We start from the raw sequence: 144,179 nt of genomic DNA, 5'->3' as shown, positions 1-144,179 counted from the left end.
TCCATACCATAAATCTCTTTGCTGGTGAATTAAGCCCTCGAACATTTATACTTATCAATTCTAAATACACCTAATTCTAAATATACATTTTTATTTATATACATTAGGATTATTTACCAATCTTCTAATTTCTGTGACGCGCCGTACCAACATCAACAGATAAATATAAAAACACCAATCACAAAAAACAGAAAAAAAAATGTATTCTCCTTGAAAAATTTGCCTTGCAGTCAGAATGAAAAATAGCTCTGTCACTTTTGTCCAGTGATAGTCCTGGCCAACGGTGGGATGGCTAGTGACATAGACGAGATTCCGCTGAATAACTCTGCGCAGTTGCATCGAGTTCCAAGTACATCTTGGGGGGTGGAGAAAAAAAAAATATGAAGGGGAGAGAAAAGAAAAAAAAAAAAAAAAGAGAAAAAACCCCAAAAGAAAAACAACATCTCTTTCTTGTTCTCTTTTCTTCTCCCTCTTTAGTCTGTTATGGAGAGTCATTGGACGCCTTGTGAGGGCAAGGTGATACCCGAGCTCATTCCCTGTTGCCCAATATTTCAGGGTCACCTTCTTGGTATGGCCCTGTTAATTTCCTGTTTTAGGAATTAGGTTCCATGGCATACACCAATCTGCTTTTAATTTCTCGGGGATGAATACCTCCTTAGTCGGTGTACGTTGTGATTCGTGCATCCATCCCCATTTTATCAGTAGGTCTTCTGCCCTTCTAGTTGTGGAACATATATATTTTTGGTCGTCCTTGACGAACATAAGCTGTACAGGGAAGCCCCAAGAATATCGAATATTTTTTTCCTGGAGGATTGTGGTAACGGATTTAAAATCTCTTCTTTTGTTTAGCGTTGCCGGTGAAATATCGTTGAATACTATCAGCTCTTTGAACCTTTCCGGACGCTTCTCTCTCTGACGGTATTGCTTGACAAATTCCTCCTTAATATGGAAGTAATGTATCCTGATAATTACGTCTCTGTCGATCATAAGGTCCGAGTCAATGGCTTCTGTCAAAGTTGCTGACATAAGGTCCCAGATAAAATTCAGTAATTCCGCATCACTAACTGATTCAGGGATACCGCGTATTCTTATATTATTCCGTCGTGAACGGTCTTCTAATTCCATGATTTTTTCCCCTGATATTGTATAATCTCTTTCATAGCTGAGGCTGTATCAATCAGGTCATTACAGGTGTTGGTTAGTTCCTTGACAGAATCCTCCAGCTTAGCTGTGCGTTTGCCTAGCTGGGATATATCTTTTTTTATTTCTTGCGACAGGGATCTGAATTCATTTTGGATTTTTAAGTGATGCTTACTCAGGATTCTTTCCATAGCCGTTTCTGTCATCCATTCCGGTTGGTTCTCTGGAGATTGTGTCAGGGCTGTTCTACTTAATAGTGGACTTTCTTCACTAGAATTTTCTTCTGACTCTTCTGGCGGGGTTCCTGATTCTATCTGTCGGTTTTTTTGTTCTAATCCTGCTATATCACGATATTGTTGATTGATTTGAGGAGAGAAAATGGGCGCAACTTGCTTAGATTTTTCCATCTTGCGTCTGGGGCCCATACCGGGATAGCTCTATTTGTTTTTATTACGCCCACTTATTCTATTCTGTTTATTTTAATTAACAGCCTGAGAATTCGTGCCGCCCTCAAAATAATGTTATTATATTATTTTTATATTGTTTATATTCTCTTCAAATAACCCTTCCTTTGACTTAAGAAAAGGTATGAAATGATAGATTCTTATCACAGATCTCAATGGTTAATAGATTAGTTTGTTAGTTTCTTTTACCAGTTAGTTATTAACATTTGTTAGATTGTAAGGGTTATATACAGATTTCTACACAGTTTAGGGCAGTTCTTACCCGAGCCACCGTTTTCTTTTTTCAGCGTCCCCTCATAGAGATTTCAGTCTCCATACCTCACACCTCGCTCCACACTCCAGCCATGAATCCTGGTGAGAAACCATCTCAGTATTTAATATCCAGGGCGGTGCTGATTGACTCCGCAGTCCTTATACCCGAACTTGGTGATTTCTAGTCCAGCGGCCGCCTGTTCTTTTCTGCAGGACAACTCCTCTGAGTCGGGCCTTCCCGCACTGATGACCGCTCACTTACATCGGTTCTGGCCGTACCTCCTGTCTGTTTTGTCGCAGTAGCGGCGATATCGCTGTTTCCAGCCGCAGCTTATACCTCCATTCCTCAGCTCCGGGCTCCCCGCAGCTAGCGATTAACAGTTAGCGGTCAGGTGATTCCACCGCTCTGCTTCCTTACGCCCGCCTCGACTAGCGTGCTACCTTGCGTCAGCACGTCATCTCCTCTTGCGTCAGCTTAGTTAAAAGCACAGACTATACAAAGACTATACACTTCATGTATTAATGATTTCTATACTCCATGCGATAGAAGCTGCCATGTGATAGAAGCTGCCAGACTCCAATTGCCAATCACCAAATACATCCTCTATTTACGCTGTGCAGTATTCAGTAGATTTACTTGTAGGAATCTTACTGCATTTGCTGCTAAATTACTTTGAGAGAAAACACAAAATATCATGGGATCTGTGGGCAAACTAATTGAACTCAGCTTGAGGGCAGATACAGGAAAACCCTAGTCTCCGCCCACTTCACCTCTAGTTAGAAAGATTTTTGTCAAACCCTTTCAAAACAGAAAATGCCATAACTTTGGAAAGAAAAGGACCAATAACACAATATGGGTGTTGTTTTGTTTGTTTTTAAAGGGGGAATCACATATGCAAATTTGGTAAAATCATTAGAACTTTACAGTTACACTTTCAGTTTTTCTTCACTGTTCAGTGGTCAATTTAAAATCTGGTACTTATGTATTCACTGAAGACATTGGATCAGTGGAAAAAACTGAAGTGTAAAAATGCCCACTGAAAAAATAGGCCAGTAAGACATCAGTGAAAAATCACTGAAGCCAGGAAGATAAAACCAATCTGTATGTGTCCATAAGCCAAAATGGGTTTAATGAAAAATCTATATGAATAAATGCCAATGTGAAACCGCCCTAAGTTAGACAAATATCTGTGTTCAGGGTTACACAGGGCTGTGGAAGCTTACCTCTCCTCCATGAAGCCTCAGCTATGATGCACCAACCTTTAGAGCATGATGGTTGATGTAAATTGGTAAAAAGTCATTATTTTTTGTGTCATTGTTTTAAATACTTTTCATACTCTAAACACGGAATTTGTTTCCATTGTGCATAGTGTTAGGTACACTTTTAAAATATAGGCACAAATTGGAGTCACTTTTTCCAAGCACAGTCTTTGCCAAGCTTGTTTTACAGTATTCTATTCATTTTATTCATTTGTAAGCAATAAATCATTCATGCTGTGAACTTTGCCGAGCTCCATTATATTGGCCACCACATTACACTGGCTTGTCACAGATATTTGTTATCCAGAAGTGTCTACAGAGGGCACCGTTCCAAAGAGACATTATTATTTTACACATTAAAGTTATGTCCAAAATAATATTAATTTTAAAGGTTTCAGGAATATCAAGGTTGCTTTTGTGGCAGATGATTTACTTGTGCCAAAGAAATATTATGCCACTTAGCCATGTGAAGACATTATAATAAATCTCTCTCTGAAATGTATTGCATTCAGGGTTGTCTTCCTTGTCAGCCGATGATTTATTATATGGTTTATGGACTTTCTAATAGAAAATGTAGAAAATATTGTTATGATTGGAGAAGTTTACCAAGTAAATGTTCTGTGTGGTTGTTATCGTTCCAAGAGTATAGAAAGAACATACTGAGAGGGAATTTTTACTGCGGCTTATGTCCTATTTTTGGACAACAAGTAGATTGAAAACCATAGTGTATGATGATAATACCGACCTGTCTGCATTCTCCTGATATATCGGGAGGGTCCTGATATCTCTGGCAGGTAGCTCTGCTGCTGGGCCCTGCCGGGTGCTGGGTGCTGCCGTGCCCACTGCCGTGCAAAAGGAGTTACAACTATTTTTTGGGCTTGTAGCATACATGCTCTGACAAGTCCTCCCATAGTTTACATGTAGACAACAGAGCAAAATGAGCTTTATATTTCCGAAAAGATTGGAAGAAAAAGAAATAAGAGCTGGAGGAGTTAGTGTCCAAAGAACTGCTCGACATTCAAGGAGCACCTAATGTTGACAGAGTTATGGAAGAAGACCTACATGAGTCAAGAGATGCCGAAGATGAGGTCTAGACAAGGTAAAGCTGCACAAGCAACCTCAATATCTGATCAACAAATACTCATTAGGCTAAGAACTGGTGCATCTGACCTTGTCTGCCATTCACATGAACATCCAATGCAGTCAACATCAAATGTTCTTCTTTGCTCATACACCTGCAGGGCAGGTGCTATGGGTAGGCAAAGTGGGCAATTGCCAGGGTCCCCTGAAAGGGGAGGATCTCTTCTTTCAAATGAATCTTGAATTGTGTTTCTAGGTGCCATGGATCCAGAGATATTCAGGTTTAAAGTGAGAATATCAGGTGCGATTTTTATATATAACAATCACTCCCGACCGCAGCTTAACAGTTAATATCTATGTTTCCTAACATAATTAAATACATATAAAATAGGAGATTCTCTTCTTTCATAGGAAAAAAGAAGTGAGGTTCTATGTGTCACAGAGCCAGAGATACAGCCCCCTGAAGTGTGCCCCCCCCCCCTCCAGATTCTTAGCCATCAGGCTACAGGGAGAATTTGCTGCACACAGGAGCTGCTGCACCTCACAGATAATGGAAATATTCACTTTATATGTTACTACATTTTGATAAGGTATATTATCAACTAATATTCATGTTTTTAACCCTTCTCTATGCAGAACTATCTAAGAACACACACTCTCTCTTATTGCCTTTTATTTTGTGATTTTATTTTGGGAAAATTGACTGATACGATGAACATTCGATCCTCTTCGCCCAATGTCGCTATTATATATTAACATTGCCAATCAGAACATGTCCATAAAGCTATATGTAACACCAAAAACACACATGTTCTGGAATAAAGTTTTTATTTCCCACCATCCTCCATTATTTACACCGATGTTATGACGTTCTCACTCAAATTCTTATGAAGCGCGGAGGGTTCTGTTATGGTGCGCATAATACAATGGTGCACATCTAAACGTGACTTTTATTATCTCATTAGCTTGGTTTATGGATATATAGTTATTTATTTGGGTGACCATTGTGTAAGGAAGCATGCAATGATACATCTGTGTGACGCTCAGTGCAATTTTCTGCAGTTCCCTTTGCTGCATATTTTGGTGAATATACACATGTGGGGTCTGTATGACCTGCTCACATCTTACTGTTTTTAGGAAAGTATATTTTAGAGGAAATTTTGAATGCTAATTGCCAAATGCATTGGCTGGTTGTCTGCTTTCAAAATTCTATAGGTTTTATGCCGCCTTTACTTTTTATTCTTTTTATTGATATATTTTGCAGGTTGTGACTGTCTTAAAATTTCTAGCTGAAAAGCAGATATCTAGTTATTACAGCTTTTGTGATATTATGTGGATTTATTTATGTGAACATATCAATAGGGCACATTTGTGAACTCTACACATGTTCATCTATTACATTTAGGACATGTGAAGGTAAATATTTTCTGTTTGGAACAAATTTTCTGCCATTAAAGTAAAATTTGAAGTATTTTTTATAAAATGTTTCAGTTTGAATCAAAATAGCATGAAGGCCCCTCTGTCTATAAACTGTTTGATTAAATTTTGAAAGTGGGGCAAGTGTCTGCTTTCAGAAAATATCGGTCCCTGTCCCCAATGGGCCTCACAGTCTAATCAACCTACCAGTAATTATTTGGAGTGTGGGAGGAAATCGGAGGACCCGGAGGAAACCCACGCAGACACAGAGAGAACATACAAACTCTTTGCAGATGTTGACCAGCGCTGCCAGGCTGTAGTGCTAACCACTGAGCCACCGTGCTGCCCATCAATCTCCCTATGATCTATCTAGTATAAAATTCACCAAAATTACAGTTTGTTTTACCATACTAAAGGGAGCCTCTTGCTGACTGTGACTGGTCATAAAATAGTTTTATTTTGGGGTCCCACTTTTAGTTTTGCCCAGGGCCCCACTTTGTCTAGAACCGGCCCTGTACACCTGCATGTTTATTTTGGCTTATGCATTACATGTTGGGGGTTGACATATCTTCTAGCAGAACAAACTATATTCTGGCAGTTAAAGGGGAGCGATGGTTATGGTTATGATGTGGTTATGATGCTCTTATTCCTGACTGGCTCTTTAACTGCATCTCAAACAGTGGGTGGCAGTGTGTAAATATACTCTTTACAAAGTTAGCTTACCCCACTGAAAGGGAATATAGGAGCTTTAGTTCATGGTTTTAATTATTTACCCCACAGATAACAGAGAAAACTTGCTTTATGTTTCTATAGAAATTAAAAAACCACATGAAAATAATACACATTATTAGAACAAGTTAGGATTTACTGTAGCTAGGCTTACAAAACTGTACACATTTCTATAGATAGTAACATTGAGCTAGAATGGTCAAATAAAATAACATGGCAAATACAGGCAGTCCCCAGGTTACATACAAGATAGGGTCTGTAGGTTTGTTATTAAGTTGAATTTGTATGTAAGTCGGAACTGTATACTTTATAATTGTAGCCCCAGCTAGAATTTTTTGGGTCTCTGTCACAATTGTATTTTAAAAATGTTGGATTGTTATAAGAACCAGGATTAACACTAAAGCTTCATTGCAGACATCATTTATAACTGTTATACAGGCAGTCCCCGGGTTACATACAAGATAGTGTCTGTAGGTTTGTTCTTAAGTTGAATTTGTATGTAAGTCGGAACTGTATATTTTATCATTGTAATCCCAGCCACCACTTTTTTGGTCTCTGTGACAATTGGATTTTAAAAATGTTGGGTTGTCATAAGAACCAGGATTAACAATAAAGCTACATTACAGACACCTGTGATAACTGTTACAGCTGATCATTGTAGCCTAGGACTAAAGCACAATAAATTACCAATATCCAGAGGTCCGTTTGTAACTAGGGGTTGTATGTAAGTCGAGTGTTCTTAAGTAGGGGACCGCCTGTAATGCAAGTTTCCAAGCAGCTCCCTACACTACAGCTCCATGAATCTCCGTCAATCTGTTGTAGCTTTCCCAGCAGCAGTGGACAGATTTTTGTCCTTGCCATGCAAAAATTGACATGTTGGGGATTTTAAATGTGCAGCTTAACTTATTTTAGGTTGCATGTTTACATCACTTGAGTTCAGATAGAAAACAAAATATTAGTTGATACCACATTTCTATAAATATCATGGTAATCTGATATCTGTCAGGCTTAGAGGTTGTGGATCCTCTGAACCACTGCGGACGATGGCACAAGCCACTACCTGGGACCGGAGTCTAAGTGGCACCCGGTTTTCACCAGAGCCCGCCGCAAAGCGGGTTGGACTTGCTGCGGCGTGGTACCACCAGGTCGTTCCACAGGCGTGACTTGTCCGCAGTGGCAGCCAAGGTCGAGGTACAGAATCGGCAGGCAATCTCGTAGTCGGGGTCAGGCAGGAGGTCAGGACGGGCAGCACAGGTTCGTAGTCAGAGTCGTAGCAACAGGTCAGGACAGGCGGCAAAGGAGCGATGTCAGAAACGGAACTGGGGTCACAACAGGAAATCTCAAGAACAGCACAAGGCATCAAAATACAGCTTTCTCTAGGGCGCAAGGCACAAAGATCCGGCAAGGGTAACAGGAAGAGGCAGGGTTAAATAATTAAAGGGAAAAGGCCAGCGCCAATTAGTGGCGCGCTGGCCCTTTAAATTTACAGAACTTGCCGCGCGCGCGCCCTAGCTGTCGGGGACGCGCGCGCACAGCCGAAGGGGACGAGGAAGCTGCGGACGGAGCCGACGCCGGAGGGGCAGGAGCCGGGACCCGTGAGTAGCGCTTGCGGTGCGCTGGCGGGGGACCGACGGCACGGGTGAGCCCGCGATCCGTGACGGGGATCGCGGGACCACCCGTGACAATATCTCTCTGAGCTGACAGGTGATGCTAGAAAATCAAGATATACTGGCAGAGAATTCAGAGTAAGTGACAAAGTGGAAAGTGAAGAAAAAAGCATTTTTTATAATAAGACAAATTTAAAAGTTTTCTTTGTGGTACCGTTTATGCTCAAGAATAAACCGTATATAAGTCAAGGCTCTCACTTTACCACATAAAACTAGGAAAACCTATTGACTCGAGTATTAGCCTAGGGTGGGAAATGCATTGATTACAGCCTACCCCCAGTATATGGATATTCAGTCCCTTCCCCCCAGTATATAGCCAGCCAGCATGTCCCCTGTATACAGCCAGCCCCCAGTTTCCCCCTAGTATACAGCCAGCCCCAGTTTTCCCCCAGTATACAGCCAGCCCCATTTTGTCCCCAGTATACAGCGAGACCCAATTTGCCCGCAGTAAAGAGCCAGCCCCCTGTTTGCACCAAGTATACAGTCAGCCCCAGTTTGACCCCAGTATACAACCAGCCCTAGTTTTCCCCCAGTATACAGCCAGCCCCAGTTTGCCCCCAGTATACAGCCAGCCCCAGTTTTCCCCCAGTATACAGCTGGCCCCAGTTTGCCCAATTCATAAAAAAAGAAAGTCAATACTCACCTTTCCATCGCCCCCTGCAAGTCTTCTCTTCCATCTGTCCGCCACACACAATATTATGGCTGCTGGACAGATCGAAAACCTGCGAGGGGCATCAGAAAGGTGAGTATTGACTTAATTTTTTTACTCAAGTATAAGCAAAGTTTGAAAAACTCAGCTTATACTCAAATATATACGCCTATATTGATTTATGCAAAATGAGATGAAAAGTTAGCGACCACTTGTGTATTGAACAATTGTTTGCAGACATTAATATATGCAAAGAGTCTTGTCTGATGGAACAAATAGCACAACTTCCTTTTTAAGATGAATTATTTTTGACATCTTGTACAAAAAATATCTGAAAAAAGCTAAAACAAAAATAAAATAAAAATAAAAAAGCGGCCACAGATTTCAGGCACGTATGTATTAGTCACTAGAGAGCACACTACATTCCAGGAACTGACACTCGAGACATAAATCCAAAGTAATTATATTTAGTAGGTGCTAAGACAGAAGACAAATAAGTACCCTAAAAATATCTTGGATTCACTCTAAGATTCGGCATTTAACTGTTATGTCTGAGATTGGTTTCCTGCCCATGTCTAATTTTATTTTACAGTAGAAGCTTTAAAACTGCTCGAGTAGCACATGAGCTCATTTACAGTCATATGAATTTGCAAAGTAGCCTGACAAATGCTTTCAAGAACAAATGTCCATCATCAATTTACAAGTGAAACATTCTGAGACGAGCCAGAAGAAGAGCTATAGATAGACTGGGGATCATTTTCCATTGTTATTGGAAGTAGTCATTTTATTGCTGGCATATCAACCATATCTGTGGATGCTAAGTAAAGACTACATTGATGGCTCTATATAGATTACTAAGCATTTCACTCAAAGAACATCTACCAACAGGAACAGGGATTGTAAACCAAGCACACTGACATACTGGTGTGTGTCCTCCCTATGGCAGGATCCACTCTTTTAAGCTTCCTATTCCCTTGTTTTTAAGAAACAAAGGTTTTAAAATTTTGCAAATGAGCCTGCAGGGCTCTAGGCTGTATAACTGTTAATTTAGCATGGAGGCCCTCGGGTTTATTTGCATAAATTTTAAAGCCTTCTTTTTGCAAAAAAAGCTAGAAGAAGGACAGCTCCTGCCTGTTCGGTTTATAATCCCTCATCCTGGTGATAGATTTCCTTTAATCAATAAATATGTCCCATTTTGTGCTCCTGAACAGTTTTAGTGTTTTTTAAGTATATTTCTGCTTTAAAATTTTATCTGTCATTCTAGTTACCCATTATTTTCTCATAAAAGGAGGGACCTACAAAAGTCTGCGTATCATGGAAAGGCAGAGTATTTTTGCACAGATAGAATTTAATGTGATCCTGATTTTTGACAAATATGGCAGTCATAGTACAATACCCTATCCAGTCACCTTCCAGTGTGCTGCCATTCCTAACCTTTCAATGTGTTTCTTTTAAGGCAGAGAAGGAGGTGTAGATCCTAGCCAGGCCCTCTTTCTATAGGTATGGAAAGGGTTTATCACTAGCTTTCTTCTCTGTCTGAAGTGGAAAGACCTCAAAAAATGTTTAGACAGCTGTGCGATCTGTGTGGCTCGGTGAACCAGGAAGACGCCAGGCTTTACACCTGAACTTGCCTTCTAAAACACACTGATAGGTTGATTAGATTGTGAGCCCCATGGGAACAGGGACTGATCTGGCAAACTCTGTGCAGCGCTGCGTAATCTGTGTGCACTATTAAAGTTTTTTTTTCCTTGTAACTATGGGGCAGTGTAACATTTGAGGAAGAGGGTTATAATAAATAATGGATGCACTAAGACTATTGCCTATTTTGGGGCACTGCTACACTACACTGGCTACTGTGGGGCATAATTGAGGTCCATTAGAAGAAGCTGACTTTAGAGGTCAGGCAGAAGAATAGAGTTGAAGAGAACTCTTCCAATGAAATATATGATCTTCTAGTCACCAGATTTATAGTAAGTGCTGGTATTTGCAATGAGCTAAGTATATTGCAGTGACTCTGTTATCTTCTACTTGAAGTAATCTCACTGAAGCAGGGGACGTTCCAGGATGTGGGAGGAGTAAGTGTTCCTTGCACACTGTAACAGCCTGTGAATCTGCAGCACCAAGGGGCTCATATAACACCCCCTGGGGCCCTTCTGTTTCATTAGCATAATTTTAAAAGTTGATTTTGCAAGGAAGGAGGCCATGGATAAGAAATATAAGAAGATTGCTACAGTGATGGTGCCTGGATCTATGAGTAAGTGTCCCTGGTCTATCATGGTGGATTTTGATGGTACATTTCCTTTAAGTCAGTTCCATGCAAAGTAGCCTAAACTCAATGTTTGGTTAGTGAACACACAAATTTGACTAAGATTCCCATCCAGTTTTCTGTTCTTTTGCTACAGTTAGGTCAAGTTATTAATTTTTGGGCAAAGACAACATTTTTCTAATTTTGGTTCTATTACCACAATGAATTTTAAACAAAAGAATTCAGCTGTAGTTAAAGTTCAGAATTTCAGGTTTAATTCCGTGGGTTGAACAAAATGATTGCATAAAATGTGAGCAACTAAAGTATTTTTTAAATATAAACTTAACATGATGTCAGGGGTTTAAAAGTAATTGGACAAATGAAATAATTGCATATAATTAATTTCTAATACTTGATTGAAAACCCTTTGTAATGAATGTTATTTAGTATTTAACAAGTGAAATGCAATTAGGTTGAGATCAGGTGAATGACTTGGATTTTCAAGAATATTTCACTTTTCTTAAATAAACTCCTGGGTTGATTTGGCTTTATGTTTTGGGTCAATGTCCTTCTGTATCATGTAACTTCAATGGGGCACATTTACTAACGGTATTTTTCTGCAGGTTTCCCGAATTTTTCCGGTTTGCGTCGATTTGCCCCAGGATTTTGGCACATGCGATTGGATTGTGCGCCCGTTTTCAAGCGACAGAAATCGGGGGGCGTGACCGTCAGAAAACCTGACGGACTCTGAAAAAATGCTGAATTTAAAAAAAAAATTGTGTCGCAAGTATATCACTCACATACACCGGAACAAAGAAGGTGAACTTCGGCGAACCTTGACGGACCACGACGCAGCAGCAAAACCTGGTGGATGTCGGGCTCATGAATCGCCGGAAGACCCGAATCCTCGACGGAGAAGGCGCCGCTGGATCGCAAAAGGACTGGGTAAGTAAATGTGCCCCAATAAGTTTGGCTGTGTTGCGCTGGACTTGGGCACACAGTGGGGCTCATTTAGTAAGGGTCGCGCTGCTCACTTTCGTCAGACTGTGCACCTTTTGCAGAGATTACACGGTTTGCACAGGCATTTAACAAGTGTCTGCACTGAAATTTTGGCGCACATGATTGTTTTTTGACACAGCTGCGCTTCCATGTGGCACAAATTGGGGGCGTGCCATTGGACGATCCAACTGATTCGGACTGAGCGTGAGATTTAACATTCAAATTGTGTCGCAAGCACTTACAGGCACCAGGAAGAAGAAGGTGACCTGAGCAGGTAAGTGACACATGCAGGATATCGGGGGCAGGATCTTAGTGAATCGCGGCACAGTGCATCATAGATGGACAATGCACTTTCGGTGAACTCCAGCCTCCAGGTAAGTAAATGTGCCACAGGATGTCTCTAAATACCTCAGAATTCATCTGTTTGCCTCTGTCCGGTGTCACATCATCAATAAATACTAGTGACCCAGTGTCATGGGCTTGTTTCCTGCATGAAAAGTTCCTTTGACCGCATGTTTTCTTTACAGTAAAATCTTTCAATATGCAAGCACCACCCATCAAATCAAATTCAGGCTTTTAACTGCTTAATTGAGAATGACATAATGGACTAATTTCCTACACCTGCCCATGAAACAGACTTTGAGTCAACTGACTAATTACTTTTGGTAAATAAAGGGTGGTAAGGGAGGTGTTTAAAGGGGTATTCCCACGAAGACAAAATTCTTCAATATACTCAGCATAACAAAATAATACATTCACTGTTTTTAACAAAAATACAGAATTTCACAGATATAATTCCAACCTTTCTCTATCAGTCCTGGTGTATTCAAATTTGGTTCCCCTGGGATACGACCCTAAATCAGAAGTCTAGGGTCAGGCAGGACATTTTGTTTTCCTGTCTGACGCTGCACTGAGCTCTCTTCCTCCAGCTCCCACCCTTGCATTCCAAGACGAGCTCACACAGACACTTCCTGCCGGCAAGCAGCATGTGGAGAGTTAAGCTACAAGCTACATACAGATAAGATCTTTATCCATGGAAGGGAGGCACAGCAGAGCTAACAATGAATGTTTTGTCTGTGATAGCAGAGCTGAGAAACTCAGAGCTGATGTGTCATATGCATCTCATGGATCTCATCATCTCATCTCTGATCTGTCTCATCTCTTTTTCTATGTGTCAGATACTAGTGAATGTTCAGAAGCTAAATGAACATGTATATAAACCTGTACCCTGATAAAGTCACACAAATGGATCATAATGTGTCTGCTTAGAGAGTACTCGCACACACTGACCAGCCTAGGGAGTGATAGGAGCTAGACAGCAATAAAACTGAGTAATATTGTAAAGTTTTGGGGTTAAAAATTATCTTTATTATGTAAACATTACTAGGGGATTGAAATTTGAGAATTTTCTTACATGGGAAAGCTGAAACTTGGACTTTATGTGCATGTCCATTAAATAGCTATAGTAGTGATCTTTACTGTCTTAGTATTCAGTCTGAAAACTGTACAATTTAGACTAGGATTTGAAAATAATTTGTGTTCAAAGGTCCTAACCTCTGTCACAGGTGCTCCTGCGACCCATGTTCCAGGTCACAGGCACACCAATGTGCTTCCGTGTGCCCCCTCAAGCCAGCAAACGCCTCACTCACCTCACTCTCTGGCCATCTAAAATTGAAAGGGCCAGCGCACCACTAATTGGCGCTGGCCACCTGACTACCTATAAATGCTCAGCCTCTTCCTGTGACCCCTGCTGGATCTTTGTGCCTATGAGAAAGCTTTGTTCCTGATGCCCTGTGCTTGTCTTCTGAAATTCCGTTGTTTCCCCGGTTCCATTCCTGACTACGCTCCTTTGCTGCCTGCCCAGACCTATCTGCCTGTCCCCAACCATGACACAACAAGAATTTGTAAACATGCTTGATATAGTATATTTAAGCAAATGCTATGTGTGTAATAACTATAATAAATAAAGACCATCAGTATTGCCTAGATCAATCTCATTACATGCTTCTCCTCGACTCCTCCTCCATGCTTTACACTGCATATTTATCTGTTCACATAGAAAGCTGTATAACCCAAGCTATTAGGCTGTTGCTATCAGATAATTGAAACACATACCTATGAAAAAATGAGCATCAATAAGGTGCAATCTTAATCATTCTCTGTAAATGAACCTGTGTATTTTGCATGTATATTCATAAGCTGATCTTATTATAGAGATACGTATATACGTAATATTAGACTTCTGCTCAGATTGTAATTCACGTTTGTAAGGGTGATATTAAACCTCTGCATATTGTATCTAAAATTAAAGACTAGCAAAGGACGTGATGTCATTTATGTGTGAAGGCAACACATTCAGAGGCAGATGATATTTTTTCTCACTAGCCATAAATATTCTGCCACTCTCATAGTAATTACTAAGTGCTAATTGAACTCACAAACTGCAAACGCATCATTTGCTTAACGATGGGTTACAGGTCCGTATGTGGACAATCTGCATTTATTCTATGAATACAAGGATTTTTAGGATTAAATATTAATAATATATATTCATAGATTAGTCTATTCTCTGGTTGGATGTTCTTATCTTAGCTGGTGCAAAAGTTCATCTTTCCTCCCCCCACGTCCCCTGAAATACCCACTATATCCTGTCCACTCACATTACATAGCAAATCTTCTAAATGTACCCCGCCTCAATAAAAAAAAAGACTTACTAGGTCTCTGACTCTCTGGGAATAACACTACAGGAGTTAAGAGTTGTCAGCTAAGAGAGATCAGGTGACTGACCTCTCTTCCTGTTTAGTGGTCAGACCAGGTTGCTGTAGACAAGCTCACTTTTTTTTATAGTAGCTTTGACTCGGTTCAGCCACTAAAGAATGGTGCTCTAAGCTAAGGATCAGCTGATCTGTGAGGGCCCTGGCTGTTTAGCCTCACCAAACTGATATTGATGACCCAGCAGAGGCTAAAAAGTAACGTATAAGGGATTTTTAAGGGCATAGTGAACAGTAGAAAAACTTTTCTTGAAAAAAAGACAAAGTGCATGTGCATGGTGTGCTGAGACACACCATCTGTAAATGATTGTGAATTTTTCATGTAACCCGCTGTTACCCGCTTTTGGCCCTTCATATTGGGTTGGATAAATCAATTGTTAAACAAAAAAACCTGGGAAGTTGCATGTTCTGTGTTTTATAGTACTAGAGGGGTTATATTTTCATATCTAAGATAAATCAAGTTACATGGGTTCAGATCGAATACATTTGGATCCAAAATCACCAAAGCTTCTAAGCTTCTACAAATCGGATTTTGGATGATTTGTTAATCTCCAATCACAGTTTAATGAGCATATGATGAAATCAATCAGAAAATGAGTACTAGGTATTGTCAATGTACTGTATGCCTTCCCAAAGTTCTCAAATACACATAAAGGGAGATTTATCACACTTCTTACGGGAGAATTTTATGCTAATTTATGCTGTCTAAAATGCCCTGTACCACATTTGTTATGGGCTTTAGACATTATTTAGACACCTTTTCTAGAAATACAACAAAGGACTGCAGAAAGGAGACGTGGTTTCACATGAAAATTCAGTGCTTATACCAGTTTCTGGAGTAAGCTTGACCAACTAAGAAATAATAAAAATAGTTATTTATACAGAGCTATCTTATTCCTCAGAGAGATCATAGGGCACATATATTGAACAAATAAGACATCAGGAATGAGTAATGACAGTAGGAATGAGACGTGCTTCTGCACAGTGTAACAGACTGTGAAGATACAGCATTGAGGGGCTCTAGTAAGGCCCCCTAGAGCCCTCTGGAGCCCTTTAGCTTGATTTTATAAGGAAGGAGGCCATGGACAACAAATTGAAGATTACCACAGTCACAGTGCTTGCATCTCTAATTAAGTGCCCCTGGTTTATCATGCTTGATTTTGACGGTAGATTTCCATTAAACTACAGCAGATTCTGCATTCAGTATCGGACACAGTGATACATCTGGCAAACAATAAGGGCTTATTCACACAAACGTAATGGGGACACTTTGTGGCCGCATATTGGTCCCCATTGACATCTATGGTGTCTGATACACGGTCCGGTGAGACGTGTGCTCACCACACCATCACCATGTATGGCAAAATATAGGATAAGTCCTATATTCCTGACTGTTATGGCGCCAGCTGCTTGCTTCTCTGAGGAGAGGGGTGAGCAGCACTCATATTTCCTTCTCTCCAGTGTGCGGCTGTATGTTCGTCCGACTTACAGCCCTGGCAAACATACGTCGTGTGAATGTACTCTAAGACTGTCTAGACCAACTGTGCACTGTTCTACTTGTATTAGCCAAATATTTCAGTCTCTTTATAGCAAATAGCAAATTGAGGACACATCACACAAGCAGTGTAACCTTGAAGGTCAGCTCTCTACGGATGAAGGTTATATGAACTGAAGGATCCATTACTTTAGAAAATCTCAGATTGTTAGTGTACAATTAGCCGAGTATCCGTACTGCAAATTGCAAGGTGCTGACAGTGTATGATGTTATATTGCCAGGAAGATACATTTGTTCTATTTCAGACTAAACAATTGTACAAAACCATAAGAAACTATAACTACTATCTATGGGCCCATCTCAAATGATTAGAGATCATAAGCAGAAGTAGCCAGAATGACAACATCTACTGTGACATCACTGCATGTATTCAGGGAGCAGGGGAAGGTTTATCTAGTATATAAAGCTGAGCATATGTATGTGCTTGTGTATATATCTAGAGTATGTCCGCTAAATCTGCTCCCTGTGACCCAGGTGTTAGTGATATATTCCTCTACAGTGGTCATTTTGGAGATCAAGCGCCTATTTTAAGTCTTAGCCGGGAGTCATGATGATATATATTACAGATATTTGTCCTTTGGCCTGTTTCCTTCTCCTTATCTTGTTTTGGTTAGCAAGAAGCTGTTGGAGCCATTCTCTATACATTTTGTAGTTGGGATAATATAAACAAGGCCTCTGAGAAGAAATAGTTAACCCTTTTGAAGAATGTCCTGGTAAAATTAATTATGGCCAATAGCATTGCAGTATTCTATCTCTTTGTCACGCCCCCTATTCCTGATGACTCTGTATTTTATTTATGCGGCTGAGCGCACTAATAAACTGGGAGATTCTACATTCACTAAGAGACTGGTGTGTCTTGGGTTTGTGCTCTCGTCCCGGTACTGGGCAGCTATGAAAGAGTTAATTTGAAAGTCACCTTTACAATGGCAGGGTTTGAGCCCCAGACAAAAATCTCTATCGCAGGGAACGTCATACACTCAGTTTTGAGTTAAAATTTTAACCACCGTATATAGGAGTCATTGTCTGCTGCTGCTGTTGTGGCAACAAATCACAGCTCAGTTTCTATTTTACAAAAGGTCAAAAATATGAGCTCTGAGCTTTTATTGGTTACTATAGGCAATGAGAATACGACAACTTATGTTTGAGTCCAGCTGTGTTTAATTAAACTGAATGAAAGGCACACACCTGTCCAAATAAGGCCTCACAGTTCATGTCAGAGCATGAGAATCATTAGGTCTAAGGAACTGCCCAATGAGCTCAGATGCAGAATTGTGGCAAGGCACAGATCTAACCAAGGTTACAAAAGAATTTCTACAGCACTCAAGGTTCCTAAGAGCACAGTGGACACCATAATCCATAAACGGAAGAAGTTTGGGACGACCACAACTCTTCCTGACCTTTACATCCAGCCAAACTAAGCAATTGTGGGAGAAGAGCCTTGGTGAGAGATGTAAAGAAGAACCTCAAGATCACTGTGGCTGAGCTCCAGAGATGCAATAGGGAGATGGGAGAAGGTTCCACAAAGTCAACTACCACTACAGTCCTACACCAGTCAGGGCTTTATGGTAGAGTGTGCCGACGGAAGCCTCTCCTCAGCGCAAGACATATGAAAGCCATATACAGTTTGCAAAAAAACACAATAAGGACTCCAAGACTGTAAAAAATAAGATTATCTGATCTGATGAGACGAAGATTGAACCGTTTGGTGTTAATTATAAGCAGTATGTGTAGAGAAAACCAGGCACTGCTCATCAGCTGCCAAATACAAGCTTAATAGTAACGGTTGAGGCACTTCTACTCAGTTCTGAGCGAAGGGGCTGAATACTTATGACCATGTGATATTTCATTTTTGCTTGTTAAATTATCATAAATATCTATATTTCAGTTTTGTTCTTGATGCTCGTTCGAGTATTAAGGTAGTCGAAACGGCTCGTTGCTAGGACGAGTATTTCCCCTGCTCGAGATCGAGCATTTAATTAAAAAAACACAGTGAAGAACAATGAAGAATAGAATAAAAACAGTGAACACAGTGAACACAGGATCATTTAAGTGAAAAACACAGTGAAAAACACAGTAAAGAATAGATTACAGATGTTCGGCACATCTGCTTACTTGTCGGAAGATACGCGCGAAACGGTGCGAACAATATAGTATGTGAAGAACAATATATATATATGTGTGAAGAACACGTTGAAGAACACGTTGAGCAGGACAGAGACACCGGGGAGCAGGACAGAGACACCGGGGAGCAGCACAGAGACATTGGGGCAGCGGCAGCACAGAGACATCAGGGCAGTGGCAGCACGGAGCCATCGGGGCAGCGGCAGCACGGAGAAATCAGGGACGCGGCAGCTTGGAGACATTGGGGCAGTGGCAGCACGGAGCCATCGGGGCAGCACGGAGACATGGGGGCAGCGGAAGCACGGAGACATCGTGGCAGCGGCAGCACGGAGACATCGGGGCAGCACGGAAACATCGGGGCAGCGGGAGCATGGAGACATCGGGGCAGCGGCAGCACGGAGACATCGGGGCAGCACAGAGACATCGGGGCAGCCCTGGAGACATCGGGGCAGCGGCAGAGAGATCGGGGAGACTTCAGTGGAAGAAGAGTAGCGGATCCCGGGACAGCGTATCTCCCGACAAGTAAGCAGATGTGCCGAACATCTGCAATCTATTCTTCACTGTGTTTTTCACTGCGTTTTTCACTTAAAGGGGTATTCCGGGAATATGAACGTCTGACACAAAAATCCTTGATGATATAAATAAATGAATACAACAATACTCAATGTCATTAGTCACAAAACGGAGCTAAAATAATATGATTTTATGATTTACTAAATTTATGGCCTCTCTAAAGTAGGTGGAGTTATCACTAAGATGGCCGCCAATGGAAACTACAAGTTCCATGATCCTTTAGTTCTCAGTAACTCCTCCTACCACTTATGCTCTGCTAACAGTGATGATATAACAGACTTTCTTGCTCTGTTACCATAGTAATGATGTGTAACTGCCATCACCACAACACTGACCATACTGGATGCTCTGCAACCAACCGACTACAGCCAAACATAGTGATGATCACATGACCTGCCTAGACAGGTAATGGACATGTGATGTGGACATGTGACCAGCGGCCATCTTCTTTTCTGCGACGGACCGCGCGGAGGAAATTAACGGACTGATTAAAGGGCCAGTAGCATTTTAATTCTCCATCACAGTCTATGTCACCAGCATTTTCTGCTAAGGGGAGCAAAATTTTAAATAACAACTAATTACACATTAGCTTATATTTTGAGTGCCCACTTGTATATGAATTATGCTGATTCCTGGAATACCCCTTTAAATGATCCTGTGTTCACTGTGTTCACTGTTTTTATTCTATTCTTCACTGTTCTTCACATCTGCTAACTTGTCGGGAGATAATATACGTGTGGGACAGTGAAGAATAGATTGCAGATGTTTGCATACATGTGCTAACTTATGAGAAGACATTCTTTTTCAATTAAATAACACATTTTATTCCCGAACCATGGTCCCTTTGAAAAATGCTCGAGTCTCCCATTGACTTCAATGGGGCTCGTTATTTGAGACGAGCACTCGAGCATCTGGAAAAGTTTGTCTCGAATAACGAGCACTCGAGCATTTTAGTGCTCGCTCATCTCTAGTCTGAATACTTTCCGTACCCACTGTTTACAGTCGTAAACTATCATTTTCACTTTCATTTTCTTTATTCAGTGAAAACATTAATATTGTAAATAATGAACCCAGTGATGTATAAAGACTATACTATTAAATAGTAAAAAGGACTAGTTGCATCCTCTGCACACTCTACGGTCACTAACCACTTACATGACTGATTGATGACCAGCAATCCCTAACGTTGCTTACTTCTCACTCATTTCAGGTCACAGACTTTTTTTAACCCCTTACCGACGTGTGCCGTAATAGGGCTGAGCCCTCTCCATAGCCGGTAAGTCTTTGCTGCATATTGCAGATTGCACGAAGTGAAAGCGTAAAAACCAAGCCCAAAAGAAAACAACACAATTGCATACCATCACTATGAAGTGCAATTTGTTATGCAGAAATCAGGCTGTCACCTAGCTCTTGTAAAAACATTTTGGAGGTGGGAAGTGAAAAATGCAAATAAAACAACAAAAAAGGGCCAGGTCATTAAGGGGTTAAGGAATTTCAGATAGACAAAGCAATGATGAGAACTAGGAGCTTGCTCATTCCCCTACCTTCTCAATACCGTAAATGTAGACATGGCATTAAAGTTAGTGTTGATATTCATGACTCATACAAGTAGAATGCTAAAAAGGCATCGAGTGAAACATTGTTTGAAAGCTACATAGAGAATGCCGCACTGGGATGTGCTTCATAGGACATCCGTCATATTGTTGAGGAGGGTATTGAATATTTAATAAAAATAAAACCTTAAAGGGATTGTCTGGGATCAGGTTTTTTTTAAAGGTCTCGGCAACCTCTCTTTGAAAACAAAGGCTCATCAGTGGTATCAAGCTGACAGCCGCATACCCACTACAACCCAGAAAAACAATGGAGTCAGTATTGCTAACAATAGATAAAATATCAATGCTTATTATGATCCATCAAGAATATGTATTGCAGTAATGAGGTATTCCATGACAAAAAGAGAGATAAAATATGTCCCACTTTCGGGAGGCAGGGCCTTGAAGCAGATTTCTGAATGGGGCCCCACTACAGTCTCCAAAAATACACATATTATCTCACACGTTTATACACTCTTACACACATACACACACTTATACACTGATAAATATATAATGGTGTATATAATGGTGCACATCTTCCAATCTTTAGTGCGGCACGTTGGATGCTGGGGCCCCCTGACACTGCGGGCCCCATAGCAGCTGCTATGGCTGCTACTGCTATAGTTACACACCTGCCCACATTCACACATTTGTCATGTAAAGAAAACAACAAGTAAACAAACCCTGGAAGCCATGCCATGGTTAAATATATAACATGCACAATTCTGGGTCTGTATTGCAGCAAAACATTGTTTCCATTATAGAACAGTGGCTGGTTACTTGCCTCTCTATGGAACTAAAGCCTTAAAACACGTAAGGGCATAAGTCAATAAGGTCACCTATACAGGACAAGTGTGGATTATGGGCATGCTGACCCACATTTTGCACCATTGGGCCTTTGTATACCAGGGGTGACGTATAACAGGTTTGTTATTTTTATAACCCCCCCAGGACATAACAAAACATGGATCCCAGATAACCACTTTAAGGAAAGAGCTGTGACACCACCAAGGTAAAGTCCAATACTTTTATTGAAGTTTCATAATAAACTCACAAATATATGCATTATAGACAGTGCAGACAATATCAACATGTTTCTGCTCAAAGAGTCTTACTTATACAGACATTGTTTATATAGCATGAATAAGGTTCCTAGAGCAGAAACACACTGGTATTGTCTTCCCTACTTACTATGCATATAATTGACTGAGCTTTTAATGGATCTTCAATAAAAGTACAGGCAGTCCCCGGGTTACGTACAAGATAGGGTCTGTAGGTTTGTTCTTAAGTTGAAATTGTATGTATGTCGGAACTGTATATTTTATCTTTGTAATCCCAGCTACAACTTTTTTTGTCTCTGTGACAATTGGATTTTAAAAATGTTGAGTTGTCATAATAACCAGGATTAACACTAAAGCTTCATTACAGACACCTGTGATAACTGTTACAGCTGATCATTGTAGCCTAAGACTAAAGCACAATAAATTACCAATATCCAGAGGTCCGTTTGTAACTAAGGGTCGTATATAAGTCGAGTGTTCTTAAGTAGGGGACCGCCTGTATTGGATTATATCTCAGAGATGCTATAGCCTTTTTCCCTGTTTTGTTGGACTACTTCATGAGCAGACACTGGTGCGCACTTCTATACATTTGTTTTCAAAGAAACTTTATTGGCAGGACCAAATACATGTTAGCATTGCCAAAGAAATTACAAAATATGGGATTGTGGAGGATAGAGTGATGGGGAACAGGATGATGGGAGACATGGGAGTGTGGGGGTTATAGTAGTCTATGGTTTCATATGTCTCAGTCCATATGTGCTGCTATAGCCATTGTGGTTTCCTCTTCCTCAGCAGGATCTTCTCTCCCTCCTCCTTGGACCTGAAGCCCACAAGGAGATCTTAAATTCTCCTGAAATGAGTCTCCCTCACTGCTTAGTCTTTAGATTAGTGTGGCAGGAAGTAGACCTCATCCTCGGTGGCCTCCTGGTCTTGGCACTGTTGGCACAGTCTGCTCTTCCTGGCCATGTACCTCTGTCTGTGCTGCCCAGACTCCATGGACAAGTTGTGGGCGCTCAGTTTGTAGCGGCTCAGGATTTGACAGTCTAGTAGTTTCTCCAGGTATAGGGGCAGTCTTTAATCTCTCTGTAGACTCTGGTAGACTGTCAGCTTCTGTGATGACTCAATGGTGGTCCTCCAGGCACTGATATATTCCTTCTGGGCCTTGTTTATCAGCTCCATGATTTTTGTTTTTGTCAACCGTGATTAGTGCATGTTTATGTCTGGCTGGGTTTGGGTTCTCAGGTTAACAGAGTGGAAGGAATCTGGACTGCTGTTCTGTAGGTGAGCCAGGAATGGTAGCACCCTCTTCTGGACTGTAATGTCGAAAGGGAATCTTCCGAGTTCTCCTCTACAGCAGCCATTTTTAATTGCTCCAATGAACTTGGAGAAGGTATTTTCAGAAGTCCAAGTAAAATGTTTGGTTCCTACCTTGACCTGTCATACAGAAGGATAGGAGATATGATGCTGTCAAAAATTTCTGTTCAGACTGTCACCGGACGTGTAAATCTGTGCAATCATCTCCTGATTGTCTGATTCTGCAGACCTTATCTCTGAGCAAGTTGAAGCTTCCCAAATGGCGTTTTTTGGAAAGTGGCTTCATGAATTCCCAGCATTTAGTAGGTGTACCTGTCACTCACTGTTCGTGGGCAGCCATTCAGCGTGAAAGAGGGAAGCAAGGCCACTCTTGGGTCTCTCCTCTGGAACACCATAATTTTTTCTTTTTACAAAACTGTTTATGTTAAAGGGGTTGTCAATGAAGGAATTTTAAGGCATGTCAATCTCTAACATGCTGGGAATTCATAAAGCCACTTTCCAAAAAAGTCAGACAAGGCGGCATGGCCTTGAAGAGGTGTGGTCTTGGGAAAAGGTTGCAAAGTCGGAAAGGAAATGGTCCATGTGCCAAAAATCTGGTCTAAAACATCATCTTTTGAGCTCTACACTGTTGGAGCTGGCAAAAACATTAATGAATCCCCCCATTAAATGAAGCTCTTCCTTTTAATCTGTTAATTGCTTCAGTTCTTGTGACTTTGGTAGCCATGAACAGCTGATCAGAGGGGACGTTGAGCCACCATCTTAGTGAAAATCGCCGCACCCCGAAAACAAGCCGTCACACAGATCTTTACATGGGAAAAATTTTAAAAAAGTTATAGATTTTTTAAGGTGAGGAGTGATAAACGGAAATGCAAAAACAAAAAAGGACCTGGTTGTTAAGGGGTTAAGGTTAAAATTGACAAAATTATAAGGAATTTGTGAAAAAACTGGAAGCTGATATGAGAATCTTGAGGGATTAAAGAAATGTTTTGAAATGCAAAATGAGACAAGGGACATGTTGTGATCCTGGCATTCATCTCACTTGTTAACACTTGGTTCGGAAAAGAGATTTTGGCATGAGGATTCCTTTATTACTGTGTTTCTTTGGCATGTTTCAATAAGCTCTGTTTGCTGCTGTGTGCCGAGACTGTTTGTAGTGTTTATGGATGGGCAGAAGGACGGAATTGTGCAGCTCACATCAAATAGAAACCTAACAGTCTGTGGAGATTTGCACAGGGAACAATCTATCCCAGCTTATTTGTCTCTATACATTGGAAATGACAGCTGGCAATGAAATGGAAAGTCAGAACCTAAAATCTGCACAGGCCCTGATGTTATAACTATACATTATAGCAATTATGAAGAGAAATCCACTGGTTGTACATTGCCACATTTCACACTTACTGGTGGCCAAGTGAGATAAAGGGATACATTTACTTACAGGGTCACCAGAGTTCACCGAAAGTGCATTCTGTGACTATAATGCACCGTGCGGCAATTCACTGAGATCGTGCACCCGATATCTTGAATTTTGCGCTTCCCTGACAGAGTTCACCATCTTTTTAGTGGTGCATCTAAGGGTTACGGTTGTGACACAATTTGAAAGTTAAATCCCGCGCACAGCCTGAATCAGTCGAACTGTCCAACGACATGCCCCCTAATTTGTGCCTCATGGAAGCCAGCGCATCTGGGCCAAAAAGAGGGTTGCATACTCAACAATCCTAGCACACACACTTCTTAAATACCACGGCAAGCCGTTTTAGCTCCGAAAACAGTGCACTGTCTGGCAAAAGTGTGCCCACTACCCTTAGTAAATGAGCCCAAAAGTCTCTTCACTGCTAATGATGGGATGTGACATACAATCCATTCCCTTGAGATTCCTTCCAAAACTTACTGACAAAATCTAAATATTGGATCCACTGGGTTGCATCAGATTCAGATTCTCTGAAGTGGTATTTTATGGTTGGCAGCTGACATGAATGGAAAAATTACATAGTAGCAAATCAGAAGAAGTAACTCAGCCCACCAGACATTGATGACAGAATTCAAGCAATACAATGGGGCACATTAACTCACCCGTCAGGAGGAGTTCACCGAAAGTGCACTGTCCGACGATAATGCACTCTGCCGCGATTCACTAAGATCGTGTCCCCAATATCATGCATGTGTCGTTTCCCCGCTCAGGTACGAAGGAGTTCACCTTCTTTTTCCTCGTGCATGTAAGTGATTGATCTTGCGACACAACTTGAATGTTAACTCCCGCACTCAGTCCGAATCATTTGGAACGTCCGACCGCCCTCCCCCCAATTTCTGTAGCATGAAAGCTGGCAAGGTTGCGCCAAAATCTGATCGTGTACGACACAATCCCCTGTTAAATACCTGTCACAGCCGTGCAATCCCCGAAAACGTTGTAAAATCTGACGAAAGTGCGTCCGCAGACCCTTAGTAAAGAAGCCTCAATATGCTAAAAATAAAGAGGGATAGTAGCTCAAATGAATCCTAGCAAATTATACTGTTTGGACAACGGTCCACACAGATGACAATTGAAAAAGACTGACTGGAATCAACAGCTGTTTGATTTAGCCCATAGAAGTGAATCAACTGCCCCATACTTACAATGAAAGTAAAACAACAACGTATGGACCCAGTCTTAGGATGGCATTCTTGGTAAAGTGTTCACTGGTTGGTAGCCCAGTGGAAATACCTCTGGAACTCAACAGAGAGGTGCCACTAGAGTTCTCTTCTTAAAATTAGAGAAGAGAACTATACAATGACTAAAACAAGCATAGTACACAAGATAAGATTCCAACATTAATGACTGGAGGTCACCTCTCTTAGTGCTGTAAACTGAGTCAGGAATTGTTATTGTAGATCATCTAACAATTTCTTGAAATCTTTGATCAATATCATCTTTTCATATGAAACACAATCTTCATATTGTTATAAGAGTAATGTGGTGTTTTTTGGGGTGTAGATTTCAATTTCTGAAGAATGTATACAGAGGATAAAAGAAGCGTATGATACTTAGCTTTTCTCACCAGCAGTGGGTCCCAATGAACCTACTGGGTTCTGATTATAGTGCAGTGGCAACCCCACTACATTCAGTTAAATAGCAGGGGTCCCTAGTGTCACTCCTTCATGGATTAGCTATTAATGACCTATTCTATTGATGGTTTGTTAATAGTTTAACAGGGTAAGTATGAAAAAAGAAGAAATGTCCCTTCTGCTTGCAACGTTCCTTCCACCAGTGGGGAAATCAACCAGATCCAGCACAGTACCTTTCAGAAAGGGTAGATATATAGAGCAAGGATTCACGGTCTTCAAAAGTTGTGTCTGAGGACCACGACCACCAAGCTCCACCTTCCAGCTTCCAGGTCGTGTGCAGGCACCAAATTGGTACCCCCAGGAACTTAGACCTGGCAAGAAAGGGCCATAAGTAGGAAAGTCCGCACTGCAGAAGACGAAGCCACAATAGTGTAATACTGACACCATAAAATTTATATTATAAAAGTTTTCTGATTCTACTGACAAACAAGTGAATTTGAAAAAGGCCTTAATAGTCTTAAAACCAGCAAAGCTTCTTAGTTACAAGCATCCAAGACTCCAAACTATCCAAGCAAAAGGGACACTTCTTATTTTTTCTTATTCTGGATTTTTTTGTGCGGGAGTGACAAAATTGTTTACCATCTATAAGTAAATAATGGCTGTTTGATTTTGAGTTTTTCTCCTTGTGCATTACTTAAAATCTTGGTGTTGCAAGGTTCCTATTTGTTGTTTTCTCGGGTAAAAGACGTCGTTGCAGACTCCGGACCTATGCCCGCTGACGTCTAAAGTCAGCCGGTGGTCCGAGAAGACTTCAAGACTCTTGGTTTTTACTGTGTCAAACAAGGATAAAGCATAAATGTCACAGGTACTGACCATTAGTGAAGCAATTATTTGCCCCAAAGTTTAAGCAATTTTGTAGCAACAACAGAAGAAATATATGTACAGTATATTGAAAATTGTTCATCCCCTTGCTGGAAATTACAAAATTCAAAATACAAAATTCTCAACTCATGGCTCCACTGTATAGTGGTGAGGAACAATACAGCATAATGGGGTAAATTACATTTTTATCCACCTATGAGTGACTTTTTTCTATCTAGTTACTTTTGCCTTTTAATAGAAAACCAAACTGTAAATGTTAATGTCATTTTAAGACACATCTGTTTCTATAAGAAGAATATAAATACTGCTCATTCCGCCTCTTTACCTGCATTAATGGTTTTCAAAAAACCTAAATGTAACTTCTGTTAATAGACACTTGACTTGATTGTTTAGCAAGCGTTGTAATGACTATATATTAACTAAAAGTTTCTCTGGAGAATCTATGTAATGTTGGTAAGCAAATCACATTTCTAATTAGGAACATGCCGTTATTATTTTAATTGAAATTGGCATAATACTTGCTCAGGAAATTGCATGGATGAAAAATCAGAATCATTCCTGTGGAAAGATTTCATGCCATTTAGACTCATTACATGAACTGAACAAATGTTCTTATAAATTGGCAATATACTGTCTTGGCTCTCAATTAAGTGTAGCATTGCGAGTGGTGCACAAAAGGTGGGCTTAGAAGGTTACAAAGACACTTTAGAGACAAATTTTCTTTATTGTAAAATATTTTTTAATCGTTATGTCTAGAGATTATAGTATTCTTACCCAGACTGCATTTTCTATGGCCATGAGGGTGCATACATTTGGCGAAACATTCATTTACTTCTTGGTTCTTTGACTGTCACTTACAAATTTTTTTTTTTTTTTATAATATGTCAATTAAAAATAACAATGTAAATGAAAGGATAAGGTATAAAATAGCAAAATAACTTAAATTCATGTAGTGAAATAAGTAGAAAATAACTAACTAATACTCATAGGGGCACATTTATTAAGGGTCCGAGCGCCACATTTTCGTCGGGTTTCGCAATTCTTTCCATTATGCGTTGAATTGCCGCGATCAGATTGTGCGCATAGGCGCCGGCTTGCATGCAACACAAATCAGGGGCCGTGAACATTGGAAAACCAGACTGATTTGGACAAATCGCGGAATTTAAAAAGCAAATTGTGTTGCAAGATCAGTACTCACATGCACCGGGAAGAAGAAGGTGAACTCCGGCGGACCTCAGCGGGGGAAGCGACACATGCAGGAAATTGGATGCACAATCTTAGTCGGACAACGCACCGCAGGATCGCGACGGTATGGGTAAGTAAATGTGCCCCATAGTATCAAGTAAAATAACTACTTGCTATGGTACTCAGTAAATACCCCATCTATTACAGCACTGACCTCATGTACATGCACATTCAGTTAATCCCTGACACTGAAAATCCATCATGTGCTATCTCTTTTTGAATGGACAGCACTCGGTTGCACCATATGCAATACTTTGTTATGGATCAGCACCCACAGCCATTATTTTACAGTTAAAAATTCTGAATTTTAGACCCTTCCCTTCCTTGGTTGAACTTGATGGACAAGTGTCTTTTTTCAACCGTAGAAACTATGAAACTATGATAAATCTGCCCCATAGACTATATTTATGAGGTCAGGATGCTTCACTGACAGATTTCTCAAAAAATGATCTTGCTGTTATACTTATCAGGAAAGAAAAAGCATTTTTATTTTTAACCCTTTGAAGCCTGGAATCATTCCAAATACCATTTTAAATGGTAACTAATTTATGGCAAAATTTTAGGTTGTAGTTAGAATAAAATGTAACCCATTAAGCTCCTAAAACAATTATTTTCTGAGAGTGTATGAAATAAACTAATATAAAAGTCTATATACATCAATCACTACCTATGTTATGTTTGTCCCACCTGTTTTATAAATGAACTCCTTTCTTGTGATTATTATACGTTTATGTCTTCAAGTAATTTGCTATCCATCTGTTATTCACATCATGTAAAAAACAAGCAGGAGGTTATAAACTGTGACAATGTTGTATTAGACTGTTAACTCAATAATCTAGGATAAGTTTTATGGTATTTTCCTATGAACAAAGACAATTATATGATACTGTATATGGCAACTTCACTCTAAAGGGGTTGTCAGAGACTGTAAAACAAAAAACATTGGTGGCCAGGAGGGGTGTGCTTAAAAAAATCAACATATACTCACATCCGGGGATCCTCCCAACGTCCTCCGGTGCCATATCTCCGATCCCTGTCCCATGTAATGTGCTGCGTTCAACTTCTGGATGGCCGAGGTAGCCGGCCACACTTCTGGGTGTTTTGTTTTACAGTCTCAGACAACCTCTTTAAAATGAATTGACAGGAATAAGAGGTATTCCTACTTGTGGCAGATTGGTCACCTACCAGAGTAAATTTGTTTCCAGATTAACGTGCAATGCTTCCTAATATGGCTTAGGAAAAGATTTAATAATAGTAATATGTGAACGTGCCTTGCACCAAGTATATAAATTGTTTTAGACCGGGGTGTGGCTTAGTGGAAAGTGGTGTATTTCAACTGCAGGACATGACTGCTAAAACACTAAAAGCAAAAAATTAAACCAAATTTTGGTGTAAACTAAGATACCAAATATGTTCCATACCTCGTAGGTCTCTCTATTCAGCAAATTTATCCCAAAGCTGAGCCACTGAGACATAACTATTAGAGATGAGCGAGCACTAAAATGCTCGGGTACTCGTTATTCGAAACGAACTTTTCCCGATGCTCGAGTGCTCGTCTCGAATAACGAGCCCCATTGAAGTCAATGGGAGACTCGAGCATTTTTCAAGGGGACCAAGGCTCTGCACAGGGAAGCTTGGCCAAACACCTAGGAACCTCAGAAAAGGATGGAAACACCACGGAAATGGACAGGAAACAGCAGGGGCAGCATGCATGGATGCCTCTGAGGCTGCTTAATCGCACCATTATGCCAAAATTATGGGCAACAGCATGGCCATGACAGAGTGACAGAATGAAGCTAGATAGCATGTAAAACATCCAATAATTGACCCTGACACTATAGGGGACGGCATGCAGAGGCAGCGGCAGCAGCGGCAGGCTAGAGAGTGGCATGGCGACATACCCTAAATGGACTCAGGCTTAAAACCAATGGGTGGCAGAGAGGAACCAAAGGAGGTGAGCAAGAAGCGCTCAAATAATATCGGTACATGATAAAAGTTTGCCAGTATATTTTGTGGATTACACAGCAGGGTGGCAACAAAGTTAACATGGAAGCCATGAAAACAACCCAAAATTCTGCCTGACACAGCTCGTTTGATAAGGGGACCATGTATGGAGGCAGTGAACTAGTAGTAGATTAAAGGTGCTGCAGTTAAAACTATGTTAGTTGGATCTTGGCATGGAGCTGGCGCTCCGCTGCCAGGTGAGCTTTCGCCAATCCAAGCCCCTGTCTCTAGGCTACTCCCCAAACAGCACTTCTAAGAACCTTTTGTATAAGATCAAGTGTAGTAGCGTTCTTATAAGTTTAGGATATGGCGGGTGAGGGGAATGTAAACAGATGCGCAAGAAGCGCTGAAATAATATTGGTAAATGATAAAAGTTTGCCAGTATATTTTGTGGATAACACAGCAGGGTGGCGACAAAGTTAACATGGAATCCATGAAAACAACCCAAATTTCGGCCTGACACACCTCGTTTGATAAGGGGACGATGTATGGAGGCAGCTATATGGACGACTTTTGGAGGTAGCAATGGAGACAACGTGTGGAGGCTGCTATGGAGACAATTTAATTTGGATAGTGCCTGTATGTGGCAGTCCAAAAAAGTTTTCAAACCAGAGGAGCAGGTAGGTGGCCCTCCAGAAAAATGAAATAGATTGAGTGCCTGTATGTGGCAGTCCAAAAAAGTTTTCAAACCAGAGGAGCAGGTAGGTGGCCCTCCAGAAAAATGAAATAGATTGAGTGCCTGTATGTGGCAGTCCAAAAAAGTTTTCAAACCAGAGGAGCAGGTAGGTGGCCCTCCAGAAAAATGGAATAGATTGAGTGCCTGTATGTGGCAGTCCAAAAAAGTTTTCAAACCAGAGGAGCAGGTAGGTGGCCCTCCAGAAAAATGGAATAGATTGAGTGCCTGTATGTGGCAGTCCAAAAAAGTTTTCAAACCAGAGGAGCAGGTAGGTGGCCCTCCAGAAAAATGAAATAGATTGAGTGCCTGTATGTGGCAGTCCAAAAAAGTTTTCAAACCAGAGGAGCAGGTAGGTGGCCCTCCAGAAAAATGAAATAGATTGAGTGCCTGTATGTGGCAGTCCAAAAAAGTTTTCAAACCAGAGGAGCAGGTAGGTGGCCCTCCAGAAAAATGAAATAGATTGAGTGCCTGTATGTGGCAGTCCAAAAAAGTTTTCAAACCAGAGGAGCAGGTAGGTGGCCCTCCAGAAAAATGGAATAGATTGAGTGCCTGTATGTGGCAGTCCAAAAAAGTTTTCAAACCAGAGGAGCAGGTAGGTGGCCCTCCAGAAAAATGGAATAGATTGAGTGCCTGTATGTGGCAGTCCAAAAAAGTTTTCAAACCAGAGGAGCAGGTAGGTGGCCCTCCAGAAAAATGAAATAGATTGAGTGCCTGTATGTGGCAGTCCAAAAAAGTTTTCAAACCAGAGGAGCAGGTAGGTGGCCCTCCAGAAAAATGAAATAGATTGAGTGCCTGTATGTGGCAGTCCAAAAAAGTTTTCAAACCAGAGGAGCAGGTAGGTGGCCCTCCAGAAAAATGGAATAGATTGAGTGCCTGTATGTGGCACTCCCAAAAATTGTTTAAAACAGAGGACCGGGTCGGTGGCCCTCGAGAAAAATTAAATGCATAAAGTACTATAGCTAGAGCCAGTGGGCCCTGTCAAAAAATAGCCAGTTTCCTCTGCTTTACTGTACAAAGAGGAGGAGAAGGGGGAAAATGAGGAGGAGGAGGAGTGGATAAATTATTCAGGTTGAGCTTCCTTCACCTGGTGGAGATTGGAAATTATGAGAAATCCAGGCTTTATTCATCTTAATAAGCGTCAGCCTGTCAGCGCTGTCAGTCGACAGGCGTGTACGCTTATCGGTGATGATGCCACCAGCTGCACTGAAAACCCGCTCGGACAAGACGCTAGCGGCAGGGCAGGCAAGAACCTCCAAGGCGTACAGCGCCAGTTCGTGCCACATGTCCAGCTTTGAAACCCAGTAGTTGTAGGGAGCTGTGTGATCATTTAGGACGATGGTATGGTCAGCTACGTACTCCCTCACCATCTTTCTGTAAAGATCAGCCCTACTCTGCCGAGACTGGGGACAGGTGACAGTGTCTTGCTGGGGTGACATAAAGCTGGCAAAAGCCTTGTAAAGCGTACCCTTGCCAGTGCTGGACAAGCTGCCTGCTCGCCTACTCTCCCTCGCTACTTGTCCCGCAGAACTACGCACTCTGCCGCTAGCGCTGTCAGAAGGGAAATACTGTTTCAGCTTGTGCACCAGGGCCTGCTGGTATTCATGCATTCTCACACTCCTTTCCTCTCCAGGGATGAGAGTGGAAAGATTTTGCTTGTACCGTGGGTCCAGGAGAGTGAACACCCAGTAATCGGTGCTGGAATAAATTCTTTGAACGCGAGGGTCACGGGATAGGCAGCCTAGCATGAAATCTGCCATATGCGCCAGAGTACCAACGCGTAAGAATTCGCTCCCCTCACTGGCCTGACTGTCCATTTCCTCCTCCTCCAACTCCTCCAATTCCTCTTCTTCTGCCCATACACGCTCAACAGTGAAGGACTCAACAATGGTCCCCTCTTGTGTCTCGCCAACATTATCCTCCTCTTCCTCCTCATCCTCCTCCACCTCCGCTGATATGCGCTGAGAAACAGACCTAAGGGTGCTTTGGCTATCAACAAGGGAATCTTCTTCCCCCGTCTCTTGTGACGAGCGCAAAGCTTCCGACTTCATGCTGATCAGAGATTTTTTTCAACAGGCCAAGCAGCGGGATGGTGAGGCTGATGATGGCGGCATCGCCACTGACCATCTGTGTTGACTCCTCAAAGTTACTCAGCACCTGACAGATATCAGACATCCACGTCCACTCCTCATTGTAGACTTGAGGAAGCTGACTGACCTGACTACCAGTTCTGGTGGAAGTTGACATCTGGCAGTCTACAATCGCTCGGCGCTGCTGGTAAACTCTGGATAAAATGGTCAGTGTTGAATTCCACCTTGTGGGCACGTCGCACAACAGTCGGTGAGCGGGCAGTTGGAGGCGGCGCTGCGCTGCCCTGAGAGTGGCAGCATCTGTGCTGGACTTCCTGAAATGCGCACAGATGCGGCGCACCTTCGTGAGCAAATCAGACAGATTGGGGTATGTCTTGAGGAAACGCTGAACTATCAGATTTAACACATGGGCCAGGCATGGCACATGTGTCAGTCTGCCGAGTTGCAGAGCCGCCACCAGGTTACGGCCGTTGTCACACACAACCATGCCTGGCTTCAGGTTCAGCGGTGCCAGCCACAGATCAGTCTGCGCCGTGATGCCCTGTAATAGTTCTTGGGCGGTGTGCCTTTTATCGCCTAGGCTCAGCAGTTTGAGCACCGCCTGCTGTTGCTTAGCGACGGCACTGCTGCTGTGCCTAGAGCTACCAACTGATGGCGCCATGCCCACGGATGGTAGTTTGGAGGAGGAGGTGGAGGAGGGGTGGGAGGAGGAGGAGGCATAGTAGGCCTGAAACACCTGGATCGAGGTAGGCCCCGCAATCCTCGGCGTCGGCAGTGACCAGCCGCAGGGTCAGACTCGGTCCCAGCCTCCACCAAGTTAACCCAATGTGCCGTCAGCGATATATAGTGGCCCTGGCCGGCAGCACTCGTCCACGTGTCCGTGGTCAGGTGGACCTTGTCAGAAACGGCGTTGGTCAGGGCACGGATGATGTTGTCTGACACGTGCTGGTGCAGGGCTGGGACGGCACATCGGGAAAAGTAGTGGCGGCTGGGGACCGAATACCGAGGGGCGGCCGCCGCCATGAGGTTGCGAAAGGCCTCGGTCTCTACTAGCCTATAGGGCAGCATCTCCAGGCTGAGCAATCTGGAGATGTGGACATTAAGGGCTTGGGCGTGCGGGTGGGTTGCACTATATTTGCGTTTCCGCTCCAGCGTCTGGGGTATGGAGAGCTGAACGCTGGTGGATGCTGTGGAGGATCGTGGAGGCGACGATGGGGTTTTTGTGGCAGGGTCCTGGGCAGGGGGCTGACTATCAGCTGACACAGGGGAAGGAGCAGTGGTGTGCACGGCCGGAGGTGAACGGGCTTGTTGCCACTGAGTGGGGTGTTTAGCATTCATATGCCTGCGCATACTGGTGGTAGTTAAGCTATTAGTGGTGGAACCCCTGCTGATCCTGGTTTGGCAAATGTTGCACACCACAGTCCGTCGGTCATCCGGTGTTTCCTTAAAGAACCTCCAGACTTCTGAAAATCTAGCCCTCGCCGCAGGAGCCCTCGCCACGGGAGCTTCACTAGTTGACACATTTGGCGCTGATGCACCAGCTCTGGCCCTGCCTCTCCGTCTGGCCCCACCACTGCCTCTTCCAACCTGTTCTGGTCGAGGACTCTCCTCCGTCTCAGAAGCACTGTGTTCACCCGGCCTATCAACCCAGCTTGGGTCTGTCACCTCATCATCCTCCGATCCCTCAGTCTGCTCCCCCCTCGGACTTCCTGCCCTGACAACAACTTCCCCACTGTCTGACAACCGTGTCTCCTCATCGTCGGACACCTCTTTACACACTTCTTCCACTACGTCAAGAAGGTCATCATCACCCACAGACTGCGAATGGTGGAAAACCTGGGCATCGGAAAATTGCTCAGCAGCAACCGGACAAGTGGTTTGTGACTGTGGGAAGGGTCCAGAAAACAGTTCCTCAGAGTATGCCGGTTCAAATGCCAAATTTTCCTGGGAGGGGGCAGACTGGGGGGGAGGAGGCTGAGGTGCAGGAGCTGGAGGAGTGCCGATTTCGGTGACATGGGTGGACTGCGTGGAAGACTGACTGGTGGACAAATTGCTCGAAGCATTGTCGGCAATCCACGACATCACCTGTTCGCACTGTTCTGGCCTCAACAGTGCTCTACCACGAGTCCCAGTAACTTCAGACATGAACCTACGGAGTGTAGCTCTGCGGCGTTCCCCTGCTCCCTCATAAGCAGGTGGTGTCTCACCCCGCCCAGGACCACGGCCTCTGACCCCTGCAGTAGTTGGACGCCCACGTCCCCGCCCTCGTCCTCTACCCCTAACCCTCGGGTTAAACATTTTGAAAATGAGAGTTATAACTTGAATTTTTTTTTTAACTTTTTTTTTTTTTTTTTGTGTTTTTTAGTTTTTAAAACCAAACGATGCTATCCTATTGCTATGGCTATTTTCTAGCCAAGTATGAAAGCACACTACTATGCCAGATGAGATGACGCTGAGTTATGAAAAAAATAAACGTAAAATAAAAAAGGAAATGGCAGACTGTGCCTAATTGAAATACAACCCCGGGCCCTAATAAATTTTCCCACTTCGGTCTTTGCGATGGATATGTGCGTCACTAAGCGCAAAACACAGCGTTCGCAAGTCTCACTCCAAATTGCTCACAATTTGCTAGTAGATGCACTGCAGCAAGTACAGCCACCAGCAGATCAACCAGAAATCAAATATATATAACACTACTGTAGGCGTAAGTAAGCCGTTTGGATTCTCCTATGGCTATTTTCTAGCCAAGTATGAAAGCACACTACTATGCCAGATGAGATGACGCTGAGTTATGAAAAAAATAAACGTAAAATAAAAAAGGAAATGGCAGACTGTGCCTAATTGAAATACAACCCCGGGCCCTAATAAATTTTCCCACTTCGGTCTTTGCGATGGATATGTGCGTCACTAAGCGCAAAACACAGCGGTCGCAAGTCTCACTCCAAATTGCTCACAATTTGCTAGTAGATGCACTGCAGCAAGTACAGCCACCAGCAGATCAACCAGAAATCAAATATATATAACGCTACTGTAGGCGTAAGTAAGCCGTTTGGATTCTCCTATGGCTATTTTCTAGCCAAGTATGAAAGCACACTACTATGCCAGATGAGATGACGCTGAGTTATTAAAAAAATAAACGTAAAATAAAAAAGGAAATGGCAGACTGTGCCTAATTGAAATACAACCCCGGGCCCTAATAAATTTTCCCACTTCGGTCTTTGCGATGGATATGTGCGTCACTAAGCGCAAAACACAGCGGTCGCAAGTCTCACTCCAAATTGCTCACAATTTGCTAGTAGATGCACTGCAGCAAGTACAGCCACCAGCAGATCAACCAGAAATCAAATATATATAACGCTACTGTAGGCGTAAGTAAGCCGTTTGGATTCTCCTATGGCTATTTTCTAGCCAAGTATGAAAGCACACTACTATGCCAGATGAGATGACGCTGAGTTATTAAAAAAATAAACGTAAAATAAAAAAGGAAATGGCAGACTGTGCCTAATTGAAATACAACCCCGGGCCCTAATAAATTTTCCCACTTCGGTCTTTGCGATGGATATGTGCGTCACTAAGCGCAAAACACAGCGGTCGCAAGTCTCACTCCAAATTGCTCACAATTTGCTAGTAGATGCACTGCAACAACTACAGGCACCAGCAGATCAACCAGAAATCAAATATATATAACGCTACTGTAGGCGTAAGTAAGCCGTTTGGATTCTCCTATGGCTATTTTCTAGCCAAGTATGAAAGCACACTACTATGCAAGATGAGATGACACTGAGTTATTAAAAAAATAAACGTAAAATAAAAATAAACTGGCAGACTGTGCCTAATTGAAATCAAACCCCTAATAAATTTTCCCACTTTGGTGTTTGAGGTGGATATGTGTGTCACTAAGAGCTAAACACAACGGTAGCAAGTCCCCCTGCAAATTCCTCACAATATGGTACTAGCTGCCACCAAGCCCAGCCACAAGCAAATAAAAAAAAAAAGTATAACGTTATTGTAGCCCTAAGAAGGGCTGTTGGGTTGTTGTACAATCACTCCTGCCTAACAGTAAGCTAATAGAACACCCTAACGCTTTCCCTGACCAGCAGCAGCTCTCTCCCTAGCGGCATCCAGACAGAGAATGATCCGAGCAGCGTGGGCAGCGGCTAGTCTATCCCAGGGTCACCTGATCTGGCCAGCCAACCACTGCTATCTACGTGTAAGGGTACCACGTCATGCTGGGTGGAGTGCAGAGTCTCCTGGCTTGTGATTGGCTCTGTTTCTGGCCGCCAAAAAGCAAAACGGCGGGAGCTGCCATTTTCTCGAGCGGGCGAAGTATTCGTCCGAGCAACGAGCAGTTACGAGTACGCTAATGCTCGATCGAGCATCAAGCTCGGACGAGTATGTTCGCTCATCTCTAATAACTATCTATTCTGAGTTAACTATTACCAGTATATCACATTAGTAAATCAACCATATAGTTTTTATGTTAGTAATATACCCACATTAAGAAAAATGTTGTTTCCTGCTGAAAACGCCTACATATAGCATAATCTGCAAATGATGCTATCATAAAGCAAAGTAGTAAAGGTATAGTCAAGGATTCTGACCTTGAGGGATTCTTACATCATTTGCTCTGCATGTATAATTCCTTATTCTATAAATGAATGCTTATATCCATATACATGTAATTATATACTGCTATTATGCATACACCTGCTAGCAGTATGTTACATTTAAAAAGCATCGGTATAGTTCATGATAACTAATCATAAAAACAGAATTGTATGTTTTTAGAAACTGTGCATAATGTAGTTAAAAATGTAAATGTGCAGAGTAACACATACAGTAGCTGTAGAAATACCCATCTTTGCTGTTAGATCCACAGTTATTTAAAATATAAACTTTGGTTTGTTTGCTATACAAAATGCATTTGCCGACCATACATCATGGGTGATTGATGTAAAGAAGCATAAGATGGCAACTACCCCCTATTTCATATGCAACTGCAGCTTTCTGTTCTCCATGCGATTACACTGTAATACACTCTGGAGTCAACATTGTCTGCATCGTGGACCCTATCTAAGGGTGCTCAATCCTCACAGTAAACAGCTAGCAACATATAGAGATAAAGGAAATGGGAGAGCACTCACCAAGATGCAGTTTCAGATGTTTCTACAGGCACATTTTCCTTTATTATATGACAAAATGTTACATATCAGGGGAGAGGGAGTGATGCACACAGTGCACAGCAAAAACAGCAACGACCGTTTAGCGCGGTATGCGATTCTTCCAGGGAAGCCGGAAGAAGCACATGACGGGGGTCATTTACTAAGGGCCCGATTAGCGTTTTCCCGACGTGTTACCCGAATATTTCCGATTTGCGCCGATTTCCCCTGAATTGGCCCGGGATTTTGGCGCATGCGATCGGATTGTGGCGCATCAGCGTTGGCATGCACGCGACGGAAATCAGGGGGCGTGGCCAAACGAAAACTCGACGGATTCGGAAAACCCGCCGCATTTAAAACAAAAAATCTGTTGCGGAGCTTGCACTTACCTTCACTCAGCCCGAGCCGGTGAACTCCAGTGCGTTCCAATGCTTTTCAGCGCAGCGGCGGAGGAACTACCTGAATAAATCCCGGCCGGACCCGAATCCAGTGCAGAGAACATGCCGCTGGATCGCGAATGGACCGGGTAAGTAAATCTGGCTCACTGCACGAAAAGGCCGTTGCTGTTTTTGCTGTGCACTGTGTGCATCACTCCCTCTCCCCTGGTATGTAACGTTTTGGTTATCTAATAAAGGAAATCAGATTGTCAGCATTTTAAAATATTTACAATTTACACATATTTTGCCAGGATGATAAATTGTGTTTGATTTTGAAATAAGGATCTTTGTTTCTAAAAGGATTGGGAACAGTGCTTTCACCCAGTTTCTTTAATAGAGAAGCTGATAAAAGTATCACATGGTTAGACATTTGAGGCTTTTTTTCAATGCAGCACCTCTCAGTTTCATGTTGGTTCTTTTGTGAAACAATTGAATTGTTTTGCTGCATTGTATGATTTTAAATCATATCAAATTAAAACATTTATTAACTGAGATTCTACGTTTAAGGTTTATATTATTGATTGCAGAAATGTAATGTAAAATATGTGGATTCTACAACTAAAAAATATAAAACGAGAATTGCAGAATATTTGAGGGAATGCTTCAAGTTTTACGGGATAGAAAAAGTCCAGTGACCAGAGAAAGGAGGTGGTTCTCCTCATGATGTGTTACGTCATATAAGCATTCCTCTTTCACAGGATTGGTCAGTTATTCTTTTAAATATTTTACTTTGTAACTTACCTGTTATGCCATGACTAAGAGCGTTGTATTGCTCAAAACGCATAGGCTTGTTACCTACTGATCTGTGATATTTTAAAGAAGAAGGAAATAAAGATTTTGAACTTTTAAGAATATGCGGCAACCATCTTTTGCTTTCAAATGCTCATCTGCATCACCTGTAAATCCAAACAGGCATTGGGGCAGATTTACTTACCCGGTCCATTCGCGATCCAGCGGCGCGTTCTCTGCGGAGGATTCGAGTTCTGCTGGGATTCACTAAGGCAGTTCCTCCGACGTCCACCAGGTGTCGCTGCTGCGCTGAATTCACTGGAGTTCACCAAGCCGGTCCAAGTGAAGGTAAGCGCGTGTCCAGCGTCACTTTTTCTTTTTTAAATGTGGCGGGTTTTCCGAATCCGTCAGGTTTTTTTACGGCCACGCCCCCCGATTTCCGTCGCGTGCATGCTGGCGCCGATGCGACACAATCCAATCACGTGCGCCAAAATTCCGGGGCAATTCAGCGAAAATCTGAGCAAAATGGAAACATTTGCGTAACACGCCGGAAAAACGCGAATCGAGCCCTTAGTAAATGACCACCAGTGTGTCTGCACTCCTGGGCTAGATAGGCAATTCATTTCAGCTACTCTAGATGAGCTGACCAGAAGTTCCCGTTCAGGTTTTGAGTTCGGTTTTAGCCTCGACCCAGACATATTGCTGGATTGGTGACCAAACAGTACATCCGGTAAATTGATGTAACTAGCCATTTCTATGATCAACATGTCTGGGTCAGTCTGCTCAGAACAGGAGCTTTGGGTTCACTCATTTATCAATTTCTTAATTTTGAGAAAATATCTTGAAATCTTTTCATCTAGATTTTTTAAATGAGCTGGTTGAGCTGGATACCAGGTGATAGGAATGACTACATCAATTTCTTCCACTTTCTCAATAGTGTAACAAAGTTTCTTAAAAAAGAAATATTGGGGCTCATTTACTAAGGGTCCGAATTGCGCATTTTCATTGGGTTTCCCGAATTTTCCAATTTGCGCCCAATTCCCCCGGGATTTTGGTGCACACGATCGGATTGTGGCGCATCGGCGCCGGCTTTCATACATCGTGTGGGCATCGGTGGGCATATATCGTGTGCAAGTAGCCTTAGAGCCATCCTGCTGGATCCATGTTTCAGTTATGACCAGCAGGTCAAAGGACAAAGGAAAGAAATAGGTCATGAATGGATTCTAGTTTATTGCCTACAGAGCGGGCACATTTAAAAGAGATTATAAGTGGAGAAGCAGGAGAAGAGGAGATACACTGAATCTTATTAAGGTTAGCAGGGTATCTATGTGAAGTGTTAAAATCAGTATGTCAATACATCCAAATGTCAGAAAACACTACAAGGACACTACATTTTTGGAGAAACAATTGCTCTTTATTTTTACCGTGACTACTTCAAAAAATCACCACAATCTACCACAAAGTCTAAGAAACAGAGATAATCTTGATCAAATAATCCTTGATCAAAACATCATTGAAAAGGATACAAAGTAAAGATACTTAATTAAGCTAACCTTTATTAAGGGCCTAGCCACAATATTCATATGTACCTTATATACTCGTGTATAATGTGCTGAAAAACCTCACCTTGCCTTATACACGATGTACCCCAGTCGGACCCTTTGTCGCTCCCTGAGATGAGCGGAGCAGCCAGCCACACATGGACGGGCTGCCCCATTCATCGCTATGTAGCTGATGGAGATTGCCAAGTGCTGTACAAGTGCAATCTCCATCAGCTCAATAGATATGAACTAGGCAGCCCGGAGAGGCGCGTCTTGCTGCGCTGCTGATCTCGGGGAGTGACAAGGGATCCAATTGTGGTACATCGGACCCCCTCGGACACCTCATTCTAGTGATCTGTGGGGTCCCAACACTGAGACCCCCACCAATCAGCAAGTTAGGCCCTATCCTGTGGATAAATTCTTTCGTGGGAAAACCCGTTTAATGACATTCCTATACACACATTGGTGAAAAAGTCCCCAGCAAACACGCTTTTTCTAATAAGTGACATGTCAATGCAAAGCATTGGATTCTGATTGCGTCTTGTTCCTGGTGCTTGCAGAATGGCTGTTGGAGTATTTCCTGCAGACATTCCTCACTTTTCCCTCATGTCTAGATGATTTGCATAACATCCTCTGGGATCATACATAGCTTAAGGTACAAGTGTATATTGTTGCAGCAGCGTAGTGTTACAATGTCAGCATTGATAATAGCACCCAATGCTTAAGTATACAGAGCCAGTCCCATATACAAACCAGTCAATCTAATTGTTAATTGTAGTAATAATGCTCTGTCTTCCAGTTTTTCATGAACCATGTCAGATTTAAATAATGGTATTGATTATTATATAAAATGCAGTATGACGCCATCAATATGAGCATTCTCTCTACACTGTTTTTCTGAATACGTATGTCATTACAACACAAATGATAGAAAATCAATCAACAGACCAATAAATTAATTATGAGGACCACTCTGCTGTAGTCAACATTGTTTCTGTAACAAATGGATTTTATATGATCGTGCACTTTGGTTTTTAGAATCAGTTCATAGACTTTAAAGATTGTACTCTGAACTTTGCATTAAAAGAACTTGCAAAAAATGTAACAGAATAGCAAATCAATTATTCACGTCTGTCTTTACCTGTGGCACAAATCCAAAGCCAGAGCTTCTGCCATGTATCTGTGGCAGATGTAATGCCAGTTGTGCACCAAATCCATAAGTCATTTTATTCAATGCTAAAATGTGTGCTAATACTCCCCATTTCCCTGGTTTGTGGGGTTTGTATTCTACAGTATACTAAGAAAATTAAATTACTGCATGTGAAACAATACATAAGAAGTAATAACTATTATTTCACAGGCATTTAATTTTCTAGATTTTCTACATATACCATAGCTGTCTGAACATTAGAAAGTGCTAAATTATACTGCTCTGGGTACATCACGGTGGATAATGATGATGCTATATCTGTCGCATCGTTGGACTTTGTTGTGGATTTGCATGTCCTTTTGGTTAGCTTAGTATCAACTTGTAAATTGCACCCTTTATCAGTACAGGCAGTCCCCGGGTTACGTACAAGATAGGGACTGGAGGGTTGTACTTAAGTTGAATTTGTATGTAAGTCGGAACTGGTATATTTTGTAGATGTACACTAACTCCTGACAATTTAGTACAGCCCACGGATGGCTGTTAACCAAGGAAGCATTAGCTGGTGCGATCTCACGCTTCCTTAGTTACCTGCAATCTCCGGCTTTCAGTTCTTTTAGTGCACTGGCTGGTAACTAAGGAAGCATGAGATCGCACCAGCTAATGCTTCCTTAGTTACCTGTATCCCGCGATACTGCCGGCAATTACTTACTGTATATATCGGCAGCGGATACCCGTCACCTCCATTGTGCTCCCCATCACCTCCATGGCGGCGCCAGTCTTTAGCTCCGCCCAAGGAACCCCGTCATCACCCGCCCGCCCAATGAGGACGCGCAGCACGTCAAGCAGCGCTACGAAACCAGGAGGTGTACCTGCCCGCCCAATGAGGACGCGCAGCATGTCAAGCAGCGCTAAGAAACCAGTAAGTGAACTGCGCATGCCGTAAGTCGGGGACTGCCTGTAAACCAGTACCCTGTTGACTTTATATATATATGGTGCAAAACATTTTAGATGTTTTTTTCAGCACAAATTAGTTGATGATTCTGCATTTGTCTTAGTATGATATATTTCCTCCAGTGTCTTTAAATGCACGTTGAGTTTTAAACACAAGTGATTGGCTTTTCAGAAATACATTGGATGCAGAATATTCTTGTTTTTTGAAACAGGGAATATGTGTAAAGTCAATGTCAAACACAACAACACATGTGATTGAATAGTTACAAATGTATAAAGGACATTCTAGTGAGCAAATAACTTACAAATAATACATTTTGTAGCATATGTACAGCGTATAATATACTGGTATACTAATACAGGCAGTCCCAGACTTAAGGACACCTTACTTACAGATGAGCCCTAGTTACAGACCGACCTCTCTGCCCTCTGTGACCTCTGGTGAAGCTCTCTGGATGCTTTACTTTAGTCCCAGGTTGCAATGATCAGCTCTAAGGATTCTGTAATGAAGCTTTATTGATGATCCTTGTTCCCATGACAGCACAAAATTTTGAAAATCCACTTGTCACTGGGACCATAATAATGCTTTTTCCTGTTTTTTTTTTACAATTTTAAAAATATACCTGTTCCAACTTACATACAAATTCAACAAAAGTACAAACATAAAAAACCTATGATGTACTTAATCTGGGGACTGTGTGTACAACAAAAAAATGCAGACCACAAGTTTTGGAAAAAAACTATTATGCCACATAATTTTCTTATTTACATTTGAAACTACTAGAGCTTACAGAATAGGAATACTTTGCATTCCCATAAAGTCATTATGGTTAGCTCATAAAATACTTCAAAGAAACAGCTACAAAACTAGCACATCTGTATTGCATACATGAATTTTAGAATATCAAAGAAGCTGCAGAGAAAGAAACTCATATTGAAATATTTGAAGATAGAAGACATACATAAATGTTATTATGCTATTCCTGTATCTTTTCTTTTTTTTTTAAGTATTTTTTTATTTATTTTAACCAAACAAAGTTACATACAGTAATTTGTGTTGCAACCTAACAACATACTTGATTGCATAGTGCTCAATGGACATATATTTTGAACATTACAACTGAGTTGATCACTTAGTCGTACATTAGGTAGATCTTTATTAATGTTCAGCTAAATTTGGGTTATCTGGAATGGGTCCGTCCAGTTATCCTTCTTTGTCAGAGTCTCTAATGTGTAGTTAGAGATGGATCCATTTTTTTTCCTTTTAGTCTGCTAAGTTCCATTAACTTTAATCAAACAGAACAAAGATACAGTAATAAGAGAAACAACTTTGGGGATGGAGCCTGCACAAAGGTTGGGAGGGGGTTGGTCTGGCAACAGATAGTTATCTCATTGGATCTAATTATGTTGGGCATTATAATTGGACTCATAGTTTGATATGGCGGATTATAAAGCTATTTGTGGTAGAAAGTACTAGTCATCCAGGTGTCCCAGTTTTTGGTAAATTTTAATGAAGTTGAGAGCTGGTAGGCCAGAATTTTCTCGTAGGCACATGTGGTGTAAAAGGGGTTGTCCGAGTTTTAAAAAAAAAATATATGTGGCCGGGAGCGGGCTGCCTAAAACAATAAAGCTGTACTTACCTTCCGGTGCCCTCCCGTATCCAGCACTGCTGTCGCTCCGGTCCGGGCGCCATGTAAACAAACATGGCCGCCGAAGCAGCGCTGCATTCAGCTTCCGGCCGGACTCGACAACCTTCCGGCCCCCATACACAATGCTGTGTATAGGGACGGATAGACGTACCCGGCCACGGCCGGCCGGAAGCTGAATGCAGCGCTGCTCCGGCGGCCATGTTTGTTTACATGGCGCCCGGACCGGAGCGACAGCAGCGCTGGATACGGGAGGGCACCGGAAGGTAAGTACAGCTTTATTGTTTTAGGCAGCCCGCTCCCGGCCACATATATATATATTTTTTTTTAAACTCGGACAACCCCTTTAATCTGCGCTATAACCTCATTAATATGAGGGGCTTCTATTGATTTCCAGTGTCTCGTGATCACCAGTTTTGTTGCCATAAAAATGTGTGCAATTATAGTCCTGTGCGCTGGAGCAAAGGAGTTCATGTTGATCATAAGTAGGGCTTGGGCCGGAGATTTAGAGACTTCTATTTTGGTTAGTCTTCTGATGATGTTGTATGAGGCCGCCCATAGAGGTTGTATCTGGTCACAGCTCCAGAGCGTGTGGAGAAGGTCTCCCTCTTTTTTGCAGTTGCGCCAGCATGTGGAAGGGGTGTTAGGATATATTTTGTGTAGTAATGTCCTGTATCTTTACTTACTGACCTAAAGGATACCTTTCACCAGAGGTTTTATTTACTGGTATCAGGTTCCCATAGACACTGTAATGTAGACTGTAGACATGCTTTTATAACAACTGTGTGTTTGGTTGTTCAAGAAAAAAAGCCTAAGTAATATCTTAAACTTTACCTGGCTCCATGCCTGTATCTTCCTTGCAACCTCCTTACAACATCGTGTAACCTCCTCGCTTCCTAGTAACAAGGCATGGAGAGGCAACGCATGCGAGCCACCTCACTGCGCAAGCCCACATCAGGAGGGGGAGAGATTAGAGGGAGGATGTGGGAGTTGGTGGGTGGAATATTGATGAGCGGGGCACCATGGAAAAGACACATGCTAATGAGAAGGTACAACCCTAGAATATTAATGTATCATGTCATAGCAACATGTTGACAACTGTATTGTTACATGAGTGATGTTAAATGTTTTGGACCATGAAGACTGTGTGCCTCCCAGCCTGAACCCCAAATCCCCAATGAAAAATGTTCAGAACATAAAGTGCCAACCAACTGGTTGGTTCAGAGGCCATTCTAACAACTGAAAGATTTCAAGATTTTATTTCAAATCTGAAGGTATGCCACCACAAAACCAATATATGCTGCAGAATTTCCATCAAATGTACAGGCTTGTCTACCAGGGGTCTAGCCACTGACTAATAGGCTCTGATGTAAAAGTACAGCTTGTGCTCCTCTAGCCCTAACATTTTTGTTTTGCCATTTCAGCATTTATTAGAAATTTAGTTTTACATTGTTCAGTGTTTTAAGAATGACATGTTACCTTTAATTTGAAAATTAGTAAGATGCAAGTTATAGGGGATATATGTCTGATCATTGGGAGTTTGACCTCTGGGAATGATCGGCTAGTTAGAAGTTTCACCTCTGGGAAAGATCGGCAGAATGGGATTGCTAGATAGAGTTCTAAACAAGTCAAGTTCTAAACCCTCATGCACATAACGGTTGTTGCTGTACATGTTCTATTTGCCGATTTAACATATAGCACACACGTAAACTAATTTCAATGGGCTCATACACACGGTTGTGGTCTCCATGGCTTCACGTATGAGCCACCTGCTTGAGCTTCAAAACTCGGAGCAGTTCCTATTCATTATTAATTACATTCACACATTTTTTTTAATGTTATAATTTACTGATTATTTGCTTTGAAACCTCAGTCTGTTATCCCCTATATTCAACGAGCATGAAATATTACTGCTAAAGATATGGTTCACTATAATGTGACGACATGTGCAGCCATTAAATGTATTCTACTGAATTAAATGGCAGGGTTAAGCACACTTGATTTGCGTTGTCTGTATTGTGGAGCTTGGAAAAGAGAGTTATTAAGCTACTGCAGTTTTTTTTACATAATAGATCCAAAGAAATTAGATGATAATACATGGACAGTTGACTGTTGTAACGTTCCTACCATTTCATTTACAATAATAATCATGCTAAGTATAGATTTCTGTGTACTCAATATTCATTTTTATTGTCCTCCATAGCTCATTGTGTTTTATTTTCCTGTATTTAATGGGTAGCGGTAGTGCTATTCTAGCAGAAACTTTTCTTGAGCATTTTATAATGGCTGCCTGTAATCTTTATGGAAAGAAGCTAGACAAGGACTTTCACTACAAAAGCTCAGCTTGTATATTGCATTAGATGGCTATTACACTTCCTTATTACTCACTCTATTTCTAGAAGATCTCCTTAGAAATGCTTTGTGTTGGACAGTAATGTAAAAAGGACTGAAGATAAAATTTTACAATTTTGAATTTCAATGAAAGACTGCAAGATTTAATTTTGAATTAGTCAAGAGAGGAAGTTCTTAGAGAATACCTACCCTACATACACTTTGTCACAAATCTGACTGTAATAGGGACACTGGACTTAGGGACAACAGACAAGACTCCAAGAATCCTAAAACTCCAGTCCCGAAACAGCCCTGCCTGACAGGCCTCAACGTATTCCAGGGGACATGGAAAGCCAAGAAGATGGTCCCTTCTAGGTGTGGACACAAAACATGACGAACAAACAAACAACAGAAAATAAAGGTCAGCAATCTGCATCACTACAGAGATAGAAAATGTGGCACAAAGTAACAGATACAAGGAATAGTCAAAAACAAGAGCCAAAAATCATAAAGCAGACGTATAGAAGTAAGGTAACAGTAGCAAACAGCAGCTCTCAGCACTTGGTGGGGCACTTAAAGTGTAACTGTAAAGTTATAATGATTTTAACAAATTATTATATGCGATTAAAAACAAATAAACAATGCCTACTCATCCTTTTCTTTCCATAGTTATGGAATTTTCTGCTCTGAAAGTGTTTGACAAAAATCCTTCTCATCAGAGGAGAAGTGTCTGCCTATGCCCTCAAGCTGAGGCCAGTTAGCTTGCCCACAGACCCCATGATGCCTTGTGTTTTCTATCAAAGTAATTTAGCATTAAATACCTTTAGTTTCCCACAAGTAAATCCACTGAACACTGCACAGTGCACATACGGAATATATATGGTGACTAGCCTGGCAGCGTCCATCACACGAGGAGCGGAGAACAAGTAAACCACTTACATGAAGTCTATAGCCTGTGCTTTGTGAGCACTAAGAGTTAATAGCTTATTTGCACAGAGTGCCGATGACAAGGTGGGGAGGGGAGCAGCATGAGGTGTAGAGAGAGACAGAGACATTTTTGTAGAATCACATATACTGGAAAGGAGAGACTGATAGGGAACAGGGGAGATCTTGTTCTTCACTATACTGTGCAAAAGACATCTGTATCCACAGCTCTGATCTCCTCTGTGAGCAGGGAGCTGCAGCCACTCCCCTCCCAGGAGTCTGTAGAGTTTGTAGAGTTTGTTTATAATACAAACTCTAGGGCTTGTCAGTAGTGATAGGAATTAACCCCTTAACGCTCTGCGCCGTAGCTCTACGGCGCAGAGTTATAAGGGATGTATGAAGAGGGCTCACGGGCTGAGTTCTCTTCATACAAAGGTGGGTGTTTTTGCATTTTGCAGTAAACCCCCACCGCTAATAACTGCGGTCGGTGCTTGCATTAACCATGTGATTGCCGCCAAACGTCATCTGGGGGCGGCGATTGGTTGCCATGGTAGCCTCGGGTCTTTTTTTGACCCGAGGCTTAATGGCTTCTGCAGATTCGTTACAATGAGCCAGTGGCTCATTGTAATGAATGTGCTGCAAAAATGCCATATATTGCAATACAGAAGTATTGCAGTATATGGTAGGAGCGATCTGACCATCTAGGGTTAATGTAGTGAAAAAAAAATGTAGTAGGGTTAATGTAGTGAAAAAAAAATTAATAAAATATTAAAAATTCAAATTACCCCCCTTTCCCTAGAACGGATATAAAACATAATAAACAGTAAAAATCACAAACATATTAGGTATCGCCGCGTCCCAAAATGCCCGATCTATCAAAATATAAAAACGGTTATGGGCGGCGGTGACCTCCGAGGCGGGAAATGGCACCCAAATGTCCGAAATGCGACTTTTACACCTTTTTACATCACATAAAAAATGAAATAAAAAATTATCAAAATGTCACACAGACCTAAAAATGGTAGCAATCTCCGTGCGCCAAAGTATGAAAAAGTTATTAGCGTCATAAGATGGCAAAAAATTTTTTTTCTTTTTTGTACACATTCGTTTAATTTTTGAAAATGTATTAAAACACAATAAAACCTAAATAAATTTGGTATCACCGCGATCGCACCGAACCAAAGAATAAAGTAGGCATGTTATTTGGAGCGAAGAGTGAAAGTCATAAAAACTGAACCCACAAGAACGTGACACACGTGCGGTTTTTTTAAAATTTTTCCAAATTTGGAATTTTTTTCAGCTTCGCAGTACATGGCATGTTAAAATAAATAACATCACGGGAAAGTAAAATTTGTTACGCACAAAATAAGCCCTCACACAGGTCTGTACACATAAAAATGAAAAAGTTATGGATTTTTGAAGTTGGAGAGCGAGAAATGAGCCGAAAAACCCTGCGTCTCTTCTGGCTCCTGAATGGCCCATGTGCAGATTCACTCAACTCACTACGGCAGTAATATGGAATTCAGTGGGCCCTATTTTTTTAAATAAAGTAGGTATGGAGAGAATTCAGACCCCTTTAAATTGTATTGAGTAGAAGCACCTTTTAAGCTAGTGCAGCCATGAGTCTTCTTGTGACTGATGCAAAAAGTTTATCCCACCTGGATTTGGAGATCCTCTGCCATTCTTTCTTGCAGATCCTCTCCAGTTCCCTCAGGTTGGATGGTTTTCATCCAGGATATCTCTGTACTTGGCCGCATTCATCTTTCCTTCAATTGCAACTAGTCCTCCATGTTTCACTGTTGGGATTGCCGTGTGATACTGACGTGTCCATCATTTGACCATGGACAGATTTCTATACATTGAAACAAACCTAGAAGCTTTCTATAGCAGGACAGCAAGCAGAGATCTAGAACACCATGAGGTATCAATACAGAAAGTATGTTAGAAAATTGTATAACTTTTCTTTACATAAACCATATCAATAATGTTCTGGAAGTGGATGTAACGCTGGTGACGGGTTCTGCCTCTGGTCGCATCCCCGTTGCAGGCTTACCTTCAGCTGCCATGTCGTGAATCAGCTCCCTTAGAAACGCTTCAATAAGAATTCTGTTCCTGCTCCTTCTCCTGGTAGTGCCACTGATGTGTATGAGGTCAAAGGAATTCTGCATAACAAGAGAATAGGAAGAAGAACCTTTTATCTTGTGGACTGGAAGGGACTCGGTCCTGAAGAGAGGTCCTGGGAACCTGAGGAGAACATTGCTGCCCTTGGCCTTATCAAGAGTCCGGTTCTGGTCGCGTTCTCTGTCGCAGGTCGTGTCCGGCCTTGCTTCAGCTCCCTTAGGGCGAGGGCGGCGCCTCTCTCTCATTCTTAAATAAACAGGGCCATCCCAGCAATGCTGACCCAGCCTGTCAGTGTGCCTGCTGTTCCAGCTGCTATCTATACTGAGACCACCACAAGAGGTAGCAGCCTTGCGATCTCTCCACAGCGAAGTCCAGATCCCTGTGTAGGGGTAAAAGGGTGAATACCAGAGAGGTCCAGAGATAAAGCCATTAGTGCGTGGCCCAAAGTCAAACCAGTTAGATAGCACAGTGGGTTCACAACCTGCTGCTTGTTACAGTGGACAATCCCTTTAAAGCTTCTTTGAATCATGATGTCATCATGGGTCCTGTTCATTGATTCAGCATAGGAGATATGCACAGCCCCCTTTTTCTTGTCCCCTATGGGATTCAAACAGTACACAGCTGAAGCTCCCTTTGGTGACTAGCAGTGGAAAATATTAAGCATGATCATATCCAGGGGCCATAGCAGCCGCTATGGGGCCTGCAGTGTCAGGGGGCCCCGTCATCCGACCTGACACAATAAAGAATGGAGGATGTGCATCATTATATCTATATTGTACTGCACAAGTCTAGCATAATATGTAGATAACATATACTGTGATGTATGTATGCTGTATCTGTGATGTGTGTATGGTGTATGTATACACTGTATGTGAGTATGTTGCATATGGCACTATATGTGTGTGGACTTACCTCTCCACGCTCCCCGCGACACTCAAAGATTTAAAGGGCCAGCGCACAGGTGATTGCCGCTGGAAACTTGCAGGTCTGCTATATAATACGGCGGCTCAGATCATCCCCCGACGGATCTTCAAAGCCATTCCCTGTGAAGTGAAAGCCCTCCTGCGTTCCAGTGTTTCTGTGCTCCTGAGTGTTCCCGTGTTCCGTTCCTGTGTTCCTGCATTCCAGATCCTGCTTCTGTGTTCCTGTTCCCGCGTCCCAGTCTGTTCCTGCGTTCCTGTTCCGTGTGCCTGTTCCTGTGTTCCTGTTCCCATGTTCCAGTCTGTGCCTGCTCCTGTGTTCCTGCTGTGAGTTCCAGTGTTCCTTCCAGCGCTGTTCTTCTGCTGTCACCCCAGGCTCGGACTGTGTCCTGCATTACTACCTTGTCTGCCACCGCGAGCTAGTCGCACCTGTGGAACTACCTGGCGGCAGCCCGCCGCAGCTAGACCATCCGGCTTTGCTGCGGGCTCTGGTGAAGACCAGGTGCCACATAGACTCCGGTCCCAGGTGTCGTCTAGTCACATCTCCCGCATTGGGAGGAATCCTGACAGCCTGTAAAGAATAATTTTGAACCTTTCAGACACAGGAGCAAATTTACTTAGCCGTCCGCTGGAGTTCACCACAAGTGCATTGTCTGACAATCATGCACTCTGTCACTAAAAACGTAAGCCCGATATCCTGCATGTGCCGCTTCCCCACTCAGGTCTGACAGAGTTACCATCTTTTTTGTGGTGCATGTAAGTGTTTGGGCTTGTGACACAATTTGAATGTTAAATCCCGTGCTCAGCCTGAATCAGTCGGATTGTCTGATTGTCGGATCGTGTGCACCAAAATCCCATCTCTAAGCTTGGCACACCGGGATCAACCAGAAAAGAGAGTTATAAAAAGCCGTATGGAGCGCAGGGACAAGATATCCGCATGCTAATTATGCACGCCCCCTTTGTGACGTCACCTCCTTCGCCAACATGGGAGAGGGAGGAATCCGTCATGCAGGAGACATGAATTCATGCGGGGGTGCACAATTACCATCCTGGAGCCCCGGAGATCTTGTCCCTGTGCTGCGTGCTGCTTTTTATAAGTCTATATTCTAAGTGATCCCGGTGTTTCAAGCTTACAGAAGCCAAGCGCCGGAATCAAGATGAAGAGGAGCGTAGGTGAACATTTGTAGATGGTATTTCCTTTTTATAATGGAAAATTTCCTTTAAACTATCTTACAAAGATTTATATCACTTGTGTTATTTATTTATTAAATAGAAATAAATTGCTTTAAAACTTTAGTATCACTTTAAAGGCAGAGACCTAGATGTAAGTGGCTAGGCTGGTTCTGTTGATGGTAATTAATAGGTATTAAAGATCAAAAGTAGTTTCAAAGATATAATTTTTCTCTAACAGTTTAGCTCTGGAGTGGATATGGTTGCATGTAGGTTTATTTATTACTGTTTTGATATAATGTTGTCATTTTGATCACCACCTCCAGATTACATGCTGTTCATGTATAGCTGGAACCACATCACATTTTCATAATGGTGAATATAGAACAAAAAGGCAAAAATAGGAAGTTGTAGATTGATTCTTGGTTCCTGGACCCATCGCTAAATACAAATACTGCGCCACTTTCTTATGGCTGCGCCATAAATAATTCCCAGACTCTGGAGATCAACACAGACACCTACCAGACTGCAGTGGATAGAGGCGCTAGACTCAATCAAGCGTATGGAGGAATTAAAGGCAAGTGACGAAGACAAATATGAACAATTTAATAAGATATGGTCTGCTTGGATTGAAATACACCCGCCCTACGTGATTGGCTGACCAAAGGCGGCGGCCTACATGAATCACGAGTGTAAGTGTGAAATAACAAACACTCACGCTGTCCACTTCCCATCTCCCGCACCTCCCTACCCTCCCCCACTCCTTCCTAAACCCCATTACCCTTTTATGTTCTGTCTTGTCTCATGTCTGTGACCCACTTTCAAGTTTCTTTGGATGCTGTTGATAGGTCATACTGTTGTTTTGTTACTTGTTACTGTTATAAAACCTACGCTGTACCATACGCTGTCATGTTATGCAACAATCAATAAAGTTTGATGTTGAACCATAAAATGTGCAACATTTCATTATTTTATTCCAAGATGCCAAATTATCTTCTTCAATCAGGGTCAGGGCTCCCATCTACAGACCCTGTGTACACTGGCATCATACAGCCTGTTTTGAAACCCTTTCCATATATTTACATACATGTATAGGAAAGTATTACAGTATATCACTGCATCCCAATGGAGATGCATATGATTGTAAGATGGTGGGAGCAGAAGGTAGGTCAATGAGCCCAGGCACAGGAGAACCACAGTCAGGATGGAAGATGACACTAATCCTAAGTAACTGTTACTTTACTATAAAAAATATTGTTTATTTGCAGATCCTACTATCATATAATGGCAATAGTGGTTAATATAGGGAATATACGTCTTCTAGCAATGTACCTGTTAAAACTTACCTAATTATAATGTGTAACAAAATTAAACACAGCCATAACACATACACTGAATATTAAATAGGTTGTGTTTCTCAATTGTAATTAAATTAAAATATGGTTATTTATCTTAATAAGTGGCATCTTTCTCACAGCTTCTCTATATAAACATTCGTTACCCACCTCCATTTTAAACATTACGGTGTCGAACTGCAACTCTCACGTCATGCCACAAGATGCACTTACATCAATTTAGCACATAAAGCCCTGCCCACCTACACAAGATGGTTCCTTTACACCAAATTCTACTCTATTAGCCTTGGCACCCACACTCTTTCATTGCCACCACCTAAACATTTCTTATTCATGTATAATAAAAAGGAATATAATCACCTGTCTACATAAATCCTGCAACAATTTAGAAACCCAAATTACAGATAATTCAATTAGCTATACAATTTCCTTCAAATTAATATCAGTAACGCTATCTCTTCAGAAACTTAAAGCGTAACGGTAAAGTTACTTGACAAAAAATAGTTTTAGCACAGCTGGAGAGTCTTTGACAACAATTCCAACGATACCTATATCATGCTGTTGGCTTCTTTCTATCCTATTCTATCTGTCGGACTTTGCACATTGGGGCACATTTACTTACCGGGTCCCTGCGCGATCCCCGATCCGGACTGTCCGACGAGGATGAACTCTACCGCAGTTCATGAAGATTGTGCGCCCGATATCCTGCATGTGTCGCTTCCCCGATCAGGTCCACCGGAGTTCACCTTCTTGTTCCCAGTATATGTAAGTGCCTGGCTTGCGACACAATTTTTAAGTTAAATCCCGCGGTTTGTCCGAATTTGTCGGATCGGCTGATGGCCCTCCCCCAAATTGTGCGCCAAAAACCCCATTTAAATCCCTGTCCCAGTGGTGCAAAACAAAATCGTCAGGATGTCCAACGAAAGTGCGGTCCGCGGGGCCCTTAGTAAATGAGCCCCATTCTTTCTATTGCAAATGCCTGCACATGTATTTAAGAAGTTCTCTCACCACATATGTGTAATACACCACTTTTGTGTCGCGGCTGCACTATTCTTCATGCAACAAATTTCGTCGGACTGTGCATCACCTGGTGCACTGTCGGACTGTGCATCACCCTTAACATGCAAAGTCCGACAGAAGTGTTTTAAAGGTGCATTGGTGCAGTCTGTCGGGGCAGTGCAGGGGCACCAGATTCATGAAGAGTGTCCGCCAGAAATCCTGAATCTGGTGCCCTCTTCACACTACACACTGTTTGCGCTGTTTTGAGTAAATGTGGGCCAGTATATGAGACTATTATATGATAATATTCTATTACAAAATATCCACCCTATATGTTTCTCTGTGGTCACCCAGTGATATCTGTGATATTGTATTGAATAGGTTTCATCGGTCCCTAACTAGATTTAAGCTGGGTGGACATACATACACACCAGGGCAAATGCCATGCTCCATAATTACAACACATCAAGGTGAATCAGGAAATGTGTACTTACAGGAACCATTTGGAAGACTCACATATGAAGGTCATATAGTTACAATACCATATGGTTACACTTTAGTATACAGCCAGCCAGCCCCCTTTAGTAGCTAGCCCCCTTTAGTAGCAAGCCACCCAGCGCCCAGTTTGCCCAGCACATAAAAAAATAAACTGACATACACACCTTCCAGCAGTCCCTGATGCTCGGCGTGGCTCCTCAATGCTCCCGTCTTCACGGCTCCTCTTCTTTCTTCTCCCTGCTGTGTTAACTGGCAGAGGTGCGGCCATGCGCTCTGCTGGTCGGCGCACACTATGATGCGGCAGTATCGTTGCTGATTTGTCATAGTGCCGCATGAAACCACCTCTGCCATCTGTTACAGCAGAGATAAAAAAGCGGAGGAGCTGTGGGGACGGGAACATTGTGGAGCTGAGCATCAGGGAACGCAGAAAGGTGAGTATGTCAGTTTATATTTTTTATAAGCTGGGAAAACTGGGCGCTGGCTGCTTTGCTACTAAAGGGGACTGGCTGGCTACTAAAGGGGTCTGGCTGGCTATATACTAAAGGGGGCTGGCTGTATACTAAAGGGGGCTGGCTGGCTGTATACTAAAGGGGGTGGCTGGCTGTATACTAGAGAGGGCTGGCTGTATACTACAGAGGACTGGATGGCTATATACTACAGGAGGGTGGCTATCTATATACTGGGAGGCTGTGACCAATGCATTTTCCTCCCTTGGCTTATACTCGAGTCAATAGGTTTTCCCAGTTTTTGGTGGTAAAATTAGGGGCCTCGGCTTATACATGGGTCTGCTTATACTCGAGTATAAACAGTACATCAAAAATAAGAGCAAGCAGTCCATCGCCATTTCATTTGTTTTATATTTTTTTGAAAAATTTGTTCTTTATCATAACTTCTTTTTAATCCAAAAGAAACTTTAATTCTGAAAATGTTTGCTCTTTGGTTTCTCAAATAAAGCAGTTTCTTTGCTGTTTCAGTGATTAAACCTTTTCAGCATACCCACACAAGATGTGGGTGTACTGTAAGTCAAAGGTTTATTGATGCCGAGCTGGTTGGAATATGAAGTACAAATTTACAAAAATAGCATGGATTATATTAAATCTAAAAAACTATTTATCACTTACAAACTTCCAAACTTTTGTTTTTTTATTAAAACTACAACCCAAGTCATTTTATTTCATCCATTTTTGCTTGTATTGCAAAGGTACTCCATTGTACATTAGACCTGTTCATACATGGCAAGCAATTAAGACCTGTTCACATGGTGCGGTATTGCATGGCGTCTGCTGCTTCTTTGTTGCAGTGCTAGTAGGAATCAGGGGCAAGAAGCCATGGAGGCTATGCCTGCCAGCATAAGTGCTGGGTAGCAACTGGGTCTTGATCCCTGCAGCAGCGGTGCATGCCATGTGATGCCGCACACAACAGCGTAGGGTTCCGCTAGAGTGCACAGTGAAGTGGTTAGTGGGCTTATGCATATTGATCAAAATGTAACTAAGAACCTCAAGTTAATTTTTTTAATGCAGCCTAGCAGCAATAGATCATTGTATGATGTATGCATGTACGGTCCCAATGTTGGCTTCATTATACATGGCTGGTCTTCAGGGGTGTAACTAGGAGAGGCTGGGCCCCATAGCAGATTTCTGCATGGGGCCCCCCTTCCCATAAAAAAATTTACATATTTGTAAAATCACACATTTTGCCGTTTTCCTATTAATAAATGTGGCTCACTATGTACACATCCATACATTTATACACATGTACAGCATAATGTATAGTACATATACATTATAAACACATATAGCATATATACATAATATACTTAGTCATACAGTATACAATCATACACATATACATACAGAACATACACATACAATATATAGACATCATACACACATACATATAGCATATACACACCATACATCATACACACATACAGAATATACATAAACACACACATACAGCATATACACAGCATATACACATAACTTACTAGAAGATGTATCCGCTCTGGCTCAGTGTAGGGCTCTTTGTCTCCACCACACTCCACACGTCATGTTGCGCTATCGGGTCATGTGACCAGGCGGCAAGCGGACGAAGTGGGCTAGGACAGGGGCGACCGAGGTTGATGAGAAGGTGGGACTGCTAATCGCTGGGCAGTGACATAACGAGGCAGGGGCCTGGGCAGCACAATATTAATAATACAATGCTCCCTCCTCTGGGTATGCTAATAACTGGGGCAGGGTCTGAGCAACTCATCCTCTCTGCTGGGCAGCGGGCCCCTGTAATGAAGTTGCACCACAGCACATAATAATGATTTGCCTGTGGCATGTGCGCCACAGGCTCCTGGGCCTTGTCTTGTTATTTATATAAAACCTATTATAATCAGAATATGAATAATAATAATAATTATGATAATTGATGTGTTTGACTTTGTTCTTGTAACTGTAAAATGTAATAAAAGTATTGAAACAAAAGATTCCTACGTCTTATTTTAAAAACTTTTATCACAGCATAACCAACCTAATTGTTTTTCAAACTCTTAACTGTCTACGAACAGACGCTATCCTGATTATTGGTGTGCTGTGGTGGTGGTCTGGTGATTCGAACACCATTGGTAGGCACTTGCGGGCTACATTGTGCCCTGTTTTGGGCACTGGTATTACTTTTATAACTTACTACTTGACTGTCCTTTATGTGCCTGATTGTGATATCCCAATGCGGAATGTATTGTTATTACTACTCTGACCACCACCCTTCTGTTTTGTTGTTTCTGTGGTTTTAATCTTGTTGTTAATATATTTTTGGAGTGTCAATTAAAGTTTGAATTAATCTAATACCGGCATGGTACTTGTGTATTGATAGTGGTATGAAACTTTGATCCTATATACTGCTTTTTGGTATTGGTCTCTTGATTGGTATAGGGATTACATTTGATTGTAGAGGGTATCTTTGTTGGTATTCATTATCTTGATTATTGGACTGTTTTCCACTCCCTTGTATTATCAATCCCAGATTGCCTGATCCTTTTCATGCCATAACCATGAGAATCCATCACAATCTAAAAGACGGAAAAGCAAGGTCAGATGAAATCGGTTCCAATGGCAGTGAAAATCACAGAATCAAGAATCAGAACTGAGAACAGAGACAAGACAGAGATTACAGGGAGATAAGGAGGCACGGTTATGTAAAGATGCGGCTGTGAGGGTCGGCACCTGCTTGACTGCTGTACCCGGAACCCCATCCCCCTGGCTGGTAGCGGAATGTGGATATAAGTTCATATAAGGCAGTGATGGCAAACCTTTTAGAGGCCGAGTGCCTAAACTACAACAAAGACCCGCTTATTTATCGCAAAGTGCCAACACAGAAATTTCATTTGTGATTTATACTCCCTTCTCTGTCACAGTTTTCATTGATACCAGCCCCCTGAGGACACCAATAAAGCAGAAAATAGTCCCAGGTACAGCTGTCACTTTAAAATAGCTCTGCACAGCAAGTCCTGGGCTGTCTGGGACTGCAGGAAGATACCTGGAGTCATCTCTGGTGATGGCCTGAGTGCCCACAGAAAGGGCTCTGAGTGCCACCTCTGGCACCAGTGCCATAGGTTAGCCATCACTGATATAAGGTGATTTATTAGCGATTTGCCTGGTGACAGGTTCCCTTTAAGTGTAAAAAGTAAGAGACCACTTAATCTGTCACTACTTGTACAATGGAGTGCTATGGCTTCTATAAGTCCAAGTAAAAAGGGAAAGTACACAACTAATGAGTGATGGAGTCCTAAAATGCACTTGCATTTAATAAGGTTATTCATATTCCTCATCTTGCCCTAGCAGTGAATTATTTTCATATTTGCAGGTTAGTTTATCCAATTTTTATCAACAAAGAAATAAAAGTTATGTTTTAGCCTGCCACTGTGTCCCTTTTTTCCCCCTTTCCCTGAACAGTATTGTGTTTATAATATAATAGTATTGGCAGGGATGATTACTGGGTTACAGGAATATAAAAACATTTTTTTTTCAAGTTGGCAACTGGCTCTTACCTTGATTTTTGGATTTCTTCCTGTTTTCCACTCGCAGGATGCCTGATCCAAGCATTAAAAAACATGAAACTATTACAATTTATGCCTGCTAGGGAGGACAGTGTTAGTATACTTTCACCAATATTCTCTGAGCAGGATAAGACTTTAGAAACATGTAACCTGGGTGAGTAACTTCTGATCCCATTATAATCTGTCTAATTATTAGCAGTAAATGTGAAAAGAGTTTTAAGCTATAGCTGCATTGTGATTTTATAGCCATGCAACATTGTTTAAATGAATGTCTTGAGTTGGATTTATTTTCACTATTAAGATGCAGCAGCCTGCAACACCAATGATTCCCTATCATTAGGCATGTAACCAATTGCTGCTATGTTACTGTAGCCAAATAGTGTTCCAATGTCTTACTAGCTGGGGCAAACCAAAAACTTTCATGCCCTAGGGATATTAGTCATACAAAATCTTGGGTCAAAATCATGCAACACAGTAATATATTTAATAGGTTATGTCTATATTGTTACCCTTTGCAACTCAACAGCTCTTATGTTTTCACATTCAATTACCGGTAGCTACAGTACATGTTCTTTATAAACTAGAACATCTCTCGATGGCACAAATTAATGAGGGTCAATAAGTAACACAGAATCCTTTACGTGGTTGAATTGGGAAATTTATCTTAACTACTTCATTGAATCCTTTCATAATATACTAAAATGATTATCAACTTCAGAAAAAATCACAGATAGTAACAGAGAGGACACTGATGTGGGTAAAACTGAATAGTCTATTACTAAGGAACAATACTGAAAGGGCAGTGAATGTTAAAATTCACAGGCTGTGAGTCCCCTGAGTGCCAGAATCATCAGGGTAAGGGACAATGTCAGTAGCTACAAAGCTTTATTCTTACGAAAGGGATATATTCCTTTGTTTGACTTACCATATACTCTACAAATTTAAATTTATACTAACTGTATAAAATCCTTTACAGCAGACCTCTATAACAGGGCCGTGGATCATCTGGTACTGGGACATTTTCCAGGGCGAGAGGGGAGTTAGCTCCGACTCTCTTTACAGACACCGCACTCGTGCAGCTACTGATCACCAGAGCACTTGTACTAACCTCAAAAAATAGCCACAGGGGGACTGAACTTCTCTGATATTGACTTACTTCCATGTGTAATCTGGGATTACTCCTTTGTCTGTGTACCACCACCTGTGGTTTACATGCATTTTTTACTTAAATTTATTTTACCAATAAAGAGTTATTATTTAATATTATTTTAATTTATAAGGAAAAAGAAAGAGAAGACACAAGGTATAGAGAAGCTGCTTGGCTTAATGATATATTATGAAGTTTACTATTATCCCCTTCTCAAATCATCTCTGCAATAAAAAAAAAAACAGTTTAGTCACTATTTAAGTATAGACTAAAAACTGTAGATACATAACAGGGTTAATCACTACTGTTACTATTACATGAAGTTAATAATTTTGTAAGTCCATGTTGCCTGACCCCATCAATAATAATAATAATCCCTTATTTTTATAGAGCACACAGATTATGTGCTGCACAGAGTTTGCCAAATCAGTCCCTGTCCCCAATGGGGCTGACAATCTAATCAACCTAGCAGTATGTTTTGGAGTGTGGGAGAAAATCGGAGGACCCTGAGAAAACACACACAAACAAGGAGAGAAGATACAAACTCTTTGGAGATGTTGACCTGTAAGGGTCTTGATTGGACTGCCCCTATTATGTACTTCCCATTAACCTCAGTCTGCCTTGGGGCTTGCTAAATGTGGTCAGCATGGCACTCATACCCATCTAACATACTACCCCTTGGTAACTAGAAATTCTCTTGCATAAGACTAATCCCTGCTGCGATAAAAAGGTTGGAGGCCTTTGCTTTACAGTATCAACATTCATCATTTCTGTTGTAGACTTTTCTGGATACAATTATGAGTTCAATCTGTGCTCTGATGAAAGTGTACTCAAGGCTTTGGAAATGTCATATATTGATTCATCCTTGTAAGCGATTTTTATATTATAACTAGGAGTTCATAATCAGGAATAATGATACAGAGAGATGGAAACAAACAAAATGCATACATATTTCAACGGAAACATCAATAAATATTCTACTTAATTTGTAAACATTTCATGGAGACATAAAGTTAATTATGTATTATCCTTTAAGGGTTAAGACAACAGCATTTCACAGATACTACATCATGCTATGTGGGAGGGAAATGAATGGAAAGAATTTTCACAGCTAAATGACTAATATTTAATTTAAAAAAAAATACAAAACAAGTAAAAGCACTTTTTGTTTAGTTCCGACGTCAACCACTCATGTCTATTATATGTAAAGGAAGTGGCGATGCTGCAGAACAAAGGCAATATAGCACAGAGAAGGGCATTTAAAATCTGTTATACATACATTTTCATCTAAAGACTATAAACCTTCTAAGGTAAGATTATTTACTGTGTAGCCCTTGTTTGCACACACAAAATGGAGAGGGGAGTTACCGTAAGTGGAATATAAAATTACTGTTTATTGGTTATAATCATATATTATAAGCTCTTGTGAGCAGGGCCGTCATTGCTTTTGTTTCATCTGACCAAGTGGACTATGCACAGTCTTATTTTGGGTTTGTATACCATGATCTACCCCATGATCTGTAAGGTACTGCAGAATATGATGGTGCTATATAAAATAGATGTTTATAAATAATCTATGTAGAAAGTGAAATATATGTATTGGTATGCTAATTGTATATATGACAATTAAAGATGGCAAAATAAAGAACTAATGTTTCACCAATACTTCACCACTGACTGGCAATAAATAGAAATCCTCTTGTTAGGAGAATCCGCCTTATGTACTATAGTCTTGGATAGAAAACAGACACTAAACAGGTTCCGATCTACTCATCCAGGGTGCTTGGTACCCACAGGGGGTAGGATTAAGACTAGTATGAAAATTGGTAATACCTTATCTCTATTGTATCCAGTGTAGGCTACACTTTGCTACATTCATCACTGGTAACAGTACCGTAGCCCAGCGGGCACACATCGGAGCCCGGGAAAGGAGGAGCGCTGCTCACCCCCCACCGCTCTCCACAGCTATGTATGGTTCACGGCGCCGTATTATGGGGAAAGATAGTGTAAATGTAGCTTTACAGTAGATCCATTAAAGTCAAAGAATACTTTGGGGCAGATCACACTATCACACAAAAAAAATAATACCAGCATTCTGTAAGACCCTTCCTAGATATACATTTCTTCTTTTGCAGTTGTCCCCAGATATTAACCATTTAACTCCCAAAAGGCAAGCTCGACTTTGCCACTGGAGACCCCCAGTTTGCTATCCGTTGGCTGATGCAAATGGATCTAAAGATGACAGTTATGACCAGAAAACTAGCTCAGGTCAGGGCACCGCTTAATCTGCGCATGTGCGAGAATGTGGTTGGCCAGAGTTCCGGACAGCGGGCGGGACATGGATGGGTGACGTCTGCTGGGGGAGCGAGCCAGGGGACGTGAAAATGACAAGAGAAGAGCAAGTGAGGGGCAGCATTAGTATTTTGAAAATCACAGACAGTATAACAAACGCATTATATAAAGAAAGGGGAAGAGGGTGGGGGGAAACTACCCCTCTTCAGCCCGCCCAGGGGGACTTGATTAGTCACAGAGCACATGGTATTGTAAGTTAATATATAAATTATTTTTTGTTCTGTAAAACCGATTTTTTTTCTACAAAAAATGTTTAGCAGTGTGTGTACAATGCTTCATGGGGATGGGGGGGGGGAGGCGGGAGGTGCTAAAAAGGGGGTCTCCTGGTGACAGGTTCCCTTTAATGTCTATTGGATGTTTATAATGAAGGAACCTTTTTATCAGCTTGACCTTTCTATTAAAATTATACTGAAGGAGATTTATCTTTTCTCTTTCTAGTTGTCTAGTTTCTTTTGTGTCTAGTTTCTTATTTGTCTTAGGTGGATTCTCCCTTGTGTTAAATTGCACCTGTACCTGATATTCTAACTCTATGGTATGGTAACCTATGGTATGGGTGCCAGAGGTGGCACTCAGAGCCCTCTCAGTGGGCACTCAGGCTGTTGCCCCATGGCAGAGTTCGCCAGACAGGGATCCTCCTGCAGACTCAGGACTTGCCATGTTTAGCATTATTTTAATGTGGAGCATCCTGGTATACCTGAGGTTGCAGGAAGAGAGAGGAGGTGTGGTCAGGTTATCATTGGAGCCCCTCCTGTGCGACCCCTGAATCTTCCTGTTTAGGAGGCTGTCAAGGGAAGCTCAAGTGACAACCCAAATTTCCTCTCCTTCTGACAAAGATATTGGTGCCCTCAGACCCATTGAAAGCTGATGGTACAGCACAGAGCAAGAAAATTGCAATAAGCTACTGCTTTAATTGCTGTTTTGGCACTTTGCAAAAAATATGCAGGTTTCGGGTTGCAGTTTGGGCACTCGACCTCTAAAAGGTTCGCCATCACTGGTCTAACTGGTGTGGAGGATGCAACTTTTTTTTCTAAAAAGTCGCAATTTTTTGCTCAAAAATAGTCTCACAGACAGCTTTCCGATAACTCTCCACCTTTCTTTATATAATGCGTTTGTTATATTGTCTGCATAATGCAGGCGAAAAATCACTGGCAGGTTTTTTGTTTAAAAATAAAAATGTCTTTCCAGAAAAAGAAAGAATTGCAATCAGCAGTTTTCTCAAACGTTGCACAGCTTTTGATGTTTCTAAATTAAGCATTTTAGATTCCCAAAAAAAAAATTTTACTGCATTTTTACATTGCTGTCTATAATGTACTTTTTAATTTTTTTTTGTTTCAACAAGGTTTTATTTAAAAAAAAAACATAGGTAAATGCCTTAAAATCGGTCAAGGTGCAACCTGTACCCCACACAGGGCGATTAGTAATGAAAATCAAATTTTCTTGATACATAGCCAGCTTCTGTATCATTCAAAACAACAAAACATAGGGGAACCAGGGAAAGGGGAGGGAGAAAAGCATACACGTATGAGATCACTAGATCTGTATAGCTAGGAATGTGCATAGACCAAGACTACATGTGGAGAAGTGCTGGAGCCATGTTGATACATATTGGACTGTAAGGGGGACAGGGATAGAGCTCTCTCGAAGGTGGGGGAGCCTTGTGAAGTGATCCATGGGTTCCAAATCCCTTCAAGCAGTGGTAAGCTGTCTGTTCTAGTCGCCTCAAATCTCTCAAACAGCATCATTAGTTGATTCTGTTCTGAACTGCAGTAAAAGATAGGTCTGGAAATTTCCATTTTGCTATGTGAATTGAAATAGCTAAAGCTATAAATTGAACTAAACGATGGGCTTTATTCTTAACCTTTGCTGGTTTATCTCTTAGTAGGAGTACTGCTTACAAGTGTTGTGTTACCTAACAGAGAACAGAGGGTTTTCACACGGTTCCAGAGGGAGGCATCTATAGGGCAGTGCCACAATATATGGGCCATATTACCCAGGCCATTGCAGCCTCCGAAGCAAATGTTGGGCAGGTATGGTACATTCTATGGAGTATCCTAAGAGAGGTCTCGGTTAACACAGCAGTGCCTCCACCTTGGCAAGTAGAACTGGCAGCCAAAGTGAGACTCCAACTGTTTTATAAAGCGTGACTTGATGTTCGGTGGGAACGCATTGAAAATAGAATATATAGCAGAGAGATTGTTCCTCAACCGAATGGGTCATTTATACAGATATTTTCAAATGCCTTGGGGGAGTTTGAGGATGTACCTTGTGGGATTGATCGAACAAAATGTAATAATTGGTTAAGAGGGGGACCTCATATTTGGATACAACCTTGTTATGGGACAGCAGTTTACCTCTGGACATTAGGTGCCACCAATGGGTGATCCCCTTCGTCACCCACCATCAGATCTGAAATGAACACTGATCTGACACTGACCCCAATTCTAGTCCTAGAGGAAAAAAGCGGTGAAGAAATAGGGGTAACAATGGAGAAGTGTTAGTTTGCAATTAATGTTGAAATCTAAGGAGTGAAGTGAGAAGGGAGAAAGGGTCTGCAATTATGTTGGCAATAGGCCTGTCATCCAGAACAGGTTTGGAAGTGCGAACAGATGGGTAGCTGGGATTTAAGCAACATCCATCTGGGTACGTTTTGGGAGCAGCTATCAAGGCAAATTGGGCTACTGGAGCTGCTTTATAGTAAAAGGCGAAGTTAGACAGGTCAGTGCTGTCTAGCATTTGAGACTTTTTTGCGACTTTTAAAAAGTCCCAGTTGGTGAATACATCTAACTTTAGTCTAAACAGATGGATTTGTTAGATAAATACAACAACTCCATTGAAAAACAGTGCACCACGAGTTGTGGTGCAAATATGGAAAAGTCGCAAAAAAGTGTGCAAAAAAATCTGCACAAAAATCTGCAACTTTTTTGTTCTAACATTTAGAAGAAAGGTAGTGATAAATTTCCCCCATTATCTTTACCTATGAATATCATCTTGCTCATTGTCAACAAATTGCCATTACGTAATTACCTTATACCCTATATTTTCTTGCCTGTGAGTTTAACAAAAGACATCTGGAAAGTCCTGCCTATTTGTCTTCTCTCAACTAATCAGTAATAGTGTGAGGACACATTGTATTATGCTTTGAAGACTGCAGGAAATGCACATTTCAAAGGGTTTTGGATCAAGGATTGGTATTTCTGACCTATTATTAGAATAGGCTATTCATATCAGACGAGCTTGGTTATGTCACTCACTTTAAGCTCTTACTTTTTTACAGCAGTCCATCTACCTACATGCCTTCTTGGTAGTATTGGTACTGCAGCATCCTCACCTTTAACTTGCAACAATAACCTTCATTTCTGCTACTAGACATAGTTATGAGACATAAAGGGATTGTCCGGAAATAAAAAGAAATTGTATATGGCTGAGGCTGTAAAAACATCAAACCTCTTATACTCACCTCCTCCGGTGCTACCATTCAACCCCGGTGCGGCCCGTCACATCCGGTCTGTAATCAGAGGTTGGCAATAATGCTGTGTCTGCAGCTGCTAGCATGCTTCTGCAGTAGTGGCTGTGGTTGAGACATCATCGCCATCGCCGACTTCTCTATAGAAGCATACAGACCTGCAGTGATGGGCAGAGACAACCCCTTTAATGTAAATGACAGAAATAGGGAGAAATAGCAGAAAATGGACACTGATTCTATTCATAAGTTTTCGAATAAAGGAAAAACCCCCTCTAAATGCTATACGTCTTCTTTGTTCTATATTTAGAAGACTCTCACTTCGACTGCTTCACTAAAATCTATAAATAATCAGGAAACTCACTTATTCATTGACGTTGAATGTACAAGTTGACCTATTAATACGCTGAGATTGATCATTGACCTCATACTCGTAGACAACATCTGCTTGACTCTAATAATAGTATTATGTATTTACCAAGTGACAGCCCAGAAACAGAGCATAAAAGAGCAAACTGCAAGTCTTGAATTTGCTCTGAGCTATGTCCTATGTAACTGAAAAATATGTTTTACACTGCTGGAAACTTTATCATTCACACTCAGTTGAGTGCAGCTGATCCCTATCATGTCATGCAGTTTCCTACATATTTTAGCAGAACATTATGAGCTGTTAGGCAAACATCTAATTGACTTTGCTGTAGTTGTAGCATCAGCTGTTTCAGGCTTCACAAAGCCTTTTCCCTGCTCTCTTTGTTATTAGCTTACATGTATTATGAGGAATAAGCTTTGTTTCAAAGTCTTGTGAACTTGTGTTTATGACATAGAAACTGCTTACAAAAGAACAAAAATAGAAACTTCAGCCGTACGAGTCACCTTCTTCTCCTGACAAAGCTGTATGCTAACTTCACACTGCTTTTGCTAAACAGGAGATCTATAAAAAAAAGGGTAAAAAAATGTTGAGTTTCTCATTTTCTGTGAGCCGCCAGCAGCCAGCAGCTGCATGAAGCCATCATCTGATATGATCTAACTACGGTATATTTATAATCCTAGAAAATGGTCAATGTCACAGCGCAGAACAAATCTGAGCAGATAAAAGATACGGCATTACAGTAGAGGACAAATGAATATGACTGTATCCATATCCCTGACACGAGCTTCATAACCCCATAATATTACTGATAAGTTAAATCCTTTTATATTGTGAATAACAGTAGCCTTCACAAAAACATAACATAACAAACTTTGTAAAGATTCCAATGATGCTGAAATTAAATTTGTAAACCTGTAGCCAGAAACTGGGCTAAGTCAACTTTGCTTTGTGAACCATACAGTGGGGGAAATAATCCCAGGCTAAATTTGTAAGTTTTCCCACCTACAAAGAATAGAGAAGTCTGTAATTTTTATTGTAGGTCACTTTAACTGTGAGAGACAGAATCTAAATGAATTTTAGATCAGCAATAAAATGCTAATTAGCATTTTATTGCATTAAATAAGTATTTGATCCTCTACTAACCAGCAAGAATTCTGGCTTGCTTTGTGTTGTTAGTTTTTTTAAAGAAGCTCCTCCTACTCTGCACTCATTACCTGTATTAACCCCTTAACGCTCTGCGCCGTAGCTCTACGGCGCAGAGGTATAAGGGATGTATGAAGAGGGCTCACGGGCTGAGTCCTCTTCATACAGAGGTGGGGGTTTTTGCATTTTGCACAAAACCCCCACCGCTAATAACCGCGGTCGGTGCTAGCACCGATCGCGGCTATTAACCCTCTAAACGCTGCCCGCAAAGTCGCGGGCGGCGTTTAAAAGACGGCGGCGCGCGGGCGCCGCCATCTTTTTTTCGATCGTCACGCCCCCGAACGTCATCGGGGGGCGGCGATCGGTTACCATGGTAGCCTCGGGTCTTCTTTTGACACGAGGCTACATGGTTTATGCAGGTTCGTTACAATGAGCCAGTGGCTCATTGTAATGTATGACCTGCAAAAACGCCATATATTGCAATACTGTAGTATTGCAGTATATGGTAGGAGCGATCTGACCATCTAGAGTTAATGTACCCTAGATGGTCTAAAAAATAGTGAAAAAAAAAAGAAAAAAAAAAGTTTAAAAAATAAAAAAAATTAATAAAATATTAAAAGTTCAAATCACCCCCCTTTCCCTAGAACGGATATAAAACATAACAAACAGTAAAAATCACAGACATATTAGGTATCGCCGCGTCCCAAAATGCCCGATCTATCAAAATATAAAAACGGTTACGGCCGGCGGTGACCTCCGAGGCGGGAAATGGCGCCCAAATGTCCGAAATGCGACTTTTACACCTTTTTACATAACATAAAAAATGAAATAAAAAATGATCAAAATGTCGCACAGACCTCAAAATGGTAGCAATGAAAACGTCGCCTCATTTTGCAAAAAATTACCCCTCACACATTTCCGTGCGCCAAAGTATGAAAAAGTTATTAGCGTCAGAAGATGGCAAAAATTTTTTTTTCTTTTTTGTACACATTCGTTTAATTTTTGAAAATGTATTAAAACACAATAAAACCTATATAAATTTGGTATCACCGCAATCGCACCGAACCAAAGAATAAAGTAGGCGTGTTATTTGGAGCGAAGAGTGAAAGTCGTAAAAACTGAGCCCACAAGAACGTGACGCACGTGCGTTTTTTTTTCAATTTTTCCACATTTGGAATTTTTTTTCAGCTTCGCAGTACACGGCATGTTAAAATAAATAACATTACGGGAAAGTTAAATTTGTTACGCACAAAATAAGCCCTCACACAGGTCTGTACACGTAAAAATGAAAAAGTTATGGATTTTTGAAGTTGGAGAGCGAGAAATTAGCCGAAAAACCCTCCGTCCTTAAGGGGTTAATTGTACCTGTCTCCTATATAAGACACCTGTCCACACCCTCAATCACACTCCAACCTCTCCACCATGAGCAAGACTAAAGAGCTGTCTAAGCAGGGGCATAAATTTAGGGGGTGCAGAGGTTGTGATCGCACCTGGGCCCAAGAAGTTTAGGGGGCCCTTATGGTGTCGCTTTCCGATATGAGAAGACTATTACTATAAACCATACATTATTGTCGGGGGCCTGCCACAGACTTTGCACTGGGGACCATCAGCTTCTAGTTACGCCACTGTGTCTAAGGATACCAGCGACAAAATTGTAGATCTGCACAAGGCATGGATGGACTACAAGACAGCGACTTTTGGATGTGACCAAAATAGAACTTTTTAGTATCAACTCCACTTGATGGGTTTGGAAGAAGAAGGATGAGTACAACCCTCAACACAGACTGAAACATGAAGCATGGCGGTGTAAACATCATACTTTCCCCCACTGCATATAGTAGGATACTCTCAACCGGTATGAAGGAGCCACAGAAACTCCATGTGCCATATGCACCCTGCCCTTCCCTAGGAGCATTATTGTTGGGTTGCTGTGCATATACTACTTCTCTTGGGCTCAACTTCAAATCACACATTCTTAATCAAGCTACTGAAGAAGAAGCTTCACGCTTCAAAACGTGTTTAGCACAAAATTGAGCAGCTACAAATTAGCACAAAATTGAGCAGCTACAAATTTCACAATACCTATATTATATACCAGTGGACTATCCTTTTGAACGCGAAGTCTCGCTAGAGAAACCTTTAGTGCCACGTGCACTGCAAACGCTGAGATCACTCGATACCAGGATCGGCTGCAGGAGATGTAAATCTACTATCCACAATCCAGGCACCAGCATTACCAACGGCGTTCCTAACGCCATTGCTGAGCAAGGAATGAACCCAGCCAGCATAGTCTGGAGACATCCCACACGGCGTCCCCCAAAACGGGAAACAACAAGCGCAACTGGGGATCCAAAAAGTAGGAACCACGGGGAAACAGTACAGCCCCGTAAAGGAATAACAACACCAATCCAGCCGAATACCAACTAACCGTGAGTGGCGGACGGCATAGCAGACAGTTGCATATTATAAAAATTGAAATTGCACAATATAAAAGTTGAAGTTATTCAAAAGATTGAAGCTGCTCAAAGAATAACCTTTTTATTAATATTTTTTATTATTTTTCTATTTTTCAAATTTTTATGAAAACATGTGCTGCAGGCATAGGGCCCTATGACCTGAAAGCACAAACCTCTTGTAGCATTTTACCCCTTGGTCACAAACCACAATGCATATGTACTAGACAACATATGTACTACACATTAAACATATGTGACGACCTATCTGTTTTACGAAGGTACCTTGTAAAATGTTTTCCTTTTGTTTATGTATATTTTTATCTCCTTTTGTGTATGAACACAATGATAAATTACTCACTGGAGAACAAGCAATATCTTTTTGGACTATGAAAACATATAGAAATATACTTTATAATAAGATTTTTCCTGTGTTATACATTGGTCTTTTTAATTACTGTTTTTTAATCACTATTGTTTATTACTGTATCGGTACTGGACTTTCTTTCACTACAGGTGGAGTGAGAAGGTGAGGACAGCTAGATTTTTATTGGAGCTCCTTATTTAGGCCCCACAATTCTTCCTGTTCAGGGGTCCCTGGAGGGAAGCTACAATGATAAACTGAATTTTGCCACTTGCTTTCAACTGTAGTGTGCCCTCAGGATGCTGATACGATTAAAAGTTGTGACAGAACAAGGAACAATAACTTACTGCTTACATTTTCAGTTTGGCACTTTGTGATAAATAAGTGGTTATTGGTTGAAGTCTGGGCACTCATCCAATATGATGAAAAGGTGATAAACCTTTATTCACACAGGCATGAAAAAACTGCAACGTTTCGATTCGCCATGAGTCTTTGTCACCATCACTGTCCTAGAAGAAGTAAATCTGGGAGAGTCCTTTGTTGAGTAGGACCTGGGTGTACTACCGGTAGTAGATATTACCACTGTACAAGCCATTGGTTTGGCTTCGCCTGAAATATTCTGTTCAGTTCTGGGCACCAGTCCATAAAAAGGATGCCCTGGAAATGAAGAGAGTACAACGAAGAGCCACAAAAATGATAAGGGCTATGGAGGGTCTCAGTTATGAGGAAAGAGTAAAAAAAAGTAGATTTAGTCTCAAGAAAGGGACATAATTATTTTTCTTTTGTCAAATAAAAAGACATGGTGGCACTGTCTGCATCTGGAGAAGACAAGGTTTAATCACCAAAGGAGACCATACCACCCAACTTTCATAGCAGAGAGAGTGGAGCAAAAGATGCATATTACTGGTGTGGGGGTGGGCTGTATATATGTGCTACTAGCAGAATTTACTTTTTTTGAAAGAAATTTGTGGGAAAGGTTTCTATCAGTTTGTGCCCAGGGGCCTCCATCACCATTAAAGCAGCCCTGCCATACACTATACTGTTCCCGTATTACACTGCAGATCAAAGGCGGATTAAGACTCCCATGGGTCCTGGGCTGTATGAATATTATAGCCTCTACAAGTCAAGGAGTCATTTCCTACATATGATACTAGAAACAAGCTTCTTAGGGAATGGAAGATGTGTCTATCTGCCAACTGTCGACCTTTGTCGTGTACATGTGTATTGAAATGGCTGTTGTGTACATGTGTATTGAAAGCGAGAACAGACAAAGGAGGATTTCATGGGCAAAAGCCCTTTTCACTATAAAATTTAGTGGGTTTGGGTGGCCATGGCCCCCCTTGAAGGCTTGGTCACACAGACCACCTGTTATACTCCACTATTACTGCAGATGTTCAGCATGTGATATGCTACATGTGGTATATCACCGATTTTCCAAAAAAAAAAAAAATTAAATGACTGCTGTGTATTCATTGCTATAGTATAACATGAAAAAGTTACAGCACATATGTGAACACAACTCTAATGTGCGTGTTATGTTCTTTAACAGAGAACAAGGCCATTTTAAGGAAGTTTCCACAAGTTCAACCTATTTATATTTCCCCCTTTGTAGGTGCTTTTACAGGTCTTATATATATATATAAATATATATATATATATATATATATATATATATATATATATATAGTTCTATACAAAATAATCACTAACATGTTGGAGAGCAATGTAATTTGTACACAAGCAGCGCTCCCAAGAACTAACACTTCCGAACGTCTCAATTGCCGCAATCGCGCACTGCCACAACCAAGATGGCCGACGTGACGCACCCGAGAGCCGTCCCTCACCCAGCCCCGCCCATTCTTCTGCTCTCTGTCACTTGTCCTAGACTGAAGGCGGGAAATGCAACGCCTACTCAATGACGTCAGCGTGACGTCGGGAACCCTATCTGCGAGTGGCAGGTACTTCTGGGGACGCCATGTTGTGAGAGGAAGTGGAAATCAGTGTGTGTGAGTGAGTGTGACGGGAGAGGAGCTGCGCTGGAGCGGTACGCCTCCGCCCGCTACCGGACAAGTGAGCACGGAGCCAGCAGTGCGGCGGGCGGCCAGCTGAGGGACGCCGCTCCTTTTGTTGCCTCTTTGAGAGCTGTCCGGGGAGCCTCGGGGCACTCTGCTGCTCGTACGGCGCCGGGGAAGATGCCGCTGGCGCAGCTGGCAGACCCGTGGCAGAAGCTGCCGGTGCAGAAAGTGGAGAGCGAGGTGAGCCCGGGGCAGGGAGCGGACACAAGTTACTACATAGTGCTGTATATGGGGACGGGACCATAGGTGCGCAGCCACAGGGAGGGCAAAGGTGACAGCACAGGAGCCTGACAATCACTAGGGCTGAGTTCACACTGTCGGGGCGTTAGTAGATCATAGAGTTCCTGGCGGAAGTGGTGGTGGGTATCACTACTTGTCTGCTGCCCCCTGCTCTTATTTCATTCATAGAATTGAGTGAAAATCTGCTGAGTAGGCAAAATATGAGTAAGGACCGTGGGCTGCCTAATGACAAGGTGCTGCAGCCTATAGGAAAGGGGAAGAAATAATTATAGGACCTACAGTACTAGAGGTGGGTGGCATGGACCCCTCCTGATGGGCTGGACAGTTCTCTCTAAACTGTGCCCTTCACCCCCAAAACTGGGATGAAAGTGGTACCTATATATATATGATGAACCCCATAGTCTAAGACCACATATCCGGGCTGGATAAGGGGATGTGGTCCACATGAGGAGGTGGGTGACAGGATAAAGGGGTGGTGGTCCACACGAGGAGGTGGGTGACAGGATAAAGGGGTGGTGGTCCAGATAAGGTGTTGGGTGACAGGATAAAGGGGTGGTGGTCCACATGAGGAGGTGGGTGACAGGATAAAGGGGTGGTGGTCCACATGAGGAGGTGGGTGACAGGATAAAGGGGTGGTGGTCCACATGAGGAGGTGGGTGACAGGATAAAGGGGTTGTGGTCCAGATAAGCTGTTGGGTGACAGGATAAAGGGGTTGTGGTCCAGATAAGGTGTTGGGTGACAGGATAAAGGGGTGGTGGTCCACACGAGGAGGTGGGTGACAGGGTAAAGGGGTGGTGGTCCAGATAAGGTGTTGGGTGACAGGATAAAGGGGTGGTGGTCCAGATAAGGTGTTGGGTGACAGGATAAAGGGGTGGTGGTCCAGATAAGGTGTTGGGTGACAGGATAAAGGGGTGGTGGTCCAGATAAGGTGTTGGGTGACAGGATAAAGGGGTGGTGGTCCACACGAGGAGGTGGGTGACAGGATAAAGGGGTGGTGGTCCAGATAAGGTGTTGGGTGACAGGATAAAGGGGTGGTGGTCCACATGAGGAGGTGGGTGACAGGATAAAGGGGTGGTGGTCCACATGAGGAGGTGGGTGACAGGATAAAGGGGTGGTGGTCCAGATAAGGTGTTGGGTGACAGGATAAAGGGGTGGTGGTCCAGATAAGGTGTTGGGTGACATGATAAAGGGGTGGTGGTCCACATGAGGAGGTGGGTGACAGGATAAAGGGGTGGTGGTCCACATGAGGAGGTGGGTGACAGGATAAAGGGGCGGTGGTCCACATGAGGAGGTGGGTGACAGGATAATGGGGTGGTGGTCCGGATAGCTTCGCCTCTGTGCTGTCAGTCTCTTATATTAGGAATATCCTATAATTTAAGATAATAGTATAAAATACATCAATATTAATCTTTTATGAATCATTATTGTCCTCTGGGTTTTGTAGCCAGTTCTGGGTCAGTGAGAGTTAACTAAGGTTCCCTTTTCACTCCATTGAAATTTTTCTACTTCTTCTTTCTTTTTTACTATGGGAAATCCCTTTTGTGTAAGGTCCGTGTAACCCTATCACGACTGTATTGTCCTTGTGTGTGGTCCTATTCTTCATCGTTCATTTCAGACCCGTTTACCTGCTGTTATCATTGACTGCTGCCTGTTACCAGATTTCTGCTAGATCAAGTATTGGGAAGTAGAGACCTTGTGAAGAGTTAGCTGCAGATTTTTGTAGGTGTATTTGCCCGGTGTAGATCTGATGGATGTAGCCAGGAACCTTTGTTAGGTGAGGAGGATGTTCTCTGCCCCCAGTTTGGATGTCCTCTTCACCCTTTAAACCTGGCTGAGTAATTGGGCATTAGATGGATATGGAGTGGAGCCAGAAAGCAAATTCTCTGCTGTCATTTCAGTCCTGGCTCATCTGTAACCTGAGGACCATTATAGCTCTCATCTCCCTTAAAACAAGTCAGTCTGGCAGGGAGAGGCAGTGTATTATTTATGAGGTTGGAGACCTCTGGGCTCATCCATTTCTCAGCTCATGTTCCGGCAGGATGAGGCAGAGTGTTGTGGATGTGTCCCTGCAGTCTGGAGCTTGGCCTCCTTTGTTCTCTCTACTTAGACAAGAGGTTCAGCGCAGGTCCGTCCATGTGAAAATCCTTGCACTGTACAGGAACCACTAGTAGATAATATTGTCATCTCGTTCTATGTCGGCGGGGTGTGGTTGCAGGGTACTTTCAGTAGTGACATTGGAACGTTACTCAGATTCTCCTGTAATCTTGCTGCATCATGTGTGGGTGGCAGTGAGTGTCCAGGATGTGTGCAGACTTTTTGGTGTAATGCAGTGTGACAGTGATGGGTTCTCCTGGGAGATCTTCGTGAACATCTGCTAATTACAACACGACTTCATAGTGACACGTGTGATGGGCGCCATTAGCAGCTGTCACACAGATTTCCATAAATGTAAAACATCAAGGGGCTCTAATTATAAAACCTTTTCTTTGTCTTATTCACCTGTTTTCTGATTTTGCTTTTAGTTTTTTTTTTCTGGTTCTAATCAACAATTTTGATGAAAGGATTATTGTAAAAATGTCTAGAGCTTCCAAAATAATTTTTTGTAGCCATTAAAAAAGAAAATATGTAACTATAATGACTAGATTATAAGATGCCTTATCCAGTTCTTATAACCTGAGAACCTTTAGAGCTTTGCCTTTCAAAAAGGTGTATGCTGGAGGTTCTATTAAAGGACATCTAGGACCAGGATGAAAGACTGTATGCAAATAAGCCTGAAGGGCTCGTAGGTGTTAATGGAGCCTGGAGTCCCTCATTTGCATACATCCTTTTTGGTATTAAATGTCCTTTAAAGGCAACCTGCTATTGATATTAACGTTCAGAAAGATCTCTGTTCATTGAGCACTTCATGTGATCAGAGTGATGTCATCTAAGGTCCTTTACTCAGTAACATTTGCAAAATCTATCCCAGTAGAAATCCATAGAGGAACGCTGTGATTTCATGTAACTCTGCAAATGTTACCTTAGGTGACTTCATGTCATGTGACCAGGGTGAAGTGCTGAATGGTGTGAGGGCATGGGGAGGAGTACATGGGGGGGGGGGGGTTGACCAAGAAAGACATGCCCCCTCTTATGCCAGATTAGATAACATAAAGTTGATTTTATGGGGATGTGAGGGGAAACAATATTTAGGTAAAAGATCTCTATGGGATCCCGTCACTAGCTGTATTTTAAATAGCAATGTAAAGTATCATTACGAGGTTGTGCAGACAGAGTATTTTATTACTAATTTGCAAGGCTTAGATCTTTTTTATATTCCATGTAAACCTACGGATTACAATAGGAAAGAATGTATAAAGAAACTTTCCCACCGAGGAATTTGTTCTGACAAACTTTGCACTGAACTAAACTCAGTAGATGGAATTTATGACCTGCGCTTGGTGCCATGTCCATAGAGTGATTCTAGAGTCGGTCCAGTACATCTTGGACCAAGCTCTCTTGTGGGCAATGGGCTTTAAAGACGTCACAACAAGATCTGGCCTGAAAAACATATTCTAGAACCGGAACCTGGCAACTCTACCTGTGGTTTTCTGTACATGTTAGTCAGTAATTCAGATCATCGATTGTGAGCCAAAAGCTGGAGCTCTGGAAAACCCTTGCACTGGTGCAGATCTTTCCATTATACAAGAGACTGTCCATTGTGCTGCTTATTGATTCCTTCCTATCTGTGAGGTGACAACTAGATGGAGTACATCTCCGTGTATTCCAGCTGACTATTGCTACTTATAAATCAATAGTCTCTACAGAAAGTCTCTATTACACTCAACTCCCCCAGTCCCTCCGGGAAGGGATGTGGATTATTGTAGGTCTATGTGACCGTGTAGCATTTTAAGAAAATGCTGACTTGCATGTCAATTCTCTGGTGAATTCCAACAACATTGATATCTATAGATTTTCTTTTTCCGTGATTATAGTGGTTCAAGAAGATATAAATATATAATTGTATTTTTTCATTCAGTACAATCTTTCTACAACTCTCCAATTGTCTTGCGTTTTTCTTGTATAGTTCCCTTTTTTGTTGTAGATCAGCACTTGGTCCTTATTACATTAATAGCTTATTAAAACGCAATCCATATCCTGAAGTATTTTTCCACTTAGTAATTTTATTACAAAGTGGGACTATATGGCCAAAGGGTGATTTTGTGATGCCCCTTACTGTACAGAAATGAAGATTGTTTTTGATATTCAGGTATTATGATGATTATGGGCAATAGAACTGCAGAAAGGTTTTCGATAACAAAAGCAATAAAACACTGCTGTGTCTGTTGTAGCACTAGTTGTGTTGTAGTTACTTTAGTAAGCAGCTCCTAGTGTAGTTTTTACAGGTGACGGGTCCTCTAAATAAGACAGGGAAAGCGTGAGACAGTCTGTGAAGCTACATCATGCAGGGGCTGTGGTAACAACCCTCAGAGCCTTTTAAAAGGAAGGAGGCCATGGATAACACGTATAAGAGGAGTCCCAGTGCCTGGAAGTACGTCCCTGGTTCATCATGCTTTATTTTCATGGTAGATTTAATTTAAGCCTGACTTATACTTAACTTGACTAAAGGATCCCTAGTGTCTTATCCCCACCGATTAGTGATTGATAACCTATCTTAGCCCCTTATCTAACTATACATAGTAGATGTCTGCTTACGAGAGTGAGTGACTGGTGTCTGTCAGCAGAGTGAACACATACAGGGTTGGAAAGCTGAGCGGGAGAGCAAACAAGTGTTTGGCCGACAGTAATGCGTATTGGCGCCTTCAGATTCAGTGGAAGGGACCTTAGGCAACGTACAAAGACATGTAGAGTCCCTGAGCTCGTGCTGAACACCTCAGTATTATAACCGCTACATGAAAGGAGCATGTCTTACTGATGTCCCATAGACCTAATACATTGAATTCACAATTGGAGGCTCATGGCTGGAGTTTAGGCCCTCATAGCAGTGTGGGTGTGATATTCTTCTGTAGGATGTTGTGGCTCTCCCCTCTCTCGGTTGCTACTTGTTTGACAGGGCCTTCCTGTTTATATTTAAAGCAAATGCGTTATAAAAAGTCCTGCTACGTAAGTGTTTATACTAGACTGTGTATGTACGGTAAACGTGACCTCTGCGTGGGAGCATCATCTCTTATCGTAGGTTTCTAGTTTCTTAGAATTGTTTTACATGTGACTTTTCTAATTGGGAATGACCCTTTTCTTTTGCTAAAATACAAGGTTAATACATATTGTAAACTTTTTCAAACTTGAATATTTAAAAATGAAAGTCATATTACCATATCACATATTATACTAAGACTACATTCCCACCACATTTTAGCCATCTCCTGTAAGGGAGGAGGAATCCTCTGGATGTATCCCTATAACAGAGAGCTAGAACGTATCCCACTGTATGTATGTACATACCTGTCCCACCCAACCTCCCTTAAAGCATAAGGTGTAGTAAACCTGAGTGAGGCACGTCCTATAGCATGCGTTCAACAGAGGCCAGTGGTGGAGGCAATACTTTTAATCTGTCCTTAAAGGCTATTATGGCCTCTGCTGAGTGTATATGTCTCTCAGTAGAAGGGAGAAGAATGGAAAGACACAGCTTGCTACATCTGGATAGGGGATAAAAAGCTGACTAAAGAGGGCTGACTGCTGGGACCCGTATTGATTACAAGAAAGGGACCCTACTTATCATGAAAACTCTTGTACCGACTCTGTGTCTATAGGTTTCTTTTTATTTAATGTAATATGTCAATTCTACAATACTGTACCTTTTTTCTGCACAATGCACAATCCTAACAAAATTATACCTATTGTTGTATTGCACTGCTTACCATGTACACATCTTCAACTTCAAAGGATTGTCCAGGAAAAGCATAACAGAGACTGCATAACAGAAGAATATCTACACATTAAAGGAAACCTACCACTTGTAGTGGCAGGTTTCCGATGGAAATACCGGGCACCAGCTCATGCGCGCGGCTCTCATTCACTTCCTATGTAGCCGTGTGCACGGTAAGCGCCGAGCGCGTACCTGCCTGCGCCGGCTATAAAGTTTAAAAAGTGTTTTAAACCGCGATACCGCGGTTTAAAACACTAACTAAAATAAGCTCCGGCACCAGCTCAGCATGAGCTGGTGCCCGGTATTTCCATCGGAAACCTGCCACTACAAGTGGTAGGTTTCCTTTAAGAACAAATTGGCTTCTATCTCGCTGTATGGCTTACCCTGACACCAAGGGCCCTGAGCTCAAACCCTTCTGAGACACACAGGGAGACACACTAAAACTGCCTGTAATACTTATAGGCAACTTGGTAGCAGTAGGGGCGACAGGGGACCACACTGGGTACCGAAGGAAGATCATATACTTCTGTTCCAGTAATGTATGGCCTAAGTTAGGTGCAGAAGAGTATTTAGTAGGGATGGCCTCACACTGGGTACAGTTACTTCCTGCAGCTACTGCACCCTTCCTGTATGAGGTGATGGTGGGGGATAGCACCTAGAATTGGTATTGTGGGTGTTGGGATTCCCAGAGAAAGTGATGGGTCTCTATACAGTCTGCAACTGGCAGCACTTATATTAACACCCCACTCACTAGTAATAACTAGCTGTCACTTCATCCATATATGTCTAGGAGGAATAACAGAGGAGTAATACAGCACAGAATTAATAGATACGCTGATCCAGTATTCTTCCAAGCAAGACCCATCTTCTGCAATGGACAGGGCCCTCTGTAAAATAGTGCTACAGCAGTTGTGACAATAACAATATATATGACGGCCATTATTTGAGGTGCAGGATTACTCTTGGCTTGTATTATACAATCACCGCTATGTGTAAACACGCGGCTGTAACTGCCAGAATACTGACACCTTGGGGAACATAAAATGTGGAGACTCTGTGTGGATTTTCTTGGAGCATTATGTGTCATGAGCAGGGATTTACAATGTTTACAATTTATGGCATTTGTTGTCTACTCCCAGCCTCCTACGCTCTTATGACGGAGCCCTAAGAGACCAGTTTCTGCTTATTGGATGATAAGAGCAGAGTTTTCTCCGGATTCCTGCAATAAACTAGACATTGCATGAGTTATGGCAAGTTGTTTTACAATTTGGTGCAGAAGAAATAGTTCTAATTAACTTCAGTGAGCTATGAAGAGACGAGAAATGCTTGTCTGAGCATTGATCCTGACAGGCAGGACATCCATCGCTCTGTCAGAAATAAACCACCAGATCGGCAAAGAAGTTACGGACAATGATCCCGATACGGTTCCTTGTGCTAATTGAATTGCAGGGTAAATAGGTTTTTCAGCCTGACTTGGTTCATATTCTCATTACATTGTCTTGTAGCGGTCCTCCGTACATGGAAACCATCAGTGATGATGACTTGGGTTCTAACATATTCTTTAGGACAGAAGATATGTGTTTGTGTTGGGGCAGCTTGAGCAATGTGCAGACAAAAGCAAACACCAGGCTGATCTGTAGAGGATACTGCGCTGGAAGCGACGTGTGAACAATGTCTAACTGCAGGATGTGAAATTGTTTTCGGCAGTTTTAGTCAATATGTGTTTGTGCGGATGAGCCAGTAGCAGGTTGTAATACTCCAGATGACTCCTGGGGAAAGTCGCTCCACGGACTCCACAGGTTTGTTAGGAATGTACAGATTTGTGCTTGGCTTGGGAGAAAAGAGCTTTCCTTATTTTTTGATAAAGGGGCCTCTTGTTAGCACAGATACATTACATTTTAAATGGAGATACAAGAATTTAGAATTTATAGAACATTTGTCCTGGGGAATCACATGTCAAAGAATATGGTGCTTGGATTAGCGTTGGAAACTGGACAATGGTGGGTCATAGGGATACATTGAGATATATGCGAGGCCTTATTGAGCAACAATAAGGCCTCATGCAAAAAACGTTCTGTGTTCTGTGGGCCAGCTAACACTGGAGGGGAGAGAGATTTATTAAGACCTGTACTGTAATTTTTTCCTGAACTAATTCAAACTACTAGCGAGTCACCATTGTGATTATTTCCCCCTTTACCCCCTTGCCAAGTCGACATGAAAGGGATGTAGCTGATGGCGCAGTGGGCCTCTGGGCAATAAACTACAAACATTGAGGCCAGAGCACCGGCAATTGTTTAATGTCCCCTGTAGAATTTAAAGAAAACCTATCCTGATTATTTGGGCCTACAAACTGCCACTGCCCTAAAACAGTTCTCCATAAACATCACAGATGACTATTATATTTTATTGGAGATTCTGCATTAAACAGAACAGTGACTTTAAATGTTGTACTTAAATGGCCTGTGGGGAGTCACGGGGGTGTAGAAGAGTCACGCTGGTCTGTCTTGGCTTTAATGTTTTATAGGACAAGCAAATCAACATAAGATACTTTCATAAGTTCACTTCTATGGATGGGCCTTGTCATAATGAATCTAACCTAGGGGACATCATGATGTGACTCTTGTTAGTATAGGTAATTGGGATATGGTGTTCATAGGCCTTGGTGTGATGCTAAATCTCAAAGAATATCCAAGGACATTGTTGTGATGCTGGTGTGGTCCAAAATTCCAGGGGTCAACCACTTGTAGCACACTTGGACAGGGTCAGGGTTCACAGCTGCAGGTCACATGACCCTTGGTTAGCTGGACTTGGGACTTCCTGTGGAGTTCTGTCCCGTGTCCTGCTGCACTGGATTTGGCTGTAGCCCCCTCCCCCCCCGAACGTTAACTTTAAGAGTAAGTATAATATGGGTGACCCTATTAGGGTCCTATACTTGCTTTGTACCGTTAGTTTAAAACTTGTAGTGCTGCTATCTGTGCCTCAGGCTTGACTACAATTACCATAGTGTAATAATTATTCTTTGATAATTGCATTTCTCACTATGGTAGAAGATAGAATTATGCTAATCATTCAGCGTAGACTAGACCCTCATAGTTATGATGAATTACCAGATGTTCTTGCTGAATTCACAAAATGCAATGAAAAAAGGTTTTCCCTCCACGAGGAATAATTGAACCAAGAGATAAATGCAAACAAAAAAAAAGAAAGGAATGTGAGACGTCATTATGTTCTTCATTGACTACAGGAAACCCTCAGACTGCAGCGGCCTTGTAAAGTTATGGAATGTGGCGGGGGGAGTCACACATGTCTGTTATGTTTTATTCTACATCCGCCATACTTGTGTATATACACTGAGGGACAATATCATATACACTGCAGCAGTAGATGACAAAGAAGTATGTGATCATCTGAGCCTTTAAGTGTGAGACCAGACCACCAATGTAGACTAAAAGATGTCTAATGAAACATGGTATAATGTCTCCTCATAGATATTTGTGCCATGCCACCTGTTTCACATTGGCAGGGCTGCTCTACCACTGCATACACAAAGATATATACGGTATATATATGACATACTGAGGTCTCTTTTAATACATATTTTCCCTATACCATCCATGCTATTGGTAAAGCCCCCACCACCACCACCACCACTGTCACTCTTACAAGGGAGTGACATCAATGCCAAGAAAGTTTTATCTTTTATTTAACACTGAATGCTGTTTCTTGGGTGGCAATGGGGCCTGCACTGACTATAAAGCTACACCGATAGTTGCCCAGTTCATGCAATCAGGTCATACACAGGTCTGTGGACCCCATGAACTTGAGTATGAGCACAAAATTTGGGGACAATGGATCGCACACCTACCAAACTATGCTCATGTGCATGGGGCTTTATGGTTAACTTCAAAGGGCCAATTGCAATGCTACCATGGTGCCAGCAGGAGGATAGGTGAGCCTAGCTGGCGGATGGCTTGGCATTATGTCCTAGGGTCCTGTGTCTGGGCCTGGATTAGGTGCTGGTTGTTCCAGAATTTTCATGTAAAAACCTAAATCTGGTTTTTAATAGTTGTGGACCTCAAGGGCTACATAAAGTGAGGTGGTGGGTCGGGCCCCCAGGCCTTGTGTAGTATCAGATGGTCAACCAGTTCCATCCAATTCGATGGGTTATTCTCTCAAAATAAAAATGGCTAGAGAAATATGACGGCCAACAACCAAAATGGTGAAAAAATATAAAGGCCTGACAACCCAAATAAATAGACCACAAAAAATGCAGCATGTCTTAATGGTCATAAAGTTTGGATCTGATCATTGTGTGAACTACCCAGAAGAGTTTGTTCGATCCTGGCCATGTAGAGGCAGTCCCTTACTTAAGGACACCCGACTTACAGACGATCCCTAGTTAAAGACAGACCCCTCTGCCCACTGTGACCTCTGGGGAAGCTCTCTGGATGCTTTACTTTACTCCCAGGCTGCAATGATCAGCTGTAAGGTGTCTAATGAAGTCTTATTGATAATCCTTGGTCCCATTGCAGAAAAAAAAATTGAAAATGCAGTTGTCTTTGTGGCAAAAAAATGTATTTATTTTTTTTGTCTGGAGCTACAATTATAAAATATACAAATTCAACTTAAGAACAAACTGATGGACCCTATCTTGTACGTAACCCGGGGACTGCCTGTACACTAGACATGTGGGCCACAGCCACTGACTTATTTGGGACTGGCCAACAATCGGGACCTTTTGCCTCTTCCCCATCAGCGGCTGTGCCTTGAGGGACTGGGATTCTACAAAACGATTAGCCCTTTTAGGACTGCCTAGGCAGATCAACGCCTTAATTATAAATCTGTCCTTTTATTAGCCCAATCCCCTGATGACGCTGGTTTTCCGGGGCGAAACATGTCAGAGGGGCTAGAGTGTGCTTGTGGCTGTTAACAAGTAGGATCACTGCGGGGATCCAACAATGAGAATTACACATTGAGTTTACACTCATTCTTCAATTTATATATAGTTACAGCAGCAGCCCAAACATGCAGTTTTAAAGAAATTAGTGTGATTTCAGTTAGGTTATGTCTTACTTTGGAATTAATAAAAGTTAAGATTTATGTCTGACCGAGAAGGCATCATTCTGTCTCGGGACAGATTTGTAATTAAGGGGTAGAGGGACTGGGAGAGACGAGTTCATCTGGGATCTGATATGTGTGACCAAAATTGTCCTATCTAAGAGAAGAATCTGTGCCGTGGCTATTACCTGGACCCACATCTGTGACCCCAACGAGTGCTCTCTTTGTTCTCTATATTATATACATTCATATTATATTCATATAGCAAAGAAAATCAAAATTGTGATTAGTACAACAGTGACATAAAGCATCTCCCACTGCCATAAGGCATGCATTATATCCTTAGGCTCTCATTACAACCCATTTGATGGTGTCTTTATGAGTACCAGACCTTGTAACCACATGCCATCATATTGCTATGGTAAATCTCATACCTCCTGCTGCCATGGGGAAACGTCCAGGAAACAGATCTATTTTCAACTATTCTTTCTTCCCGATGGCTACCATGGAAACAGATGATCCTTTACCCTCTACTATATCAATATGCATCTTCCTTATTGTACGAGCTCTACTTGCATCATTTTGGTTAGCGTACTAGGTTGCCTGTATATAATCTTAGCTTGTGATGCCCACGTATGGAGAGGAGACGCAGTGAAGCACATGCTTTCACACAATAGGGAACTTCTTACAATGTTGTTCTGTGAATATTTAAAGGAAGAACTGGTGAGTAATTTCTTTTCCACTAAATTCCTGACCTGTCCAGATTATGTTCATGATGCTTTGTGTTTACTTCTTGGTGTATGTCTCAATTTCATAACATAGTCATGGCCCGGAACCAGTCTTTGAAAATATGAGATCAGCAAGTTATGTCTTTTAAAATGCTGTTCGTTTCAGTTGTAACAGTGGATTCTCACGTGTTAGACATTTTGTTAGTAGATGGAAGGTGCCACTGTGTATTACTTGGGAGCGGTTATCCTCAGAGTTATAGGGATTTTCCTGTGTATGTAGGGTAGAAAAAAAAAACACTTACCCCACTATAGCTCCCTGTTCCCGTATAATTACGGCAATTCTGTTTTCGGTCCAGACCAGAAGTTATGGTCAACTTCATCCAATGAAAGGAAGGGAAATTGCCTATAAAATGTTAGTGGCGTCAACTGTCTGGGGTGGCCAGTTGAAGCAGGTCCCAAAACCTGAAGTACCAGAGCCGCGTGTGTTCAGATGTTTGTCCATCTACATTTTATGCCCGGCAGTCACCACCCCCTTGCCTACTGGTCAGAGATTGGCCACAAGATGATAAACGTTGTCCAATTCCTTTAAAGTAATACTACCACAAAAATGGTACACCACGGCCAGAACCTGGAGCAAGGGTAGAGAAGGGAGCACTGATAAGTGCTCCCGACTCCATAGTAAGACCAGCTCAGTCACTGTGTGATTAGACACTTTGTGCTCGAGTGTAATAGACCTCAATGGAGGCTGTGAGCAAGTTCATGGCCTCTGCACACTTACTTTCACGGCCATACTTGGAGAGTGTGGTTACATGACACAGCTAGTAAACCAGAAGCGGTTATAGCATAGTGTTTGGTAAGAACCTTCACTACAAATTCTCATGGACCAGAAAATAAAGGATTTCACACATTATTATAACTTGTTGCTCTGGGAATGCTTGGGACATGGGTCAATATTTGAAGGGTTTAATAAGTTCTTGCCACTGAGAAGTATTAGCTGCACAAAGCAGATGTTTTCAGCTGGTTTTCTGTGGTTTGCTGTGGACATTCCTTCCAGTTTTTCTGGTCATTAAATGATTTCCCTTTTTCAACCTTTCTCCTAAAATAAGGGATGAAAAACCAAAGGTCTGTTATTTGCCCTCAAGTTTGACATTTGGTTATAACAATTTCTACACTATTTTTTTTTTTCTTTTTAAATTTGGTTTAAAATGCACTGCTCAATACAATAAAAGGAACACCTAAATAACACTTCCTTATTCTGAATGAATGAAATGTTCTCATTGAATAATTTGTTCTGTACAAAGTTGAGTGTCACATGTGCTCAGTGTGAACCTGCTTTCATCTGTGAAGATCACACGGCGCCAGTGGCGAATTAGTGTTCTGTCATATGCCATGTGTCCTGCACGGTGTTGGGCTGTAAGCACAACTCTCATCTGTGTACGTCGGCCCCTCATTCCATCTTCATGGAGTTGGATTCTAACAGTTCGTACAGGCACATGCATATTTTTGGCTGCTGGAGGTCATTTTGCAGGGTTCTGGCAGTGCGCCTCCTGTTCCTCCTTGCACAAAGGCAGAGGTAGTGTTCCTGCTACTGGGTTGTTGTCTCCTGCGCTTCTGGACACTACCAAACAGACACAGCAAACCTTCTGGCCACAGCTGGCATTGAGGTGCCATTCTGGACGAGCTGTACTAACTGAGCCACTTGTGTGGGTTGCCGGGGCGTTGTAAGGAGGTCATAACGGCAGGTGGAGTCCAGCACAATACTGAGCCTCATTTTGTATTGTTTTAACGGATATTACATAAAAGTTGGATCAGTCTGTAGTGTTTTTTTTTTTCCCCACTTAAATTTTGAAGGTGACTCCATATCCAGGCTTTTATCGGTTAACTCTATTGGGACTGTCCGCCGACATCTAAAGTCCCAAGTCTTTAGACCTTGCTTCAGTTTTCTGCGCGGCACTGGGACCCAAGCTCTGGGTGTCAGCGGCGCCCAGAGACACTAGGAAAGAGGGAGAAGCGGTTTGTTACCGCTCCTCCGCTCTTCACAGCATTGTGCTGGATGAGCGCGATGCATAGAGGAGGAGAGCTGCCGGCGGCTCTATAGACTCGGCGGTCACGTGACCGCTGGGTCTGAAGGGGTTAAACAGAGCTGGTGGGTCTAATTTGCCCCAGTAAAGCTCTGATCAGAATCCCCAGTCACAGGTGGTAATTTCCCCTGTAATTAAGACTCTTACAGATGCCTCAGTTACAGGGGGAAACTTGTAAAAGAGAAAAAAATAAATTGAAAAAAAATTGAAAATGTCACCCAGGGGTAAAAACACACACACAAAAAAATTAATAAGTATTCATAAAATTACAATGACATTCCAAAAGCGCCAAACTACAAAAAGCATTGCCATAGTTGCCCCTTTTGCCCGAGACATTGATAGATATATATCTATCTCAAAACAACCGAAACAAAAAAGGGAATTAATTGGAAATTTTAAAAAAGTACTGTACATTACAAAAAAAGCCTTTTTCCACTTTTAACCTGAAATATAAAAATGGAAAAAAAAATGTTTCAACTTTTATTACCTTTTAAACTAGCTCTATGTGTCACGAAAGAAACACCACAAATAAAGTTAAGGTAGCAGTTCTGGCCCTAAAACGGCGCATATGAAAATTTGCTAAAAATGCCTCGCTCACTCCAGCCTTTTCAGGTTGGGTCACTAAGGAGTTAATACATTTAATTTCCCTTGATGATTGTTTAGGTGGTGGTGTTGTTAGCACATGCAATTTTGTACAGAACAAAGTATTTAGTGAGAGTACTTCATTCATTTAGATTGAGGATGTGTTATTCTAGGATGTGCTTTAGTTTTTTTTTTTTTTTGAGCAGTGTGGTTTCTGATATCTGTAAAAAAAAAAAAAAAAAAAAAAAATTCTGTAGGATGTAATAGGGATTTGACCTCCAATTAAATATTAATAGTTGTTACTGGTAATAATCAAAACATAATGTTCTTATCTGAATCTTATGGTTATGTGTTTGTTTGTTTGTTATGACGACCTCTTGCAGTTGATTTCCCTCTGAACTTTCTGACAAATAAATGAAAAATGACCCATAAGTTTAGCAAGAGGCAAATTCTGAGTTATCACAGATTTGTCCATACTTGCATTGTTCTTGTTGTGGTTGTTTTATTTTCCAGTACTAACATGTAACACTTTTTGTCTAATTACAGAATGGACAGCAGTTTGCAGAGGAGTCGATGTGTGAAGAAGACAGTGAGAACAATGTAAGTTTTCTTTGACTATTGCTATTAATAAATAAAAAATTCTGAAATTTTGCACTTGAAAATGTGACTGTTTTGTGTATCTCACACTCTAGACCTTGAGACTATAAGGATGCTGCCACATGTAGCACGGAGTTCCCATAAATGAAGGGCTTTCCTAATACAATTTGTAATTAATTTGAGGACACTCCATGAAATATTTTTAATTCCCTTGGTATTGTGGAATACATCTCTCTTCTGTGTATTATTTCTCCAATGATTCCTTAGTGCTGCATCACATGGGAAGCCTTGTACTGTTATAAACTCTACCTCCAAAATGTAACCCTTCTCACTATATGTTCTACAAAATGTGAGAGCAAAAGTGTACAATCTTCTAACCATCCTCTTACTGTAGCTATGCGTTTTGTGCACAGACTCTTGGAGGGTCTGTCCCTCCATAGTTGCCTGGGCAAAAATAGTTTTTAGTACAGTTGCAGAGAGCCCTTAACCCCTTAAGGACGCAGGGTTTTTTTCACTCATTTCTCGCTCTCCACCTTCAAAAATCCATAACTTTTTCATTTTTACGTGTACAGACCTGTGTTAGGGCTTGTTTTCTGCATAACAAATTTTACTTTCCCGTAATATTATTTATTTTAACATGCCATGTACTGCGAAGCTGAAAAAAATTTCCAAATGTGGAAAAATTGAAAAAATAAAACGCATGTGCGTCACGTTCTTGTGAGCTAAGTTTTTACGACTTTGACAGTGCACTCAAAATAACACCTCAGCTTTATTCTTTGGATCGGTGCGATCGCGGTGATACCAAATTCATATAGGTTTTATTGTGTTTTAATACACTTTCAAAAATTAAACGAATGTGTACAAAAAAGAAAAAACATTTTTTGCCATCTTCTGAAGCTAATAACTTTTTCATACTTTGGCGCACGGAGATGTGTGAGGTTTCATTTTTTGCGAAATGAGCCGACTTTTGCATTGTTACCATTTTGAGGTCTGTGTGATATTTTGATAATTTTTATTCCATTTTTATGTGATGTAAAAAGATGTAAAAGTCGCATTTCAGACATTTGGGCGCCATTTCCTGTCTCAGAGGTCACCGCCAGCCGTAACCGTTTTTATATTTTGATCGGGCATTTTGGGATGCGGCGATACCTAATGTGTCTGTGATTTTTACTGTTTATTATGTTTTATATCAGTTCTAGCGAAAGGGGGTGATTTGAATTTTTAATATTTTATTAATTTTTTTTTTTTTTTCTTCACTATTTCTTAGACCATCTAGGGTACATTAACCCTAGATGGTCAGATCGCTCCTACCATATACTGCAATACTTCTGTATTGCAATATATGGCATTCTTGCAGCTCATTCATTACAATGAGCCACTGGCTCATTGTAACAAATCTGCAGTAGCCAGATAGCCTTGGGTCAAACGAAGACCCGAGGCTACCATAGCAAACGATCGCCGATCGTCTTTTAAATGCCGCCGGTGACTTTGCCTGCGGCAATGAAAGGGTTAATAGCCGCGATCGGTGCAAGCACCGACAGCGGTTATTAGCGGTGGGGGTTTGCTGCAATATGCAACAACCCCCACCTTTGTATGAAGAGCCCGTGAGCCCCCTTCATATATTCCCTGTACCTCTGCGCCGTAGAGCTACGGTGCAGAGCGTTAAGAGGTTAAAGGACAACTATCACTAGATCAAGGATTGTAAACCACACACACACTGACATACTAGTGTGTGCCCCCTCTGGCAGGATCTGCTATTCTCTTAGTTTCTTATGCCCTTGATTTTAAGAAAAAAAGCTTTACAAATTATGCAAATGAGTCTGAGGGGCTCCAGGCTCCATTAACTCCTATGGAACCCCTCAGGCTTTTTCTTGGGCATAAGAAGCTAAAAGTAGTACATAACCTGACAGAAGGGGCACACACCACTATGTCAGTGTGCTTGGTTTACAATCCTTGATCTGGTGATGGATGTCCTTTAACAACAATTTCAACAATGCTTATTTCATGCTGCTGGCTCCTTCCTATCCTGAGAACCATCCTGATATATTTATCAGCCTTTATATAAAATCAGCTTCTCCTGAAGTGGGCAGGTAGTTTCCTCTTGAGTCTTTGGCTGAGGAATCTGAGGCTAGAGCAGCGTTCCCTCACTTCCCATATTGCTGTACTCGCCTTTCTACCACTAGCAACACCGACAATCAGGGCACCGGATCTGTTTTATTGCTGTATAACACATAACCCTAACTTGGCAGATAAATTCAATGTCAGATTTATGTTCTCACATCAATACTAACATGTATTAGAGTTAGTGATCTATACACATAGAGTAATATTGCATAGGTTTATATGTGTGTCTAACCTGACTGATAATCTAATATATGACTACTATACACAGTACCTGCTATGATGGATTCATGAATCGGGCTTTTCAGCAGATGCCATCATTCTCCTCTCATCCTCTCACTGGACAGAGCAGACAAGAAAGAGCTGCTTGCTGCTATTGCTCAGTAGCTGCAAACTAGCAGAGTGTGGGGGTCCACACTCTATTCCATATCCTGTTTTACTCTATGGACTGTTCTAGGTAACCAGAATGCAGGTTTCTATAGCTTATTGCAGCTATATATATATAAACTTTACAGTTAAGCTTTAAACCGCTACAAGGAAAAATGTTGTAACTGCTACACAGCATCAAGTTTTCAGCGTCTATTTTCACTGTTTTTGGAATCTTGCTGGATTTTCTATGTTGAGGACTTTACACCTCTCATTATGAAATCAATTATTCTGATTTAATCCAGAGCAAGCACTTTGTTGTTAACCTTGGCACAGAATCCCTTCCTCTCTAAGGACTGCTAGCGTTTTGTAAAATGAGAAGTTCCCATTATTTTGCTACACGTCTTGTTAATCCTTCACCTTGATTCAAATATATTTACAATTCATCAATTATTATACTGCCTATAACAATTCTCTAGAACACACATTAGTCTTACTATTGAGCAGAAGTAGTCTTCTAATAACTGTGCAGTAATCGTCTAGTAGTAGTAGAAGAATAACTGTGCAGGACTTCAGAATTCCTCCTACAATCCGCTGCATCCGCTGCCTATAGGCTACTATTGCCTCTGCTGAAAGTTTACGTCACTCAGCCACAGAGAGCAGGGTGGAAAGATGGAGCTTGTTACGTCTTTCCATCCTGTCTTTTTTGTTTTACACTATATGTGGTATACTGGTCAGACGGAGGCAAAAACAATTCCTTCATTTGTCAGTATGTTTTCACTGAGCGTATATATCAAAAACGAGATGTGAACCCAGCCAAATATATTAGTTTTTTTTTTTGTTTCGTAACCAGATAAGTGGGAGCAGAAAAAAAAGTTCCTTTCATCTCTGCTGTTGTGCATTAAACCATATTCAAGTGCAATCAACTGGGATTTTATTTTTAATCACCATAACGCGTTGATAAATTGCCCCCTTATCTTTTTTTTTTTTGTTATACTTTTTGCATCTTATTTGCGCCTTTTGGTAGGACCTTTTAGTCACACTGGCCTGGTTGCGCACCTGGCTTATAAATGAGGCTTTTTCTCCATAAAGTTACAAATTTGCATGAATAAACAAAAAGCGCCATAAGAATATCCTGCTCTTCTTTTATTGTGCATTTTCTGGCACAGATGTGACTTTTTTGGGAACGTGCTATGCTAGGCGTGCATATGAATATTTCTTAAACTACTTTTTATATTGGGGGTGGCTTTTTATTGAAAGGGGCTCTCTAAGATGGCCATCTGTATCCTTTTTGGAGGGAGAGTGACTCTGCACCAACACTGATCAACCATTTGATATGGCAGTAGCGCTCCCGTGGACACTGTGACCTCGTGATTGTATGCTTGGTAGTGACTGTTTTTAGTATTGCATTTTGGGGATACTCATGTTACCATTAAAACAGGTAAATAGCTGGGCTGCTGAGAGTGAACCATCCACGTATATCTTTCTGCAACATCAGTGAAAATGTGTCCACACTGACTGAACCACAATTATGCTGCCGCTCAGCAGTGTAGACAGTGGGATAAGATGGCCCATCTATAACAGAATAGTCTGATTATGTGACACAGGAGTCTTGTGAAACCCCCTTACCAGGATCTGCCTGTACCTGCTATCCCCTGTATGTTTCCGACATATCTCATATCCCTTCACTTATCCCTGTGTTTGGCTGTATTTGTGATTGGATGCAGTTCTCACATCCTTTGTCTTATTTTATGGGCGATCGTAATTTCATTAATTGTGTGATTAGTGTCAAACAATAATTTTTATGTGCAATGTGGTTCATCTACTAGCTGTCAGCTTTTGGCTGGCTGTAAGGAAGCGTCTGATATTCCCTTCTATTGTGTTGTACGAGCACCTGTGGCTGGCGACGCTGAGTTTTGTATTGGGTAACACACGTCCTGGGGAAGTTTCTAGTGCCTGGCGCTGGGCCAGAGCCTTCTGTAATGTGTGAGAGGTGGAATTTCTAAACGGAAAAGGCCGGGGGAAGGCTTCTCCTAGACATGTCTAACATCTCCTTCTGTCTGGAGACTGCAGGGCTCCTGCAAGTGGCAGCCGCTGTCTGATTCATGATTATTGGACAGAAAGAAGCAGTATCTTAGCCTCATCACTTCACTTTGTAGTGTCACTTCCACATTGATTTTATTAGCGCTGTCACTTTCACAAAAGTGTGATGTAATGCTTTCTATCAATGGAACGCTTCATCCTTCACATCATGAGATAAGGCCCTGTTCACACTAATGTCATGGCTTCTGTTTACTATGACCGGTATGACATATTCTTTTTGTGTGATTGGCTCTTTTTTTTTTTTTTTTTTTGGATATTTGCACCTGTGGCCCCCCAGGAAAGTGTTCACATATAACACATATATAAAATAAATCCCGGGCACACCCAGCACTCCCACAGATGAGCTGTCACACAATGAATGGAATAGGAAGAAGACGGCTCGTTTCTCTGTGTAGTGACAGAACTGAACCGCTGCTGATCAACTCCCATTCAGTTGATCTGCAGTTACCAGTTCTGACCATTACACAGAGAATGGCAGTGTTTTATATTTTTTATTTAAATACATGATCTGTAGGGGTTCTGGAGTGTTGTTCAATCACTAATCTAATATTCCGGACCTATTCCCTGGATATGTCAGCAGTCATTTTTATCATGGAAACCCCCTTTAAAGTAATAATTCTTAAACCACAATAAACCAATTGTGCAATTTTTTTTTATTTTGTAATTCAGAGAATATTTTCCGATGATTTGGGGAGTGTTCTTGCTGTGATTGATTTCCAGGAAGAACTAAAATAGGGAAATTAAGAAATAATCCAGAATCTAATGTGGTTGACAATGCTGGTTGCAAAAAAGTTTGTTCCCATTAACGAAACTGCAGGCAAATGAAAGTGTCATTTAAAGGTCATAAATGATTGTCTGTTTCAGAACGTGGCCCCCAAACTCTCCCAGACAATATATAGCATTGCTGAGCTGTCCCCCATGTCTAGGGATGGAATATATATTAGCAGAGAAGGAGAACATGCACATTGTGTGGGGAGTTTAGCATATGCTGGTTTATGACTAAGGCGTCGCCCTGTCATGGCGTATACATTGGGAGGCCTAGACCTGGCATAGTTTTGGGTAAAAACCTGCAAACGAATGTTCAGACATCGGGCAGAAACACCCTGTGCCTGCCCACTGTCGCTGGCGGCACCCCTTCACGTCCCTATCTACGGCCACATGATGTGGAGGTGGTGTAGTCCCAAGACGAGCTATTATTTTGGTGCTTACTAAACCAGAAAACTGCCATGGAAGCGCTGATAAATGCCCCCTTTGTTCATAGGATTTGAACTCTGAGCCACTGTTATACAGGGCAACACTTTTACCACTAAAACTCGATAGCGCCCTCGTCTATCTGTGTAGTGGCTCAGCAGTGCCTGCAGGGAGCGCTTATCTCCAACTGTGCTGTATCTGTTCTGTGACACATCAGGTGCCTCTCGTTCAGTTTCTCCATCACTTGTTTCCAGTAGTGTGGGATATGTTTGCTCTGTGGTCTAAATATTGTTTTATGAGAACATATTTACTGCAGACAGAATGTATATACAAGTTTGGTCAAATTGTTGAGAAAACATTAACAAACATGTCAGTCATAAGGAACCTAAAATTAGCATCTCTTTGTACATCTCCGAGATTTATCTTCCTTTTATCTGTTCTGGGAATATGAAGGAAACCGCAATGGCTCAGGTTGGTGGCTGAAGCTAAACTGAACATTTGTAGTAGTACTAGAGTGATGTAAACCCCATCTACATGTGAAGGAAATCCCTCATGGATAGAATCCTGTAGATCTGTGGTCACATCACTGCTTTGTGTAAAAACATAAATCAATGCATATTCTTCAGATTATTGAAAAAAATCTTTGTTAAAATGGAAATTTAGGATGAGCAAAACTTGTTGGAGCGGAAATTCTTATATCCTGTGTTTATGGGCTGACCCTGGCTACACACCAGATTTAATGGTTCTATTTACAGCAACCTTTGGATATTTTTTCAGGATAAGCTTCTATTTCTGTGTACAGGAAGAATATTTCAATTTGTGCCCATTATAGTGTTTTCCCCCTTTTTATCCCTTTCTTAACTATGGGTTAAAGACTAGCTGCTATAACGTCTCCCATACACTACACATGGAATAAAATGGAAACTCTGCTCCTCTGTGTGATACAGGCAGAAGCAGCAGCGCTATGAGCTGTAAATGGACACTACTGTGAGTCCATGTGATTCAACAGTGGTTTCAGAGTATACAGTAATTGGTCTCTCAATGTTATAGCTTATTATGACATGAGGTTGTGTACAAGTTCAGTCCTGCATTTTAACAGAATTATCATAATTTGTATTGTGCAAAAGGGGCAAGAAGTTTATAGGGGATGGACAAATCACCTCATGTTTTTTTGTAGTGTGTGTGTGTGTGTGTGTTAGGGCGTTTACTGATATACATCTATTAATAGTTCTGCTCCACTTTCTCGATATGTAAAGTGAAGCCTCCTGTCTTTTACCTCATCAGCCAGACATTGCTGTCCATACAATGGCTGCAGGTGGAGGGTCATGTGATCTCTGTCTATTTTCAATTGCCCAGGCAGGACCTAGAGATCAAGGTCCTGGCAGGGTGATTGCAGATGGAGGGTGCGATGACACATTCAGTTTTTCAGATGCAGATTTTGAAGCCAATAAAAGGTGTGGATGATAATGGGTTGAGACAAATAATTAAAAAGGTGCTGCTCCTTCTACTACTTTTACTCCATTCCAGGTTTGGGCATCTGAAAAACTAAGCCTGTGTGACTGCACCTGGAGGGTCATGTGATATCTAACTGTCCATGAACGGCCATTTTATGGACAGGAATATCTGGCTGATGAGGTAAAAGACAGGAAGACTTGCTTTATATGTCAAGAAAGGGAAGCAGAACTATTAATAGATGTAGTTGTAGCCCCAGACATTGACCCGGATAGTTAATCACTGCTCATGGCTATAACAAAAATTGAATGGGTTAACAAAAAATAAATTGCACTTGAAGATCACAAATCAAAGACAGGTGTTTTATTATGAAATATCAAATCTTTTATTTAACACCACATATATGCAACACAGATTAACTAAATAATTGTCCAGGTAATGTGAAGTACTTTATCTGCAACTCCTTATAATGACATGGATAAGACTGCAATTCTGGATGTGGCTGGAGTATCACATACAATGTAAGCTGTGCAAATGAAAACATTACCTCACACTTAAGCTGCCTTATACTAAGAATGATAATGGCAGATTGATACTCCAGCCACAGCCTGAGCTGGCGGCTGTAGAATGATCTAATGGTAGATAGATAATTGCAGCTCTGGTTGTGACTGGAGTATCAAAGAGTATTTTGGAAAGTACAGGATAATAACTTCAACTGAAAATCTAGTATGACTTTTCCTGAGGCACAGAGGTGGTGATTGTAAACGCAACAGTTTTTAGCGGACATACACGCGCACACTTGGCTTTATGTATTAGTTATAATGTATTAATGATCTTGGTTCACAATCTCCACCAACTCTCCAATGCTGTGCATCCTTTAAATGGAATCTGTCTTCAGTTTCTGCCACTTGAAACTGCAGAATGTGTTGGATTGCAGCACTGGAGATCTGTGTAACCTTTGTGTGTAATAAAATCTATTTAAAAGGTACCGTATTTTCATAATCGTGGTGACCCATAGAATACAAATAATATACTATTTTTATGGTTTGGTAAACGGCCAAAAATAACCCACAAAAAAAATCTTACTAAAATTTAATGATTTTCATTTCCCCACCAACAAAGAGTTAATAAAATCTCACCAATTATCTATAGATAAAAAATATGCCCCCATAGATCCACATTAAAAAAAAAGAAAAAAAAAGTATAGCCTATACCAATGTGATGATGCAAATCTGCTCTGGATGGCGCATCTATGCCCAGCCGTGCGCCTGTACAGCAGTTACCACCACATATGGGGGTATCAAACTTTGTGGAGCCTTTTTTCATTTAATCCATTGCAAATGTAGAATTTTCCACCCAAAATGAATCTATGGTCAAAAAATATTATAATGTGTAGACCGCACCTCCATTTTGTTTTAACCCCTACAAAACTCCTGTAGGGTTAACAAACTTCTTAAAAGTGCTTTTTCATACGTTGAGGGGTGTAGTTTCCATAATGAGGTAATTTACGAGTCTACCTATTATTTAGGCCTCGCACAGTCAATTACAAGTTGAGCAGGTCCCTCTGAATACGGGTATTTGTGATTTTCCTAAAAATTTCAAAAAAGGCACCGAAATTCTGAGCCTCTTAACATTCTAGTAACATATGTGGAATCTTAAAAAAAAAAACAAAAAAAAAAAAACGTGCCAACATAAAGCAGGCATTTAGTAAATGTAAGTCATGAATTTATTTGGGTGCCATGACTATCTGCATCAAAAGTAGAGAATTTAGAACTTTGAAAATTTAAGAATTTTTCCAAATTTTGGCCAAATTTCACTTTTTTTCATAACTATAATCCAAATTTTTAAACTAATTTGAAGTACAATGTGTCATGAGAAAATAATCTCAAAATCTCCTGGATATCTTGTAGCGCTCCAAAGCTATAACCACTTATAGTGACACAGGGCAGATTTGAAAAATGGGGTCGCTTCCTAAAGGCCAATATAGGCGCCGAAGGGGTTAATGATTATTATTGCATTGGGTTATAGTTGTTGTTATTGCATTATATGTTATAGCATATAGTTATAGTTGTTATAGCATTGGGTTATAGTTGTTGTTTGGGTTAGCTGTTGAATATTTTGGATTTGGTGAATATTGACATAAAACTCCATTGTGTTTGCAGAGGTTTGAATGCTGATATAAGACAAGCTCAGACTTCAGTGATACAGGAAGGCCAAGCGCAGGCTGAGTGACAAAACCACAAGCCGTTTTCTTGGAACAGGCTTTTCTATGCATCTCAAATTTTCCACCAGTCCTGATAAACATCTGGTCATTGGCTTCAATGTTGATTGTGATTTACAGCATCAGGCCCCTTCCACACTTGCGTTGCAGATCACGTGAGTTTGATCAGGGTGCGATCAGGGTTTAGTCAGTGAGAAACGCACATTTTGCATCAGAGTGCAATCAGTTTTCAGTCAGAGTTTGTTCAGTGTCTCAGTTTTTCACGCGCGTTTGCAATGCAATTTTAATGCGTTTTTGACGTGCAGAAAATGTGCGTGAAATGGACTCAGGACTGAGCTCTATCTTTTCTATGGCAATTGATGCATGAGAAACACATTCACTTGCAAGTGTCTCAGAGTGCGATGCGTTTTTGATGCGTCTCCATAGACTTGTATGGTGCGTTTTTCACGTGCGTGACTTGCAAAAGTAGAGCATGTCGAGATTTAAACGTGCGTTAAAAAAAAAAAATGTGCGTGCGTGAAAAAGAATGCAGGTCTGAAAAGACCCATTGGTTACCATGGGTCAGAGTGCAATGCAAGTTCTGCGCGTCAAAAGCACGCGCAGAAAACACGTATGAAAACCGCAAGTGTGAAAGGGACCGAAGATGGTTCAGACTGTTTGGTATCAGGACTGTGTGAAAAAAGTTGCCGTTCACTTTAGACTTGCTTGGTTTGCTAACGTTAAGGGATTTTTCCAGATTGCAAAAATCTCCCATGAAAAATGGCTGTGAATGTAGTTTTTTCACTTACTATTTCCATGATTTTCAAAATAGATAGCTGAATGGATGGATAGATAACCCAAAGAATAAGTAGGAAGTGTCATTTGGGGCACATAATGAAAGCTGCAAATGTGTGGGGGTTTTTTTTTTTTTTTTGCAATTTTTTTCCAGCGTTCCAGTACATTGCATGGAATATTAAATATCACCCCTAAAAGCACAATTTGTCCCACAGATAACAAGCCCAGATATTGGAGAGAAAAAAAATTAAAAACTAAAAAGGCTGAGTCCCGTAAGGGTTAAAAATCTGTGAAGGTTTTTCTGGTTTAGACATGGTTGTGCAATGTAGGGAATGTTTTGAAGCTTCATGGTCATTAAACACCGCTTATTTTCATCAAATCTTTACGTTTTGGGTTGCCAAAGGAGTCTTGTTTTATTAGCTGTACTTGAAATACTTGTCGTGTGATCTCATGGATGTTCACTTTGGCACAATAAGAGTTAAATGAAACTTGTGTGTTTTGGGGGAAATATTGGAATATTAGTAATTATGACTTGCGTGTTACAGATTTCAGAGAAATAATAAAAAAGTTCCACAACTGTCCCCCAGTTACACCAGAATATGACAGGATAATGGCCCCTTCCTCACAGGACTCTGTGCAGGGAAGTAACCGGAAAAATGTTGTCTGTTTTTATCTTTGGATGAAGACTTCTCTTCCTGTTCCCTGTGCACTGCCTTAACAATGAATGTAACTTTATGCTGCTTGGAGATTGTTCCTGTACAAAATGGTTAAATATGTGAGTGAGTAAATGGTTACATTGCCTCCAAGTCTGCATTCTGTGAACCCTCCCGGGCTGCGTCCACACGTTCAGTTTTTCAGATGCAGTTTTTGATGCCCAAACCTGGAATGGAGGAGCACCTATCAATTATTTGTCTCAACCCATTATGATCCACACCTGCTTTTGTCTTCAAAAACTGCATCTGAAAAGCTGACTGTGTGGACGCACCCTCAGGGTGCGTTCACACGTTGCGCTTTGGTTGCGTTTTCATTCTGTTTTATAAGGCATTACAACAGCTGAGAAGAGGTGATTTGCATAATTACATTACTGTTAACATTTGTGTTTACAAAATGCATTGTAAACTAAATGGTACCACACATGTGTTGTTAACGCATGTTTTGTTAACATTGCGTTAACAAATGTAAATAGTTATGTAATAGGGCAAATCACCTTTCCGCAGCTGTTGTAATGCGGTTTAAACTGAATGAAAATGCAACCAAAGCGTGTGAACGCGCCCTCGGTGTGGGTTCGCACGAGGTGTTTTGGATGTGTTGAAATTTTGCAATGTGTTTGGCTACTCTGGAAGCGTTTTTCTTCATTGCTGGGTGTGTGAGCAGCTGTGTATACATTGTCACAGCTGTTTACACTTAAAGCAATGAAGAAAAACACAATGAGCACACACACGCGTTTCGACGCATTCAAAACGGCAAACCCACCCTCAGGCAATCTCTGGCAATCCCCTAGTCTCCACTGTAACAGCTTATAAATCTGCAGCGCCTAGGGGCTTTGATAACCCCCACCCCCACCCAGAGCCCTTCTGTCTCATTAGCATAATTTTTTAAAGTTGATTTTATAAGGAAGGAGGCCATGGATAACAAATATAAGAAGATTACAACAGGGCCTGGATCTATCATGATGGATTTTGATTGTAGATTTCTTTTTAAATTGCTTGTTTTAGTTCCTGTGTGAAAGTTGCAGAAAACTATTTATGAATGTTGTCTCAGAAAGGATAACATGGTGTCGCCCATGGCAAATAATCCTGCTGTGGCTGTAGTTTTCCTTGTGATTTTAGCGAATACTGTCCTTGCTACGGTGTAGTTATTAGCGGTTTAACGCTTTGGCTTTTTTTGTTTTCAGAAATCTGACTTTTATCTGTTTTGCTATGAGTTTGGTGAGATGAGGCTATGGAAGTTTTGTAGCTGCATAATGTAGGAATCTGATGGGGAGATTGGGCCTTCAGGAAGCTGCTCATTGGTGCCTAATGCAGCTGCACAGATCAATACAGAGCCATTAAGTGTTCAGCAAACGACAGCTTATTCCATTAAGACTGCACTAGAAATAGGCCTCTTTCCAGACTGCTGATTCGGCATTCAGCGTACTTACTTCCCTTTAAGTGAGGACATCAAGCAGTGTTTTATTTTTAAGGAGGAAATCTACGTATCCTGCCTCTCGTAATGTGTCTAAATAAATCGCCTGACATCCTGTTGCAAATATTGAGTTGTCAAGTCTCTGTCCATAGTGAAGTGTTCACATTGGGGATGGTTTCTCAGGAGGAATCCAGAGCAAGAGAATTACAAAAGTTTCTTGCGTACAGAGGGACAGATTTGGCTCCTGGTTACTTATGGTTTTTATGTAGTTCAGAAGATGCAATGATTAGTTCTAACGAAGTATAACAGCAGTTGTGTGTAATCCAGTGATAGAGAATCTGTAATGTAATAATAATAATTCCTTTATTTATATGGCGCACACAGATTATGTGCTGCACAGAGCTTGTCAAATCCGCCCCTGTCCCCAATGGGGCTCACAATCTATTCAACCTTACCAGTATGTTTTGGAGTGTAGGAGGAAACTGGAGGATCCGGAGGAAGCCCATGGAGAGAACATGCATACTCTTTGCAGATGTTGACCTGGGACTTGAACACAGGTCCCCAGCGCTGCAAGGCTGTAGTGCCTGACATGTGCAAGTCATATTATTCCTTATATATAACAATTCCTCATCATCTTTTCTTTGTACTGCTCATTTTGAACTTCCACAAATTACAAATTTATGGATAAATTGACAACTGGGTGTTGCCAGGTGGGTGTGTCTTACACTACCCAATAGGTGCTGATAGGCTGAAATTGCATGTGACACTGTGATTGCTTTTTGAAACACAACTCAAAGTTTCCCCCAGTGATAACACATTGAGATTTACATTGCATTTCCTGTGCACTTAGTAAACTCAATGGAAACGCAGTGTTACTTTGGTTTGCATTTCAAAATGTAACTAAAGCGCCACGTGTGTCAGACTAGGACACACCCCTGTGACATAAGGAACAATAATGTCAAGTTGTTAATGTTTTATAAATTTCTAGTTTTGGTCCAGGACAGAGTTATAACCAAAATGCTCCTGACATAGTATTTAAAGGGGTTTTCTGCTTCTTCAGAACACCTATGTGCGGAGAGTATACTTTCCTTTCCAGAGGGTTTCTGTGGTCAGTAAAGTCTGATGCCAGGGATTTGTCCAGATGGCACATGTGCATTGAGCGCAATATCATTGCAGATGCCTCTTTAGGAGCAGGCCAGCAGTCCATGGGTGTCCCAGGCCCCCCTGGTAAGTATACTGACCACCCTGTGTTTTTCAGGAAAAACTATAGGCTTTGAAGTACAGGCTGTCCCCGTGTTACATACAAGACAGGTTCTTTGGGTTTGTACTTAAAGGGGTTGTCCACTTTCAGCAAATAATTTGTATGGTTTGTGTAAGGAAAAGAGCTGTGCACCTGTGTGACCATGGACAGATTTATAGCCACTAGAAGAAAACAGAAACTTTCTATAGCAGGACAGCAAGCAGAGATCTAGAAAACAGTGTGATATTGATACAGAATGTATATCTGAAAATTGTATAACTTTTCCTTACACAAACCATATCGATTAGTTCCTGAAAGTGGACAGACCCTTTAAGTTAAATTTATATGTTGGAAAATTTTATTATTAATTGTAGCCTGGATTTTGTTTTGTCCCAGTGACAATTGGATTTTGTGTTGTCATGGGAACAAGGATTATCGATGAAACTTAATTACAGAAACTTTGCAGCCTGGGACTAAAGTAAAGCATCCAGAAAGCTTGAGCAGAGATCACAATGGGACAGAGAGGTCTGTCTGTAACTAGGGGTTGTCGGTAAGTTGTGGATTGCCTCCAATTATGAACCTATCCATAGAATAGGTGGGGCTCCAACACCCAGCAACTCCACTGATAAGCTGATCCCATCAACTAAGCGTGATGTCACACATGGCGTTTTTTGGGCTGTTTTTAGATCCTAAAAACCACATCCGTTTTTAAAAATGCCTGCGGTTTCAAAAAATGCATGTGGTTTTTAAAAAACTGATGTTTTTTTTTAATGATCTGAAACCTCCCAAACGGCCTTAAAACGCCTTATACTAAGAATGTCACAAAGCAGACAGCTCCATTCTGAGTAGTGGTCAGACAAGGTTACTTCAGTTCATTTTCCATTCATAGGCATGATGGCTATGCTGCAGTAACCTGCTTTCACCACCACTGAATGGGGGCTCTCTGCTTTTTATTCCCATTTCTGTTCTGATACATTATCTGGGCTTTGGACCCTCACCAATATGATATTCAGAGCCTTTTCTATGCATCACTCATTCAAATATTTTGCTGGGAAACGCACAGGGATTGGTTCCCTTTCAGTAGAGTTTTTCTTGTTATGTTTAGTTTTTGCCTGAACTGACAAACTATGTAAGTCAATGAGATTTCTGGAATCCTGCAATCTTGTCATTGTGTCCGTCCTGCTTCAATGTCGGGGTGTGTCGGCCTAAATTTGTAAGTGCAGTTTCTGTCTCTCTAATTTACTTTTACACTCTTTAAAAGATCCTCTTGTCCCTCCAGGGTTTTCCATGCGGCTTCTCTACCCCCTATTTAGAAGATGTAATTGCTCCCAGCAGACCCTCCAGAGCCAGCAGCGGTCTGACTTGCAGATTTCGCCTCGTCTCCAGGACTGCATTTTATGCACTTTGTGGTAGCAGTGGAGCGAGAAATAAAACCATTCACTTAGATTATGCGCTTAATATGTCCAGGAGACAAAAATATTACTCGGTGTACTTTTAAGATGGATCCTTGTATAGGATAATACACTCATAGCAGCAGACGGGCTCAGGCTTGACCTCTGTTTGCTCTGAGCAAGGGGCATGGGATGAACCCTCTGTGTTACTGCATTTAGGGACACGTGTGTTTACCTCCTGGCATTGGCTTTGCCGGTGATTAAGAGTAAGACGTCTTGTTTGTTTGCGTTACAGTGAGCTGTCTTGCGTGTCTCAGCATCTGTGGGATCAGATCGCTGTCAGCCATTGTAAGATTCAAGCTTCCTGCCTGGATCTCGGGTCCTGCAATCTCTCTCGGTTTTGTCTGCTGAGTTTTTTTTTTTTCCCCTTTGTCAGAGGAAAAGGATCAAGAGTCCTTTGCTTGCAATCTCTGACTCTCCCCTCACAGGAAATTTTCTAATTGCCGGAACAGCTGGTAGCAGCAAGAACTTCAGGGGTTTGGCCTTCCTCTTTAACTTGTCAGATGTCTGTGCGGGACAGTCTTAACATTATGGTTTTATGGCCATGTTAAAGTTCTGGGGTTTACGGATACGTTCTTTACGGGTAAGACTTTTGGTTGTGTATATGAGGACAGTGCTGTGTCTAGTAGATGTGGAGTGTTGTAAGGTGACATGTTCATGCTTGTCCTGCACGTCAGGAACTTTGTATAGATTGTGCCTAAGGGAGGTTTCTGCAGCTGCTTTTACTGTTGTTTTAGATTTCTTTTATTTGCATACAGTCTTTTGTATTGTCAGGTTATAACCAATCTCGCTGTAAGGCCATTCTATGGGACATGTATGAGTTGTGTATAGTTATGATTATGTAGTTCACAGTTCTGGCTATTCATACAATATCTTGCATACGTGTTGTATGTTTACCTCAGAATTTAGCGCAGTAAACTTGTTTTTTGGCATTTTTGTAAAGTGAATGTTTCTGCTGGTTATTAAGCATTGATAAATCTTGTATAAACCTTTTTATATGAAATGATATGTGTCCTTTTGGGTAGTAGTAATATGATGTGTAAATAGGTGAGTACTATAAGCACCTGAAGTTGGCAGCGTACAGAGGGAAGACTATAGGTTTATGTCATTTCCAGTCAGTAGTCATACATTTTACATTGCTGTCGTACGTCCGTGTCAGTAGCGGCTGTCACATTATATTGTGTGTGTGCGCCTGTCACCAGGAGGCTGATGTATCGTGTGACTAGAGATGCCGCCTGTAACTGAACCTGAAGTAACAACAGACTCTTGGACCAATTGTAAGAGCATTCATTAACTATGTACGTGCTGCTATTGCTGGCCAGAGGCGGGGGGTGTAGTTTCAGTTCGGGTTCATCGGTGCGACACCGACACTGATATATTGCTGGATTGGCTGTTCGGCCACCAATCTGGCAATACATCGACCAAACCCAATCTGAAACTATGGGTCCACTCATCTGTACTGGCAACCTAATTATTTGCGTATTAGTAGTAGTATTTTCCATATCAAATAAAATATATCTTTTTCATTTATATTTGGGGTAATTTGCACCCTTTTCGCAGTGATGTTTTACGCCACCTTTCATAGCCTGTGCAATAGGATCACATTGCATATATATATATATATATATATATATATATATTATATAGCAGGTGCCTACACGTATTATGTGGCGCTGATGTAAGATACAGGTAAGAAAAGACTTTTCACGGCGTCAACACTTTGCTAGTACAATCTGCAGAAGTCTAGTGGATAAAGGGAATAGCAAAGAAAGAATAATTTGATTAAATAATTGAAAAAAATCCCTGAAATCAATAATTATGCCACCACATTGGTCTTTGGTGATTCCGCAGTGATAACGTCATGTTCAGCATTCGTTGGCTCGTATGTTCTGACTGCAGAAGGAATATGGGGTAAATTATGGTTATTTTATTGGTTTTCTTCTTCCTCCAAATGACCCTTTTTTGCACAGTTGTCTGCTGTCCTTATGGTGCAAGTAGCAATGGTGCGAAGCCTGGACTGTCTAACCCAAGGTGACCAATCGAGCAATGTTTGTAAAAGGAATAGTTACTCTGAGGGTGAAGACACACATGGCGTTTTTGGGCCGTTTTTAGTAGAGCGTTTTCAGATCGGAAAAAATGCATGCGTGTGAAAGCAACCTTATAAGGTTGGTTTTTTTTTAGGCTTTTTTTTTCCCTCCATGGACTGTAAGGCCAATTAAACCTCTGGGACATGCTCCGTTTTAGTCTGTTTTATGTACCGACTAATGCAATGAGACCCTGAAATTCACATGTATATTCATACACAATTGAATGTATTGGGATTTAAAATATAAAGTTGATTAGTTTTTCATAGATGACACACATCCATAATATCTTAAAAGGACACACAGAGCTCATGTCTTTTATAAATGGAAGTGTGAATTGGCTAAATGGCCCTAGGTTTACTCCAGTTTGCTCTAATCTTGTAGTTGCAGCCTGGGTAGGGACTTGTGGAGTGGCTGTCGCCACTTAATATCAGTCTGTGGGAAATGCTGTTTTATGGGATATGTTGTAATGCTCAGATTTTTTGCTGTGGGGCTGCAAAATGTTTATAGAAGAAAAGTAGATGGAGTCAGATGACTAGCGGTACGTATTTTTCCAAAGCCTCTAAATTCTTGTTGGTCAATGATAATATATCTGATGTCCTAGAGCAGCACAAAGAACTATTCTTTTATAATGACCCTGACAAGCTTGGACTTCTCTCTTCTGCCAGAAAATCTCATTGTTGATATCCCCAATGTGACCAGTCCATGAGTATGGTAAAGGTCCAGGCTACTTAGGCTAAAAAAAAGGCTTTTTGAACATTTGTTTACCTACCTATAGGACCACATTTATGATTCCTTAAAAGGACACCTGTCATCAGGTCTGTGTCACTAGTCCTGTCACCTCTACCTGTTGGAGCAGCTCACAAGGATCCCATCCCAACCTTTATTTCATACATTATTCATTGTAAAATCATCTATTCTTAATCATGTAAATGAGGCTGGTCACATGGTCAGAGGCAATGATGTCACCCCTGTTACCCCTCCCCTCTCCTCCCCCTGCTCATGTCTGTGTGTAATGTATAGTAAAGCATGGCTAGTGTGTGTGCTGCATCTGCTGACATGCTGCATCCTCCTAATATACAGGTGAGAGACACAGACATCAGCTACACATGAATCTTACATGTTCTGCTGTAACATGTCTGCCTGGAGATGCTGTATCTCTCCAATACACACACACACACACACACACACACGTGCACACACACGTGCACACACATGCACACACACGTGCACACACATGCACACACAGGCTGCAGGGGGTGTGGCCACCAGCACCAGGAAGCACATCATTATACAGGCTGTCAGTCATGTGTATAGGAGTATCTCATACACACAGGCTGCAGGGGGCGCCAGCACCAGGAAGCACATCATTATACAGCCTCAAATCATTATACAGGCTGTCAGTCAAGCACTGGGGGTGTGGCTGTGCCTCCCACTCATGAATAGAGTGGACAGCTTGCTAATGCTTCATTGGACATGTCACAGGTCATTTGCATACAGCTTTAGGACCTCATTGCTTAGGTTTACAGGCATGTAGAGGGACAATGAAGGGATAGAGGCAATGCTCTCTAATGGCAGTTTATGAAAATATATTTAGTTTAGGGGGTTATTTTGCATGACGGGTTCTCTTTAATGAACACCATTTAAAGGCCTGTGTATCCGTTCTCTTCTGTATGGTATGGTTCCACTGTATTCCTCATTCTTACTTTTTCTTCCACCGTTCCCTATGCTGGGTGGTTGCACACAGGAAAGTTAGAAAACTATTGTGCTCCAGAGAAAAGGTTATCTGTAGGGTTCGGACTTTGGAGAGGTACTTCTAGGAGAATGTCTAACACAGGAAGGGCAGGCCTTAGTTGTCACTGTACTGTTCTTGGTCACTATGACACCCGGCAGGATGGAGTTTATCTAGCCCTTGAAATTTTAAGAATTTTTTTTCTTTTTATTTAATTTTCTGGAGTCCTGTCCCTTGCTGAAATGTAGGGAATGCCATTAAAGATATGAGAAATATCCACGTAATACCATAACCCCATATTTATATACAGATATATTTTCTTTTTAACTTACTTTTGCATTTTAAGCTTCTCCCTTAACCATATTCTGCAGTTTAGACTTTACATTTGCTGAATACATGTATATTACCAATGGTAACTTAAGCTGGATCTTGTCCAATAGTTTGGAATCTCTATACCACCAGGATGCCTGTATAGAGCTGGAGTTTAGTGTATTCATCTCACCCCTGCCCAATGCTGCTACAAAGCCAAAGCTGTGTGGAAAGTAGCCATTGGTATGAAGAAACCTTGCTTTATTGTGCACTTACCCAGTCCATAAGTGAATTCTTTGTACCGGGCCGACATCTCCTGGTGCATTGCGCATGTGGCGGAGGACCTATCTCATGTGACCCATGGCTACTTTCTACCAGGACTTCTCTTTCTATCTGCAATAAACAGACACAAGCTCAATATGAACAAAGTGGAGGAAAGAACATTTGATCATACAGTCCCCAGGTTTGTTCTTAAGAGGAATTTGTATGTAAGTCAGAACTGTATATTTTATAATTGTAACTCCAGACAAAATTTTTTTGGTCTCTGTGACAATTGTATTTTAAATATGTTGTTGTCGTAAGAACCAGGATTACCAATACATCTTAATAACAGTTAGAGCTAATCATTGTAGCCTAGGGTTAGAGTAAATTGCCAACATCCAGAGGTTCGTTTGTAACTAGGGGCCGTCTGTAAGTCGGTTGTTCTTAAATAGGGGACCGCTTGTATTGTGTAAAATTAATATGCATATTTTTATATGCTTAAAAAAATGCATTGTAATTCCAATTAAAGGAACCCCTGCCTTAAGTATAGTGCGGCTAAGACATGGCTCTGCAGAATCCTCTGCTTCTCCAGGTAACCATTATAGCAGCATGACCCCTCTGACATGGAGGAAAGTTATTGACGTTTTAGCTAGACTAGAAAACAAGGCACATTATGTTTAATATACAGCAGAGCCGCACGACAAAGCAGTCTGGGAATATGTACATAAGTATCTCACCCGTTTAAGGGGGATGTGTGAGATGATGAATGTGTTGACACATGTGTCTGTATTCTGTAGGATCCTTTGTAATCTGTGAAAACACTTGATGCTCTCATGTGGAGCACTCACAAGGTGTGATCCCAGGGTTCACAGCATTATGTGTGTATGGATATCTGCAGGATTGTAACTGTAAGAACAGCTATATCTCTCATAGATAGCAGCATTTGTAGTACATGGAAACTATTGGTGGCATTTTTTAGATATGTAAATCCATATACAGGCGGTCCCCTACTTAAGAACACCTGACTTAGACAACCCCTTGTTACAGACGGACCTCTGGATATTGGTAATTTACTTTTTCCTAGGCTACAATAAACAGCTGTAACAGTTATTAAAGGTGTCTGTAACGAAGCTTTATTGTTAATCCTGGTTCTTACGACAATCCAATATTTCCAATATCCAAAATCAATTGTCACAGAGACAGAAAAAATTTGTCTGGAGTTACAATTGTTTTTAAATATGTTACATTTAGTTATATCACAAAACATAAGCAAATCTGCACCATTAGTTAATGAGCTTTTTTACAGAGCAGGCCTTCTGGTTTTCTACAGCACAGACAGCAGCCTCTTCTATATCTAGAGCAGGGGTCTCAAACTCAATTTACCTGGGGGCCGCTGGAGGTAGATTCTGGGTAAGGCTGGGCCGCATCAAGTTTTCCACACAAAATGCGCTTACAAAATATCATTATTCAGATTCAAATGTCATGGCGTCTCCCAGCGCAAGGAAAGCCCCGAGCTGGGAGACGTGTTCTCTCTATGAACGCGTCCTGTGCACCGAGGGGTCCCAAGCTCCTACCGCACTGAGCCCAGGACACTCCATCCCCCCCGGTACTTGCCTCCCATCGAAGAAGATGAAGTCGCCGCTCTGACCTGCACCAAGTGCGTTCAGAGTGGCGACTTCATCTTCTTCAAGTACCGGAGGGAAGGGGATTAACCGGTTACGGGCCCTTTCCTGTTTTTTCATGTCCATTTTTCACTCCCCACCTTCAAAAATCTATAACTTTTTTATTTTTACACGTAAAGAGCTGTGTGACGGCTTGTTTTATGCGTAACAAATTGCACTTCATAGTGATGGTATTTAATATTCCATGCCATGTACTTGGAAGCGGGAAAAAAATTCCAAATGCAATGAAAATGATGAAAAAAACGCATTTGCGCCATTTTCTTGTGGGCTTGGATATTACGTCTTTCACTGAGCGCCCCAAATGACATGTCTACTTTATTCTTTGGGTCGGTACGATTAAGGGGATACCAAATTTGTTATAGGTTTATAATGTTTTTTACAAAAATTAAAACCTCCTGTACAAAAATTATTTTTTTGATTTTGCCAACTTCTGGCGCTAATAACTTTTTCATACTTTGGTGTACGGAGCTGTGGGTGGTGTCATTTTTTGCGAAATTTGATAATATTTTCAATGATATCATTTTTAGGACTGTACGACCTTTTGATCACTTTTTATAGATTTTTTTATATTTTTCAAAATGGCAAAAAAGTGCCATTTTCGACTTTGGGCGCTATTTTCCGTTACGGGGTTAAACGCATTGTAAAAACGTTATCATATTTTGATAGATCGGGCATTTTCGGACGCGTCGATACCTGATGTGTTTATGATTTTTACTGTTTATTTATATTTATGTCAGTTCTAGGGAAAGGGGGGTGATTTGAAATTTTAGGTTTTTTTATTATCATTTTTTTTTTTTTTTACTTTTTTGTATTTTTATTTATACTATTTTTCAGACTCCCTAGGGTACTTTAACCCTAGGTTACAGTTACAGTATGGCAATATATGGGGATTTTCCTCCTCATTCATTACAATGTGCTATCAGCACATTGTAATGAAGGGGTTAAAACGAAATAGCCTCGGGTCTTCGGAAGACCCGAGGCTACCATGGAGACGGATCGCCGCCCCCCGATGACGTCACGGGGAGCGGCGATCCCAGGTAAGATGGCGGCGCCCATGCGCCGCTATCTTTTTGAGGCTGCCGGCAGCTTTGCCGGCAGCCATCGCTGTGAAAACACCCGCGATCGGTACTAGCACCGATCGCGGGTGTTACCGGTAAGCCTTTGCTGCAATATGCAGCAAAGTCTTACCGGCTATGGAGAGGGCTCGGCCCGTGAGCCCTCTCCATGCAGCGCGACCTGCCCTCTCCATGCAGGTGGGGGCCGCAAAATATTGTCCCGCGGGCCGCAGTTTGAGACCCCTGATCTAGAGGAAAGGTGATCTGTAGAATGCCGCCAAGCAGGAATGTCATACACACTTGTTCTATGATTATACTTGTGTTGGTTACCCTTTGCCCACACTTGCAGCATTTGGTTAAGGTAAATTATATAGGGCACTAAACTTTTGGAGCAGTACAATGAGTCAGTGGATATTGTCCAAAGTTGGGTGCAAGTTTCAATAACTAGACTTGGTGGTTATATGGAATCCAAATGAAAGCAAACACGAGGAAGCCACACTCCAAAGAAGTATGTTTATTTACACATGGTACAAGGCTGCAAGCTTGAAAATGGCTCCATAGAGGAGCAGAAGCCACGGGTGAATAAACGTCCTTATCCTTTGGAGTGCTGCTTCCTCAGGTTTGCTTGTATGGGGTTCATGTACAGACACCACACGTCAATAACTGCAGCAGATTTTCTGCGCTAATTTGTGTCCAAAAATCTGTTGCAGTTTACAGTACACACATGAAAGTGACACGAGAGGGGTACTTTACAATTCCTTTCAGCCCCGCTTTCTGCTGTAGATCGGCAACATTTTTCTCTTGATGTAAGAAGAGAATTTGATGTGAATACATAATACACGCACAAACTTTGGTAGTCTATTCAGCAAAGGTGATCAATAGAAATTAACATTTAAGTAGTCTATACAGGCAGTCCCTGGGTTACGTACAAGATGTTCTGTAGGTTTGTTCTTAAGTTGAGTTTGTATGTAGTTTGGAACTTTATAATTGTAACCCCAGACAAATTTTTTTTTGGTCTCTGTGACAATTACATTTTAAAAATGTTGGGTTGTCATCAGAACCAGAATTAACAATAACTCTTAATTGCAGACACCTGTGATAGCTGCTTATTGTGGCCTAAGGCTACAGTACCATAAAAATTACTAACATCCAGAGGGCCGTTTGTAACTATGGGTTGTCTGTAAGTCGGGTGTTAAGTAGGGGACCGCCTGTAATATGAAGTCCATCTAAGTTTTGGGCTCCGGTTGTCTGGTTATTTTACACACTGATGGTAAAACAGTGAGAATCTCCTAGGAATGCCATTGTTAGATTACCAGAATGTAAATGGAGGATGTAGCTGTGGGCAACACGTGTTTAGATGTAAAGTCATACAAAGGTTCAGTGTTGAGAGAAGGAAGTGCTGTCACAAGACCCGTATGGTTAGACCGTCCACAATGACTGAGACATTGTGACTCTTGAGGTCACAGTTGAGTTTGAGCAGCTTTGGTCTTGATTTTTTGCGCATAGCTGTCATTTATTGTGGTTATGTAAAATTTTGAGTCATAAGCATTGAATCCTTGTGACTTTTAGATCATTCAGTTGAGTCCATGCATAAAAAATGTATGTGATATATGTTAAAAGTTCCAATATTTCAGATTGGGTTTTGTAATTGATTTGTTCCCTTCTTGATAAAAGACATTTTTGAATATTGTTTGTCCAAAATTTTACACTAAAGGAAACCTGTCATCAGGAAGTTAATTTTTAAATGATTACTTGTTTCAATAGTTTCTGCCATGTTGAGTTTACAAATTCATTTGTCGACATTCTGAAAACTATCCTTGCTTTATAAAAGTTTATTTCACATTACTTGTCTCCCTGCCATTAGTGTCCAGTGAGTCACAGCATCAACAGCCTGAGTCCCCATCTCCTTGATGCATGAACATTTTCTACATTTATTATCCATGAACTGACTGACATCCCCTGCTAATATCAGTGTTTCCTAATACACTTTTGGTTGTCTCTGTGCTGGATTGAGATGAATTTAAAGGAAATTTACCATAAAAATCCAGCATGATAGACCAGGGACACTTACTCATAGATCAAGTCACCGTGACTAGGGATCCTGGGGTTGTAACCAGAGCCTGTCAATCTGCAGCATAGAGGACCTCTGGTAACACCCCCAGGAGCCCCTCAGGCTCATTATCATAATTCAGGTGTCTGTATCTATGAGTAAGTTGATCATGCTTGATTTTGATGGTAGAATACTTTCAATATATTGCCAGTGATTAGAAAATACTGGTGTAATGCTCAATCTGCACCACATCCACAGGGAGATCCTTGTCCTAGAACAGAAAATTGTGCGTTGTGAGGCGCTGGGTATAATACAAGACAAGGCTTCAATAGAACATCCATCTCCCTTGCTTTTCCGGAGTTCCTTTGCATGTGTAATTTACTATTTTTAAACAGATAGGTTTATCAGCATTTAGGAGATCTTTCTGTGAGGTCACTGATCAATGAAGATTTACCTTAAAATCCTGCAGCCATTAACCATTGTAGAACTAGACAGGTCACACGTCACAATGATTTTTAGCTGCAGTATCAAAGGCATTGGGTGAAGTCATTTGAAGTGTAAAATGCTGACGGCATTGACCAGCATCGGGGTGTGAGAAAATCTGAACATAATCCTTCCATACAAAGAATAGCAGAAAATGATGGTAGGCACATAGTCATTAGTGGGCTGTATAATGAGGCATATACAATGAGTGGGCATCTAGTCTCTCTGCTTGTAGTTGCACTGAGCTGGCGACTGTAAAAGGCTTTACTTTAGAAGATGAATAAAACATTATGGAAAAACATTTGTGAATGTGTCATATATTAAACTTAAAAATAAAGAAAAAAAGGCCAGTTCTTTCCCTCACGGATCTCCTGTGTACAATTAGGCGCTATCACGTTGCTATTTGATCTATTCTGTACTCTGCGTTCTTGTGCCAGCATTGCCCTTAAAATGCGAATGTGATGCTCTGCAGGGTTCCCATGTTTCATTAATTCAAAAAGCTATCTCATTGTGCGAAACGCGGCTCTCCAAACAGAATATGGAGCTAGACACTGTGACCATGGACAAGAAATTCCTGAAATTGCTCTATGGTTCATTGAAATCACCGGGAGAGAGAAATAATCAAAAGCTGCCGGAAAACAAAGCGGCGTCTTCTGTGTAAGCGTCACCTCGCTGGCAGTGACTCCAGAGATATTTACTAACGTACGGCCTACACGTAATCTGGCCTGGTTAGCGGAGTATAACCCCCAGCAGACACTTTTTGTTATGATTTGTGTCTTTCCTTCCTGTTGGTATATGTGGGGTTGGAATGCTGTACGTGGTGAAGGACATCTACAATGGTACCAGAGTTACATGGTCTTTGTCTATCCTGTGTCCTGTTATTAACAGGTTTTTCATACCTATAGCATTTTCTAAAATTACATTTGTCCTGTTTGTGTATAGTTGGCAACGTAATATTGGCATTATTATCATTTTAGAGGGAAATCCACCCAAAGTGAGAAGTTTGAAAGTTGTGGAAGGCATTTTGGAATGCCTTTGTATTTGTTACTACAGTGGCTTTCACAATACTTTACTGCTGAATTAGTATGGCAGATGCTATTGAATTGTTTTGTTCATTTAAAAAGCGCGCATCAGCTCGGGTACACAGTGCAGCATCTAACATAACACCCCCCCCCATCTTTATTGCTTGTTTCTTGGTTTCTGGTAGAGATAGTACCAGGATAGCCTTCTGAAAGAAGCTAAGCTAGATGAGACTGTAGGATGCTGTGGACTATGCTGCTTTTACAATCCTTGGGTCTTGTCATTCATCTAAATGTCACCAGCCATCCTTATATCACTGACCTTAGCATTCTTGTGCACCACGTAAGCATAAACATTGTTCACGTGGCTTGAGGAAAACCAGTATAAAATTACCCTATAACTAAGTTCTCCAGAAGCCCGAATCAAGAAGTACCTCCCCTTACAGATGACTTTACCCAACAACTAAAAATCTATGCATCTGTTGTCGCTCCGTTGATTCTCTTTTAGTTGGGATTTTCTCTCTAGCCCTTACTATTACATCATATTGGTGGTGCCAAAATGTCTGCTGCGGGCTGAGGGCACCCATCGGGCAGCAGAGAGCCTAAGTTGTATAATGAGTGCTGCCAGAGAAACACGACTGTGGTCAGTTTTATGAATCGCCGACCTGCAGTGGTCAGATTTCGCACACTGAAGACTGTGTAGAGGACGATACGTCAAGCATAACAGTGATCTTTGATGCATGGAGACCCTTCTTCCCGTTCTTTATTATTACTTTTGAGCACTGCTGTTCTGCCGGGAAGCAGGGGCTGCATCTACAAATATTGACATGGCAATGGTGTTGGTCACAGAAATTATTTCGGCAAAAAAATCCATGGAGTTGTCTGAGGTTTTTCTGCCCCCACATATGGGCTCTATGCAGTATCACAACGTTATGGGTGCTTGGTGTATAAGCCATTTCAATACCTTTTTCCTTAATATAATTGTATAGTATTAATGGTTACAAGCCTCTTCTGGATTCTATGTATATTTATGGTGTCCTATACTACGCCCTGTAATAAGTCTCCTTATATATACATCAGTACCACTATTACAGCCAGATAATGGGAGCATTTATTATGGTTGCCTCTATGGGTGACAGACCCCTGAGAGCCTGGTTTGTGCAATCATTTTGACGCTTTGATAGAAGTAAATGGAAGTGTAATAATTGTAATGACGACCATTACCCCACCAAAACTCCATCACGGAAGTATCACGTTCACTTTACCTGCGCCTGCAAGAAAATGTATGACAATGGATATATTCATAGTAAGGATACATTTACTCTGTTTGCAAAGTCCACTAAATTGCTGGCAGGGGCATTTAAAAATGTATATCCTATCATAACTGTGTATAACTCTTTCTTACAATTCTAAAAAAAATATACTGACCATAAAGTGACCAGGCAGACGATGCTTTCATTAGATGAATCGGAAATATATATTCAGAACTCTGCTCCTATTCAAGTAAAGCTTCATCTGTAACGGATGGCCCAGTGACCCATTCATTTCAATGGCCCCATGTGCATCCACCTGTAGTAAGTCCTAGCAGGTCTTATTCCTTTTACATAGAACTGTTTGGGAACATGAAAAATACAGATGCCGTCCATAATTTACAAATCTAATTGACTTGTAGAGGTGGGTTCACCAGCCTTTGTATCATTTTAAAAGTTTATTTTCAAACAAAAGAGGCCATAGGTAACAAATTAGAAGATTACTACAGTCCCTGGTTTACCATTTTGATTTTGATGTTAGGTTTCCTTTAATACCTGCTCCTCTTCGACATTTAGACAACGCATAGTTTAGCTTTGACTGGGTCTAAACCTTATATGGATTTTCCGACATATCCATTTGTGATAGAAATGTCTTGTAGAGGGCAGTACTGTGGCTCAGTGGTTAGCACTACAGCCTTTTAGCGCTGGGGTCCTGGGTTCAAGGTCCCATCCAGGTCAACATCGGCAAAGAGTTTAGGTGGGTTTATGTTCTCTACCAGTTTCCTCCCACACTCCAAAACATACTGGTAGGTTGATGAGATTGTGAGCCCCTGTGTAGGGCTATAGTAGTGCTATAGAAATAAAGTGATTATTATTATAGACAAATGTAACTCTCTACTAACCGGTCTTCCACTCACCAAACTCTCTCCTCTCCAATCGATTCTTAATGCAGCAGCCAGGCTCGTCTTTCAGACTAAACGCTACACGGATGCCTCCAGTTCATGCCAGTCACTGCACTGGCTGCCAGTCTCCTTTCGAATACAGTTTAAAATAATAACCTTCATCCACAAAGCTCTGAATAATGCTGCACCTTCCTACCTCTCCTCTCTTATTTCAGTCTATCGCCCAACCCGTGCTCTTAGATCCGCCAGTGATCTTAGATTAACCTCTACCCTAGTGCGGACCTCCCACTCGCGTCTCCAAGACTTCTCTAGAGCTGCACCAATTCTATGGAATGCTCTGCCCCGGACTATCAGACTAATACCTAACCTCCAAAGTTTCAAACGTGCTCTTAAAACCCATTTCTTTAGGCAAGCCTATAACACTCATTAACTGCATGAAGTTTTAACTCTTCTACTAACCCGTCCTGTGTCGTCCTCCCATCTGTTATCCAGCAACCAACAGGCACCAGACTTCTCTGCAGTCCCATTCACCCTGGACCTGGTATATAAGATGACGGCTGAGTGGTTCAAGCGACAGCAATTCCATTTATTATATTTTGTTCTATTCCCTAAGAAGAATGGCTTGACCATTAAATATTCTTTTACCTCGTGTTACCCCATCATCCTCACAAACCGTAAGCTCTGGCGAGCAGGGACCTCACTCCTGTTGTTCCATACAAATGTTGTGCTCTGTCATGTTATATTATATTTGTATTTGTTTCCTATGATTTGTAAAGCGCTACGTAATATGATGGCGCTATATAAATAAAGATTATTATTATTATTATTATTATTATAATGTGACCTGTGTGAACAATACTCTTCCTTTAAAATGCCCTTGTAGACAATTTTGTTGACGTCAAGTAAACAAGTGTGTGGTCTGATGTGGTTATTCATAAATGACTGTGTGCGCATTGTTTGCAGATTAATGAAAGGAAAATCTGTGAAATATCCTTAATATTTATGAGTGCAGTATACGAAGTAATGTCATCTTTTCTATAGGATGAAGGAAGTATAAATGAAATCGCGATTACGCATCATGTCAAGGAAGGATGTGAGAAAGCTGACCCCTCACAGTTTGAGCTTCTCAAGGTACTTGGACAAGGCTCTTTTGGAAAGGTAAGAGTGAGGATTTGTCCTGTTTTTCAAAATGGAAAATTAAAAGGGTTGTCCCAAGAAGCAATTTAGCCACTATCCATGGGAAAATGCCTAACTTGTAAGTGGGTGGGGGTCTTGGTATGGCGCTTGGCAATCTGTTTGTTCCATAAAGATGAACAGGACACCCTGTGCAGCTGGCAGCTGTGATTATTGCGGGGTGTTATGGGGATACATTGGACCACCGTTCTTGTGATTTTTGGGGGTCCCATCACTGACACACCAACCCATCAGCAAGTTGGGCCCTATCCTGTGGTAACTTGCTTTGTGGATAACCCCTTTAAAGTAGCTCATGGCATTGCCATTAATATGTCACAATTAATGCATTGGGACAGCTCAAGTGTTGTAAAGGCAAAACTGTGCAAAGTTGGACTTGGCAGTCTTATGGTGCACCAGGTTTATCACTGCCTGATGCTGGACTGTCTGATATAGTGTAACACAGTCGACCAGAAAGCTGCTGCAAAATTCACATTAAGATTGAAGGGGAGGCAGGTGCTTGGTATGCAGGGTTATACAGCTCACATCCACATTTGGCCCAACCTCTTTCACCCTGAATTGAATAAAGTACCTAAATGTGTTGAGTGGCTGTCTAGGGGTTTTATTGCTTTGGCACATATTCTAGGAAGTGGTCTCCTATGAAGTTGTGCGATCAATTGCAAGAGGAGTTAATGTTAATGTATTTTCAGTTCCTTCAGATAAATCTTGCAATTTCTTCTCAGAACCAGATTAGCCCCATTAGAAAAGCTCACAGTAATATGATGCTTGAAATTGTAGCATACGGGGGAAACACCAAGGCGATTATTTCTGCACATTATAGTCATCTGTACGACACTTGTTTGAAAAAGTCCCCATTTATAGGAACACCTAAATGTAGTTGGATTTTGCGAGTATCTTGGTTGTTCATTGGCGGAACATTATGGAATTCATACTTAAGGTTAGCAAGGCACATTGTGTATCTAACTTGTATCTCCTTCATAGAGTATACTTCACCCCCTCCATGTTATTTAAGATGGGCTATAGAGCAGATGACAATTGTTCTAGATGTCCAGCATCTAGGGCGGGTTTAGTACATTTGATTTGGAACTGTCCTTCACTCAGGAGTATGAGTTCTCCTTATGGAGACTGCCAGTTAAGGCCACCTTAAGATTTCTGGCGCTCTGGACTGCTAATTATGCAAACCCCCGCTCCTCCATTACATTTGGCTTAATTTGGTAATCAATAACACATTCATTGCAGATCCAGATCCTGGCATTTCTTCATTAATGTATGCCTCAACCATGGGACTTTCCTCTTTCCACCTAATTTATCCTGTATTTCTAATACACTAACTTTCAGTCATGCACAAAAAAATCTCTGATTTTGCTGAAGTAAGAAATAAAATGCTCATTGGTAATGTAATGCGAGGAAATATATTAAAGTAAATTTGTGACCTATTGGGTATAGCCGTATTTACTTGTCTCCTGAAGAAGGATGACTGTAATGGACCTTTTACCTGAAAAAAGTGTAGGATTCAGCAAATAGAAAAAGCCTAATACTGTGCTGCTTTTCCCCCAGGAGCCGGGCTGTCGGCCTTGTGATATTAGAGAATGAATCCTTGAACTTTCCTATTTGCTTTTAATAACCACAGTTTCATCTGGTTTTTTTTTTTTTGGTTTTTTTTTTAATACAGGTATTTCTTGTGCGAAAAATCTCAGGATCTGATGTTGGGCAACTATATGCAATGAAAGTATTAAAAAAAGCCACTCTTAAAGGTAAATAACATGTTACTACATTTTCTTATTCCCATCCACAAATATGCAAAACACATCTGTTTGTATAGATTCCTCCGTTTTTATTAGTTCTCCCTTCAGTGTATCCATAATAGTATATAAAGGGAAGCAAATATACTCAACCATTGATGCAAATGGATTCTTTCCAACATTTTGATGTGCTTACCCTGCCTAAGAGTCCCAAGAGAATGGTTAAAATGTCAAAATTGAGTGTTATATACTTCTGTAACATCCTTTATAGTCATTGATAAATAAACTTACTCCTTGGTGGAAAAGCCACTATGATCCCATCGCCTTCCTGCTGTCTTCAGTTTCTTAAAGCTGCATGTGTCCATGATGTAGCCTTCAACTGTGCAAATTTGCAGATAAGCTGAGATATTGCATCCCCCCATCATTTGGCCTTTTAGCAGCTGTGAAGTCCTAGCTGTAGAGGAAACTCTTTAATATATCAATTATCCCAAGCAATACGGTGTTACATACTGGTAAATATTATATATGTTAAATCGGGTTATGTATAGATATTATTAGTATATTCCTGCATGGAACCTCATATCTGTCATCATCTCCAGGATCTTATACAAAATATTTAACACTATAATATGATTCATGGGTAAAATATTCTAAACAATATTGGGTCATCAAAATTAAGCAAAATAGCGTCTGCTGCTTCTATTCCACTGAAATCCATCATCAAAATCAAGCATGATAAACCAGGGACACATACTCGTAGATCCAGGCACCGTGACTCTGGTAATCATATTATATTTACTATCCATGGCATCCTTCCTTCTAAAAGCAACTTTTTGCTTATTATGCTAATGAGCAAGAAGGACACTGGGTCTGTTACACCCTCTGTGCTCTGGCTTCGCAAGCCATTACACCATGCAGGAGCACACCTACCGCCTCCTGCAGTGAAGTTACAGCATGTAGGGGCTCTGGTAACTCCATAGTATCCCTTGAGGCTCATTAGCATAATTTGAATAAGTTGATTTTAGAAGGAAAGAATCCATGGATAACAAATGTAAGAAGGCACCATAGTCACGGTGCCTGGATCTATCAGTAAGTGCCCCTGGTTTATTGTACTTGATTTTGATGGTAAATTTACTTTAAATTGGATAAAACAGATATAAAGGGGAGTTTGAAGCTGCAGCCACTGGTTCTAATAGCTAAACAGTGGTCAGGGTATCTTCAAGGCCTTGCAATGACTCCCGTCATATAGCGTCATATAGCTATCGGCTAGAGCCATGCTGCTGTCATAAAGACCTGTGCTGAAGGCATCCAGCCACCTATGTCCATAGCTGTGTGTAGCGACATGCCGAGTAACATATGTATAGCTCTGTTTTCACATGCTCCATCTAGTGGAAGTGGTAACTGCAAGGGCTATGTGGTCCCTCAGACTAGGTAATTTATCTCAAAAGGAAACACACGGGAAAGATGAAAAAAAAAAAATTGTTGTTTCCTTGAAGAAGTTGGTGGTGCTAAAGTTTTATTAGCGAAATACAATTTACAGGACATAAGAAGAGAATCGGAATGAGTAAGACAGTAGGAGTACCAGACAGTCACTACGTGGAGAGGATTTCTGAGTGCAATGGTGGAGGACAACTTTAAAGTGATGTTTCTTTCTTTTTTTTTTTTTTTTTCCTTCCTGTAGTTCGAGATCGTGTCAGAACAAAAATGGAACGTGATATTTTAGTGGAAGTTAATCATCCGTTTATTGTCAAATTGCACTATGGTGAGTAATAGATTTCTGAGTGCTGATCGCATGGCACCAGCTGCTAGACTGTCACATCTCTCACATTGCCCCTCTGCTGCCTGTTACAGTGGCACTCTGTAAATGTTAGTGATCAGTGTCTATTAGCCCACAGGAACCTGCTCTGACTGATATTTTCTATAACAAGACTTTTTGTTTAAAAAATTAATTAAAAAGTGAAATTTTCTTAAAGGAAATCTGCCGTCAAAATCCAACATGACTAAAACACTATTAGACCCAGACGCTGTTACTGTGGTAATCTTCTAAAATTTGTTATCCAGAGCCCGCCAGGCTGCTACACTCTTACCCTACACCTCTACTCCTGCTTGTAACTACCCTCTGCCTGATGGGGAAGTGCTACTGCACACTGCTATAGCCTTTAAATCTGCAGCATGGAGGGGCTCTGTTAACACACCCAGTAACACTACAGGCTAATTAGCATAATTTTAAAAATTTATTTTAGAAGAAAGGATATCAAATATAAAAAAAATTACACAAGTCACTGTTCCCGATTTATGATTTAGTCTCCCTGGTTTATCCATGCTTGACTTTGACGGTATATTTACTTTAACTGAACTCTTCCACCCAGGATCAAATATTGTAAACCAAGCACACTTTCATGCAGGTGTGTGCCCCCTCTGGCAGATCTGCTCTTCCTTAAAATTTCGGCACTAGGAGCTGCTTACTAAATTAAGCAGCTCCTAATGCTTGAACAAATGCACAAATGCAGCTGACACACGGACAGTGTCTGCAGGAAAAAGCTCACCTGTTTCGTTGGCCCAACTAACACGCATGTCCTTGGACTGTGAAACAGACTTTGTGGAGGCTGCATTTTACAAACTGCTCAACTATCCAGGGACAGGAGTCCAGGCATCACAGTAATACATGCATGGAAACAGGGACTCCTTGCATCCTTTATGGCTTTGATTTTTGTACTTGTGAAATGTTGCTCAGAGCAGATTTGTGTGAGTAAGGCTACATTCACACTGCCGTTGCCCGCCGTACCGTAGCACGGCGGTCAACGGCAGCGCATGGAAGCGCTGCTCACCCCCGCCCCTCTCCATAGGGATATATGGTGCACGGCGCCGTAATGCGGGAAAAGATAAGACATTTACGATCTTTTTCCCGGGTACGGTGTTGCACCGTACAGCTCCCACAGGGCGCCGTGCGCCCATTGCCGTCTATGGGGGGCGTCCCCCTTGCGGCAGTGTGAATGCAGCCTAAGCCCTTAGTAGGACACCACACTGGACTCCTAAGCACAGAAAGGTAATCATTAGGGATAATACATTGCAAGTTGTGCTGAATAGTTTTCTCAGAAAATAATAAATGGACATTCCCAGATCTTCCCGCTCATAACATCCCACCTGTGGATCATGTGACAATAAGCTCTCTTGAAATTAATCCTGTTAAAAGTTTTAATCATTTAGATTTCTTTTTTTCCAGCTTTCCAAACAGAAGGCAAACTATACCTAATTTTGGATTTTCTCAGGGGTGGGGATTTGTTTACACGCTTATCCAAAGAGGTAATATTTCCCCCTTTATAATATTTTGTGGGGCAAAAGTTGAATATTGGATTGTTTTCTCAGTGTGTGTATATATAATAGTTTTTATTTTTTTTTTTTAATAAAGGGACTGAAAAGTTTTGACATTTCCAATGAATATCTGTACTGCCCCATGGAACCCACCCTTACAAATTACCGTATATACTTGAGTATAAACAGAGACCCCTAATTTTACCACAAACACTGGGAAAACCTATTGACTTGAGTATAAGCCTAGGGTAAGAAACGCATTGGTCACAGCCTGCCCCCACTATATAGGCAACTTCAGTATTCCCAACACATACAAAAAAAAAAGTCTATACTTGCCTGCACAGTTCTTCTATACTTTCATCCGGCAGCAGCAGGTCTGTGCAATGTAGCGGTACACAGGCTCTGATGTCTTGCCCGACGGAAGAATAGAAGACCTGCAGGGGGCGTTGTAAAGGGGAGTATTGACTTTTTTTTTTTTTTTTTTTATGCCAAGTTTAGGTTTTTCAGCACTTTTTTTTTTGTGCTGAAAAACTTTGCTTATACTCAAGTGTATACGGCATGCTCTCAATTTTGCAGTGGTTAATGATAGAAGATAAAGGTTGAAAAGCCGTGACTTGCTTATATATCATAGTACAATATTTTCAGCTGCTGGACTGCACGTTTAATAATGGGGATACATTTACATATATTTTTTCATCTGAAGGTAATGTTCACTGAAGAAGATGTGAAATACTACCTGGCAGAATTGGCACTTGCTTTAGACCATCTTCACACACTCGGTATCATCTATCGGGACCTTAAGCCAGAAAAGTAAGTAGTTGGTTACTGACCCATGTTCAGATTATTTCCTACATGCAGAGGTTATCTCCTAAAATAATACCTTTAACCAGGAAGTTTTTGTACTCTCATTTTTCAGGATATGGAAAAATTGATGCCTTTTGTTTATGTCAAACTGTTACATTTTGTTAATCTAATTTTTCTTTTCACTTTTGTACAAGTTTTGCTGTTTTTCTTCAGATAAATGTTGCACAATACATCAGCCCTGTACAGTAACTTAAATGCTATTGGCTTTTTTCAATTCCTGGTAAAGGCTGCCTGAAATTCAGAAGATATTATGTACTTGAATGGTTTGCACATGTCCCTGACTTAAGGACACCCAACTTAGACACGACTCCTAGTTGCAGGATCTAATGATCAACTAGAACAGTTATTAAGGCTGGATTCACACGACCGCAAGGGGGACGTATATACGGCCGATATACGTCCCCCATAGACGGCAATGGGCGCGCGGTGTCCTACGGGACCAGACATGTCCTATTTTTTCAGGGCATATGGCGCCGTGTGCCATGTATCCCTATGGAGAGGGGCGGGGGTGAGCAGCGCTCTCCCCCCTCCCCACGCGCTGCCGTGTGCCCGCCGTGCTAATCCAGCCTAAAGGTGTCTGCAATAAAGATTTATTGTTTATCCAATTTTGACAATGAATTTAAAAAATAAATAAATGGAATTGGCACAGGGACAAAAAAAATATACTGACTTGTATACAAATTCAATTAAAAAACAACCCCCCTGGTTCTGTACAAGATAAATTCTATAGATTTGTTTAAACATTGAAATGGATTACAAGGGAACAAGGATAAACAATGAATCGGCTTTGAAGCCTCCTTTACAATATTGTAGCTGGGGATAAAGTACAGGCAGTCTCAGGGTTACGTATAAGATATGGTCTGTAGGTTTGTTCTTAAGTTGAATTTGTATGTAAGTCGTAACCATATTTTATCATTGTAACTCCAGACAAATTTTTTTGGTCTCTGTGACAATTGGATTTTAAAAATGTTGGGTTGTCATAAGAACCAGGATTAACAATAAAGCTTCATTACAGACACCTGTGATATCTGTTACAGCTGTTTATTCTAGCCTAGGGCTAAAGTACAGAAAATTACCAATTACCAGAGGTCCGTTTGTAACTAGGGGTCGTCTGTAAGTCGGGTGTTCTTAAGTAGGGGACCGCCTGTACAGTAAATTACCAGCATGAAGAGAGCTTCACTTAAGGTCACAGTGGATAGAGAAATCAGATTGTAACTAAGGGTTGTCTGTAAGTTGGGTGTCCTTCAGTCAGGGACTGCTTGTATATGTATTTTGGATTTAAAAAAAAAAAAAAAAAATCATTTCAGTTTTCCAATTAAAGCTTTGTTTTTTGTTTTTTGCCTGTAGTATATTACTGGATGAGGAGGGTCACATCAAGTTAACTGGTAAGTACACCTGACTTTTATTTTTTAGCAAGGAATATCCTTGTGGAGAGCAAACCACATGGGTAGCATTTCTATTATCCATGCTGCCATATATGGTGCCTGAACTCAACTGGTTTCCCATTCACATCTCTACCCCTCACGCAAAATGTGAATGGTGTGTATAGAGGGCTCTTCTCCATACAGGACAGGTGTCTGCTGTATTATACATCACTCTCCGGTAGTTTCAAGGAGTGTTCATGCACATTCATGCCCACTACGTGATGCAACAATCCTTATTTCTATTAGTGGGAGCTCCAGTGTAATTTGTTACAAATAATTTAAAGAAGACCAGTCACCAGAATTTTAACCCCCAAACCAACAATGCCTGGTGGTAAAGAGATACAAGTCATCATATCACCTAAAATTAGCTGGCAGTGAGGCACTTTACCTTAATTACAAACAATTTTCTGATGCTCAAATTGGCATACTTGATTCTTTTGTTCAAGATTTTTGTTTTATTCTGTTTACTCCCAGACTGCCAGTTTATAAGTGTATCTTTTCAAATCGCTGACTTGCCTCCTTGCACTTAAAGGCTTTCTGCCAATATTTAACTACACACCTATAAAGCTTTATTTATAGGAAATATTGTGACATTTTTTTGTTACATTCATGTCATGTGACCATGTATGTATCTGATCACATGAAATCACAGCATCCCCCATGAACTTGTACTCCTCCCAATCCTCCATTGAGGCATGCTGTGACTTCATGTGATCAGATATATATGTGGGGTACATTTTGAAAGGTAAAGGCTATAGGACTTTAAATGACATCAACCTGTTCACATGACATACGAGGGAGGTTCAATAACTACCCGTCAAAAAATGGTATTTTTCAAAATGGTCCCCTTTTACAAAGATACACTTCTCTCAACGTTCTTGACATTTATTTAACCCCTCCAAAAGATAGGCGTATTTTGGTGAGTTCAATAAATCCTATGTCTCGGCGATGACTTCCTCATTTCAGCCAAAAATTTTTCCTGCGAGCCATTTCTACATGTTAGGGAACAAGTAAAAGTCGCAGGGAGCCAGATCGGATAAATATGGGGTTGCGGCAGCAATCCGTAACGTAATTCATGCAGTTTGGCGGTGACAACTCCGGATGAATGTATTGGTGCGTTATCATGTTGAAACAACCCCTTCTTTTTCTCCAAATTCTGCCATGGCTCCTTCAATTTTTTTTGTCGAAGCGGTCCAATAACTCACTGTAGCATTGTCCAGTAATCGTTCTTCCTTTTTCTAAAAATAAGGGTGGCTGTTAATAGGACTCTATGGAAACACGTCATTAGCTGTATTTGTGAAAATGTGCTGAAAGGTTACCTTCTAAACCTTTTTTATTTTATTTTTTATTTTTTTTCGGCTAGATTTCGGCCTTAGTAAAGAGTCTGTTGATCATGAGAAGAAGGCGTACTCCTTCTGCGGGACTGTGGAATACATGGCTCCAGAAGTGGTTAATAGGCGAGGCCATACCCAGAGTGCTGACTGGTGGTCTTTTGGTGTTCTCATGGTAGGTTTTCTCATTCATTATGCTTCTATGTCATTTCTCTCTATTGTGAAAATTATTTCCTAAGGTTTATATTCTCAGCAGGTTTGTTATTTAATCTGTTTCTCAGGTCAATGGTTCAATTGATGAGCAAACTTATGTCAGACTTATGTTTTCTCCTATACTAAAGGATTTACAGATGGCTTAACAGTATGGAGCGAAATGCACCTAATTCCACTTAGATGCAGGCAGGTGTCAGCCATCTGCCTATGTTATATGGATTGAGAAAGAGTTTGCACTGTAAAACTTGCCAAACCTTCAGTTTCCAACATTGATGTGTCATTATTGACTGCATGTTCACTAGAATAGAAAAACTAATTTAAAAAAAACCTAAGGCTGTCAAGTAGATACAGTATTCCAGTATTTTCCTAACAATTTCATTGTTTTATAAAATTATGACGATCGATATGGAACAGAACCCGATTTTCCAAATGTACTAATATTTTTTTACTAGCTAGGTCATTGCAAAGCTCCCTCAACCCCACTTAATGGGACCAACATAACATTCCTGGAATTTTAGGGGAAGGACTCTCTTAGCGCATTGAGGGTTGTAAAATAGTGGGAGGTTGCTCTGCCACCTATTCATTGCTTTTCACTCCCCTTATACTTAAGTATTCTTCACATGCATAATGTACAGTGTATACTAGTTAAACATAGATTTTTCAGGTAAATAAAATATCCACACTCTTCCCCCCCCCCCCTTCCCGCTTTTTAAAAATGTTAATTATTTTTCCACTGCTAAACTCTAGCTATTAAAAAGGGTGTTCCAAGTTTGGACCAGTTTAGATCAGTAATGGTCCAATGGCTGGAACCCCCAATGAAATCGGACTCCCAGCCATCGGGAGAAATGATGATCGTATTGAAAATGGCAAAGCACGTTGCTCTTCTATCTCTGGCACCCCCATTCACTGTCTAGGCGGGTCCTGTTCAACACTGATACTCTGATACTTTAGAATGGAGCAATAGGACAAGCATTACCCCGTTCTCTGGATTGTTGGACCCTCTCTGATCAGCTTGAAATCCCCTACCTCATGTTGATGGGAGATGACTTGCACACTTGCTACCAATCCATTAAACTATGGCTAAACTTGAGGATGTTTGTCCTGTGTATCCTAATCTTCTGCCCAGGACCTAAGTAATTTTTCATAGAAGCAAAGCAAGTTTGTCTCCTTGCTGTGCATGTTTTTGTTGACACTCCTTATCCCTGATGTTAACGGCTTAAAGGAAACCTACCACTTGTAGTGGCAGGTTTCTGATGGAAAATAAGCTCCGGCACCAGCTCACCCTGAGCTGGTGCCCGGTATTTCCATCAGAAACCTGCCACTACAAGTGGTAGGTTTCCTTTAAAAAAAAAAAATCTGTAATGTGATCTCTACAGCCAACCTTTCAGAAAGTAAGGACGGCCTGCCAATCTCATAAGTATAAGGGCAGCTTAATAGACCAGGAAAATCCCAAACTTGTAGGTATATTGTATGTACAGCAAGCGTTACTGATTAGTTCATTCACTATTGCATATTATATGAGCTGAATCTTGGTCACAGAATAAATGGCTCTGTGTAATGGTTCACCTCATCCATCATGTGATTGTAAAGAGCAGTAACCATTCCCTGAAAAGCTAATGGACTATAATGTGGATTTTAATTAAAACGTGAAGGTATTACAAATATGCCGGTCAGTCCATTTGTGTCATATGCCTGCGAAGGCTCACCCTCCTTCATGAAATTACTACTTTATTGTCCTGAACCTCAAGGTTATAAGATCTGATATAAATTATAGTGACACGCAATTTATTTCATTCATGTGACCCTTTGTGGACAAATGTTCTTTGTATCCAGCTCTGCTGCCTTGTGTTCTAGCTCCCTGCACCTCCTTATCTCGCTCTCCCAGAAGATATAAAAATAACTCTAGTAAATGTACAGGGAGCAGCTACTGATTAAAACCCAGTGCATGGACTAGATTTAGTGTGCTGTCAGATGGGGCTCGGGAAGGAACACTCAAATTGTCCAATCCTAATGTATTCAGGAGGGAAAGTGCTTTTCCACTGCGGTGGGAAAATTTTTCTTAATCTGAGCAATAAAAACGTTGCAATTATCTAATGCATTTTCTGCTTTTCACACAGTTTGAGATGCTGACGGGTACTTTGCCGTTTCAAGGAAAGGACAGAAAGGAAACTATGACTATGATTCTGAAGTAAGTCCTGTCTTATAAGGGGATTTGATGTTTTTCATTATTAAGTTATGATTGGCTGCTGCCGATATTCAGGGTGTTACCCACCAGTGATGTCACTGTTCTTGTATGGATAATTTGCATCTTTCCCAATGGCATCCGCTTAGCTTATGCGTTGCTCAGCAGGCAAGAGCAGGATAGAAAAAAACACAGCTTGCTTCATATTTCTATACTGTGTCCACAGTATACGATGTATACTGTGCAGACAAGGGCAAAAAGTTACTCCTTAGCCTAATCGGTCTGAAGTGGCTGGTCCATAAAAGGCTTTCAGATATGTTGCTCACTGCAGGAGAAAGAAGCAGAAACAAGACACAGAGAAGCTGCTTTACTTGATGAAGTGTACTATTGTTACCTGGTCGTTTGTTTTTGTTTTGTTTTTTTTGTTTTTTACTTCAAAGGTTGAGTTACTTTGTTACTCTTTAAATGCCGTATTTTAGGATTTTAATATTGATTTACTTATCTTTAGGATAGATAATAATAAATACTGATACCTGGTCCCCCAATGATCAAGCACTACAGTGAATGAGGCTATTCTGCAAAGCCAAGTACAATGACTGCATAATGCATTATTCCATGCTTGGTAATCAGTGAAGAAAGCTTTACACTTGTTGTGCATGGGATCTTGGCATTCAGCTTTAAATACAACCTTTATAATTTATTTTATAAACAGGAGCAATAGTAATACAGGAAAGGTGCATCATGATTATAACACTTGATTTACAAACATTATGTTATTGTCATAAGTCGTCCTAACTGTGTTTTGTTTTGACCCTCAAGGGCCAAGCTTGGGATGCCTCAATTCCTTACTCCAGAAGCTCAGTCTCTCCTACGTATGCTTTTTAAGAGAAACCCCACCAACAGATTAGGTGAGCTACATTCTTAAACAAAGATCCATGTGAATCCCTTCTGCAAGTGAATCTGGTTTCTGAGAGTTGTATATGATAGAACTTTTATAAAGGTGGTCACACTTGCTGCTGATCAATTAATAAAGATGAACAGCATCTGGCTGCCATTTATACTCATTCTTATGGAAGCTGTAAGGGTGAATTTGACTTCTTGCACATGGCTTTTTAATTTTAACATAATTTCTGTCACTGACACTATGAAGTGTACAGCACCATATAACCACTGCATAGCATTTGATGTTGGAGCAGAGTCTGGTTGTCAGACCACTATCAATCTGCAGTATAAAGCCACTCGCCCAGGAGTGAGTGTGCTGAAGGGATATCCTGACCCAAACCTCTTATCGCTGGACTGACATGCAGAGTTTATTCCTGTGATCAGAGGTTCAGGTCGGGAGTTCCCTTCAACTCGGAGCGTTTTTACCTGCCTAAATCAAGGTAGCAAACAGTCGCTGATGAGACAAGAACTGCATTTGGATTTGCTTTAACCTTTTTGTGATTCTGGCCAAGGGGTGTTTGTTACTTGCAACAACTTTATGCATCAACCATATCATGACCATGGAGAAAAAATGTATCCCACAACTAACCCGCACTGTGCAGCGATCATGCCCTATCCCAGAACTGTATCTGTCTGTCCGTACTGACTAATAACCTCATGATCGCCTCACTGACGTCCAAACAACTACTTACAACTGTGTAATGTCCCCTTCTATTATTGTACAGGAGCTGGACCTGACGGCGTTGAAGAAATTAAAAGACATCCTTTCTTTTCAACAATTGATTGGAATGTAAGTACTTTGATGTCTTCTGCTTTATATAGAGCACTCAGCCATTGCCTGCCTTTATTCTGTTCTCCCCATATTCTTAAATGGTGTTTCTTCTCTTTTGGTAGAAATTGTATAGAAGAGAAATCCAGCCTCCATTCAAGCCAGCCACAGGTGGTCCCGAAGACACCTTTTATTTTGATCCGGAGTTCACTGCAAAAACACCCAAAGGTAAGAAGCTTTTCTTCACTTTTCATTCCGCATTGTCACGAAAGAGGGTAAATTATTTTCACTGTACGTTAGGATTGGATTGACGGCAAGATGTGGATCTTGCATTGAATAAGTCTTATCTGTCAGCACATCCTTTTATATAAAATTGTAGTATTTTTGACTTTATTTCATGTTAGACCAGCAAGCTTCACACAAACTGTGATACAAAACAGAGGCTAGTTGAAAGTTTATAACTGGGTAATATAGCTAAAGCATTTATTTTAAAAAGCCCCAAAGATTAAAAAAAAAAAAAGGTTAGATAATTTGTAATGTGATTCATGAAACGCCATGTGCCATAGTTGTGATTTTAGAAAGCCACCAATGTTTGTGCAGGGGCTACCTTCTCAAACATTCTTGACCCTTTTCAGGTCAGACTACCTGCAGCCGGACATCTCTACAATGCCAGAAATTTGCTTTTAACAAAAATCCACACCAGCTTATTGCTGTTGTAACTGAACCAAAGTTTTTAAGATGCCTGTACCCAGGGCCGCCATCATCACCTGGCAAACCTGGTCGAGTGCCGGTGCCCACAGCTGCTGGGAGGCCCCACTCGTGGCTATGGTTGCACGATGCATCGAAATATCGGTACTTGTGCGAGATTTTCAAAGTCTGAAGGTTTCTGTTATTTGCGGTACTGAATGACTTCTACTTCTATCTTCTTTTCATTAGGCTATGGGCTTAGTGGGTGTCTATGGGAGTATTTTATGTTACTAGGTGATTCACTGTTACTGTGACACATGCTCCATGCACTGGTATATAGAGATGGATCTCCGACATCTCTCTTTATATATAATCACATTATTATTTAATATAATATATATTATAATACAGTTACATTAAATTAATAAAAATCTAGAAGACACAAAATAAGGTCTCGTTTAGATTGGCGCGTGTCTACTGCCATATTGTATTATGTGTTCAGTCCATATTGTATTATGTGGGGAGGGGACCACATATAATAAATAGTGTCTGCATATAAAGCATGGTCTGTGAGGAGGGGGCTGCATATAATCCATGGAGGGGATTGCATATAATGGGCAGTGAGGGGGATGCATATAATTAATCCATGGGGTTGAAGACGCTATATATAATGAATCCATGTTGCTAGCCAAGTTTACTGCGAAAGGGCCCACTGAGGCTCTGTCGTCAAAGGGCCCACTGAAACCTGGAGCCGGCCTTGTCTGCATCCCTTAAAAGTGTATTCCCATGAAGACAAAATTCTTATATTTATATTACACTCAGGACAACAAAATAACACATTCTATAAGTCACTCTGGTCTTTCCTTTTCTATATATTTTGATGTAAGGGGGGGGCCTTTCAAGGTAGCATTAAGGAAAAGTTTTTTTCCTTATCCCAACTTATAAATATATTTTACGCATTTCCTATACAAAGCTACAGACTGTCAGGTTTTGTCCCTGAAGAGAAGTGCAATCATACTTTTATGTGTTAGTAACAGCAGGACTGTGAAAATGCATTTATAGTTCATGATTGTAACAGCAGTTGGAGCACCCAAGGAGTCTCCTGACACCGCTGTGTTTTTTCAACTCTGTTTTTAAAACTGCTCCTCCTCTCTCATGGAAAATCCAACCAGCTCTTCACCTGCTCATCCTACATCCTAGATCTGAATGAATGAAATATCCTCATTGAATACTTTGTTCTGTACAAAGTTGAATTTGATGGCAAAAAATGATCGATGGAAATCAAGTTTATTAACAAAATTCTGAGCCTCATTTTGGCTTGTTTTATTGACATTACATCAAAGTTGGCTCAGCCTTTAGTGTGTGTTTTCCAGTTTAAATTTGGGGGTGACTCCAAATCCAGTCCTCCAGTGGTTAATAAATTTGATTTTGTTGACAGCACATTCAACGTTGTACAGTATTCAATGACTATTTAATTCAGATCTAGGATGTGTCATTTGAGTGTCCTCTTTATTTTTTTGAGAAGTTTTTATGTATATGTGATATATGTAATCGAGAAGTCAGATTGGGATTTGAACTGAAATGTTCTCAAGAGTTTTCGTTATGTGGTCATTAAGCTGTAGTAGCACAAAAAAAAAGTCAGTCTGTAGAAGAAAACTTAAAAGATTATTTTCCTGCATTATTAGTCTTTTCTCGCCATGAATATATTTCAAGTATGCATAGTATGTATCTGCTGACTTGTAACTAACATTGGCTTAATTCCGTCTGCTTTTGTTTGTAGACTCCCCTGGTATTCCAGCAAGTGCCAATGCACACCAGCTCTTCCGTGGATTTAGCTTTGTGGCTATATCTTCTGAGGAAGAAAATCAGGCCATACAAACAGTAGGAGTTCATGGCATTGTTCCGGTAAGCATATGCTTTGAAGAGCTTTCAATATATAGTAGATGGGGCTTAGCTTGTCCTCTCCTCGGTTTTAGTTTTACTTACTGTAAATATCCCAAATCACCCCTGACCAAGTCCCACCGTGGCCATGATAAAAACAAAAAATAATATAGATGGCTCGTGTGCTTTACACACTGTTGCAGTTCTTCAATAAAGCCAGTGCACTACATCCCGGCTTAATTGTGTAAGTGCCGTAACTACAGCACTATTTTCATTTTAGTAGCGGCCATGGGAGGATTTGGAAAAGGGTGATTTGGGACACTTTTGTGTGGTTTATATCCCAAATCATCATGACAGGTCCTTTTTAATCTCCTCAGCACCTACAGGTTTTCCATTCCTTATCTATCCCAGGGGATTAGCAATACATGTAGATGGGATAACACTGTCTTATGAATGTCACTGTTAGTAATATTCTATTATTTGCGGAAACTTTCACATTGCTAAAAATGTTTCCTCTTTTTTTTTTTTTTTTCCCCATAAATTTTCTTTTTGTCTTGTCTGGATTTTAATTTCCACCATGACGCTTCTTGAGTTTTTTCATATGTAAAAGGATTTCTTCTATAAACATTCAGAACATTCTCAAAATTCTAAATTCTTGTTGTGCCACATAGATGTCTGGTAGGAGTAACCAAGGAATGAAACAATGGAAAGATGACTGAATTGTGATTATGTGGCAAATATTTAGTAAAACAGACATAAGCAGTGGTTTCCTTTACCTTTCTGGATATTGTTCACCAGGTGAAGTGAGAATAGCTGTACAAAGTTCAAGGACTTACATTACTGAAGCAGTCACTGTCATTTTCTTCCGGTTTTGCGCACATGAAAACAAAGACATTCACAGCCACCGCCAAGTTGTCTGTGTCTGAGGCAATGTGTAATGATTAACTCACAGTAAAACTCCTGAGATCCTGGAAAATAAGGGGTCTAGATTCTGCCATTGGCCAAAAGTAAGCGTACATGTGAGCTATGCAAATGCTCCAAACACTGGAAGATTTTCAATATTAAAGCATTGGAGCCCGCCGAATGTGTCGGGTGCATGATAAACGTGTATAAGAAGTAATATACCTGCGTCCAGGCGTGTAAGTGACCTCATACTGCCTCATGTATGCCCTGTGTGTGCCTTCAAGAATTGCCTGCATACCTTAGTATCTACCATCCAGTGCAGGACACTACTTCTGTGATCTGAAGATGCAGATTCATGAATATTTGGGATATGTCGGCAGAAATTGCTGCATATGCGAGTCAATGTAAAGCAGAAGCAAATGTTTCTAGAACAAATAATCGTTAAAAAAAAGATACATAGACAATGTCTGGCAGATCCCACCAAGAACTAGGTGCCAGTTATGAAGCACCAAGCTACTCCATGATTACTCATGATTACTTATTGTGGGCATGAGGAGTATGGATCCTTTTTGAAGCATGGCGTAATACAGGTTTCTATAGAGTGGGGTAAACCTACAACTATCTGCAGCTGTCGCAGGGAGCAGCTTCCTTTTTACATGCTCATAGATCTCCCTCTAGTGGCAGTTGCAGGAAAAATCATTTACATGTGGGGGGTTTTTTTGTTTTGTTTTTTTTAATTGTTATCTATTCTTATAATTGAAATTAGCACTGGTCTGAAATCTGGCACCCCTAGCTTGTAACCATTTTATGCAGTGACAGATCTAGTGGTCCCCGTGTCAGCATCACAGTAGCTCTGTCCTGCTCATGTTCTAAAATACCAAGGAAGTGATGATTCTGCTGCATCCAATAATAGTCTTTTATTACAGAATAATATTACTGGTTTGTTTTTTTAGCTACACAGAAATAGCATCCAGTTTACCGATGGTTATGACTTGAAGGAAGATATTGGGGTCGGCTCCTATTCCATTTGTAAAAGGTGCATTCACAAGACCACCAATATGGAGTATGCAGTAAAGGTAATTATTGTCACAATGCAGCACAGGTAGTAGATATGTTTGTTGTTTTCTCTCTTCCATGGGATCAGTTCCTGTCTCACAGGTTATCTCAGCACTTTGGATTTATATTTAATTCCGCTTTCTAATCTACTCAGTAAAATTAGTTTTTATCGCTACCGAGTAAATTGACTTTTCCTTTATATGAAGACCAATTTGCTGTTTTAATTACATAAATTTTTTTTTTATCATTTATTTTTTATTTTAAAGATTATCGACAAGAGCAAGCGAGATCCAACTGAGGAAATTGAGATTTTGCTACGTTACGGGCAACATCCAAACATCATCACGTTGAAAGATGTAAGTGATTTGTATGATTTTTGCTGCACATTGAAGTATAACCATTAGAAGGATTGCTCTGGAAATGGTCGTGACACTGAACTTCATAACTATAACATTGGTAACTCTGTAAATCCAGTAATATGAGTAGAGTCGACCCTTGTTATCATTGTACAAGGCTTTGCAACATACGATTGTCCAACATACCTGTGTAATTATACTGAGGTCTTCCCTCCTGTGCAGTGTATCACTGGATTTTTACCAAGCCTTGCCAATTGTTGATGGGAAGTGTAATTTTTTCGACACCACAAACTCTTCCTTTGCATTTCAGAACTTGAATATTGTCCTAATCTATTTTCTTATCTTTTTATGTTGCAGGTTTATGATGATGGAAAGTATGTATATTTAGTAACAGAATTAATGAAAGGAGGGGAACTTTTAGACAAAATCCTACGACAGAAGTTCTTCTCGGAAAGGGAAGCAAGTGCCGTGCTGCACACTATAACCAAAACCGTAGAATACCTCCATTCACAGTGGGTAAGAGATGGAAATATAATGGGAAGAATTTGGTACTGCGTTTAATTGTCGGCTTCACTTTTTAAGCTTCTCAGCTTGTAGTATGGTGTGGAGGCATTGTAGAGCTAGAGGTGCTTGATATGATGGTTTACTATGAAGATTACTTGGGTATGAATCTGTTTACACACATGGCCCCATATGTCGAAATATTTATCAGTGCATTGCACTATTTTCCCAGCTACATATACCCATTGAGGGTCTGTAGTTGGGACTGACAGATAAGACAAAGTGGATCTAAGAGACACAATAATGGTGGTAACAAATACCCAACATGAGATGTTTTACGATGCATGGTAAGGGATAGCCACGACCCATATTATTATGCAATTTAGGGAGGAAACCGATGAACCCAGGTCTCCTGTAAGGCTGTAATGCTAACCACTAAGCCACTGTGAACCCCACTGCTACTGTTCCTGCCTGAATCTTGAGAGATCCCTCATGAGGAAGCCCCTGTAGTGGCAGTGTAGGGGAAGCCCTGTTCAGGAGACGGGTTAGGTAGGTAAACATGACATTCCCACTCACAATACACAATAACCTACACTGTTATAAGGATCAGCCAATCCAATGAGGGGTCTATGGCATCTGCTCGCCCCTCCTCTCTCCTGCACCCGGCTGTACGTTCGCCCAGCATACGTTCATGTGCATGAGGCCTGACAAACATGACCTAAACATCAACAATAGCTGATTCATGGCCGTACCAATGCGGAGTACTTGTTTTACAAAATACTTTTGTTTTGCTTAATTGATGAATTCGTTAATAGAGTATTGATTAGAATTCAATAAAGGTTGGGTGTCAAGAGTTCATAGAGAGCAAAACTTTCTTCATGTACCCCTGGATGTGGACTGTGCATAGACGAGTGATGAGTATTTTTCTCGTTCTGTGTAATCTAAATGTAGAGCATATAGACATATTAAGCTGCGATCTATGTTTGTGAGGAAGTCTTAACAGGTTTACGTTTTGGGAGTGTAAGTTGTTACAGTGTCCCTTTTGTCTTTTGCAGGTTGTGCACAGAGATTTAAAACCCAGCAATATTCTCTATGTGGACGAGTCTGGAAATCCAGAGTCTATCAGAATTTGTGACTTTGGGTTTGCAAAGCAACTCAGGGCAGAAAATGGTTTGCTGATGACTCCTTGTTACACGGCCAACTTTGTTGCTCCTGAGGTAATTGTGTAGCCTCATCTTGTTTCTATTATCACTTTTTTCCAGTGTGTCTTTTACAATTCCTAGTTTAATATTAGATTTTACTTTATATGGTGAACGTAGTGGTTTCCAGTTGGTAACCAGGTGATCAGTGTGTGGGTGCAACTGCTAGCACCCCCTCCTAATTATCACAAGAATGGGACCCGCAGATCCAGAGAAAGGGACAATCTTTAATGATGGACCAATGGCAATATATATATATATATATATATATTTATTTTGTTCTGGTGTCTAATACAAGTGGTCTTGTCTCGTATACCAAAGAGTTATTATATCACTGATGGAACCATTGGACGCCTTCTCAATAACAGCAGGACATCTGTTCTCATGGTTTTTGGGGTTCCTAGCAGACTTTAATCCCTTAATCTGTAAAAACCCACTAACAATCAAAGTTGGAACAACCCCTTTTAATAAAAGTTGGTCTTTGATTAATATTAATATCTAAAGATGCATTTACCTTAAATTATGCCATTAAGCACTTAATCTCTTCCTGTAAAAATAAAAACAGGCCCACAGTAAAGATACATTCATAATAAATATAAGTTATGGCTCTTGGCATGCAACAAGGGGAAAACACAAAAAATATCTTGTTCATGAAGGCCCTGAACTTGTAGGTCATGAGTGTGTAGTGTCTGCTGCACTAACAGCCCTGAGAGCAACAGAAGTGAGCGGACATACTGTTCAGCATGTAATCCAGCAGATGTAACCTACTGCCCATTCCTTATCTCCCTGCCATCCGCAGTCTGACGAGTCCGGAGGGCTCCTCATGCACACTAGGTGGTCCGCTGAGCTTACTGAAATCTGACAATACCATGGAAGCTCTGTGAAATGTACAAGGCAAACAGAGCTAAATATTTTTAGAATCTAAGAGCATGTTTTTAAGTGAAGCGCGGTGTAATAAAAATACTGTTTATATCACCTTTCCATGATGACTAAACATAAGAAATTAGTTAGGGTAACAAAATCTGTCATGAGTTTGCTGACCTCTTAAATGACATTCTGGACTTCAGTCTTTAAAGAAAATCTACCATTTGATTTCATGCATTATGAACCAAATATACCTGGAGAATGTCCCAGCTACACTGATGCAGAAACACATCTTGTTTAATCCCTGAGTTGTTTTGCTGAAAAAGGGAATGTTTAATTCTGTGGGGTGCGGTAGTTAGCTTCTGATGAGCATCACACAGGTATATTATTGAATACTCATTTACACAGCTGTAACCCAGATAAAAAAAGATATTTCCATAGACCGAACCAATAAGATAACAAAGGTCTTTTTTAGATGGGTGTAATACATGCACTTTCGTATTAGCAATGCAATAACCGTACCTCCATATCTCCTGTTCTCCTAAAAACCTAATCCTGGTATCATATCTGAAAGCCTAGATTCTCCTTTTTCAGATGACACCAGTCCAAAGTTAAGGTTCTTAAAAGCCATGAAGTATCAGATACGTCTTTGGCCACAGAGGTGTCAGCATAAGCTGAGTCTTTGACAGGGAAAGGGTTAAAGGACACTTCAATATAACCAGCACAACACAATCTTCATAGATGCTGAATCGGAGCATGTCTGCTAAGGTGACATTAGATAGACGCCAGCCATACCTGCTAGTGGGGACTGACCAAGCTATCCTCTCAATTTCTAGATTTATCCATGCTGCCCAATTATATGAAATGGCAGCTCATTGTTGCAGGTATTTGTTCATACATCTTTACTTCTGTTATGTTCCAGGTTCTGAAGCGTCAGGGTTACGATGCTGCATGTGATATTTGGAGCCTGGGTGTTCTACTATATACTATGCTTACTGGGTAAGAGTGTACTAGTGTATATATGTGTTTGTCTTTCCTAGTCATTTACAAATAAATACAACAAGGGGAAAAAAATTCTGCTGATTTTCTCTTGTTTTATAATTTGATGCCTATCCTAACCTCCGCAGCCATCTGCTCCATTAGTCTGAGGAGCGTTGAGGGGTCCTCATTCTCTACAGGGGTCTCAGCACGGAGACCCCTCCCCACTGATCAGCAAGTTAGGCCCTATCCCGTGGATAGGGCCTAATTTTGCCTTCGGGAGAAATTCCCTTTTAATGTACTCAATCTTCTCCTTAACAGATACACACCATTCGCAAATGGACCAGATGATACCCCTGAAGAAATATTGGCAAGAATAGGTAGCGGAAAGTTCACTCTAAGTGGCGGCTACTGGAATTCAGTATCTGATATTGCTAAGGTTTGTTCTCCTTTTTTAATCTCATTATATATTGACCGTGTTACACATCCTCTAAAGCAGCCTTTATGTTAGAGAAGATGTTTTTTGAAAGTGCCTGTGTCTTATAGTCAAAAGGTCATCAGAAATCAGTCTCTGCATTGCCCTCTAACTGCTGGCTTGACATGAGAATTACTAAAGATCCTAGGCTGATGTCAGAAGCTTGTGACTGATCACATGCTTCCTGCATCACTGCAAGATCTTGTAATACTTTCATGCTGCCAGGGGAAGGGGCGAGTGAAGTGTATGTTCATGTGACTGAATGTATGTAGCAGTGCAGTGTGTGTTCATGTGATTGAATACTACGTGAACTTTAATATAGTTTCACTGACATGGCCAGTTATCTCCATATGTGCTCACAATTGTTTATATTTGACACAAGACACGGTGACAAAATAATGTAGTAATTTTCTGCTTCTGTGTATGTAGTTATCCAAAATATGAGCAATTTACTATAAGGATGGTTTATGCTTTTATAGGATTTGGTGTCAAAAATGCTCCATGTGGACCCACATCAAAGATTAACAGCAGCCCAGGTACTAAAGCATCCGTGGATAGTGCACTGTGACCAGCTGCCTCAGTTCCAGCTCAACCGCCAGGACGCTCCTCACTTAGTAAAGGTAAGGTGCTCTTGTGTTGCTTTCTAATGTAGCTTGTATGGATGACTTCTACTTATAAGACCGGTTGCTGATGAGCGAGTTCAGTCTGAGAAAATGCTGCGTTTACTGGAGGGATTTCTCAAAACGAACTTCGTATCACTGGGCTGAACTGACCTGCTGATTTATTGCTAGAGCAAAGTCAATTTAGGCATTCAAGATCTCTAGTGCAGTGATTTATATACTATACAGACAATCTTATACTATTCTCTAAAAATTCACTACCAGTGCAGCAGTAGTGAAGTTGTAGAGTAGGTCTACAAAATGGAAACTCTCATCTTTCTTAGCGAAGTAAAAAACAAAATTGTATAATTATCTCTAACCACACCAAGTGATCTGCAGCTGGACGCCTAGTATCCGAAAAGTCCTGTCTCTTGTATTTTCTGATATATATTCTTTATTTTATTTTAGGGAGCTATGGCCGCAACATACTCTGCTTTGAACCTCAATCCACTGTCTCCAGTGCTGGAACCTGTTGGCCGTTCCACTCTTGCTCAAAGGAGAGGTATAAAGAAGATTACCTCTACTGCCCTGTGAACTCCTGGGTCTACAGAGTGCTAGAGCTGAAGATCCACAGCACAAAACCAAGCCAACCGAGATAGCACATATCAAAAAGAGACCCTCCGGCAGGCACCTGCTCCCTGCCGGCACACCATCAATGCTGCTGCTTTTTCTTTCCTCTCTTTACGTTGTTGATGGCAAGCCTTCTACCTTACTGACTCGAATCACCAGTCTATAAAATGATACAAGTGAAAGACTGGTCCTCCAACATTGCGGAGCAATAAGACTTTTACTCCTCCCTAGCATGAAAAATACACTGAAAACATAGCACCCAATATTTTTTTTTCATAGGGAGAGTTTTTGGTCGCCCCATCTCAGCGGCTTGTAGATACACTCTTTACTTTGAGCACTTGATTTCAAAGCTGTGTTCCTTCAATTCAACTCCGTGCCATGCAGATATTGCAGCTTACTTCATGGCCATTTTCTATGTTTCATGTGTTGCCTGTTTTCTCATCTTGCTCTAATTTACCTCCGTTATTTTGTATTTCATTTGTTCTTTTGCCTTGTATTGTAGTCCTGTAATTTCTGGGAAGTGCACTGGAGAGGCGGTGTGTGCTCAGAATAGTGCAGCGATCTCACTGCTTCTGAATGTAATATAATCCACCACTTACAGGAGAATCTGAGCCCGTTCTGCTAGAGAAATAGCAATCCATGATATTGACTGATCTGCACGCCATGAATTAGCACACGTGATACAGCAGCAGTACTCAATATCATTCACAGCTATCCAGTTAGGTTCAGGCTTTACTGCTTTTTTAAAATTGTATTATATTTGTACATGCTGGGTTTACGTGTCATGAAGCTTTGGTTTATCCAGATTAACTGTGCATCGCCTTAATGGTGTTAGTTGGGTAATGATCAAAGCTTCATCGGGCAGGACCTTGTTAGGCTCTTGTAGGTTATCTATAGCACCTGTGATGTGTAATTCATGTGCAGACTGCCATAGGGATAACCCACACCTTCCGTCTACATGAGCAATGATGCTATTAAAGGAAACCAATAGGGGATGGTTCATGTTTTAGCCACTGAGTGTGCAAGATGCCCACAACTTGTCTACACCATTAATGAGAGTAGCTAAGAGGCAAGTGTTCTGCTCCAATACTGTACCTTGGCATAGTATAAGAAAGCAATAGAACAAGGAAGAACTCACTGATTTTTGTGTTTTCTTTTCATGATAAAAGTTGCTGATCTCCCCATGGCTTTAGAATGAGATGTAACTGTGGTCTGATATAACAGCAGGGGGGCTGTTGGCAGATAATATCCACTGCGTTGTGACCCAACGTTTTTCAAGCACTATTTAAAGGCCCCATGCACACGACCTTGGGGGGGGGGGAGTTGATGTACGTACAGCTGCTGGCTTGAGGCCGTACACACGACCCCCATAGGTGGCAATGGGCGCACAGAGCGATACAGAGCTTTTCCCCTTTGTACATAGGACATGTCCTATTTTTCCCCATATTACGGGCCGTGCGCAATGCATTGCAATGGAGAGGGGAGGGGTCACCTCTCCTTCGCGGTGGATGTATGCCTGCACGGCTGTGCATACGTTCGTGTGCATGAGGCCAAAGGGAACCTTTTACCCCACTACATTAGCAGCTCCGTCATGTAAGGTTTATCCTTTCTAGAATACCATTTTGCCTATCAAAAATCTTCCTCCAAAGTTGTGAAAATGAGCAGAAAACTGCCATCTTTTAGCAGGGATAAGTTGGACTCCAGTTGGCTGGAGGAGGGGGCATTAGTTTAGATAAAATGGAAAGATAAAGTGGAAAAAAAAAACTTTCGGCTTGCCTTAAAAACAAAATGTTGGTGGTCTGTGTTGGCTCAAAAACATGTGCAGACTGCTCAGATCTCAGCCCCCACCTTTATGCTCCTGTACAGCCCCTCCCTCCCCCGCTAACTTTAGCTCACCAGGCTGTGAGCTCTGTGAAGGAGCAGGAGGGAGGAGCTGTACAGGAGCACAAAGGTGGGGGCCAAGAGCTGAGCAGTCCGCAGCACTGACAGGTCACATGTTGTTTTTTGAAATGCATCCAAACCAAAGCCCAACTTCTGGAACTACACTGAGGATTCTGTCAGGGGGCAATGTAAGTTATAACACACATTTATATTGCAATGCAAATGCTTAGAGAAAATGAGGTCCCTGGTGACAGGTTCCCTTTAAGCTTCCTTAATGTGATTGTATGCCTAGTACAGAAGGGGGGAGACCTTGCATTATAACAAAATATAATATAATGCAAGGACTTCCCGTCTGCCATCCGAACTGCAGCAGCACTGTAACAATTCATACAATGGTGGGAAGTCCTTGCATCATATTTCTGTATAATGAATGGGCTCTTTTCCTGTGCAGTCCTGAAACACTCCAGTCAAAGCTGATCATTGAATGATACCTTGTGCAGGGCCTGCAGGGAGGAGCAGGGCTCCAGGTTCTAGGAATGAAAATGAGTTGTGCGCCTTCCTTTAGGTCCTGCACTGCGCATGATTCAATAATTTGCCTTTAACTGGAGTTTTACTTTTATCTGATAACACACGGTTCTAGCTACTATAGAACCAAGATTATAGACATTTACGGTGATGATCACCTTCCAGTCTCTGAGCCTGACTCCTCTCTGGCAAAAGATGACCGTTGTCTGCTCATTTTCACATAACTTTGAAGGAGATTTTTATACGTAAGCAGGTGATATTTTATATGAGAGGCAATTCTAGAAAGGTTCATACCCTACCTGAGTAGGCTGGTAGTTTAATGGAAAAAAGTGGGCGATTGTTTCCCTTTAAGCATGTACATTAAATATCCGAATGGGTGAAGGAGTTTCCTCCTCCTTTTCCCCCTGCTACTAGGTTTGGACAGAAAGCAACTCTTTGGTACACAATAAAAATGTCACAATAAATGCCTAATGCATGGTTAAAATTTCTAATACCCTGTGACTTCTTAATGTGTAGGGTTTCCCCAATTCTCAGCCCCCTCTTTGATTCAATAACAAGCCACCAGCTCTTTGACGGCTCCATGCAGACTGTGTAGTCACCGACTACTCTGTGCATAGAATATCTTGTAGTATTCTGAGACGTTCTCCATCCTCTTGTATGGTGTGTGAAACCAAAGCACAATGTGCATCTAAGAAGTTAGTGCCGTTTTACGGAAGTGAAGAGGATGCTGGGAATTGAAGGGAACAGCATTAGAACGATGAAATTGGTGGCTCTAGGAATGTTAACTATGTATCTTTCACATATGGCATTATTTTTATTGTAAATCGGGTTGACTTCATATTTCCTTTTTTTTTTTTTTTTTTTTTAATGACACACCAATTATATATTTTTTACATAAATTTAATCACTTTTTTCTTTTTTATAATCACCGCCAATCAAGTGTTGAAGGTAGATAATTTGTGATATGATTGTGTGATATGGATGAGTTTTTGCTCATGAAAATGATGTGCATTATGACTCCTACGCAGAATAAAGGGACATTGTACACAAAGGGATGTAATTATTTTACAGTTATTGTATTTCTGGTGGGGGAGGAGCTATGTAACTTTTTGTTTTTAAATACAAATCATAGAGAATATTTTTCTACCGTTATGTACAATCATTCTTTATATTAGACTTTGCATGGCATGTCAGTACAATTACGATACTTGAAGTAGATTTCTGAATTTCTCCCTTTTCGCCATTTTTTGGAAGATGCTTCCACTGCAGTAAACTAGAATAACGTGTCCTAGTACAATAAACATATGAATATCTCTCACCACCTTCCTCGAAATCGATTTAACTGTTAACATGTATCCACTATGATCGATTCTTAATGGTAATCATTGCTTGTACATTTCTCTTAATCAGTTTTGTAATCTTCTAAAGAAAATGCAGACATTTATATAATAAACTTTCAAATACCTACATGAAAACCGATTGTGGTTGTGATGTATCATTTAGAAGAAAACAGGTTTTTTGTTTTGTACAGGAATTGGACAAAATTGTGGAATCTGGTGCATAAAAGGCAGAGCTCTAGAAAACCACCTGTTGGCTCTTGAAACAAAAAATTGTAAATGAAAAAACTTTAAAGGACACCTGTTATCAGGTCTGTCTCACTAGTCCTGTCACCTCTACCTGTTGGAGCAGCTCACAAGGATCCCATCCCAGCCTTTATCTAGTTATTTCATACATTATTCATTATAAAATCATCATTTCTTTATCATGTAAATGAGGCTGGTCACATGGTCAGAGGCAGTGATGTCACCCCTGTTACCCCTCCCCTCTCCTCCCCCTTCTCATGTCTGTGTGTAATGTATAGTAAAGTATTGCTAGTGTGTGCTGTATCTGCTGACATGCTGCATCCTCCTAATATACAGGTGAGAGACACAGACATCAGCTACACATGAATCTGACATGTTCTGCTGTAACATGGCTGCCTGGAGCTGCTGTATCTCTCCTATACACATGCACACATGCACACACAGGCTGCAGGGGGCGTGGCCACCAGCACCAGGAAGCACATCATTATACAGCCTCACATCATTATACAGGCTGTCAGTCATGCACTGGGGGTGTGGCTGTGCCTCCCACTCATGAATAGAGTGGACAGCTTGAATATGCTAATGCTTCATTGGACATTTCACAGGTCATTTGCATACAGCTTTAGGACCTCATTGCTTAGGTTTACAGGCATGTAGAGGGACAATAAAGGGATAGAGGCAATGTTCTCTAATGGCAGTTTATGAAAATATATTTAGTTTAGGGGGGTTATTTTGCATGACGGGTTCTCTTTAATTATCTACAATTATTTTCACTCATTTTATTAACAAACTTGTAAGAACAGACTTGCCTTTATTGGAGAAGTACAATGTTTTTCAGTTTTTCCCTTTACTGTCTTCTGTTGTATAGGATGGTCACCATATAAAACATCAGGCTTTCCAGATGATG

The 144,179-nt window shown here is 41.2% G+C and overlaps 1 protein-coding gene across 3 annotated transcripts; it reads left to right on the top strand.

Annotated features, from left to right (window-relative positions):
* The first annotated feature begins 69,567 nt into the window (after positions 1-69,567).
* Positions 69,568-143,168, top strand: RPS6KA3 (ribosomal protein S6 kinase A3). Of its 3 annotated transcripts, none has more exons than XM_072137973.1 (22): positions 69,568-69,701; positions 87,264-87,317; positions 116,226-116,342; positions 118,048-118,129; positions 119,799-119,879; positions 121,341-121,420; positions 122,133-122,239; positions 123,641-123,678; positions 125,081-125,223; positions 127,379-127,449; positions 128,263-128,351; positions 129,111-129,175; positions 129,280-129,382; positions 131,622-131,746; positions 133,579-133,701; positions 133,948-134,037; positions 134,395-134,553; positions 135,594-135,755; positions 137,524-137,600; positions 137,901-138,018; positions 138,534-138,674; positions 139,122-143,168. In XM_072137973.1, the coding sequence occupies exons 2-22, from the start codon at positions 87,291-87,293 to the stop codon at positions 139,245-139,247; spliced, it is 2,124 nt and encodes a 707-aa protein (XP_071994074.1). In that variant the 5' UTR covers positions 69,568-69,701; positions 87,264-87,290; the 3' UTR covers positions 139,248-143,168. The 3 variants fall into 3 exon arrangements, with proteins under 3 accessions (XP_071994074.1, XP_071994072.1, XP_071994073.1); XM_072137971.1 differs by lacking the exon at positions 69,568-69,701 and adding an exon at positions 72,041-72,344; XM_072137972.1 differs by lacking the exons at positions 69,568-69,701; positions 87,264-87,317 and adding an exon at positions 102,787-102,940.
* Positions 143,169-144,179: the final 1,011 nt, after the last annotated feature.

The sequence above is a fragment of the Engystomops pustulosus genome, chromosome 2, assembly GCF_040894005.1.
Source record: "Engystomops pustulosus chromosome 2, aEngPut4.maternal, whole genome shotgun sequence".
NCBI classification, from domain to species: Eukaryota; Metazoa; Chordata; class Amphibia; order Anura; family Leptodactylidae; genus Engystomops; species Engystomops pustulosus.
Note: the sequence above shows the minus strand (reverse complement) of the source record. Positions and strands in the feature narration are given on the sequence as shown.

What these genes read in the sequence shown, in the direction of transcription:
- RPS6KA3 (XM_072137971.1), top strand. Translation starts at nt 72,282, where the DNA reads ATGCCGCTGGCGCAGCTGGCAGACCCGTGGCAGAAGCTGCCGGTGCAG. An exon ending in AAAAAAAGCCACTCTTAAAG is followed by an intron (nt 118,130 to 119,798) that starts GTAAATAACATG and finishes TCCTTCCTGTAG; the next exon opens with TTCGAGATCGTGTCAGAACA. An exon ending in CGGGACCTTAAGCCAGAAAA is followed by an intron (nt 122,240 to 123,640) that starts GTAAGTAGTTGG and finishes TTTTGCCTGTAG; the next exon opens with TATATTACTGGATGAGGAGG.